At 44.4% G+C, this 142,990-nt stretch overlaps 2 protein-coding genes across 13 annotated transcripts; both read left to right on the top strand.

Moving 5' to 3' along the window:
- The first annotated feature begins 63,754 nt into the window (after positions 1–63,754).
- Positions 63,755–93,602, top strand: TFRC (transferrin receptor). 2 transcript variants are annotated; one of them, XM_045851201.1, is made up of 19 exons: positions 63,755–63,863; positions 70,048–70,106; positions 70,678–70,888; positions 71,620–71,818; positions 73,121–73,270; positions 73,409–73,511; positions 77,098–77,211; positions 77,557–77,655; positions 78,524–78,663; positions 80,614–80,771; positions 81,505–81,624; positions 83,410–83,495; positions 83,716–83,779; positions 84,889–84,956; positions 86,061–86,119; positions 86,334–86,415; positions 88,468–88,689; positions 89,806–89,946; positions 90,531–93,602. In XM_045851201.1, the coding sequence occupies exons 2-19, from the start codon at positions 70,071–70,073 to the stop codon at positions 90,771–90,773; spliced, it is 2,295 nt and encodes a 764-aa protein (XP_045707157.1). In that variant the 5' UTR covers positions 63,755–63,863; positions 70,048–70,070; the 3' UTR covers positions 90,774–93,602. The 2 variants fall into 2 exon arrangements, with proteins under 2 accessions (XP_045707157.1, XP_045707158.1); XM_045851202.1 differs by lacking the exon at positions 63,755–63,863 and adding an exon at positions 64,371–64,454.
- A 7,773-nt stretch (positions 93,603–101,375) lies between these two features.
- TNK2 (tyrosine kinase non receptor 2) lies at positions 101,376–141,079 on the top strand. 11 transcript variants are annotated; one of them, XM_045851040.1, is made up of 18 exons: positions 101,376–101,807; positions 101,930–102,034; positions 113,395–113,531; positions 121,693–121,873; positions 122,894–122,964; positions 124,905–125,126; positions 126,079–126,231; positions 126,739–127,016; positions 128,378–128,504; positions 128,931–129,077; positions 129,161–129,255; positions 134,155–134,349; positions 135,797–135,888; positions 136,447–136,491; positions 137,162–138,510; positions 138,616–138,711; positions 138,870–138,997; positions 140,279–141,079. In XM_045851040.1, the coding sequence occupies exons 4-18, from the start codon at positions 121,711–121,713 to the stop codon at positions 140,283–140,285; spliced, it is 3,168 nt and encodes a 1,055-aa protein (XP_045706996.1). In that variant the 5' UTR covers positions 101,376–101,807; positions 101,930–102,034; positions 113,395–113,531; positions 121,693–121,710; the 3' UTR covers positions 140,286–141,079. The 11 variants fall into 11 exon arrangements, with proteins under 11 accessions (XP_045706996.1, XP_045706997.1, XP_045706998.1 ...); XM_045851041.1 differs by lacking the exon at positions 101,930–102,034; XM_045851042.1 differs by lacking the exon at positions 113,395–113,531.
- The last annotated feature ends 1,911 nt before the right edge of the window (positions 141,080–142,990 follow it).

Here is a 142,990-nt window from a genome sequence, read left to right as displayed (position 1 = left end):
ATGGTAGGGAAGGGGCTTGGAATCTAGGGGAAAAGTAGATAAGGGGTTTGGAATTCAGGGAAAAAAAATAATCAGATAAAAGTGGCATCCCTTCATCTGCTGACCAGTGATTTTTTTTTATGTGCATCCTGGTCATAATTCCTCTCTGAAGCACAATGGCTCAGATATCATCTTGATTGCTTGCAGTCCTCCTGGGATCATGCATTCTAGTCCCTGGAGCAATAGTTTTCTATATGCATTAATCACTAAGCCTGTTAACTATAACTTAAAGCCAAAAATTTTTTTAAGTCTTAGGGAAAAGGACTCATGGACATACACAACAATGTGGTGATTGCTGGGGGAGGGGGTATAAGAGGACTAAATGGTAATGGGAAAAATATAATAAAGATTATAAATTTTAAAAAATTGTTTTAACTCTTGAGTTCCCCCATCAGAAGTAGAGATTGGTAGTTACTAAACAGTCACAGGGATTTAAAATACAGCACAGGGAATATAGTCAATAATACTGTAGTAACTATGTATGTTGTCAGGTAGGTACTAGAATTATCAGGAAATCACTTCATAAATTACATAATTGTCTAACCACTATGCTGTGTATCTGAAAATAATATAAAATAATATTAAATGCCAACTATAATTGAAAAATAAAAATAACTGTAATTGAACAATTTAAAAAAGAAAAACAACAATAAGTAAGTAAATAAATAAATAGTAACCTGAGGGGTCTCTAAAAAACTGGTGGACAAAGATATACATATATATATGTATATAAACAGATATATATATTGTAATGTACATTTTGATTCTATAAACAATTGAGGGTCTCTGTTAAGACAAACTCAATGTAAAATTCAAGATCTCTTCCCAAGGACAGAGAAAAGAGAGTGATCATGAAGGGGTCACCTTGCGTTCCTGGAAAATAGGTCATGTCAGAGACTGACATTACTTCCTTTGTTCACAGGGGGAAGGGAAGCCAAGAAGCAAACATTTATGATGCTTTTCCTGTGTTCCAGGTGTACTCACATCTCACAACACCCTAAGAATTATATTTCTCATTTTACAGATATGAAAACCTGAAACAGGTTCAGTAATGTTAAGAAACATACCTCAGAGGGACGTTGAAGATCTGAATTCCAACCTAGCTTTATCGGTATCATAAGCAGCTCACAGCAGGAGCAGCAGAAGTAGCCTGGGATGTCATTTAATCCTCATAAGATAATAAGTTTTAGTACTCACATTTTGCAAGTGAAGAAAATGGGATGCTAGAGAGGTTGAGTAAGCTAGCCCGAAGTCATAGCTCTGTCTCATTCCAAAGTCCAAGCTCTCAACCATGCCACTAAATAAATGGCCTCCTTCCTCCACATACCCACCCTCCAAACCCCAGATTTTGGCTTCCACCCCAGGGAGAGATTCCATCAGAATCTTTGAAAAGTGGGAAGGGAGAGAGCAGCCATATACAATTTCTGGTGGCAACCATCGTTCCAGGCTTGGTTAGTAGATCGAGTTTGACTGGTTTATGGGGTGGGGTACATAGACTCCCAGGCCATTTGGATTTCAGCAAGGCTTTCAATGCTCTTCAGAAACTGGATCAAGAAGGAGACATGAGAGATAAAAACTGAAACTGCTTATATATATAGTAGGTTGAATTGTGCCCCTCCAAAAGATACTGAAGTCCTCACCCTTAGTACCTGTAAATGTGAACTTATTTGGAAATAGGGTCTTTGCATATGTAATCTAGTTAGGATGAACTCATGCTGGATCAGGGTGAGCCCTAAATCCACACCCTGGTGCCTTATGAGAGAGAAATTGGACACAGAGACATAGGTGTCCAATGACATAGGTGTGTCTCTGTGTCCAATACAGAGGGAAGAATGCCATGTGAAGATGAAGGCAGAGATGGAGTCATGCAAGTTACAAACCAGTAACGTCAAGGATTGCCAGCAACCAGAAAATGTTATAAAGAGACAAAGAAGGATTCTCTGTAGAATCTTTGGGAAAAGCATGGCTCTGCTGACACCTTGTTAGGACTTCTAGTCTCCAGAACTGTGAAAGAATGAATTTCTGTTATTTTAAGCCATTCAGTTTGTGATAATGTGTTCTGGTAGCCCTAGGAAACTAAGCAATCTGGTTGCTCCACAGCTGATTGGGCAATCACAGTATATCATGTGGACTTGAGGAGTGGGACAGAGGGCCTTTTATCCTTGACCTTAATTTATTTTATTATCTTCTTGGATGAAAATAAAGAGAATGTCTGCCAAGAGGTGGATTATGTAAAACCTGGAGGGGTGGTTAGTATTGAAGACAGGATCTATACCCAGAAACACCTCAGTGAACTGAAATAGTGGACTCAATTTTATAAGTTGAAATTTAACAAGGGCAGAGTCCTTTATTGACATTTAAATAACCAATGGCATGAATGCAGAATGGTGAACTCCTGGCTTAATGACAGCTCTTATAATAAAAGGTGTTGACTGTAGCTGAGTATGAGCCAACAATTCACTGTGGTCACTAAAAGAGCTAGTATACCTTTATGATGCTTCACTGACAAGGAGAAATGAAATGAGCATCCCATGGGTCTTAGGCTGGTCAGGCCACACATCTGGAACTTCATTCAGCTCTGGGTACCACGTCATAGTATTTTGACATTGCTCAGCATCCAGGGAAAGAGAGCCAGGAAAGTGCAGGGTCCAGAAACTCTTATGGAAGGAAAATTAGGGGATTTAAGCTTGTTTCCTCAGAGATAAAAAGATGTGGGAACATGGGACATGTCTTTAAATACCAAACAGCTCTCACGAAACAGAAGGAATGAACCAATTGCACAGTGGTCAGAAGGTTCCTACCCAGCAGCTCCTTCATGGATGAGGGTAAGCAGCAGTCTGTCTTCAGACAAGGGCACAACTCTTGGCTTTGCAGCATTTAGCCTCACTTTGTGTAATGACAACACCTACATTTCCTTTGAGACCACTCAACCCGCCTTAGCCCATGGTTCCAGAGGTGGGTGTGTGACTTATGCTTAGTCAATCAGAGTACTATATCCCTTTGGCCATAGCAATCTGTCCAGGGGTATGCATGTGACCCAGACCCGATCAATGAGTGTCTATCCCAGGCATTTTGTTGCAGTTACCAGGCAGAGACCCTTTCCTTCCATTAGGATTGTGAAGCTGGTAGGATAAAAACCTGAAGGCGCTGGAAGCCAGCTTACCAAGATATAAGAGAAGCCTGCTTGAGAATGAAGTCAAAACAGGAAATAGAGCCAAGGAATGGAGAAAGTTCTCTGCTGGTGCCATGTGAACACCTGAATCCAGCCATGACTGAAGCTTATTTGTGACATGACACATTTCCATCCCATTTTACACTTTCACCTATTTAGAGTTGAGGCTTTGTTCTTTGCAATCAGGTATCATAATATATACATCCACCTGCAAGTATAGCAAGCTGTCTGACGAAGATGTCATATGGAAGGAATTATAATGGTTAACATTTATTGGGTACCACCTATATGTTGAAATTGTGGTATGTTTTATGCGTATTTTTGATAGAGTTATACTTGCAAATAGTTTAATGAGTTAAATAGTTTTATAAGACTTGCTGTGAAAAAAAAAACAACCATCTCTTGCAACACGGACCCTATTTACAACTTTTTTAGCTGATTCTTTATCTATTGACTTTTCAACTGTGGATGATTAGGATTCAGCTCATTTTTTGCTCTCCCTGCCCCCACCACATGGGTTTAGTCAAACAAGCTTCCCATGTCCCCTTCCTCCCAATTAGTTATGTCGTAATTTTGTTTAGATCAATGTCCATTCTTTCTATTTTGACTTTGAAAACTCTTTTCACAGCTCTTTTACTATATTGCAATTATTTTTTTCCTGCACAACATTTTATTTTTGCCAGAGTTAATAATTGTCTTACTTTTTTCATTTGTTTAGTATTCTGTATATTTGTTAGTAATTCAACCTCAAACTCTCCCCCATTTGTGTGTAAATCTGTAGTCAATATGCTAAAAAATTTAGGTGTTCTTTCAATGTTCTGATAGGCTTCAATCTGGACTGGTCACCTCCAGGTTTCTATCCCAGCTGTTGTCTTGGAATCTCCCCTCACCATCAGCTACAGAGTCCCTTTGCTCCTCACTCTAGATTCTTGGTTCCTGGATCCTATTTCTTCTTTCTTGGTTTACATTCTTGTTTTGGCAGAGCACATCCTCCAGTAACTTCCTGAGAAAATGGATACATTGGAGGTACATTTTTGACATTGTCACTAAAAATGTTTCACACTCACACTGGCTAAGGGGAGGAGGAGTGCAGGAGCAGAGGTGAAGGCCAGAGGCCAGTGAGGAGGCTATGGCTGGTGTCCAGGTGAATCTGGGGTGAGGTTGATGTGACTAAGGGGGCTTCTAGAATGTCTGTGAAAAGGGGTTCAGCCTGTCTGAGAGCCAGATGAATAGAGGGAAGGGAGGGAGAAGGAAATGCATATGAGGGTGGGGAGATGCCACACGGGCCAGAGCGATTGACCTCCATGGATACCTGCTGACTGGCTAGGTAAAGGTAGAGCAGGCAGGGTGTTGCTCCTGAGTTATGGGAAATTTGGCAGGGTTAAGTAGCAACCTTTGGAGCTTAAGAACAATGACTGAAGTAGAGATATCAGCCACCACTTTGTATCCCTGGTTTGACCCCAGGAGGTCTATTTTTAAATTCTTTTAATTGTTCTTTCACACCTGTTAGATGTCTTCCCATCTGTGGCTTGTAGCCAAGGCTCAGCTCCAGACCCAGGACTTGGAACTCTAGAGGGGCTTCTCAAACCCTCCCTCACATCAACCCAGCAGCTTCCAGAGCTAGACCCCCCTTTGCCCATCTGAAGTTCATGGAAGACTTTAAGGGTTTGAACTAACAGCCTGTCGCTGATCTGCCAGCCTCATCATGCTCTCCTTCTTTACGTGACTGTGGGCCAATGAGTCACTTCTCAGTCTTTTGTCTATAAAATGAGGAGGTTGGATTAGCTGCTTTCCATAGTCCTTACCAGTGCCATCTTGCTGAGATTCCATCTCCCACCCACTTTGCTGGGTTCTGCAGCCTCCAGGCTGTTTATGCAACATACATTCCAGCCACCCTGATGGCTGTCTGCATTCCCTCCTTCCCTCTGTTCAAGCCTGCCCCAGACTTCGGTAGAGGCTGCAGTGAGCTCAGCCCCTTACCTTAATTCCATAAACCTTTTTTAAGGTTTGGTCTTGTTCCTAGAAAAGCACTTAAGTCTTAGGCACAGGGTGTCTTAACCTGGGATCTGCCCAGCATACCATGAGCCAAGTAGAGTCTTCTAGAAGTCATACAGTCTGTCCCTTTGCTCTAGGCTGGACTTTATTCATCAGAGATAATCTTTAAACAGGCACAAAAGAAAAATTGACATCTTTATATAATATGTTCATATTTTGCAGCTCCTCAAAAGTGAGGTTCTTTCTTAGATCTAGCCTAAATCCTCCAGTAAGACTTGAACCAGAGCAGAGCTACATTTCTAAGGGCACTTGGAAAGAAGACTCAGGTGGGGCCATGCCTCACTCTGCTTTCCTTCTCCACAGTAGGGGCCCAGGCCTTCAGGTGGGAGGAGACCCCTTCCTTTCACCCCCTACCCTCTCTGAGTAGGCTCAGCCCAACTTGCCTGGGCTGCAGTTGATCTTAGCACCCAGAAGGTCTGAAGATATTATCTAACAGGTCTTGACTAGACCTTCTGGCTCCACAAGTACAGCCTGCAGGTTAAAAATTATTCTAAAAATGCAGTGCAGTTGCCTAAACACACAGTCCTAGTGGAGGAGGCCTGGGAGCAGAGGCCACCGTCAGCAGGAGGATATGTTTTTCACAGGGACTTTGGGCCCAGTACTCTGACCCCAAGGGAAACGTCCAACTCAGGGACCAGCAGCACATGCCTGCTCCCCATAAATAGGGGTTATGACCTAACACCCTCTGAGCTGTTTTCTCTAGAACCTACTCTGTCTCCCTCTGGCCTCTCCTCCATAACCCTGTCCAGTCCCCCTTTGTATGTGCGTCAGAGTCTTGAGTTTTGGTTTTTTGATGTCATGTTTCATTTCCATATTTTAGGCACCTCTAACCTTCCCTTACTTATTTTCTGGCCCCTTCATTCTTTTCCTATTTTTCCCCTCTTGTCTCCTCTCCTCTCTACCCACTAAGTAAAGGGAATAAGGATTACGCTCTCCTCCTTAAACTCTGCCCCTCACCCAGCGAAGCCTCTTGGAATTGGTCTGGTGGAAGGAGGTAGCCTCTGGTCCCTCCATTGAGATCTTGAGGAAGTCCCTTTACCTCTCACCCTCTGGGAAAGGGGTACAATAATATCCACTGTATTCTCTGTCCCATAAAATGGTTGTGAAAATCAAAAGAGATGACGCTAACTTTTGTCTTCTACCTTCTTGAACATGTATAATACAGTTATAATAACTCTTTTTGTCTACTAATTCTATCACATGTGTTGTTTCTGGGTCAGTTTCAATTGACTGATATTTCTTCTCATCATAGACCATAACTTCCTGCTTTTTTGCATGCCTGGTGATCTTTTACTGGACACCAGACATTGTGAGTTTTACCTTTTTGGGTGCCAGATATTTTTTATTCCTATATACGTTCTTGAATTTTTCTGTAGAACACAGTTAAGTTTCTTGGAAACAAGAACTTTGAAATTATTTTCCTTCAGTTCATTTGTTACATATTTATTAAGCACCTGTAATTTGTCAGGCATTGTTGTAGATTCTGGGGTATGTAAAGAAGCATGAAAGACATTTTGGCCCTGACTGGTGTGGCTCAGTGGATTGAGCGTGGACCTGTGAATCAAAAGGTTGCGGGTTCAATTCCCAGTCAGGGCACATGCCTCGGTTGTGGGCCAGGACCTTGCTTGGGGGCATGCAAGAGGCAACCGATTGATGTTTCTCTCACACATCAATGTATTTCTCCCTCTCTTCCCCTCTCTCTAAAAACAAGTAAATAAAATCTTTTTTAAAACCCCACAAAACAATGAAACACTTATGGAGTGGCCCATAAACTTGTTCATCAGAACTACATGAAGGACTTAATGAAAGACAAACTCCCAACCTTCACCCTGACGCACAGGGTTAGGATCTGTAAAGAAGGGGCCCAAGGAGGCAGGGGTGTTGTCTATGTTTTCTTAGCTTCTCAGGTGAGCCCAGCCCCTAGGGTTGGAAACCAGTGTGTTGTTGGTGAGGGAAGGAGCTGAGGGTTGGCTGAGAGGAGGGAGGGAGGAAAAAGTGAGTATACACTTGGGGAAGACTTGGATGGGCAACAGTGAGGAAGGCAGGGGAAGAAGGGAAGCAAGAGGGCATCTTCCTCTTGCTCCTTGACTAGGTCCACCCAGGTACATGTTTTCACACTGGCCAGTGATGGATGACTGTGATGTATTCTTTTAAAAAGTGATAAAAAGAACCCCAAAGGAAATACAGCAGCTCTAATCAATTCTTCATGATAGAAATGTTTCTCCCCTCAACTGTGGTATTTTATAGGATATTTTGCTCACTCATCAGTCTTTCCCTATTTGTTTTGTCTTAGACAATTGCTATAAAAGTAGGCCTATGTTTTCCACTTTTTTCTTGGTGTAGGTATAAGTAAAAAAAAAGTTGGTTTGTTTCTTTATATATTAGTGATATTTATACTGATATTTATAAAGCAGTTACTAAGTTTTATTGCCTGGAAATTAAATTCATGCCCATTAAGAAATGAGCAGTGGAAAAAAAAAAGGACAAAAATCTAATGCCCTCAACCTTGATGATTTTCATATATACATTTTTTTTTAATTTAAAAGGGTCTTTTAGGAGCCATAATCTCATGTTCAGCAAGTCCTTTATTCCACTACAGTATCTTTTTTTCTTCTGTTAAATTTAAAGTCAGATGAATACTTGTAATTTTTTAAATTTAATCTTTATTGTATTTTTTCCATTACCATTTAGTCCCTTTATACGCCCTACTCCTGAATACCTGTAATGTTATTTTTTATCCCTTTTTTTTTAACAGTTTGCACTCTTTATTTAATGGGCATAATTTCAGCATTTGTCTTTGAAAATCCCCTGGGACTCTAATAGGGAAACATAACTGTGCTAGAGAAACATCGATGGGCTGCCTCTCACACACCCCCAGCTGGGGACCTGGCCCGCAACCCAGGCGTGTGCCCTGACCGGGAATCCAACCGGCGACCTTTTGGTTCATAGGTCGGCACTCAATCCACTGAGCCACACCAGTGAGGGCCATAATTTTAAGATGTTAACAATGACTTTGTTTTTCATTCAACAATGATTTGAGTAGTCAGGCACTGCTGATGGTAAGAGCAGTGAACCAAACATACAAAAATCCTGATGGACTTGCATTCCAATTGGAGAAGGATAATAAGCCAAATTAACTAGATGAAATAAGAGCATGATTTGCATGGTAGATAACAATAAAATGTTAAGGAGAAAAAAAAACAAAAATCAGGATGAGAAATACAAAATAAGAGATATGGAGTTGGACTTGGAATTTTAGGTAGGAGAGCCTAAAAGATCTCCTGCAAAGATAATGCTTTAAACTTCCCATCACAGATTTCAAAGGTATGCAAAGTTAGAATAATAAAATGAAATATATATAAAAGACTCTGTCTTAAGAAATATTAATATTTTGCCAATGTAGTTTTACATACGTTTCCCCAAACTTTTGTTTGTTTTCTGTCCTGGGTTTTTTTTTTTTTTAATCTTATTTTATTTTTTTTAGACAGAGGCAAAGGAAGGGAGAAAGAGGAGAAACATCAATGTGTGATTTTCTCTCATGCACCCCTCACTGGGGACCTGGCCCTCAACCCAGGCATGTGTCCTGACTGGGAATCAAACTGGTGATGCTTTGATTCACAGGCTGGCACTCAATCCACTGAGCCACACCAGTGAGCCACACACTGGAGAGAAATTAGATTGGACGAAAGATTAGATTTGTAAATAGCTAATCAAGAGTGATAATGGGCAAAGGACAGGAGTTAAATTTTTTAAGACTTTATTTATTTAGAGAAAGGGGAATGGAGGGAGAAAGAGAAGGAGAGAAACATCAATGTGTGAGAGATACATTGATCCGTCACCTCTTGTACTCCTTCAACTGGGGGCCTGGCCTGCAACCCAGGCATGTGCCCAGACAGGGGGTTGAACTGGTGACCTTTTGATTTGCAGGCCGGCACTCAGTGTACTGAGCCACACCGGTCAGGGTGGAACTAAATTTTATTCATGGAGAATTTAAAAAGCAAACACCATGGTGTACCAGATTAAGTTAGCAAGATTCAGCCACATTAACAACACTGAAGTTCTCTGCAGAGTTGGTGAGAGTGTGCTCATATACTCATATAAAGTGTAAACACTGGGAGCAAAGTAGCCATAAAGAATTAGAAAGCTATAATCAAATATATGTTTATTTTTTAAAGATTTTATTTATTTATTTTTAGAAAGGGAAAGAGAGGGAAAGAAGCATCATTGTGCAATTGCCTCTCAAGCACCCAACAGTGGAGACCCAGACTGCAATCCAGGCATGTGCCCTAACTAGGGATCGAACTGGGAACCCTTTGATTCACAGTCCAGTGCTCAATCCCCTGAGCCACAGCAGCCAGGGCATATCTTTATCTTTAACAGCAAAAAGAAGCAAATTAAATATTCAGCAGTAAAAAAATGACAGAATAATGATGTTTCATTAACTTGGAAGCTGTCATTAAAAATTCTATGTCTGACCTGACTGGTGTGGCTCAGTTGGTTGGACATCATACCACAAAGTGAAAAATTGCCATTTCGATTCCTAGTGAGGGCACATACCTAGGTTGTGAGTTCAGTCCCTGGTTGGGGCACATGCAAGAGGCAACCAAGAAAAAAAAATATGTCTGAAGACTACAGAACTGTAAAGGAACATTTACAATAAAAATGTTAAATGACACGAAAAATGTAAAAGAGATCATTGTAAATGCAGTGATGTAAAATATGTATGTATTTGGACAAACAGGAAAAACTAAACAGAAAAAAAAATAACATTGCCCTGACTAGTATGACTTAGTTGATTGGGCAGCTTTCCACAAAGCTCAAGGTCACTGGTTCAATTCCATTTAGGGCACATGCCTGGGTTGCAGTTCCATCCCAGGTCAGGGCATACAGCAGAGGCAACCAACTGATATTGCTCCCCCTCCCTTTCTCCCTTCCCTTGTCTAAAAATAAATAAATAAAATATTTTTTAAAAGCTTAAAAAAAGTCATTGGGTCAGAATGCCCAGAACATAGATGATTTTTTTCTTTAAAATTCCCTTTAGTATCCTTACATTGTTTTTATAATAATTCTTTTTAAAGAGAAGTCAGGATATGGGGAAACATTCAAGATGATGTGGAAAATATGCCCACATACCATCTCCTGTCTTGAAGTCTTGCCCGAACCTTCAGCCTCCTGCCTGACCCTGGCTGCCCTACACCCTGGGAGCCAGACAGGTAAATCCCATTTCACTCAGGCACTAGCAGGCCCTGGCACCTCGGGCACAGCAAGGCTGGCTGCTTCCCTTGCTGATCCCATCACCCTGCCAAGCTCTTAAATACTTTATCTCCATTTAATCCTCACAATTCAGTGAGGTAAGTGCGATGATCTCTTTTTCTAGATTTAACGCTCACTCATAGAAAGTTGGGTAACTTGTCCAAGGTCACAGAGTGGATAAACAACAGAGCCAAATCCAAGCCTCTGCTCTTCACCTCCGTGCTGCACTGCTGTGCTGGATTCTCAGGGAAGCTCTGCCGCAAGGCTTGTTGTACAGTACAGTGAACGCCCCAACATCTCAGGTCTCCTGGTCATTCTTAGGTAACAAGGTGAGGCATCTGAGAGAGGAACCATCACCTCCACTGATTCACTCATTCATTCATTCATTCCATACATGTCTACTGAGCTCTCTCTATGAGCCAGGCACTGTACTACCTCTGGGATACACATAATAAGACATAGTCCCCATCTGACAAAGGGAGGAAGACACACCGACAGAGAAATATAATGAAATACTCTCTCCACTCAAATGTCACCTCCTCAGAGAAGTTGCGCTGGACCATGTTACCTAAAGCATCTCTCCACGTCCATTCACTCTTCCATTACTCTGTTGGTTCTTCATATAAGTTGTTACTGTCTGAATTCTGTTAGTATTTATAATTCCCATGAGGACAAGGCCTTTGCTTGTTCGCCTCTGTATTTCCCAGGACTTAGCACTAAGTAAATGCTTCATGCATATTGACTGTTTACTGAATTATCTGAATGAGTGAACCTGTTGCAGGTACCACATGTAGAGCTGAGCTGAGATGAGCCAAGCAAGGAGAGAGGGCAATAACCTCAGCAGGAGAAGTGGCAGAGAAATCATACATGGGCAATTTGGGAAAGGGAAGGAAATGTACTTCTTTGGCAAGAGGTCATGACCATACTTAAGACCCTTCAAACCCAGAAGAGAGGTAGGTAAGAGAAGACAGTCAGTAGTCCATGGTCTTAGATTTCACCTGTTTTACAGACATGCTCTAAAAGATTGCATTCTCTTCAAACTAGCAGTTTGTCTCCTATAATTTGGTCTGAGCAAATAATGACAAGATGAGGGCAAAGATGAGTACAACAACATTCATCACAGCATTGTTGATAATGACAAAAAGCTGTAAAAAGCCTGTCCAACAGTAAGGGAATGGTTAAATGATAAGTGAATCGTGTGATGGAAGAGTATGTACTCATTAGAATGCATATGTAGATATATACATTTATAGACTTGAAAAGGCACTCAAAATGAAGATTTCATGAAAAACACATTTCCAAGTAGTAGTCTGGAAATTCTTTTATTCAGCTTGATGTTCTTTTATTTTGACAATTATCTATGTATGAGACAAAAATATATTGGTTATGTCTGGTTGGTGGTTCTACAGGTGACCTTATTTTTCTGCTTATTTTTTTTCTTAAAATGTCTGTAATAAATATAAATGACTTGGACAAAAAAAATGAAAAGAAAATAAGGTCTAGGCTTTCCTCTGGAGATGAGAGTTAGGCAGTATGACCTCACAGGTGTGAGTTGAGTAGAGGGAAAAGCACCTGCGATTCCAAAGAGCAGAGTCCTCAGGGGAGAAACCTCAGCTCCCACGCATCCTCAGAAGAAATGAAATCCTCCTGAACCTGCAGATATTGAAACCCAATCAACTAACTCTAATCGTCTTAGTGTTCATTCAATACACTCAAGGCTTAGCCTGCCAGGTGCAGGGATAATGGGATTAGAATGCAAAATTGATTTCAGGACCACAGGATCTGTTCTAGGTGTGGCAGTGAGGGGTAGAGTTCAATCCCTCCACACTACCCCCAACCCAGGCCTCCAAGCAAGTGCCAGCCCTTCTAAGCACTGGGGTGTCCGATCTTCACAGAGCAGAGGTGTGGCGGAGCTTCCTTCCTGGGGACCCCCTTTCCTGTTAATCCTCATTCAGGGAATTCTTCTTTACACCAAATTAAGTTTTCTGTCACCATAATTATAAATATAATGTTCTCATTCTTTTCCTCCGATTATAGAATACTTAAAAGATGTAAAAATGTATGTACTTGAAATATATGAATTATAAGGAAGAAAAACATCCTTGATCAACCTATGTCCTAAAAATAGAACCACTAATTTTTTAGTAGTTATATTTCTAGTAGTTATATTTCTATAACTTTTTAGTAGTTATATTTTCTCTGCACTTCAGTTCATACAGACAGGCATAACTGGCATGATCCTGTGTCTCCTGTAGGATCCTGACCTCTCCATTTGCCATCAGTCCCTAAAGAAAGCCATTGTAGCCTCATCCTTTCGGCCTAGCTCCCCAGGCAGGGCTCGGCACACACTGATGGACCACTGCCTGCATACCCGCCAGTCAAGACATAGGCACCTCGTCCCCTCAGTGTGCTGTCTTCCAAATCACCAAGGAAGATTTCCTCAGCAGCTGTGGCCTAAACTCTCATGGGGAAGAGCACTTGGAGGGGAAGGCATTAAGTTGGGATTAAGCCCATGAAAATCCCTATGTCACAGGTGGGCACAGGTAACCAGGTTCTTAGTGATCGGGACAAAGAATTGAACTGAACACCAAGAGGTTATAGCAGAGAACATGGGAGCAGGCCACCTCCAAGCAGAGATTGACCTCATGGGCTGGAGGGACTCGATTCTTATAGGGCGGATCCTTCCTGGCTAGTTTTGGTGGGCTTTTACTGTGCCCGTACAAGTAGTTGTATTACTTTAAAGCTACCACTCCTTCTCCTGGGGTCTCCCTGTATTAGGTTCACCTTTCCCTTCACCAGAGAATTATAGCTCTCCATGTTAGAGATTGATGAAAAAGAAAGGAGTTATTTATTCAAGTTATACAGACTAAAAGTAATGACTTAATGTCTTCATCAAAATCCCAAAGTCCATTAAAACACCCGCAGACACACACAGTCCTTCCTTCCCCCTTTGCCCAGTCTGGGGTACCGTATCTCAGGAAAAGAAATAGAAGTCCATGGCTCAGGCAGCTCGAGGTTCTTCCCAGTAATCCATGCTCGGCTGGTAGACCTTCCTCAGTTCCCAGCACCATCAGCTGTGTTGCCAGGATCTCCAGCTAAAGCCGCGTGGTGATTCTTTGCTAAAGCTGCATGGTGATTCTTCTCATGGCTGTGGGCATTGGAGGGTCCCCTGTGCCAAAAGTGTGTGGTTCTCCTTACATGGCTGCAGGTGCTTGGCCCTCTCTCTACTGCCACAGCCGCGTGGCTCCCTCCAATGGCTGCCGAGTCTGGGTTTCAATATCCTTCCAGCTTTACTGGGCTGCCATCATGAGTCTGCTCAGGGGTGGCCCCATGTCGTGGAGTCAGTCATCTCCAAGCTCTCACACAGGTGCTGTAACTAGGGGGAGTTGCCTCCCAGTTACATCTTGGGGGGAAGTTCCTTCCATCCCCCTGGCTCAGAGCATGGCCACAGCTATTTAACATATCTGTGCAACCAGTTAAAGGTCATAGATGTGTTAAATGACCATGCCAGAGGTTAGCTGCAAAGATTAGTTGCTATGCAAAACAGCTCTCAATGGCCCTGCTCCATGTGTCCCTTCCCTCAACTCACACCTGTGGTGGAGGGTGAGGACATCCTTTATATCTTTCTAATATTTCCTGGACCCCTTGAGTTCTGGACCCATTACAAATCCTTCTTTCGGGGCCCCCCTGGCTGCACCGTCCTACACCTATACCCGTGTGTTTCTGTTTATTAAGACAGCACCCTGCACAAAGGGAACACCAGTAACACAACCACATCCTTCTTTTCACATGACAGGCACTGCACCACTTCCGTCTTCCCACTCTGTCTCTGCACACACTTCCCGGGGTCTCCCTCACAGTTTCAACACCATTGTAATTTTGCTTGTTTTTTTCTGCTGCTAAGTAACGTAGGAAAAGCTTGAGGCTCTGACTGGTTTTTCTAACAAAGTTCAACCTGTTGCTGATTCTCTGATGTGGGAGTGATAGGGGAACTCAAGAGTTAAAGATGTTAGCCTTAGTAGGTAGGCTTAAGTGATTAATGCCTGTGGAAAGCTATTATTCCAGGAACTGGAATGCATGACTGTCTAGGAGGCAATTCAACCTTTGTGCCCCAGGAGGTCTCCAAGTGCTGGTATCTGCGTTGTTAATCCACAGATAAAGAAATACTAGGAAAATAGCCCCTGAACTGCAACTCTTATCCAATTTACCTTTTTTCCCAAACCCCTTACCTACCCTTTTTTCTTCTTCTAAAAAGTCAGCTTGAAATAAGATGTTAAGACTTTTTTTCTTAAAGATTTCATTTATTTATTTATTTTTAGAAAGAGGGGAAGGGAGAGAGAAAGAGAAGGAGAGAAACATCAATGTGCAAGAGAGACATCGATCAGTTGCCTCCTGCATGCCCCCACCTGGGGACCTGGCCTGCAACCCAGACTGGGACTTGAACCAGTGACCTTTTGCTTCACAGGCAGGCACTCAATCCATTGAGCCACACCAGCCAGGGTGAGACAGTTTTTGAGGGTGTATAACTTGACATCTTCTCAGACCTCAGGCATTTGAATAAAGCACCCATAAAGATTCAGTTCTTATCTCTACTTAATGGATTGGTAGTGACAGGCAGCAAGAATGCAGGCTTTTCTGGTTTTAGGAGGTGGTGGCTCTCACCTCCCAGCTTAGATGTTGGGCTGTTCACATGGCTTCCTCAGCTTGTGACGCCCTGGAGAGTCTCCATTTGTGTTCTCTTCATCCACTCTATTTGAGATAACCCAGTGCTGCCAGGGCCCACAGCCCGACGCAGGTGCAGCCTAGTCTAGACAGGCCCAGCTGTAAGAGGGTGCAGCCAGGTGGCCCCCCCAAAGAAGGATTTGTAATGGGGTCCAGAACTCAGGGTGTCCAGGAAATATTAAAATTATGGGATGTCCTCACCCTCCCCACCCCACCCCCCGCAAGTCTGAACTGGGGGATGGGACACATGGAGCAGGACCATTGAGAGTTGTTTTGCATAGGGACAGTTTTGCAAATAACCTCAGGCATGGTCATTTAACATATCTATAGGTTTTAACTGGTTTCCTGGATATGTCAAATAGCTGTGGCCTTGCTTTGAGCCAGGGGGATGGGAGTGACTTCCACTCAGGATGTAACTGAGAGGCAACTGTCACTGGTTATAGCACTGGTGTGAGAGCTTGGAGATGATTGGCTTCACGGCCTGGGACCACACCTGCCCAGATTTACTGTGGCAGCCAAGAAAGGCTGGAAAAATACCGGAATGCGGCCCTGGCTGGCGTAGCTCAGTGGATTGAGCGCGGGCTACGAACCAAAGTGTCGCAGGTTCGATTCCCAGTCAGGGTACATACCTGGGTTGCAGGCCATGACCCCCAGCAACCACACATTGATGTCTCTCTCTCTCTGTCTCCCTCCCTTCCCTCTCTAAAAATAAATAAATAAAGTCTTTAAAGAAAAAAATACCGGAATGCTGGCAGGTGTAGCTGATGTGGGAGAATTCAGAAATGGGGCTGCAGAGAAAGATTGGTGCTGGGATTTAAACCCAGGCTCGGCAGCCTTGCTGGATGGTGGGGACTGCATGGCTTTGAGCTGCTCCCTTTTGCCATGTGGCTTAGGAAGCAGGAGAGACCTTGCTGGGAAGGAAAGGGGTAAAAGGATTCTTGCTGGTAGGCCTTGAGAAGGTGCCACATGGTTTTGGATTAACTGGAGATCACTGTGGCAACACAGCTGATGGTGCTGGGAACTGAGGGGTTACCTGAGCCACAGACTTCTACTTTTTTTCTTGAGATACAGTACCCCGGGCTGGACAGAGGGAGAAGGAAGGACTGTGCATATGTGGGTATTCTAAAGGACTTTAGTATTTTAATGAAGACATTAAGTCATTACTCTAAGTCTGTATAACTTTTCAAACAAATAATTCCTTTCCTTTTCACCAATCTCTGGCATTGAGAGATGTCTTTCCCTGGTGGCAGGCAAGGCAAACCTAGTATGGGGTGGAGGGACCCCTGGAGCACAAGGGGGGTCCATTCGGTAATAGTGTATTGTTCACAACTTCCCCACCCCGGAGTCTGTTCTGTTACACAGCCACCCACCCTGCCCTCTGACCTGACCCAAGATTAGGGTCCACCTTCCTTAGCTTCCCACTTTTCTCCCAAGGCTACATTATGCAAAGCATAAACAACCTCTTCTTTAGCCCAGCCATTTGACTCTGGTTTTTCATCACAATCCCCAAATCTTAACTTTCTAACTGCCCCACATCTGCATTCCATGGAAATTCTTTTTAAAAGTTGTTCCTTTGATCAAAATCTCACAATGGCCCTGGCTGGTGTAGCTCAGTGGATTGAGCACAGGCTGCAAACCAAAGCATTGCAGGTTTGATTCCCAGTCAGGGCACATGCCTGGGTTGCAGGCCATGGCCCCCAGCAACTGCACATTGATGTTTCGCTCTCTCTCTCTCTCTCTCTCTCTCTCTTTCTCCCTCCCTTCCCTCTCTAAAAATAAATAAATAAAATCTAAAAAAAAATCTCACAATGGTTTTCTATTTGACTGAAAACTAAACTCAAGTCCTTATAATGGCCATCTTCTCTGACTCCACAGGGCTCCTGGCTTTCCTCCAATAATATGTCATATGTGCTTCTGCCTCAGGGCCTTCACATGACTGTCTGCTCTACCTGGAATGCTCTCACTGTTACAAGAGAAACTCCCAGAAACTCAATTCTTCTTATTGACGCAGTAAAGAATTATAGATCAGTAAGCCTACTAGTATATAAGCAAAGTTTATTAGCACTCAGTTCTAATAAGAAAGCAAAAGCAAAGGTGGCTAGAGCAGAGTAGTCAAAAGCAGGGTGGCCAGGGGCTCCCTCTGTGGCAAGAAATGGCCAAGAGCTTGAGTCCTTTGTTCTGAGTACTTATATAGTTGCTGGGATGGGGGTAAGGGAGTCACAAATTGATTGACGGGTAAAGGTGGTGCCAGCTTCCCCCAAGGAGACATGACTACACCAATGTAAGTATGTGTGGGGGTCTGTTAGCCTGAATGCTCATCTTGCTCCAGACTCTATTTGTTCATTCTGAGGCAGGCAGTTAGTGAAAGTTGTTTTATGGGCTTTTTCTTTGGGTGCTATAGACCTCCTCCCCTTCCCCCTTCTAGGCCTTGGACTGAATACACAGTCTCAAGGTTTCCTTTTCCCAGGTAGTGGAGGTGATACAGACTTTCAAGGGTTCCCCCCTTCCTGCACTATCATAGTTTACTTGTGTTGTTCAGCATACCTGGCAGCCTTATTGAACCAGTCTCAGGATTACTGGGTCAATGTGTAAGCTTTTGCTTTTAGCCTCCCATACTAAGTTCTTTGTTAGATTGCAATGGTGAGGGTCCTGCCTTTATCTCCCCTCTGGCCACTCATTCCTAGCCACTACCTAACATTTCCCCTCTCAGGTAACAGGAACCCAAATCTTTGGGGACTTTGGGCTCAGGACTATAGGGTAAACTGGTAAAACATGTCTCCCTCCTCCTCCTTGCCTTGGTTTGCTGTCTAGCCTACCTAACATCACCTCAGGTATCTATTTGGCTACTTCTCTGGCTCCCTTCAAGTCTGTTCAAATCTCACCTTCTCAGAGAGGCCCACTTTGTTGCTATATTTAATACTGCAGTCTCATTTCCACTGAGATAGTCCAGTAAGCCAGGACAAGTGGAAGAGGGAAACTGAGACAGACAGATGAACAAAATGGCCAAGCAATTTACAACCAAATATATAAGGTCACCTCCCTAGAGATAACATCTAGGCCTCCGTTGTATTTCAGCTCCAGGCCCAGAAAAACAGCAAAACTCGGTGGGTGATGCCACGACCAGCTGCAATGACTGGTGGCCCCCTGCCCTGGGACTGACCAATCAGTGGAGACCACGACCCCAAAGAGCACACCTGCAGAATTTATCAATATTCTGCTGAGACCTCCCCTAAGATCCCACCACAAGAGAGGGATAAAAGCCTCAAGACAAAGGACCCAGCCTCCTGCTCTCCCTCTGGGGAGCAGCCCGCATCATTCTCTTTCCTTTCTTCTTCCCCCCACTTCTTCCCCCACAGGCACACATGTCCTATGCTCTGGGGGTCCCCTCAAGACTTGAAATCAAGAGAGCAATGGTTAGTGGCAGCTTGTCCTGGGCTAACCCCTGAACCTGTCCCCAAGGCCACCTTTTCACTGACTTCCCAGTGAGCTAAAGTAGCCCAGCCTAGGCTCTTCTGTTGCTTCTTCTGTGCTAAGCCCTTCCTTGTTGCACTGTCCCCAGCTTTAGTAAACATATCCTCAGTCACCTGGACTTGTGTTGTGAAGTCTCTCCTGCACCAAGACAAGAAACCACATGTTCCCTGCTGGCCATAAGCAGACCCGCTGAGGGCCAGGCCCCTGTCCGGTAACACCACCAGCATGTCTGATCTGCCCCACAGTGCTCTACGCTCTTTTTCTAATAGTTCCATCACCTTATAACATACTACATAATTAACCCATTTAGTGTGTCTATTTTTTACCATCCAGCCCAGAATGCGGTCTCCATGAAAGTAGGGGTCTCTGTCTCTTGTTCACTGATGTATTTTGAGTATCTAGAATGGTATCCTGCACAAAGTAGGTGCACAATAGTTGTGAATGAATGAGGGATGAACAAAAGGTATTTAGAATCCAATCTGTGGATAGGAGGAGATTCCTGATGGGGAAGAGTGAGTGTACTTTTACTCGGGCCAGAGGCAGAAATAGGATGGATCATGCCCACCACAGCCCAAGCTCCCAGTTTGTTTTGGAATTGCCAGCTCATTCTCTCATTCTGCCCAGTCTGGAAGGGGGAGGAAGTGTGCCACACGTGTATACTGTACATCTACCTCTGATGCCAGTCCCTCCTGGAGACTTCTAAGATAAATAGGCAGAGATACCCTTGGGTAGCTTTAGCCCCCATCCTGGACCCATTAAGTTTCACCTTGGAGAACTCCCCTGACAATCCCAGGAGCTGAGGTGCCATCCAAATGACAGAGGACCTACTGAATCTCTCTCTTGAGATGCTTTGCTCCCTGGCCCAGTTGGGTGTATTCTTACCAGAAAGAAAGGGGATGAATTAAATGGTGCCCAGAAGTTCCTGAAGCAGCTGGTATGTGATAGAACGAGTATGTATTTTGTGGATTCAGTTTCCACTTCTGCCACTTACTGAGTGATAGGTTTTGAATCCTCTCTGTGGGAGGCAGAATAATGGCCTCCAAGGATGCCTACACCCTAGTCCCCAGAGCTGTGAATTTGTTACATTACATGGTGAAGGCAACTTTGCAGATGTGATTAAAGGTTATAGATCTTGAGATGGAATGATTACCCTAGATTACCTTGGGTGGACCCCATCTGATCTGCAGTTAGGAGTCTCCTTGCATCCCCCAAACATCTGAGAGATACATATTCTCTCTCTATATAATGCACTCTCTGATATAATGTGCACCCACATTTTTGGCCCAAACTTTCAGGAAAAAGATCTTTCATTATAATTTTTTAATTCAATTGTTTTAAATTCAATTTTTTAATTTTTTATATTAAAAAAACCTGATTATTGTATTCCACAGTATTTTGCAGATGGATATCATTATTCCTTCCTAGAGTCACACTTTTAATCCATAAGCATAAATAAAAAAATTTAAAATGTTTATATAGATATGGAATTAGTACTATCCATGTATAATGCACATCCTTATTTTTTCCTCAAAAATCTGGGCAAAAAAGTGTCCATTATACATGGCAAAATATGGCATATTTCCCTCTCTGCCTGTCCTGTCCTGATTGAGGCTGGACAGGGAAGAGATGACTCCTGAGTGGCTTGAACCTGGAGGGGACAGTTCCCAAGCTGAGTGCACAGAGCAGGAGTATCCAAGACTCTTGTCAAGCTTCCTGCCGAGGAGAAAACTGCCCCAAGAGTGAGAACGCCATCCTTCTAAGGAAGTCAGAAAGGCAGTGCATCCTCTTCCCAGCTGCTGTGGGGGGCCAAGGCCACGGTCCTCGAGAGGAAAAGTGGTCAGGGACCCCCCACTGCCTATTCCCACTACCCCCGGGTGGATAGTTCCATCCCTCTGAGAAGCATCCTCTCTCTATGTCTATGTGCATATATATGCCAAGTTACAAGGGCCCTTTGAGGCCATCTAGCCTCGTACACTTGGGAAACGGAGGGCCAGAGAGAGGGATCCTTCCATCATATCGGAAGTTGTGAAGTCAGTGATGAGCCTCAGACCTTATCCCCCTCCAGAATTCACATGCTATGCATCCCACAAGCTGAACCAAAAAGTAAGTTGTCATCCCAAATGCCCACTGACCCTCACCCCTTGCTAGCCCTATTCCCCATATCAGCTTGCAGTTTTTAGATTCTAGATGGGAGCCAGGCCATCCTGTTTACTCTTAGCCAGAGGGGCTTATCACAGTAGTAACTACATTCTTCCAAGATTAAAAGAAAAACAGCCACACTTCCAGGTATTCATTCATTTATTTATTATTTATAGCACACCTACTTCTAAAACATATTTGTGGTGACTCCCAATAAAAGCCGCACGTACAACAGAACTATTCAAAAGTTAATAAATGTCCAGACAGTCAAAAATGTTTCAAGATTTTTGGACTGTGGGAGTAATTTTGTTTTTTAAGGACAAATGAGGTCTTTGTCCACAGGTACTTGAGAGGGGACAGTTAAAGGAGCCTGGTCAGGTGAGCAGTTAAAACTGGAGCATCTGATAGAGTGCAGGGACCAGGGGTAGGAAAGACCAACCACCAGCAGTCCAAGAGCAGTGTACGAGTAAAAGGCCTGTTTTCTTCTACCCTCCTTTCTTCCTTTGTGGAGGCTAGGGTGCAATGATGTGATGCTCGGAGCTATAGCCATTATCTTGTGGCCATGAGGCAAGACATACCCAAATGCTAAGGATGACAGAAGGGAAGGGGTCTAGGTTTCTGATGACAGTGTTCAGTTGCTGAGCCAATCCTGAAGAGTCCACCATCAGTTGTCTGAGAGAGAAATAAATGTTTAAGCCACTATTAGACAGGTGTTCTGCTGCCTGCTATTGAATGTATTCAAACAGATAAAAATGAAATCTCATTCTGATCAGTGTGAGATGCAGTGGAGCAGAAAGGATGGGAGATTTGTTTTGCAGGTGGCTCCTAAAAAGTTTCCCAGAAAACACTCCTGAGGAGGGTCCTGAAGGATGAGTATGAGCTTGCTAGGCAGTCAGGGGTAGGAAGGGCATGCCAGGTGGTAGGACAGCGCACTAGAAGACATGGAGGAGAGAAGGGGGATGCAGGTTAAGGGACCACTCACAGGCAGCTGGGAGGTGAGAAGCTGTCTTCAGGAGCATAAGCAGAACACTAGGGACCTGGAGCTAGGACGAGAGTGGGCAATAGGGAGCTGGTAAGGGAATTTAAGCCAGGGCTAGAAGAGAAAGCTGGCAGAGGTCAAGCAGGTTCCAAAATATCCAGGTGATGGGACACCAATGAGGAAGTGTGTGTTGGGAACAAGTCAAGGGGATTCGGCCCACTGAGAGGAAGCCAGGATCGTATCAAGACTTTTCACCAAAGAATTTCTCACCTTTGTTTTAGGCCTTCTCTAAGGATTCCCCTTTTTTTTTTTGAGGAGCCCATCACTGTGACGGGAACAGTCCACTGTATAGAAAATCAGCAGCTACTGGGAAAATCCTGACAAAGATTAGGAACCCTCAAAAAGAAAGGCCACATGCTAGCACTTCGGAGAATCTGCCAGGCCATTCACAGCACAAACAAGGAAACCTATCCCTGGCCAGGCCGCCCAGCCACCTGGAGGCAGAGCAGGGCCGGGCCCCACTTAGCCTGGTCCTGGGTCTAGTGCCCAGCCCCACCCGCCCCCAGCTCCTCTCACAACTACAAATGGCCATGGGACCAGACAGAGAACAAATGGGGGACCCTGGGCCCAACAGGGTGACGCAGCCCTGCTTCCTCCCAGAGAGAAGACGGATCAACAGTGTTTGAAGTGTATTAATAGACCCCGTCCCCCATAGTGAGGATGTCAGAGATGAAACTCCTTAAGCCCATACTAACTGCTTTTAACACCCTTTCAGAATTCCTGAGAAACTAAACTTTTATTTAAAAAAACACGCACACAATCAAGCTTTGAAGTTGTTTGAAGATAAAAATACTTTACAAGTCACCCCTAGTGAAGGGAAGGCTTACAGATATTTTGAAAAAAATTTGAAGAGCTCATCGCAATTTGAAAGGATTCTGCTAATACACCACAGACATATTCATCATCTTTTAGCTGAGACAGCACACATCAGCCTCAGAGTCTGTTGAGACTGCACACCAAATGTGCAGGACTGCCAGGTGGCCCAGGTTCAAATGCCAGTTTTATCACTTACCAGCTCTATGTTAAGTCATGTGACCTCTCTGTGCTTTGATTTCTTCAACTGTAAAGAGGCAAAACAATAAAAGTCACCAACTCACAGGGCTATTGTGAAGATTAAATGAGTTACTGTAAGGACTTAGAGCAGTGCTTATACTTTGTTGGTGTTAGCTGCCACTATATGTTCCATAACTCTCAGTGGGGAGAAGTATTCAGCTGTATCCAGCCTGACTGGGCCACTTATCTGTGGGTAGGTGGGATAGGCCCTTGCTATAAGGTGTGGTCCCTGGACCAGCAGTAACTGTCCCCTGGGAGATGGTTAGAAAAGCCCCACCCCAAACCTACTGAGAAGAATCTTCATTTCAACAGGACTCCCAGGGGACTGAGGTGAGCATTAAAGTCTGAGAAGCTTTGGAACAGGCCACTTTGGCCCCTTTGTAGCTGGGATCCCACTGGCCCCCCTGGTCCTGAGACCAGGACATCTGGAGGTGCTGTATTCTGTCTTCCTTCTCCCTGCAGAAGATGCCTTTCCACCCAGATTCCTCCTTTCGGTACATCTGAATGTCATTTCCATTTCTCTTTCCCTGGTTGGCTTCAACAGGTGGAAGCACATAGGAGACCCTGGACTTGTCTTGAGTTTACCCAGAACAGAGAGTTGGCGGTGCATGTTTTGTGGATCCCCCAGCTTTGCCTGAGGGTGACTGTCTACAAATCTCTATGGCATGCAGAGGTCATGGCAACTTCCCCAGTAGTCACCAACGGTCAGCCTGCGACGCCAGTAAGACAGTCATGGGGCTGGCTGTGGGGATGACTAATTCTGAGAAGTGGGGGTTAGCTAGAAAACATCAGCAGGGCAGAGAAGAAACCATGTACTCATTAGTTCTTGGTGGGGGGAGGGCTCTACCCTCAGGCCCCCTCTCCCCCCGGCCGCCACGGATGAGAATAAGTCTACCAAGACATGATCTGCTTGGGGAGGAAAGGTGGCTGATCTCTCAAAGGAGAAGGGCCAGGAGCCTGTTCCTCAATGGGCTTTTATTGGGTTCATTTACACAAGAATTCAGGTAAAGCTCATTAATCATTGCGAGGCAGTAAGGATCAAACAATAGATAACAAAGAACTCTGAGGGCCTATTTTGAGTCAGGGTCAGATAGCCAAAGAGCTGTAAAACTATGAGGAACAAACTTGCTTCTTGCTTGGACCCTTATCATTTAATTGAGGGCATTCTAAACAAAGCAGGTTTCTCATGATTTTACATATTCTTTCTTAGGTCTGATCACCTGGGGAACCCGCCCTTTCCAGCACAGGGCTGCACCACCCTGTCATTGTTTCAGGCTTAGGTGGAGCAAGGGAAGTAAGGCAGCCAAGAGATTAGGAGATTTTCTTGCAGACGATGAGGACTCAGGCTATGTCAAAGCGGAGGGGTAGAGTCCATCACCCCCTTTTGCTGTACTCCCCAAAGTCCTTCCTTAGGGGCCTCCTACGTGATTGTGCCTATCTTAGATCATTCCCCCTTGGGGAATCTTACCCGTCATTGGCTAACTGACCAAGCATTGGGGCCAGTTATGGATGAAGTAAAAGGAGCAGAAGCAGTGCTCCTGCCAGGGAGATAAGCTTTGGTCTCTTTGGTGGCTTACAGTCCAAGGCTGCTCCCTCAGCCTTAGTCTTGGTGGGGGTTACAGCTTCTGAAACTAGGCAGGGCGGTTCCCAACAAGTTTTCCCCAGTATCATTAGTGTAGGTGACTGCACTTCATTCACTAAACTGGCTCAAACAGTTCTACTTATTCCAGAGGCCAGGAGAGCCTTAATGAGGCCATTAAACACTGTGTGACCTCAGGCGGGTCTCCATGTCTGAGCTCATGTGGGATTGGATGTAAAATGTGGGAAGTTCTCTAAGATCCCTTTTCTGTGTTCTGGAGTAAGGGTGAATATGCCTGAATTGGTAAATGCGGGTCAAGTGAAGAAGGGCCTGGAAGGTCAAGCTGTGAAAGTTCAGACCTGATGCCCTAACCCTGTCCCGGGGCAGTGAACAGTTGAGATGTGGCTGCTCTGAACTGAGACCCACTACAAGTGTAAAATACATACCAGACTTTGAGACTTCACATGACAAAAAGAACATAAAATATCTTGTTAATGTTATGTTGGTTACAAGTTGAAACTATAATATTGTGGATATGTTGGGTGAAATAACACTTTTTCAAATTAATTTCACCTGTTTCTTCCTTTTTTAATTTTAAATGTAGCTACTGAATTTAAAATTACCTATGTGAATTGCATTGTACTTCTATTGAGCTACACTGCCCCAGAGTTATTGAACTTCTCAGAAAGAGAGGCATGAGTTTATCCCTGAAGAGGGTCCTGTGGGAATCACTTGCAAATTTAACCATCAAGGAAAGAATCCACTGGCAACAATTAGAGATAATTCTATAGATATTCTAATGAAAGTTCCAGATTTTGTCTGTAGTTCCCCCAATTATCAGAGTTTGAATCTGTCATTCTGTCTTTAGGGCACAACTCAGTGCCTACTTTGAGGCCAGTTCACTGAGAACCAGGGACAGGTCTCTGGAGTGGGAGGATAATCCTTCAGGCCCTACTTTAATGACCCGGCAGGTAGATAAATAATGATCCAAAATAAAGAGATGTGTTAATGCTTGACATGGCATCACAATAAATTTTCCTAATCTGGCTAGTCCTTTCCCTGACACAGACAAAATGCTTTGTGGCTAAAGACTGGAAGAGTGGACAAATGTTAGCAGAGATTCATAGGAGGAAGTTACCAACCCATGCCTCTGTGGATCAACTTCTCTCTTGAAATTCCCTGCAAAAGTCCTACAGGCACGTGCCATGTAAATGTGGAGAAACTGGAGTTTTCTCTTCTTGACTTCCTGGCTGACTCCCCATCAGTTGCTGTCCTGGGACACCCGGCCTGGATGTCCCTTCTCCCTTGCACATATCTGACCCTTGCTCCGTCTGGCCTGAGGAGTCAAGGTGGCAGTTAGAATGAGGGTTGCAAGGGGACAGGAGAGAGAGAGCATTTGCTTGAGCTCCAGCTCTGGGCTTCTCATGGTCCAGCTGAAGCCCCATGGCCAAGCCACAGCCCCCACTGTGAGTTATACTGATCCTACCCATCTCTCTAAGCCCTTAACTGTGAGGGTGGGGCAATCTGGATGGGGCTTTTGTCCACACTCGGGACCATGGGGCACTAGGACTGTGTGGCCCATGCCCTTGAGGCCAGAGCTGCTTGGGTCATTTACAATAAACTCATTTTTCCCTCAGTGTTTTGGAGAAGGACCAAACTTTTTTGACCTAAGCTCTCATTACACAAACAAATGACTCCTCAAAAAGCCCTAGAATGAAAGGGACATGATAGCTATAGTTTAGAATAAAAAACTTGGACACTGGATCAGATAAGAATGGGCTTATTTATGGTGTGATTGGGGCTGTCTCTGCTCATTCCATGGAAGTCATCTGTTTTAGCCCCCACAGGCCACCACTCTCCATCTGCCCCCAGCCACTGAGCACTGAGCTTTTTAATAAAAAGCTCCAGAAGGGCCATAGCTGGTGTGGCTCAGTGCACTGAGTGCCTGCCTGTGAAGCCAAAGTTCTCTGGTTCAATTCCCAGTCAGGGCACATGCCTGGGCTGTGGGCCAGGCCCTGGGATGGGGGTGTGCCAGACAACTGATCAGTGTTTCTCTCACACATCAATGTTTTTCTCCCTTTCTCCCTTCCTTCCCTTCTCTTTAAAACTAAATAAATAAAATCTAAGAAAAAAAAAAAAAGCTCCAGAGGGAGGGACCCCTGACCCTACAGTCCCAGCAGGAAGGGGCATTTTTTTTTTTCTGGTACTTTCAGGAAGAAGTACTCCCCGGAGCCTGGGGCTTTCTCTACTGGCCTAACCCTGATTGGCTCAGTCATGAGGATTGAAACCAGCCTCATTCATGCCATTCTGTGTGTGTGTGTGTGTGTGTGTGTGTGTGTGTGTGTGTGTGTGTGTGTGTTGTTAGTCCCTTGGCTTTCATTTTTGTATTTTTACCTCGACATTTCTAAGTGTGGTTAGGAACAAAACAGACAATTTCAAAATGAGCCAAGAATCTGGGGAAATTTCTCTCTGAAGCCAAACCTGTTCAAAGTAAGAACTCCTGGTTTCAGTGCTGCTGAATCAGGACCTAGTGAGGTTTAGAAGTTGGTTTCTCCTATTTAAAAATGTAAGGTGAGCTAAGGAGTATTTTTTGCTGATGAGAGAGGCTTCCAGCCTTGAGGATGAAAGTTCATTCCAGGAAGGTGTTTATATTGAGGTAGTTTCTCTTCCAGTGCTCATCCCCAGAATCCAGTTTCCCCACCAGCCACCCCACCCAGGCCAGGCTGGTTGGTGGCTCTCCGCAGGGACTCAATGTGGGAGGTGCTGTTTGAGTCAGAGCCAGCAAGTGGGAAGAACAGGAGCAATAACTTGGAACTTAACGCATTCCATCTGTCAATACCACACCCCTTCCCTCCATAGGCAGTCACTTGGTGGGGACAATTCTGTGTTTTGGTGGGGGGAGGGGAAGGGAGGGAGAAAGAGGGAGAGAAACATCCATGTGTGAGAGATACATCGACCTAGTTGCCTCTTGCACGTGCCCATCCGGGGACCTGGCCTGCAACCCAGGCATGTGACCTGACTGGAAAGCAAAACTAGCGACCTTTTGGTTCATAGGCCAGTGCTCAGTCCACTACTGAGCCACACCAGCCAGGGCCATTCTGTTTTACATCAGGAAGACATAAGAAGCTTAATTTGTTTCTGATCCTGCTCTGACATTATTATTTACTTACAATAATTATAATCATTAACCATTTTTGTGCTCTTCTTATGTGTCAGGTGTTTTTGCACATGCACTGACTCTCACAGCTCCATGAGCCCTACAGAGAAGGACCTATTATGAAGGTCACGTGTGATAACATTACACAACTGAGGTTGGTAAGATGCAGGCTCACTCCAGCTCCAAATTTGTGTTTTGCCTTCCATGATTCTTTTATTGTAAATATATATTTTCAAAGTAATATACATAACATATATAAATGACTTATTGAATTATAATATATTTTATATACAAGTAATTTGTTGATTATATATTATAGGAGACCGTTCCGCATGGAATGGGCCCACCTCCCATTCAGAAAGGCCAGTGGGGAGCAAGGTCCAGCACACAGGACCCATGCCCACGGATAGGTTCTCCCATGGAAAATCAGGCCTGCATTGAATCTAGGCTGCTTTGAGTCTTGCTTTTTGCTAAAACTCCCTTACCATGTATTGAGGCAGCAAACATTTACTGCATATCTTTAAAGTAACTTCCTAAAATCTATGGTAAACCTTCCAAGGACAAGTGTAACCAGTTCAATCACTTTTCCATTTGCATTTGCAAATATCCTTCTTCTGTGATGTAATTAGCAACATCCTCTCCTTTGTTTTCTGTAAAAGGTAACCACTTAAAGCGAACCTGTGCATAGTAAATGAGGACCATCCTTAATGCAGTGTGCCCAGAAAAACAATAAAAGCTTATCAAGGCAAGGGTTGGCAAGCTCTCCTCTTGAGAAAGTGGCCAAGGCACTCTCCTCTTGAGAGAGTGGCCATGCTGTCCCTTTTCCTCCACAGGACTCGGTAGTCTGCGTGAATTTGTCTCATCTCATCCACAATGTTGTGGACACTGCTTGCTGGTGACCACATCAATGTATGTTAGAAATATATTTGTTACAAAAAAAGAAATATGTTTGTAGCTTGTTTTTTCGCTTTATGGAATCTTTTAACAAAAACACATTTTTAATTTTAATGAAATGAAATTTATCAATATTTTCTTTTTAGATTTGTGTTTGTTATAGCTTATTTAAAAAATTGCCCTGGCTGATGTGACTCAGTGGATTGAGTGCCAGCCTATGAACCAAGGGGTCACTGGTTCAATTCCCAGTCAGGGCACATCCCTGGGTTACAGGCCAGATCCCCAGTAGGGGGTGCATGAGAAGCAACCACACATTGATGTTTCTCTCCCTCTCTTTCTCCCTTCCCCTCTCTCTAAAAAGAAATAAATAAAACCTTTAAAAAAATCATTCTCAGTCCTGTCTGGGTAGTTCATTTGGTTAGAGCATCATCCTGATACACCAAGGTTGAGAGTTCCACCCTTTGTCAGGGCACAAAAATGCATGAATAAGTGGAACAACAAATCTGTGTTTCTCCCTCTCTTTTCTCTCTCAAATCAATTTTTAAAAAATCACTTCCAATTCCAAAGTCATAAAGATGTTTTTCTATTTTGTTTTCTTGTTTGGTCTTTCATATTTATCTTTTTAAATCATTTATATATATATATATATATACACACATATGTGTGTATATACATAAATATATATATAATATAAGGCAGGGTACTTGTTCTTTGTATTTTACTAAGTTACAGAAATGTGTATGCTCTCTAAATTCAACAGGAACTACACAAACAAGGCTACTTCTTCCCATTCCATTTTACAAGATTTTTACAAGATTTCATCTAGTATCCCCTCTGGGCCTATCCAGAAGTAGGTCCTATGGGGGGGTGGCGGGGAATGAATTATGGATTGTTAAAAGTTTCGAATCTTTAATTTACTGTTAATGAGAACACCATATATTTTCTAGCTTCCTGAGTCATTGTTTTCACAAATGAAGAGAGGCTTACATGGGTTCTGGCTGCCATTGGGGATTCCCAAACTCACTACCTTTGAAATGAATGTGATAAAAATAATATGGTGTGGTGAGCCTAAGGTTCTTGCTGACATTCTGTTTTGTTACTTATCTTTTTCCACAGAGATTTGCTATGGTCCAGAATTTTTTTTAAGATTTTACAATCATCCTCACTTTTCCACAAGGTGAGATAGATATTTACAAACAAGGGTGGTACCCCTATGGCTTAAATGCTTCAAAAACAAGATATGAACATGGTTAAAATCAGTTGGGCCATGTTTGGATCATTAGGTACGAACAATTGGCTTACCACAAGCCTCCCATGACTACTCTTGAAAAACCACTCAAAGCTGATAGTCTATCACATTTGAATTTGTAGAACAGATAGTTAGGGGCGTTCTTTCTTATTCAATATGAAAAGTTGTTTTTTTTATTTTTAAGTCACTATTGTGTATGTTTAAATAGAGGCTTCTGGAAGGCCTTTGCAGCCAGACTCCTAATGCAATACATATGGCACTATAAAAAAATGCAATATATATATATTGCATATATATACAATTATATGTGTATATAATATATGCACAAAGGGGAAAAACATACTGCAAAATGCTATAAAATGAAAAATTTCTTCCTGACCCACTCCCTAGAATTAATCAATACCAACAAACTCTTTTTTAAAGATTTTTATTTATTTCTTTTAGAGAGGGGAAGGGAGGGAGAAAGAGAGGGAGAGAAACATCAATGTGTGGCTGCTCTCATGAGCCCCCTACTGGGGACCTGGGCCACAACCTGGGCATGTGCCCTGACTGGGAATCGAACTGGCTACTCTTTGATTTGCAGGCCAGCACTCAATCCACTGAGAAACACCACCTTGGGCCATTATCAATATCTTAAGCATCCTTTCAGAAATTATTTTAAGCATGTAAAAATAAAATGTTCAAATTTCTTCTTTTAAAACAAAAGTGAAATCACATTAAATATGCTAATTTGCAGCTTACTGTCTTTTGTTGCTGTATAATTTACATAAAATAAAATTCACTTTTCTTAATTGTTCTACTGGATGAGTTTTTTTAAAGGTTTTATTTATTTATTTTCTTAGAGAGAAGGGAAGGGAGGGAGGAAGAGAGGGAGAAACATCAGTGTGTGAAATACATGGATCAGTTGCCTCTCATACTCCCCCAGCTGGGGGCCAGGCCTGCAACCCAGGCATGTGTCCTGACTGGGTCACACCAGGGAGACCCTAGGTTTGAGGGCCAGTGCTCAATCCATTGAAGCACACCATCCAGGGCCTGGATGAGTTTTTGACTATGGAATATACCAATGTAACCACTACTCAAAACTGGATATATAACATTTCCAAAACTGTGAGGGTTTCCTCATGCCCGTTTCCAGTCAGTGCCTGCTGTACCCACTTCCTGCCCTCCCAGAGGCAACCACGTTGCAGTTTCCTTTGTCACTGAATCTGTCTGGGATAGGATTTGCTATCAGGGCAAGAGAGCTCTACTGCATTTCTTTTTTCCTTTTGTTTCTTTTTCAATCCTCACCTGAGGATATGTTCCTCATAATTATAAACTGTGTCAAGGACCTCCGAGGACCATCTTTGAGAATCTAGGATAGTCACTCCTGGGTCCCATAAGATTTACTATATTGCCCGGCTCCTCCCAACTGAACCATTACAGGTGCATTCATCTTTAATCTCTATAACTAGATCAGTGACCTGCATTTTTTAAAAATATTGGCACGCAAATCAGCCAATGAAAGTCACCCAGGAAAACATTATGTTCATAATGTGTTTTTAAGGGTTAAGCCTGGTTTTGCAAGCTATATTTGACACCTCTGTGTTAGGGTGTTGGTGAAGGTGGGGTAAGGGGCTGTGAAAGAATTCACAAAGAGAAGAAAGTGTAGAGAATAAAGATTTTATTCACTCTCCAAGAAAGGATAGGGGCAGGGTGTGGAGAGATACACCAGCACTGGGGGTGGGGGCTTTGAGCTTTTTGTTGTTGTTGTTGTTGTTCTGATTGGGTTAAAAAAGGGTGGGGAGAGAAGCTCAGGAGAGTGAAATGGCAGTCTTGTTCGACAAGGTCGTAGGCCCACTCGGCACATGGGGCCGGCTTTGTCCTTTCACTCTGTGTGAAAGGAGATCTGCTCTATCTCCTGGAGTTGGAGCTCCATTAAGAAACTCGCTGTTATTAAAATTTAAAATCTTCATTAGCCTTGAGGATTTTTGCACTTTTTCTTGCCCAGAGCAAACAGTGGGTTTTTCCCTTTTGCTTAACTTGAGACTTCACAGGGAAAACAACAACAAAAAAACCCCCCTTGGGTTTTACTAAAGAGCTTTGCAGAGTTAAGCAACTTCAATACAAAGTACTTCTGAGAAGTATGATTTTGACTGTTCCTCTTTAGTGGTTTGTAGAATTATTATTTTTTCCTTGAGCAGGAGTGAAGGAAACACTAGGATTTTTTTGGTTTTTCCCAATCTCTAACTTTGATGAGTTTCTACAGATGACCAAGTCTAGAAGCTTCCTTAAGGAGATGGTGCCCTGTCGGGGGACTAAGCGGGCATGTACTCACTGTGAAGACAAACACAGTGCACTGTCAGAGACGGGGCCATTTAGTAGTCAATGCTCACAACTGTTGGAGGGAGGGTGCCTGGGCAACAGACCGAGCAGGAGATGTGCACACCAGAAGCTGATTAGAGGAACCCTCAGAATTTACCCGTGCCGGGAGGGAAGGCAGCAGGTTCGGAAGAGGTTGGCCTGTGTGACCGGTGCAACGCAGGCCTCAGCTGATCCTAAAATGGAAAACTTTTTAGCTGGAATAACTTTTTCCATTGGGAGGACATGACTTTGGGTGAGACAGATCTCTTTAATCTCAGGGAATCTTAAGAGACAGACTTCTCTTGTCCTAAATCCATTCTAACAAGCACCCTTCTGATTATGTTTCCAGTTTCCTCTGTATTTGTCTGATAGGTGCATGGGAAAGGTCTGGAATAGCTGAGAGTTTTACCTTCATATTTGCTTTTACCCCTATATCGTTCCAAAAGAGGATTTGAGGTGGCAAAGGAGAGAAATACAACTTTTAAATTCTCATATTGGCTACCGTTTATTAGGTGCTACTATAGGCTGTGTGTTAGGCTACTTATTGTCCATAGATGACTGTACCAACCCTCAGGACACCCCTGTGAGGTTGGTATTGTTATCTTACAGACAAGGACACAGACTCAACAGGGTTAAGCACGCCTTAGGTTGCACCGTTGGTGAGTGGCAAGGCAGGAGGTTGGACTGGCTCCAAGTCTGTTGTTTTAACCATTCGGTCCTTTTGAAGATGACAGGAACGCAAGATAAAAACAGGCGGGTAGGTCTCCTATCTCAAAAATGCACCCTCTGAAGTCCTTCACAGTTGCTGGAATTAGGCCCCAGAATTGATTCTGACTTGCTGGGGCTACAGCAGAGAAAGAACCATGATCAGGAACAAGAGTCACAGCGGTGCCTCTGCAGTGAAAGCAAGCCTGTGGTCTCCGAAGTTAGAACTGTGGTGACTTCTGGGGGCAGTATTGACTGGGAAGGGAAAGGGGAGGCGCTACGTGCTGGTAATGTTCTCCACTGATAGCCAGGAAGTGGTTAACGTTTCAAAAGTTGCACACTGAAGGCTTTGCACTTCATTGTGTGTATATTATACTTCAGGAAAACAAAGTTATCAAAATTGTGTCAAAAATAAAACAACCCAGATGATCAAGAGGACAGCCTTTTCTGGTACTGAAACCCTAGAAAATTTCCCAGCACCTCATAAAAGGGACACTGTGTGTGATGTGGTGACGGCCATCTTCCTTAATAAGTCCTTATTGAGTTACATGTGGCTTTTCATTATTGTCCCTCCATGAAGGCCAATGGCATCATGTATTGTATCACACATTGGCATCACACACTGTATGAATTCAGTATGAGTTAGCTATCTATTATCTGTATCATGTTCAACATAAAGGTGTATCTCTTATTTTATAATAGAAGTAGATATAATATAGCAGAAAGGAGAGAACCAAAGTTAGTTTTTAAACAAATAACCATTTTCCTTTTTATGTTAAAAAGAGCTCATGAGAGAGTAAGGTGTTGGTTGAAGGGTACAATGTTTCAGTTATGCAAGATAAATAAGTTCTGAAGGCCTAATGTACAACAGTATGGCTACAGTTCATAATACTGTGTTGTATACTTGAAATTTGCTAAGAGGTAGATATTAAGAAAAGAAAATGATAACTATATGAGGTGATAATGTTAAGTAGCTTGATTGTGGTGAAAATTTCACAATGTATATGTATATCAAGTTGTACACCTTAAATATATACAATTTTTAATAGTCAGTTTTACTTAAATAAAGCTGGAAAAAAATGACAAGGTTTTTTTAATGTTCAAAATAATACATGTTCATTAAGGAACATTTAATGAAAAAGAAAAAGTTTTAAAATTTATCTGCTATCAACTTTTTGGCATTTTCTATTTCTTTTCTACAACTATATGTTTATATGTATATATAATATGTATGTATACTTTGGAGAAACTTTCAAATATGTAGTACAGTGTTATTAACTATAATCACCACATTACATACCTAGCTTTTTAAAACAAATTTGGACTCCCATCACCCATTTCACCATATATATGTTTTTAAATAAAAATTTGCCTTAAAATATTTTTGATTTACAGGAAAATTACAAGGATCATACAGACTGCCTGTATACTTCATGTCCAGTTTCTCCTGCTGGCGTCGTACATTACTGTGGTTCATTTATCGCAACTAATGAACTAATACTGATACATTATTCTTAACTAAAGTTCATACTTAATTTGGATTTTTTTTGTTTTTGTGTAATGTTCCATTTCTGTTTAAGATTTCATCCGGATACCACATTATAGGTAGTTGTCATATCTCTTTAGGCTCCTCTAGAATGGGGGAGTTTCTCAGGTTTTTCTTGTGTTTGGTGAACTTGGCAGTTTGAGGAGTACTGTTCAGGTATTTTGTGGAATGTTCTCCAACTGGGATTTATCTGATGTTTTCCTCATAAATAGATTGGGGTTATGGGTTCAGCGTGGGGTGCTACTACCATCACATTATATCAACATGACTTATTGTTAATGTTAACTTTGATCACCTAGTTGAGGTACTATTTGTAAAGTTTTCTTTTTTCTTCCCTTTTCATACTGTACTATTTGGAAAGAAATCACTATGCACAGTCCATAACTTTAGGGGTATGAAGTTATGCTCCATCTCCTTAATGAAACAATATCTACATCCTATATATTATTTGGGATTCTTTTGTAAAGGAGATTATTCTTTCCCAATTATTTATTTAGTCCATCATTTATTGATATCAGTAGGATCTAATGTATATTTATTTTATGCTTTTGGTTATAATCCAGTATTATGCTATTCACTTTGTTGCTGAAATTGTTCCAACTTTGGCTACTGGGGAGCTCCTTCAGTTGGCCCCTGTACCATAGACATATGCCATCATTTCGTTCTTTGTGAGTACTTCCTTACTTTTCTGGAGCTAGTAGACTCATCTTACATATTACCTACCTCAGCCATTTCTCCAATGAGCCTGGTTTCTTTTTATTGAAGAATGGTATTAGAAACAAAGATCTGGGCACCCATGTGTTCATTGTATCGGGATGTTATTTCTAGCACCTCCGGGTAAACAGAGCTTGTAAATATACATGTGTATACTCACAGTTTCTTAGTGGATTTATTAAAATTTTCCATATACAAAATGATATCTGCAAATAGAGGTCATTTCACTTCTTTTCCAACTTGATAGTTTTTATTTATGTCTTTCCGTACTTTTCATTCCTGAGATAAATTTTGCTTGGTCATGGTGTATAATTCTTTTTTTTTTTTTTTAGAGAGAGGGGAAGGGAGAGAGAAAGAGAGGAAGAGAAACATCAACATGTGGTTGCCTCTCATGTGTACCACCCATTAGAGACCTGCCTGCAACCTAGGCATGTGCCCTGACTGGGAAACAAAACTAGTGACCTTTTGGTTCTTGGGCCAGTGCTCAATCCACTGAGCCACACAAGGCAGGGCTTTTTAAATTATTTTATATGTGTATACTAATCTGTGCATATATACACATATATAATTGTTACTATATACCAGTATATCGAGCTGTATCTTTATTAAGCTAAACACAGGTTCATACTTATGTCTACAAGCCTAATCTAATATTATCACATGATTTATTCTCACTTTTCCTTTTGCTTATTTGTAACTTTACACTCTAGGAGTGAGAAGTCTGTTTCCCACTGTCTGCTATCCATTTAGTTGTTCAATCACAGTGTACATGTGTAGTAGTTTCAGAACTGTTAACCCATATCTCCATGGGAAACAACTTTACCAGTTAGAATACAATGTTTATGTACAATTCCTTTTGTCTTCAGTCTTATGGTCTCCATTTATTTCCAAAGCCACTTAGGTTAACACCTTTCCTCCACTGTCTTCAGTTACGTTATATCACATATTTTAATAACAATTAGATTCTTTTATTTTATTTTTAAATGATTTTATTTATTTATTTTTAGCAAGAGGGGAAGGGAGGGCAAAAGAGAGGGAGAGAAACATCAATGTGCAAGAGAAACATCTTTCTGTTGCCTCTCACATGCCCCCAGCTGGGGACCTGGCCCACAAATCAGGCATGTGTCCTGACTGGGAATCAAACTGGTGACCTTTTGTTTTTTGGGAAGACACCCAACTCACTGAGCCACACCAGTCAGGACAAGAGTTAGATTTTTTAAAAATTGCAGTCTGTATTCTACACTGGGATTTCCCCATCTTATTAATTTATAGTTTTAAATTTGCATACCTTAAGGTTGATACTTTGTACTGTAAATTTCTATGGGTTTTGACAAATGCAGTCTTGTGTATTATATAAAAGAGTTTTACTGCCCTAAAAGATAGTTCAGCTATTTAACCCTGCCCATTTCCCAAACCCCTGGCAACCAGTGATATATTTTTTTATTTTTTGTAATTTTAAAATCATTTTTTTCCATTATAATTGACATACATTATTATATTAGTTTCAGAAGTACATCCCAGTGGTTAGACATTACATAACTTAATAAGTGATTGTTCTGATAAGTCTCACACCCATCTGACACCATATATAATTATAATATTAGATTATTATTAACTATATTCCCTATGGTGTACTTTACATCACAATGACTATTCTGTAACAACCAATTTGTACTTCTTAATCCCTTCACTTTTTCTGCCCATTGCCTCAATCCCCCTTCCATCTGGCAACCATGAAAACATTCTCTGTATCTATGATTGTGTTTTGGGTTTGCTTGTTTGTTTATTTTGCTTTTTGGATTCAATTGTTGATAGATATGTATTGTTGCCATTTTATTGTTTACATTTTTCTTCTTCTTCTTCTTCTTCCTCCTCTCAAAAAAGGCCCTTTAACATTTCAATAATACTGGTTTGGTGGTGATGAACTCCTTTAGCTTTTTCTTGTCTGGGAACTATTTATCTGTCCTTCTATTCAAAATGATAGCTTTGCTGGCTAGAGTAATCTTGGTTGTAGGTCCTTGCTTTTCATCACTTTGAATATTTCTTGCCACTCCTTTCTGGCCTGCAAAGTTTCTTTTGAGAAATCACCTGACAGTCTTATGGGAGCTCCCTTGTGGGTAACTACCTGCTTTTCTCCTGTTCTTTTAGGATTCTCTTTGTCTTTAACTTTTGGCATTTTAGTTATCATGTGTCTTGGTGTGAGCCTCTTTGGAATCTTGTTTGAGACTCTCTGTGCTTCCTGGACTTTATGTCTATTTCCTTCACCAAGTTAGAGAAGTTTTCTATCATTATTTTTTCAAATAGGTTTTCAATTTCTTGCTCTCTTTCTTCTCCTTCTGGGACCCCCATGATGTAAATGTTGGTACTCCTAAAGTTGTCCCAGAGATTCTGTACACTATTCTCATTTTCTTAATTCATTTTTCTTCCTGCTGTTCTAATTGGGGTGTTTGCTTTCTTATGTTTCAAATCACTGATTTGATTCTCGGCTTCTCCACTCTATTATTGATTCCCTATAACTTATTCTTTATTTCAATTAGTGTATCCTTTGTTTCTGACTGGGCCTTCTTTATGCTGTTGAGGTTCTCACCAAGTTCACTGAGCATCTTTTTTAAAAAAGATTTTATTTATTTACTTTTAGAGAGAAGGGAAGGGAGAGAGAAAGAGAAGGAGAGAAACAGCAATGTGCAAGAGATACATCAATTGGTTGCCTTGCGCATGCCCCCAACCAAGGATCTGGCCTGCAACATGGGCACATGCCCTGGCTGGGAATCAAACTGGCAACCTTTCACTTTGCAAGCTGGCACTCAATCCACAGGCCACACCAGCGCAGGCAGTTCACTGAGCATCCTATAACCAGTGTTTTGAACTCTGCATCTAGTAGATGGCTCGTCTTCATTTTGTTTAGGGTATTTTTTTCCTGGAATCTGGTTCTGTACTTTTATTTAGGTCATGTTTCTTTGTCTCCTCATTTTTGCAGCCTCCCTGTGTTTGTTTCTGTGTGTTAGGTAGAACTGCTACTACAAAGCTATCTGCAGATGGCTGATACTTGTGCTGGGCTTGGATGTGCCCAGACAAGGCCAAGTTATGAACCTAGGCCAGATGTCCACAGGCCAGGCCTGGAGACACTTAGCAAGGGGTTCGGGGCTTCTGAGGCCAATGTTGCTTGTTTGAGAAAATTTAGGAAATTCTGAGTCATGAGCCAAGACAAGTCATTTGTATGGGAATACCACTGAAACATCTTGGGTGGGGTGCTGTCTCAGGGAATCAGCAGAGTGAGGCAAACCATGTGAGCCAGGTTGATGGAGACTCATGTATAGTGACTGCCTCCAAGCTCTGTTGGGGAAGGGCTCATCAAAGGAACCCTCTGCTAGCAAGGCTCTCTGCTAGCACATCTGTCTGGAAGAAAGCTCTCCCCCAGCTCTCGTCCTGATGTCAGACAGTTCAGTTCCCATATGTCTCATGTGCCTTTCAAGCTGCTTCCCCCATGCTGAAACTCAGAGGGAGTGAGTTCAAGTAAGTCAGTATGTGGGCCCTTAAGGGGAACTGCCTGGGACTCCAGAAATGTCTGTCTTCTTCAGCCTCAATCCCTGCTGGTTTTTATAGGCAGAATTTATGGGGACTTCTCTTCCTGGCACTTCTCTGATGGGGGACTTCTCTTCCTGGAGGCCTCAGCTGGGGGGCCGACAATGGGGCTGGGACCCCTCACTCCTGAGGTATCCCTCCAGATTTTTATCTGCCACAAGTGGGTGTGGGACCAACCAGTTACAGGTCTCTGACCCTCCTACCAGTTTCAAAGTGGTTTCTTCTTTAAGTCCATAGTGGTAGGACTTCCATTCAGCTCACTTTCTGGTGTTCTGAATGACAGTTGTTCCATAATTCAGTTGTAATTTTGATGTGGTTGTGCAAGGAGGCAAGTACCATGTTTACCTATACCGCCATCTTGACCAGAGTCCCAGTGATATATTTTTATCTCTATAATTTTTCCTTTTCCTAGAATGTCTTATAAATGGAATCATATAGTATGAGGCCTTTAAAGACTGGCTTCTTTCACTTAGAAATATGCATTTTATTTAGCAATATTTTCCATGTTGTTGAATGAATTAATAGCTCATTCCTTTTCATTGCTAAATAGTCTTCTATTCTATGGATGTACCATGGTTTGTTTCCTAGAATTTTTGGAATTCACCACATTTGGCTTTTGAAAACTAACTTAGTTGCTTCCAGTTTTTGGAGTTGATGAATAAAGCTGCTCTGAACATTCACAGGTGGATTTCTCTGTGGACATTAAGTTTTCAAATCAGTTCAGTAAATGCCTAAAAATATGATTGCTGGATTGTATGGTAAGACAATTTTAAATACTATAAGACACTGCCAACCTATCTTCCAGAGTGGCTCTGCCACTTTACATATCCAAGAGCAATGAATAAGTGTTCTTAGTATCAGAGGACTTCTCAGCTAAAATGACCTAGGATCTAAATTTATGGCCCTCTGCTAATCTTGCTCTTTACTTCTCTGCTGGATCCAAGGCCATGGGAAACCACAGAAAAGTAAGGGTGTGCCTGGGAGGGAGATAAGAAACCATCGATTAATTTTATCAATCTCTCTTTATAAACACCAGATGTCCAAGGACATCACATTCTGCTAATAGTAAAGGACTATGCCACACAGGGGAAGGGATCTTACTAAATTGGTCATCTCAAAACCTCTCATGTGAGTTTTCCCCCAGGCCATGTATATTTTGCACCCCTTTCCAGAAATCCAGATGGCACCATTCTATTGAGCATTACAGCTATTATTTATATTTCTCTGAAAATGCTTAGCTATCACTTATGATTTTGTTGTTTATAGTAGGAAAATTATACATTTGGTTTAAAGTGTCATAAGATAAAATGGTCTCTTTTGATTAATTTTGAATTTTTTATTATTATCAATTTTAAATTTATAGATGAATCTGAAGATACAGCTGTGAGCCCTGGTCCATGTACCTCATTTGGTTAGAATGTCATCCTGTAAAATGGAAGACTGCAGTTGATTCCAGTCAGGGCACATAACCAGGTTGCAGGTTTGGTCCTGGGTTGGGGCGTGTACAAGAGGCAACTGATCAATGTTTCTCTATCACGTAGGTGTTTCTTTCTCCCTTCCTCTCCCTCTAAAAGCAATGAAAAAAAAATGTCCTTGGGTGAAGTAAAAACAAAAAAATACAACTGTAATACGGGCACATGAATACAGCCTTAGGAGTGCTGGTTTTAAGAAGACCCAGAGGGATTAACAGGTATTAGGACAAGTGTGGAAAAAGGAGATAGGGAAGCCATAATCAGTGATGGGGAGAGACAAAAAGAATAAGAACTTATCTGGAGAAGAGGGAAAAGTCTTATGGCAGGGTGGTTGATATCCATGGTAGAAAGCCTCACGGACCTAAATGAAGGCTATGGAGAGGGAGAAGGGTGCCAGAAGTCAGGTGAGTCAGGGGGCAAATGCCATCTGATCTGAATGAGACCCGAGAATGAAACACTTAGAAGAAACCAGGGGTGCAGTTGGTTTAGGAGTCATTCTGACCTAAAGTTTTGACAGCAGCATGTTTGAGTCCTTCTAAGGTGACTACACTGTGCTAAACACTGTACATGCAGTATCTCATTTAAAACCTTGCTTCGAGATTATTATTCCTATTTTATAGATAAGAGATTGTTGAGATTTAGGGAGTTTAAGATACTTAGAGATAAGTATCACTAAGATTTTAGAGAGTTAAGTTGAAATTCCAACCTAGGCTCATTTGGTTCCAAAGTTGCCTTCTTTGCCTATGAGCTCTTTTGAACACGTAGGCTCCAGTGGTGGGATGTCAACGTGCTCACAGCCTGCTGAGATTGTACCTTCAGGACTCCCAAGATCTTGTTTCTTCTAGGAGCCCCTCTAGATCTCCCTGATTACAGACTTCCCTTCTCTGAACTCCCAGAAATCCTTGTCTAATGAATCCCCAGCAAGTTATCTCTGGTCTTAAGTTTCAGCTTTTGTATTTATTTTAGTTTTTAAATTATAATTTACATTTAATATTGTTTTATATTGGTTTCAGGTGTATAGCCTAGCAGTTAGATAATTACATGTTTTTCGAAGTGTTTGCCCAAATATATCAAGTGCCCTCCTGGTACGGTACATAGTTACTACAATACTATTGACTTTATTCCTTATGCTGTACATTATATTCCCATGACTATTTTGTGATGACCAATTTGTACATCTCAATCCCATCACCTTTTTCACCCAGCCCCACAATGTCCCTCCCCTATGGCAACTTTCAGTCTTGTCTCTGCATTGAGGAGTATGTTTCTGTTTGTTTTTTTATTTTGCTCTTTAGATTCCACATTTAAGTGAAAGCACATGGTATTTGACTTTTTCTATCTGACTTATTTCACTTAGCATAATACCCTCTAGATCCATGCATGCTGTTGCAAATGGTAAGGTTTTGTTCTTTTTTATAGCTGATTTATATTCCAAGTATAATGGAATACATATATACACACACACAGTCATTTTATCCACTTGTCTACTGATGGGCACTTGGGTTGCTTCCAAATCTTGGCTATTATAAATAATGCTATAATTAACATATGGGTGAATATGTTCTTTCTAATTAGTGTTTTGGGTTTCTTTGGATATATACCTGGAAGTGGAATCACTAGGTCATAAGGCAGTTCCATTTTTAAATTTTTGAGGATCCTCCATACTGTTTTCCACAGTGGCTGTACCAATCTGCATTTCCACCAACAGAGTACAAGGGTTCCCTTTTCTTCACATCCTTGCCAACACTTGTTTGTTGATTTGTTGATGATAGCCATTCTGTCTGGTATGAGGTGATATCTCACTGTGATTTTAATTTGCACTTGTCTGATGATTAGTGAGTTGAGCATTTTTTCATATGTCTATTGGCCATCTGTATGTCCCCTTTGGAAAAGTGTCTATTCAGGTCCTTTGTGCATTTTTCAATTGGATATTTTGTTTTTTGGTGTTGAGTTGTACAGATTCATTATAAATTTTGGATATTAACTCCTTACTGGATCGCTTATTGGTGACTATATTCCACTATATTCCAGGGCATTCAATGGATTGTCTTTTCATTTTGTTGATGGTTTCTTTTGCTGTGAAAAACTTTTTAGTTTGCTTTAGTCCTTCTTTTTTTATTTCCCTTGCCTGAGGAGATAAATTAGAAAAATATTACTAAGAGAAATGTCAGAGACTTTACTGTCTATATTTTCTTCTAAGATTTTTATGTATGAAGTCTTACATTTAGGTATTTAATCCATTTTGAGTTTATTCTTGTATATGGTGTAAGAAGTGACAGAGTTTCTCTCTCTCTTTTTTTTTTTTTTTTGCACATATCTGTCCAACTTTCCCAATAGCATTTATTAAATAACCTGTTTTCATCTCATTGAATGTTCTTGCCTCCTTTGTTAAATATTGACCATATAGACTTGGGTTTATTTCTGGGCTCCATATGCTGCTTCATTGATCTATATGTCTATTTTTATGCAAGTATCATGCTACTTTTTATTAGTATGGCCTTGTAGTAGTTCAATAGAAGGTAGTGTGATTACTTCAATGTTGGGAACCACCCTGCCTGGTTTCAGAAACTGTAACCCCTCATGGTTAAAGCTGACTTAAGAAGACCTTGGGACCATAAGCCACTTAGGAGACAAAGCTTATCTTCCTTGTAGGGGCACCAGCTCTGCCGCCTTTCTCTTCACCCCACTTGACCCTGGGCGGATGACTTGGTTAGCCAATGATGAGTAAGATTCCTCAAGGGAGGGACAACCTAAGGCAGGCACAGTCATAAAGGGGCCCTCAGGGAAGGAGTTGGGGTACTATTGAAAAAGGGGGTGATGGACCCTTGCCCCTCGGCTTTGAGGTAGCCTGAGTCCTCATTCTGTCTACAAAAAGTCTCTTAATCTCTTAGCTGCCTTACTTCCCCTGCCTGACTTAAGCCTGAAAGAATGCCTTAAGCCTGAAACAATGCTGGAGATGGGTAGAGCCCTGTGCTGGGAAGGGCAGGTTCCCCAGGGTGATCAAGCCTAAGAAAGAATGCATGAAATCCTGTGAAACCTACTTTGCTAATACCTTCAATTTAAATGATAAGGGTCCAAGCATGAATTGAGTTTGTTCCCCAAAGTTTTATGGCCCTTTAACTATCTGACCCTGGTTCAGAATAAGCCCTCAAAGTTCTTTGAATGCTATCTATTGTTTAATCATTTCTGCCTGACAATGATTGATGAGCTTTACATATACACCCTGTATTCCTATGCAAATTAAACCCAATAAAAGCCCATTGAGGAACAGATTCTGGGTCCTTGTCCTTTGGGAGATTGGCCACCTTTCCTCCCCAAGCAGGTCATGTCTTGGTAGACTTATTCTCATCTGTGGTGGATGGGGGTGCTCTGTGGGCAAGGCTCCCCCACACTTCAACTTTGGGGTTTTTCCCCCCTCAAGATTGCTGTGACTATTCACGATTTTTTGTGGTTCCATATAAATTTCTGGATTATTTGTTCTAGTTCTGTGAAAAACACCATTGATATTTTGATCAATATTGTGTTGAATCTATAGATTGCTTTGGGGAATATGGACATTTTTTAATTAAATTAATTAATTTATTATTGTACTTTTTCCATTACCATTTATCCCTCCAGACCATCTTCCACTTCCACTCACCGTAGTATGGACATTTTAACAATATCAATTCTTCTTATTCATGAGTATGGTATATGCTCCCATTTATTTGTATTTTCTTCAATTTCTTTCTTTTTTAGTTAAAAATTTTTTTCAATTACAGTTTATAGTCAAATTATTTTGTACTGGTTTCAGGTGTGTAGCATGTTGGTTAGACAATTATATACTTAACAAAGTGTTCCCTCTGATATTTCCAGTACCCACTGGCACCATACATAGTTACTACAATATTATTGACTATATTTCCTATGCTGTACTTTACATACCCATGACTATTTTGTAACTAAAATCTGTACTTTTCAATCCCTTCACCTTTCTCACCCAGTCCCCCAAACTCCTTCCCTCTTCAATTTCTTTCTTCAGTGTCCCATAATTTTCCAGGTACAGGTTGAAAAATTATGGTTAAATTTATTCCTAGGTATTTACTTTTGGGGGATGCAATTGTAAATGAGATTTTTTTTTTTTAGTTTCCCTCTCTGATAGTTCATTATTGGTGTACAGTAATACAACTGATTTCTGGGCCTTTATGTGGTACCCTGATACTTCACTGAATTTATTCTTCAGTTGCAGTGTTTTTTTTTGTTGTTGTTGGAATCTTTAAGGTTCTCTATATATGGCATTGTGTCATCTGCAAATAATGACAGTTATTAATTCTTCCTTTCAAATTTCAATTCTTCTTATTTCTTCTTTTTTTTCTGGTTGCTATGGCTAGTACTTCCAGTACTATGTAGAATAAGAATGACAAAAATGGATATCCTTGTTCACTTTTAGTTTTTCCCATTGAGTATGATGTTAGCTGTGAGTTTGTCATATATGGTCTGTATTATGTTGAAGTATGCCATCTCTATTCCCATTTTGCTGGGAGTTGTTTTCTGAAAGATTTTATTTATTTAATTTTGGACAGAAGGAAGGGAGGGAGAAAGAGAGGGAGAGAAATATCAGTTTGTGGTTGCCTCTCACACACTCCCCACTGGGGATCTGGCCCACAACCCAGGGCATGTGCCCTGCCTGGGAATCAAACCAGCGACCCTTTGGTTCACAGGCCAGTGCACAATCCATTGAGCCATGCCAGCCAGGGATGCTGAGAGTTTTATCATAAATGGGTGCAGGATTTTGTCAAAAGCTTTTTCTACATCTATTGATATGATCATATGATTTTTATCCTTTATTTTGTTTACATGGTATAACATATTAATTGATTTGGAGATATTGTACCAACCTTGCATCCCAGGAGTGAATCCCACTTGATCACAGTGTATGATCTCCCTAATGTATTACTGAATTCAGTTGGCTAATATTCTGTTGAGGATTTTTGCAACTGTGTTCATCAGGAATACTGGCCTCTAATTTTCTTTCTTTTTAGTGTCTGTATCTGGTTTTGGAATCAAGATAATGCTGCTTTATAAAATGAGCTTGGGAGTTGACCTTCCTCTTGAATTTTTTGGAATGGTTTCAGAAGGCAAGGTGTTAGTTCTATGAATGTTTGATAAAATTCACCTGTGATGCCACCCAGGAATTTCATTCATTGGGAGTTGTGTGTGTGTGTGTGTGTGTGTGTATTTTGATTTAGTTGGTTGTAATTGGTCTGTTCAGATTTTATGTTTCTTTTTTATTCAGTCTTAGAAGACTGTAAGTTTCTAGGAATTTATCAGTTTCTTCCAAATGGTCCAATTTGTTGGCATATAGTTAGTTGCTCATAATATTTTCTTACAATCCATTGTATCTCTGTGTTGTCAGTTGTTATTCCTCTTTCATTTCTGATTTTATTTATTAGGATCCTCTCTCTTTTTTTTTTTCATGAGTCTGTTAAAGTTTTATCAATCTGGTTTATCTTTTCAAAGAACCAGCTCTTGGTTTCACTAATCTTTTATATTTTTTTAGGCTCTATTTTATACATTTTCATGTTCATCTTTATTATTTTTTTTGTCCTACTCACTCTGGGCTTAGTTAGTTGTTTTTCTTCTAGTTCTTTTACATCTAAGACTAGATTGTTTATTTGAGATTTTTCTTGTTTCTTGAGATAGGCCTGGAATGCTAGGAATTTCCTTCTTAGGAATGCTTTCACTGTGTCCCATAGATTTTGTGTTGTGTTTTCATTTTAATTTGTCTCAATGTATCTTTCCATTGCTTCCTTGATCTCATTATTAACCAATATATTGTTTCATAACATCTGTATTAGCCTCCATGTGTTTGTGTGTTTTTCAGTTTTTTTCTTGTAATTGATTTCTTGATATAATTTCAATCTTCTTAAATTTATTGAGACTTGTGTTGTGGCCTAACATGTGATTTATCATGGAAAATGTTCTATGTGCACCTGAAAAGAATGTATATTCTGCTGCTAGGTATGAAATGCTCTGAAAATATTAATTAAATTCATCTGGTCTAGTGTGTCATTTAAGGGTGTTGTCTCCTTGTTGATTTTCTGTCTGGAAGATCTATCTATTGATGTTAATGGGACGTTAAAGTTCCCTGCTATGACCATGTGACTGTTGACCTTTCCCTTTATGTTCATTAATATTTGCTTTATATATTTAGGTGCTTCTATGATGGCTGCATAAATGTTTATAAGGGTTATATCCTCTTAGTGGATTGACTCCTTTATCATGTTATGTCCTTCTGCTAGATAGGATCGATAGCAAAACTAAGGCAGGGAGGAGGAGGGAGACACGTCTTACTCACTAACTCAGCAGTCCTGAGCCTGGTCCAATAATATTGCCAGGTGTCTTGTGTGTCTTGTGATATTTCCAACATCACAAGAAACAGCATGCTAACAAAGGAGGAGGGCAGTCTTTGAAATCCTAGGTATCATTTCCACCGTCTAGGGAGGAAATCCTTGAAACTGTGTATTTATTCCAAAGCCTGGAAAGGGGAAGAAGAGGGGGTCCATGATGCCCAAAGAAGAAGCCCATAGAACAACTTTGGTTAATTGCCTACCTCTGGTCACTATCTGTTATGAAGGAGTCCCTAATGCTTACAGAAGGAGCCCATAAATAACTTTGGGTAACTGCCCCAACTTTAATTAACTGCCTCCTGTCATGTACCCGTTTTACAACAAGATGAACAAATGGAGTCTGGAGCAAGACAAGGATTCAGGCTAACAGACCCCCACACATACCTATGTTTAGGTAGTCATGTCCCCCCAGAAAAGCTGGCACCACATTTACCAGTCAATCAATATGTAGCTTCTTCACCTCCATCCTTCTAACTATGTAAGTCCTCAGAACAAAGACCTGGGGTGCACGCTTGCCACCCTGGCCTTTGGTCACCCTTACTTTTGCAGTCTTTACCCTGCTTTGTCCTGAACTTATGCCTTCCACTCCCCTCCCCCACACCTTAGCTAGGCCCAGTCTCTCCCATGAGAATGGATCACCAACAAACCCTGCTTGCACACTAATAGACTTGCTGATCTATAATTTTTTACTGCATCAGCAAGAAGAGCCGAATTTCTTGGAGTTTCTCCTGTAACGCTTCTTTGTCTCTTATAATAGCCTCTGTTTTAAAGTCTATTTTGTCTGATATGAGTATTGCTACCCCAGCTTTTTTTTCCTTTTCATTTGCATGAAATACCTTCTTCTATTTCTTTACTTTCAGTCTGTGTTAGTCTTTCCATCTGAAATGGGTCTCTTGTAGACAGCATATATATTGGTCTTTTTAAGAAATCATTCAGCTACCTTATGTGTTTTAGTTAGAGCATTTAATCCACTCACATTTAAAGTGATTATTGATAGATATTGCCATTTTATTTATACATATTTATGTTCCTCTTTTTTCCCTTTCTTCTTAAAAAAGTCTGTTTAACATTTCTTGTAATACTGTTTGGTGATGATGAACTCCTTTGGCTTTTTCTTGTCTGGGAAGCTCTTTATTTCTTCTTCAATTTTAAATGATAGCTTTGCTGGGTAGAGTATTCTTGCTTGTAGGTCTTGTGTTTCATCATTTTGAATATTTTATGCCAATCCCTTCTGGGATGCAATGTTTCTGTTGAGAAATTAGCTGATAATCATATGAGTTTCCTTGTAGGGAACTGTCTTTCTCTTGCTGCTTTTAAGATTCTCTCTTTGGCTTTAACATTTGCCATTTTAATTACAGTGTGTCTTGGTGTGGGTCTCTTTGGGTTCATCTTGTTTGGAACTCTCGTAGCTTCCTGCACTTGTGTGTGTTTTTTCCTTCACCAGGTTAGGGAAGTTTTCAGTCACTATTTTTCTTCAAACATATGGTCAATCCCTTGCTCTCTCTTCTCCTCCTGGTGCCACTACAATGTGATGTTTTTATGTTTCATGTTGTCCCAGAGGTCCCTTAAACTATCCTCATTTTGGGGGGACTCTTTCTTTCTTTTTGCAGGTCTGACTGGGTGTTTTCTTCTTTTGTGCCTTTCAAACTTCTGGTTTGGTCCTCTGCTCCATCTAGTCTGCTATTAATTCCTTCTAGTTTATTTTTCATTGCAAATATTGTATTCTTCACTCCTGATTGGTTCTCTTTTTTTTTTGTGCTAGCTATCTCTTTGTAGAAGTTCTCACCAAATTCCTTGAGTATCTTATAACCACTGTTTTGAACTCTGTATCTGGTAGATTGCTTGCCTCCACTTTATTTAGCTCTTTCTGGGAATTTCTTCTGTTCTTTCATTTGGAGCATGTTTCTTTGTCTCCTCGTTTTGGTTGCCTCTCTGTATTTGTTTCTGTGCATCAGGTAGACCTGCTATGTCTCCCATTCTTGGTAGGGTGGCTTTATGTAGTAGGTGTCCTGTGGGGCTCGGTGGTACAGTCTCCATGACCTCCTGAGCTAGGTGCTCCAGGAATGTTTCTTGTGTGGATCATGTGAACCCTCCTGTTGTAGTTTAGTCTTAATTGACGCTGGCTCATCTGTAGGTGAGGTTGGCCCTTAGACTGGCTGACGGTGAGAATTGACCCCAACCAAGCTGCTATGCTGGGGCTGATCTCACAAAGCAGAATTCACCACAACAGGGTCTGATGCCTGTCAAAATCTCTCTTTGAATGCGCTGCTTGTGGAGCTAATTGGATTGTGCTTTGATGTGATCTGAAGCCCACCACTGGGTGTGTCAGTTCTGAGACTCTTTGGAGGAACTCTAGTGCAGGTCAATGTCAGATGCTTTCTGTGACCAGCCTTGGGCTATATGTCAGAAGCTACAAAGTGATCCATGGTTGGTGTCTGCCTTTGCTGGGCCTGGGTCCATGTGGAATGGGCCAAGCCGAAGAGGGCTTCCACCAGTACCAACCTGAGCCAGGTCAGCAAAATGGCCCAAGGCACCCCAAAATCCTCCTCAATCTGCTGGCTGCCCTTTAGGCTCAGCCACTGAAAAAGCCTCTGGTGGCAGGCAAGTAGCATTAGGCAGGTTCTACATAACCAGGTAGGGAAGACTGGTGTTCACCAGGATGGTACAGGTCCAAGCTCAGCACCAGTTCTGGGTCTGAGGCTACTAAGCAAAATTCTCAGGTATACCAAAGCCAGCAGGTACCCACCTGGGGCCTATGGACCTTTATGATGGAGTGGGGGTCCCAGGGAGTCATCAGGGTGGAGCCAGTAGAGTTCATCAGGCTAAAACAGATTAAGGTTTGACTGTGAGAAGGGAGGGCTCTGCACAGGAACAGTAGCACATAGGAAGAAATAGCCCTAGCCCCAAAGGTGCACACTCAGTCTCTCCCTATGCATCTCTTATACCTTGAGCCTGCCCAGACCTCCTCAAGAGCCTTCCGAGAAAATCTGCTATTTGGACCCAGGCTGGCCACAGCTAGCTGACTCCTCAGGGCAGGAGCTAGGCAGAGAAAGCATGGCCACAGGGAGTCAGGAGGATAGGGTCATCTCATTCCCCTAGCCTGATACTGTATGGAGAGGAGTGCTCAACCCAGGACAGATCGTGTCTATGAGCAGCGTTCAAGAGGGAGCAACTCCTGAACTTCTAACAACTCACTTTTTATGTCATTTTTTCCCTAATCATTTTTCTTTTAAAATAGACTTTATATTTTAGCACAATATTGGGTTTTTAGAAACATTTTGAAGATAGTACAAAGTTGTTGTATATACCTCACACTCAGTTTCCCTGGTTATTTATTACCTCTTAGTGTTATATTTCTTCCTCTTGACCATTTTTGATGCACTTATATACACAGCACATAGTCCTGGCAACATGTTTTTGTTTGATATGGCTCAGCCTCCCCCTCAGAGCTTAGCTTAGTGCTCTGAAGAGAAACTGTCATTCAATCCAGGCTAAGTCATATGGAACCAAACTAAGATGAAGTCTTCATTCTTCATCCACAAGGACAGAATGTGTCAATACCTCTTTTCCTTCCTTGAGGAGACTTGAAACTCTCCCAAGAGTGAGTTCTGATTTTTCAAAAACTGGAGATGCTGGAATCAATTAGCTACTAGTCACCAACAGCACCCAGTTTAGTTATTCTCTCTAACTCAGGGCAGGGGAGTGTATCCAATAAATGAGCTGGTTTCATCTGTGCTCAGGAACAAACTGGTGTTAAAGGGGCCCCATCCAAGAAACAGTTATTCAGCACTTACTAGGTGGCTATGGGGAGAGTCCCCAGGGCTGTCAGGACTGTCCTCTTAATCTGTAAAACAGTGCCATGAGCAGGGGAGAAAGAAGGCAGGAGCACCAGCTTTGGGGAGGAGAATGTTGAGTTCTCCTTGAGGCAGGTTGAATTGGAATGGGTCATCCAGGTAGAAGTGTCCAGCAGGCACCTGAGAATAAAGAATAAAGATCTGGCAGAGAGAGAGGGTGAGAGGGAAAGGGAGAGAGAGAGAGAGAGAGGACAAGATGGTATTTGTACGGTGAGAAGGAATCTCATTGTAGAGGTCCAGATGGGATTATGTGCATACCTGATCTTTAATTCATTACGTACCTTCTCTCAGATAATTCATGGTATTTGCACATCTATTGTCTAGCTGGTTTTTATAAACATTCTTGTAAATAGATAAAATTCTTGCAAATAGTTTTTACAAAAATTCTCAGAGCACTTCTATGGACACTGTGTCCTGGCCATTTATCTTTTAAGTGATACCTAAATATGAAACAAGGATGCTTATCTTAATGTTTCAAAGGCTTTGATGTTGTATAAATGGAATGACAGGCTTCTGGGAGACAGATCAGTCATCAGAGAGAATCCAGAAGAAGTCTTCTGAGGTAGCTCTTTATCACCAGGGTTCAACACAGCACCTAACAGAGTAGGTTCTCTCTAAATTTTTGACAAAATACCCCCTGGAACAAGATGAGAAGAATGGGACCATGAACCCACAAAGGCTCATCATTCATGGACTCAGTCTACTTATTCTGTGAACATGTGGAAAATCAGAGGTAGCCCTCAGACAGGGAGTAGGTACTTGACAGATGATCTCCAAAGCAGGCTCAGACTTAGAAACAGGACAAGATGAGAGTCTCTCTGATAGAGGGAGCTGATGCTGTGTAGACAAGCACCAGACAGGTGCCCCCTGCTACTCAGGCAAGATGCTGGTTTAGGGTCATTCATGACCCAGCCCAGTGACTGCACTAAGTGGCCAAAGAGAAATGGGTCAGGGCAAGTGCCTTCCAGGAGCTAACCACACAGATGTACAGACAGGCTGGAGCAGTGCCTGTGGGCTCAGTGCAGAGGGACAGAGCCTTAAAGAGGAATCAGTACTCAGTGCCATCCTTGCCAGAGTCTCAGTCTCTAGGGGAAGGCTGTCCTGGGCAGGAAAGATAATCCTGAGAGCTCATTCCCAGGCAAGGGCCAACAATGCCACCTGTGTTGTGCCAGCACTGACCCTCTGCAGTTCCAAGTGTGAGTGTCCTTGCCTGGTAGCCACTTCTCTCTTCCAACTCACAGAGGTAGAGAATAGAGAGCAGACAAAGGCTGGTGTCCCACTCAAACCCACCTTTAACTAGACTCCAAAATCAGATTCCCAAATGCACACTCTGTCATCTGCTTGTTTTATATCTCATGAGTTGGGGCGGGGGTAGTAGTGATTCAGTATTTGTTTCCTTTTTGTTTATCAGTATGAAATTTTGTTTGTTTGTGGTGGTTGGTTCATGGTGGTGTTTCATTGTTTTGAAAAATCTTACCTTTGCTCCAGCCCTGACCTCGTCTGCCTGAGAGGTTCCAGAGCAGAGTCTGCAGGGACTGTTTGCTCAGCTGGTCTTCATGGGTGTTTGGTGAAGTTCACAAGGTCTAGGTTATTCTTCTATTTCAGTTTCAGGAACTCAATTTTATTTTATTAGTTCACCCAGGGTTATCAGACAATCTGCTACCCAAGGCACAACAGATTGATTCATAAGGCCTGTTTATTCATTTGAGTAGAGCAAGAAAACTGCTGTCTAGGCCAAGCCTAGTGTCTTCTTAGGAGGCAAAATCTTCTCAAGAATTAGGATGAATGGTCTGTTTAGCAAAGAATTTGGATGGCCTTGAAGGCCATTTGATTTAAGCTGTGATGGCCCAGGGATTGTCCTTGTCTGTTAAACAACTCTGTGGAATAATAGGCCACCACAGCTGCATAAAAATTGCTGCCAAGCAGAAGCTACTTTCATGCCAGTGTGCCCTCTCTATGGGAAGTGCTGGAGAAACAGATCGTGAAAACCTTTTTTCCTTCTGAACTTTACCTAAATGTGCTCCAAAGACCAGCAGTCTGGGCCTCACCAGGTATCTTTTTAGAAATGCAGACCATGGACATTTGAGTCAGAATCTGTATTTTAACAGAACCGCCAGGAGACTCAGTGCTGTGCATTAAAGTTTAAGAAGCCCTGGGCTAGAGTCTGGACTCCATGTAGATCTCAGTATCCACTTTAGCTTGATTCATCACAGTGCCTGCAGGTAACCCTGCCTATTCCTTAGTACAGTCTGGCAGTGACCACAGAACGCTGCAGATGGCTCGTCGAAACACGAGAAAAACATACACAGAGACAACCGAGTCCTGTGGAGAAATAGGGACGAAATGACCACTCTCTCTAGTGGGGAGTGCCATGGCCACCCGCCCTAGGGGAGAGTGCCTCATTCTTCCACCCAAGCAGGCTTTTTATTGGGTTCATTTGTATAAGAATTCAGGTAAAGCTCATTAATCATTGCCAGGCAGTAAGGATCAAACAACAGATAACAAGGAAGTCTGAGGGCCTATTTTGAGTCAGGGACGGATAGCCAAAGAGCTGTAAAACTTTGAGGAACAAACTTACTTCTTGCTTGGACCCTTATAATTTCATTGAGAGAATTCTAAACAAAGCAGGTGTCACAGGATTTTGCATATTCTTTTTTAGGCCCGATCACCTGGGGAACCCGCCCTTTTCAGCACAGAGCTGCACCACCCTGTCATTGTTTCAGGCTTAGGTGGAGCAAGGGAAGTAAGGCAGCCAAGAGATTAGGAGATTTTCTCGCAGACAATGAGGACTCAGGCTTTGTCAAAGCCGAGGGGTAGGGTCCATCACCCCCTTTTGCTGTACCCCCTAAAGTCCTTCCTTGGGGGCCTCCTACGTGATTGTGCCTATGTTAGATCGTTCCCTCTTGGGGAATCTTATCCGTCATTGGCTAACTGACCAAGCATTGGGGCCAGTTATGGATGAAGTAAAAGGAGCAGAAGCGGCACTCCTGCCAGGGAGATAAACTTTTGTCTCCTTGCTGGCTTACAGTCCAAGGTCATTCCCTCAGCCTTAGTCTTGGTGGGGGTTACAGCTTCTGATGCCAGGCAGGGTGGTTCCCAACATACACCAGTCTTGGATCTCCCACCTCAAACGAGTCAGGGGTTTGGGCACACTGGGCTTGGCATGAATGCCTCTGGTTTGCTGGAGTCTCTTTCTCTTTGGAGCTCTCTGCTGCCATTGCTTACCCTAATTTATGGGTTTGACTTGACTACAGAAGCCAGTGGATCTCTTCAAATGCTTTCTTGTTTAAACCCAGTCTCAGAAGCACTAATCTTATGATGTTTGGAAATAGTTTATCATGATTTCATTTTGGGTTGGCTGCTTTCCATTTACCTGGTTGGAGGCTGTGGACCTTTGTCTCATCAGTTAAGCAAATTCCAATGTCATTCCAGCATAGGTTACTTCCAGGAAGCATTTCTGGAAGGTGGTTATCCCAGGCACTTTGCACCTGGTGACTTGGTCTTTATCTTTGTGTCTGTGGCAACAGATTCAATTACAAAATGGACTCAAACCTTCCTAAGGTTGTTATGGTTATAACATCCAGGATGCATCCTGGCAGCAAGACATTCTACTCTGGGCATAGAGCTACAACCATCTGCCTGCTGGACAATATTTCAATATTTCAATACCTGGGATGTAGTGAAAGGAGGTTTTACGATAAAAGATCTCATAGATATGAAGCTAGGCTGTGCCTTTAAAAAGCTATGCCACTTAAAGCTAATTATTTTTGTATTCTTTGCACTTCCACTTATTCATCTATAAAATGGATATGGTATCTCTTTCACAGAATTGTTGGGAGGAGAAAATAAGACGACAGAGTACCAGCACCCAGCACCTGGGCAGGGTAGGGCTCGGTGAATGTTGGCGGACAGACCCTTGGAGCCCCAGCTCCAGGATGCAGCTTTTCTTGCCATTTAGGAACGATCTGAGATGAGCCAAAGGGAGCCAGGCCAGCCCTCACCTATGTAACCACCGAACAGTTACCTCCTTGCCCACATTTCCATGTATGAGAAATAAAACTTTTGGCAGTATCATTTTCCAAACCAAGAAAAAATCTGTATTGGGCATATTAAGCTGAAAAAAAACAAAGAGTTTCTCACAATATGATATTTTTCTTGACCAGTGGATCTGCTGACTTGGGATTTAGGTTTAATTATCTGTTGGCAAGTTTTTTTACACATTTGTGCACTTTCTCCACTTACATCTGCAGCCACCCAGCATTTCACAAAGTTCTTTCAACGTCTGCTTTTTTAGCCTTAAAAAAAAAAGTCCTCAAATTAGGCCATGTTTTGCCATATGGCACACAGTTTATTGGAAGCTTAAGATCCCAGATTTACAAGACAGAGGAAGGGAAACTCAGATATAAGCAAAAGAGTTGCCAGCTACAGATGTTGAAAGAGGGAAGATGAAAATAAGAACAAACAAACTGACTCATTGGAATTTTGGGAACAAAGTTAATATAATTCTTTTAATTCAATAACTCTCCTTATCAAAGGTAGGTACATACATTCTCAGAATTTAACAAAATCAGCTGTCTTGTAGAGACAACATGAATGCACCGCAAGTCTGTCAAACAGAGACTTAGACTTCTGGAGGAGGATCAGTTATACAATAAAGTCTTATGTTTAGAATTATCTAAGCTTTCTCACTCAACATGAATATAAATCCAAATTTTGAAATAAAATTAAATCTAAATAAAAAATAAATGACTACCCTGCCCCCCAGTACTAAATTTTCTCAAATCCCACTTGGATGGTCCCTGAGCTCCCTGAACAAAACTCCTGCCTTGGGGAGAAGTTTGTGCGCTGTCCATGCAGACAGTCTGTGTCATGGTTAGATTTGTAAAGAGGAAGTTCAGCGGCGTTGTTTAGAGCTGGCTTCAGAAGCTAGATTGCCTAGGCCTGAGTTATGATTGTCTCCATTTATTAGCCTTGAAACTTGGGGCAACTTCTTTAACTCCTTATAATGCCAGTTTTCACACTTGGAAAATGAGGATAATATTAATTCTTACCATAAGGGTTGTTACGAGGATTATAGGAACCAATACTGTAAAGGGTTTGAATTGTTCCCAACACACAGTATATGTTCAATAAATCTTAGCTCTTGTCATTCAGCTCTAATAGCAAGGATGTTCCCAGCCAAATAGACTAGGCTCTTTTCCATTATTTGCTGACTAGACTAGTGATAAACTGGGACAGACACTCTACGTGCTGTGTATCAGACCACAAAAGTGTGTATATATCACAGTATCCATGGAAAAGGAAGAAATATGGAATTCTAGTACAGTTAGCTAGTACATAGCAAAACTAGATTTTGAACCCATGTCTCTCTGCTCCAAAGGCCAATCCTCAACTGCCCTAAGTTGAGAACTTTTTTTTAAGGCTTAAAAAGAAGACTTTAAGTTCTGCTGAAAGCTCAACATGAGTTGACAATGTGCAGTGTGTATTAAGGTAGTGAATGTGGTAGCAGATGGACAGGATTCATAAAGGCTGTTGTATTTATTGTTTAATTTAATTTAATTTAATTTTAGAGAGAGGAGAAGGGAGAGAGAAAGAGAGGAAGAGAAACATCGATATGTGAGAGATACATCTGATTAGTTGCCTCTCACCCACCCCCAACTGGGGACCTGGCCTACAACCCAGGCATGTGCCTCCTGGGAATTGAACCAGAAACCTTTCACTTCGCAGGCAGGCACTCAATCCACTGAGCCACCCCAGCCAGGGTAAAGCTGTAGACTTTAGGGCAGAGGAATAGCCCTGGCTGGGGTGGCTCAATGGATTGAGCACTGGCTTGTGAGCCAAAGGGTTGCTGATTTGATTCCCATTCAGGGCACATTCCTGGGTTATAGGGGGCAGGCAAGAGGCAACCACACATTGATGAGGGCAGTCTTCAAGCAATAACCAGTTTATAGAAAGCAGATGGAGAGAGAATTCATATTAATGTAAGTAAAAATTTTCCAACAGTCTGAACTACCCAAGGGCTTCTGTTTTGAGAAGCGACAGAAGCTGGATAACCACTTAGTAGGGTGAGTAGTAGGATTTTGTTCAATGAACTCAACGTATGTTTATTGCAAATTTATTATGGGCCAGAGATGGTGTATGAGTTAAAGTTCTAACCAAACTAGAAATTCTGTTATGAAACTAGTTCTATTTCTTTCAGATAGGACTAAATAGAATCTCACATATCTTATACCCTGCTCGAAACTCCAACTAGTCCAGCATACCCATTGGCATACATATCATCATAATTAATGTAAAAAGTAATTATTCTCCTTTCCTTGCCCTGAGTAACTCTTACCAATTGCTATAAAGTAGGGGCAAAATTTCTTTATATTAACTCCTGTTCCATGTTCTCCATATGAGCTTCCTTTTAGCACAGGGAAAACAAAAATTAATTTAGTCAATAGTAAGAGAACAGAAAACTGAAGGTTTTCAAGTATTTTAAAAAAGAAATGCAAAATAAAACAAAATAGTGCCAACCTCAAACATATGAGCTGGCAGCCTACCTCCATTCTCTGGAGTACATCCTATTTCAGTTTCCAGAGCTCCACATTTTTATTTTGTGGTTCTGGTCCTAAAGCGATTGCCTTAGGCTTAGGGTTTCAGTGTAAATAAATGCAGCTTGTCAAGAGGAGCTGTGGTCAGAGCTGAATATAGTGTTTTCTGTAGTGGTTGCTGTGAGGACCTACTAAATGATGGGCAGAGTTCTGCAATGATTGACTACAGTGTATGCCAGCATTTGAAATCATTTGAAGGCTTTATCTGTGTTTTCTAACTCTGCCTCCCAACTCATAAACCCTCAATCAATATTTGCTGAAGTATAGGGTGGTAGAAAGTAGAAAAGGTGGACAAAGTAACAGGGAGAAGCCTTGGGAGTTGAAATTTAACTTTCAGCAACTGATTTGTCCTGTTCACTAAAATAACCTGTACTCTGAGAAAGGAAATGATCTAGGACTGTGGTTTACAAATACAGGTCACAGCCTATTTGAAAAATCAAATTTAACAGGTTGAAATTAGTATTTTAATAGAGAATTTCAGACTGCTTTGTACACAGCAAGGGTATTATTTAATGAAACTTTTGTTTCAGTTTCATATGAATGCACACATATACACAGACACACATACACATGTGTGTGCTGAGTCATGAAGTGAAATGGATGTTTTACCATGGAGTGCAGTCCAAAATGTTTGAGAAATGCTGACCTAAGAGACCACACTTACCATTTAGGCCATAGATAGAACCCTAGAAAGAGCCAATGGTTTTGGACCCTATATTACTGAGTTGACAGATTAGTGTCTTTTCGAAATTGTGACAAAATACAAATAGCAAACAGATTAATGTTATAAATATAAGGGACAATGTACTAAATTAAATGCCTTTGTTTAAAAAGTAAAAACCTCCCACCCTCAACTTGCATCATCTTGTAGGTTTGGGTTTACAATACCTTCCCTTCCACCATTGCCCTTGTTCCTCCTAGGTTCCTAGTCTGTAGCTAAGGCAAGAGGTGCATGTTTTGGCTCTGGTTTTATGGGACAAGAGAGGAGAATGTGTTTGTACGCAATTGTACTTTTATATTACAAAGTAGACTATTAAAAATACAGGTAAGCATAAAGATTAGCTAGAATCTAAATGAGCATATAATTTGGAACAAGATTTAGAGAACTCCAAGTGTACCTTGGTGAGCTTATCCAAGCCTTACTTCTCTTTTCAGATCTTGGCTGTCGGACTTGCTTTATCTGACTTGCTTTTATTTTTTGTTTGTATTTAACATTTGCATCCCTGTTATTTGTCCTTTAGGTATAAATTCTATTTCCCCAGCAACTCTGTTTCTCTTTTCAGGGGTACAGATTTGTTTCCTAACTCTTTGCATGTCTTTGCCCTACACAATACCACTCGATACTAAATGTTAACAATGATGGTGATTCATTCTCTTTTTCTTCTCAGTCATTATCAATCACAGAGTCTTTTTCTTTTTTTTCTGGAATCAGGGCATTCAAAGCCACTGAAGACAACTTTCCTTCTCTTGAGCAATAACAACCTTGTTGTTAGTTGCTTAGAACTTTTCAGTTTCTAGGCTTTTCCTTATCAGAGCTGTATTTACTCATTCGGCTTGAGCTCTGAGGAGATTTCCTACTTCTTAATTCGCTGGTGAAGGAAATAAAGGGATGTTACCTCCATGTGGCCCATGGGGGAACCGAGGCACAGAGCCATTAAGCCCATGGCTCTGCACACATTCGGTGACAGCACTGGGACCAGCTGCTTATTGCTAGACTGATTTCACCACATCAGTGTCTTCTCTGGTTTGTTTTTTCCTGCTATTCCTCTCTCACCAAAGAGCAAGACTCTTGTGTTCATCTCCAGGTATAGAAAAATAAGAGGAAGGGAGAATTTTGCAGCTAATAACCCCCATACACTCTCTTCCACCTGAAGAAGCTGTCAAGTATTTCAGTAGAGTAGAATTTTAACACGCACCAGGCTCATTCTCACTTCAGTCTTCAGGCAAGCCTTTCTCCTAGGCTTAATGCCTTGTTTTTTCCTCTTCATCAACCTATATCCTACACAGGTTTCCCTCACTTCTCCTTACCACCACTGTCGGAGAGTACAGCATTCCCATGAACACTTCCATAAGCTAAAATGGTGTAAAAGAAGACATGATTTCTATGAATTTATGTGGAAAACATTAGGGGCATTCCAGACCCAAAAAGAAACCTACCAAATCATACCAAATACACTTAATTATGTTCAGATTTACATTAAGCATAACACCCTTAGGAGCTCTCCCATGCTTTTCTGATACCTTAGGACACATCTTGCTAATGCAACTGGAAACGTCAGTGTTCATGCTGCCTGTCACTACCAGAACCAAAAAGCAGAGACAAGGATTAAATCTTCATGAGTGCTTTATTCAGATGGCCAGTGATCTGAGAAGACAATGGGTCATGTACCCTAAAAGTCCATCTTACATTTCATTTCAAGCCCACATTTTTATAAGGACAAGAAAGGGCAGGTAAGGGGTTTGGAAAAGAAGGTTAATTGGATAAGAGTCGCAGTCCAGTGGCAATTTTCTTGGTACTTCTTTATCTGTTGATCAACAATTCTTCAACAATCTGTATCACAAGATGTTCCCTCCCTAGAACACAGTGGCTCAGATGCCATCTCCATTGCTTGTAGACACTGCGGCACAAAGGTTGAATTCCTTGTCAACCTCTTAGAGTCATGCATTCCAGTTTCTGGAATAATAGCTTTCCACTTGCATTAATCTCTTAAACCTATCAACTAAGACTAAAATCTTTAACTCTTGAGTTCCCCTATCACTAACAGATGCACAACATAAATTGAGGTAAGCGCAGATGCTCACAGACACTGTTCAAAGATTTGGTAACGTGCTGAGTGTTGTTTCCGGGGAAGGAGCTTGGCAGGGACACTCTCACTGCCGGGAGTGCACACTGCCTCTGTATTGGCTCACTGAAAAGAAAAAAAAAAAAAGCTGATCTCGCTCTCCCAATCCCCATTTCGCCTTTTTTCTTTGGATTTCTTTTGGTTATCAAAAACAGACACTAATATAGGTCTTTCATCAAAGCAAAGCAGCAGAAAGTTCTCTGGCTGGTGTGGTTCAGTGGATTGAGCTCTGGCCTGCAAGGTTCCTGATTTGATTCCCAGTCAGGGTACATGCCTGGGTTGTAGGCCAGGTTCCCAGTTGGGGGTGCATGAAAGGCAACAGATCATTCACTGATATTTCTTTTCCTCCCTTTCTCCCTCCTTTCCCCTCTCTCTAGAAGTAAATAAATAAAATCTTTAAAAAAATATTTTAAAAAGCAAAGAGGCAGAAGGCATACTTTCCAAAATCAGGGAATACCTGCACCGGCCTGTAGATGTTTTCCACATTACTCAGAGGCCTGACTCGACTTGATCCCACCCAAACTGACAGTCTACTGCGTCAGTTTACTATGTGTTTTTAGGAGATTGCACCTGCCTTATCTCATTTAAGACCACAGAAATTCTTTTAGGCAGGTATTTTTGTTCCCATTTTACAGCTGATAACAACCCAGGCTCACAGTTGAGAACTCTAGTTTCTTGACTCCAGGCTTTGTACCGTTTCCCCAGACCCCAATGCTGTGTTTTTTCCTCTTTTTTTTTTCACATTTTTTATTCCTCTCCAACTTCCAGTTTCCTTTATGCAAAATTTTAGTATACATAACTTCATGAAAAATTTTTCTGTGTACCTTTTGAAAGAACTGCAGAAATCTTAGTTCAGTGTAAGGGAAGTCTTATGAAACAGTCTATGGAAAGTTGGAAATTGAATAATATCCATTTCAGTTATAGTTTAAACAGAGGTTACCAAAAACTTACCTTTTTTGCAAGCATGATGACGACCCCAGTATTGGGAGGCATTCAGAAGCAGGAGCTAGGGCTATGTAATAGTGCAACAGTGACAACCAAAATCAGATTTAAAAAGTAAAACCTTTGAACTCTTTAAAAAAAAATCAACTGAGTAAATTTGAAGATCTAATTGGCTTTTTAAGCAACTCATGTATTCAGCAGCATCTCATCTAGCAATTAGAAGGGTGCTCTGAGGGGTGTATAAAATGGAAGGTTTTTATAGAAAGAAGCTGGGTCAAGGGAGCTATTAAAAGAAAAGATTTCCCTGGCAGGTATGGCTCAGTTGGTAGGGTGTCATCCCGCAAACCAAAAGGTAGCCCAATTCCTGGTTAGGCCTGGGTTGCAGGTTGGCCCTCAGTCAGAAGGCAACCAATCAATGTTTCTCGCCTTCTTTCTCTGACCAGCCCCCACCCCCTGCCACCATTTTCTCTCTCTAAAATTAAAAATAAAATTGAAAAAATTTAAAAAAAGATCACTTTGGAATGAGAGTTTGTTTTTAGGGGGGAAAGAATGAGATGTTTATTATAGCATGTAGATTACCTCTCTTTCTACAGGATTGGGGGGTAATGAAGAGGACCCAGGTGACAAATTACCTTACTGGTGGAAATTTTCAGACTGGTTGTTTAAAATTACATTTCTGGGAGAGGTTGAAACTGTAATGAGATCAGGTATTAAATCTAGGTTTGGTATCATGAGCTTTTAGCACAAATGATGAGATTTTGGGCCTGTGGTTTTCTGTTTAATGGAACATCTGTATGGAATGTCAGACAAAGCAAAATTACCTTTCAGTATGTATAGATTCAGCACAAAGCAAGACAAATTTATTTTCATCTACTCGAAATTGCAGAGGAGGGAGATCCTACAAAGCTTCTAGGGAGAAAGACATAGTAAAGGCATTTAATTGCTTTGTGTCCACTAGTGCTAGTAAAAGCATGAAAATAAAAACATAATTGATAGCTCAGTGGATTGAGCGCGGGCTGCAAACCAAAGTGTCTCAGGTTTAATTCCCAGGCAGGGCACATGCCTGGGTTGCAGGCCATGGCCCCCAGCAACCGCACATTGATGTTTCTCTCTCTCTCTCTCCCTCCCTTCCCTCTCTAAAAATAAATAAATAAAATCTTAAAAAAACCATAATTGACACACTCTTTAAGGTGGTGTCCTTTCTGTTTATTATTTTGGTAAATGTACTTTTTTAAATTTGGGTTTCATAGATTCTGTCCTGACCTCTCTGTCTCCTAAAGCCCCCGTTTTTCCACATGGTTTAATATTTTCACCAGAATACCAGCAATTTTTTAAATTTGTTTTTTTTTAAGACTTTATTTATTTATTTTTAGAGGGAAAGGGAGGGAGGAGATGGAGAGAAACATCAATGTGTGGTAGCCTCTCACTGACCTCCTACTGGACCAGTCAGCAACCCAGGCATGTGCCCCAACTGGGAGTGGAACCAGACACCCCCCTTGCTTCTCAGGGGGACACTCAATCCACTGACCCACACCAGCCAGAGCCATTTTTGTTTGTTTGTTTGTTTGTTTGTTTGTGTTTTTGTTTTCTAACGTCTAGGAAATAGAGAGGAGACTCAACAGGCCTGTTGTCTTAATTTCAAGGCCGCCCCTCCACAGCTAATTCATATCCATCCTATTCCTGGCTTTTAACTTTTTCCTGTGTACATCCACTAAGGTGTAGAGATGCTCCTGCTTATAAGTTTTTAAAACAGTTCTCCTTTGGGAGAGATTTTATGGAACAGGGGTAAAGGGAAAGGGCGGTGGGTAGACCCCAAGTATAGAGCCACATTAAGGGAAAAGCAAGAGTGTAAACTGATTCTTCTTCTTTTTTTTTTTTTAAGATTTTACTTACTTATTTTCAGAGAGAGGGGAAGGGAAGGAGAAAGAGAAGACAGAAACAGCAATGTGTGGTTGCCTCTCACTCGCCCCACACTGGGGACCTAGCCCCGCAACCCAGGCAGATGCCCTAACTGGGAATTGAACCACGGACTCTTTCCTTCGAAATCAGGCGCTCAGTCCAGTGAGCCACACCAGCCAGGGCTGATTTGCGTTTTAAAGGATTTTTCTACACCCTTCAGGGCTCTAATTTTGTAAAGGCTTTATTTGTAACCTTTTTATAACTCCGGTCGCCCACCCCCCCATTCCGCCTTTGTCGCTATTTGTAAATTTGTCTAATCTCCCTCCCTGGACCTTTTGTTACAGATCAGAGGCCGTGTGAAAGTTTGGAAAGGGTCTAAAAAATGAAAATAACTCAATTTTATTTATTATGCATTACACAATCCTATAATAATAATGGCAATGAACACGAAAGTTCACATACAGTTCTATCATTCTAAGAATCACTTTTTCTGTTTTCCATTCCATCCCCTCATGCATTAAACATTAGGTGAAGCACTGCCGGTCTTGGTTCATGTGCAGCTTTCCCACATTTTAAGTACAAATTCGCACCTTGCTTTTAATTATTTTTCCTCTTTGTTTATCCTAAGTATTTCTAAGACTGCAAAATATCTCTGCACAATAATTCCATCAAGGACATACACTTTAAAGGGATTATTTCATTGTAAAAATCCAATCTTGAGGAGTAAGCGCTAACAACTTTGACCTTGCTCTGCAAAGCCTGGTGATCAGTCAAGGTTAGACTGAAGGGTCCGGGTGGCTAAATTGTGGGCCGCACCCCGGCGGAGAGCGGCGAAACGAAAGACTGTGCCAATCACGCGCTTCCCCCTGCCCCTGGCACCTGAAGCCTCGCCTTTCCCTACACCCTGTCCCGCCCCGGAACCTCCCCTCGCTCTCGAGGCAGGCTGACGTCCGGGTGCTTCTGCACCCTTCGCCCCGGGCGCTCCATTGCCCGAGCGCCACCTTAGGTGTACGTGAGGCAGGAAATGACGCACGGCCCGCTGGGGGTGGGAGAAGGCGGGACGAGACTATAAACTGCTGGCTGGGGCTGCTTTTCCGTTGGAGGGCGTCAGCATCGGCCTGCGGAGGTCAGGTTAACGGCGGACCGAGGAGGCTCCGGAGTGAGTGGCGCGGCGCTGCTAGTATTCGGCCGATTCGCCTGTCCTGCAGGCTGGTCCAGGCGCTCTGCGGGACGGCCCTGCTTGGTGCTGTCCAGCGTCCTCCGGGAGCCGCAGGGGACGCGAGGAGGCTGTCGCACCTCCGGGGCGGGCGGACGGGAGGGATGGAGCGTCGCCCGCGTGCGGATGAGGAAGGGGTGGCAACCGCGTGAGGAGCGGGCTGCAGGTGCAGGGAATGGGTCCACAGTGCAGAGAGGGGTTACCGTTCTCTGCCCTTCCTTTCTGGTCCCTGCCTGTCTCAGTCGCCGAACGGGGACTGGTTTCCCTGTTAGGGTTCTGAGAGTGAGATGAGGGGTTCCCAACTGTCAGTCTGCGTCCCGCCATTCTGCTTCCGGCTCCTCGGGCCACCCTGATCCCTCGTCCTCACTAGTTGGCCCTTAAAAAATACAGGTCCTCGTGCGACAGCCCTAAGCCGCGGGCTGGGAATCCAGGTGTCCGCCCTGCGCGGAGCAAGCCGTGCTGCCGCAGGGTTGGCCCTCTCTGCTTCGAGCACGTGGCTGCTGTAGGAAGTGTCCCGAGGGAATGGCTGTCTGGGTACGTGAGTGACCTTGAGCTCGTAGCCCTTCGCTTCCTCGGCGCTCGCTCCGGGACCTGGTCTCACTCCTGAAAAGGACAAAGCTGGCCTGGATTCGGTTACGAGAATGTCCTGGGCATTTAGATGGGGTTTTCTGGAAACTGTACATTTGAACTTCTTATAACCTCACCTGATCTTCCTTGCCGCACGCTGCCTGTTGGCCTTGTGTGTGGGTTCTCAGTTTTCTTAAGACAAGCCGAATGATTGAGCGAACGCTTTGAGGATATTCAGATTGCTTAGCTCTCCTCACTGTGAGATGGGAGACTATGGGAATAAAATTTCTACTTTGTGAAAGCTTTGGTTTAGAGGCTTAGTAAAAGCTATCTGGATTGGAATCTGCTCGCTTCAGTAAATTAGCGATATGGTCAAAGGGTTGTGCTGTATTGATAAACACCTTAGAGGCCCATTGTGTTACTGCTTCTGGTGGACAGTCCTCTAAGGTGGCAGCGGGGAGAGTGGGTAAGAAAATAGTATTTTGTTGACTTAGCTCTTTCACTTAACGTTTTCCCTCTGCTCACTGTAGTGACTTTGGGTCTATCAGAGAACTTGGTGGCTACTTTTTCTGTTTTTTTTTTTTTTTGGGGGGGGGGTCTGTTAACAGGATTGAAGTGGGAAATAATTGCCCTGTTCCAGAAGTATTTAGATACCTGATATCTTTATTCTCTGCTTAAATATGAGTTTGGAATACTAGATGCTGATTCAGTTGTTTCTGAGCTGGGGAGCTTGACTTTATTGACATTTTAGGTGATTTACAAAAGTTTTTCTCTGTGAAGATTTAGGTGCTCTAAAATACTTATAGGCCCTTCTGTTTTATTCCTCCCTTACTATTGGATTATAGTAAACTCAATATGCTTCACAAGAGCATCTAGAATTAAAATGTTTGTCATTGCTATAAAATATTTTCTAAAAGTCTGTATATAGCATAGCACCCTTTAACTTGAGTTTGATGGAACATTCTTGTCAAGTAATGGTGTACTGCTAGCTTGTGCTGAAGGTTGTTGGATAGGGAAGAACACCTTGGCCAACTCTGCCCTAAGGCATGGCAATTATTTGCCTCTGAAAGTGCACTTAATCTATAATGGAGCAAGGCTCACAGCTAAGTGTGAATCAGACAATGAAAGCTGGTTAAAAATGATCCTCCAAGACCTTTTGGAACTTCTCATGTATGTCTGCCTTCTCTGTGCTTTCCCTGATGAGCACTACGGAGATAAACTGCAATGACTTCACGTGGTCCTGGCCTTCCACTGAGCAATCTTTTTTTCAGAAAGCTGAATGGGAGTAAAGATGCTACTTGTTTTGTTTGATTTCCTTCACTGTCTTTTCAATTTAGACTCTTAACGCTAGTAAAAACCTTGACCTACCTTCCCTTTACAAGTCATCCTGTGTATATACAATTAATGAGTTCTAAGGGCCTTGCAGAAGTTCCTGTACTCACTTTCACCTGTAAATATGTAGCTGTCTAGGGAAGTAGTTTGCAAAGTGGGTATCTGTGACTAATTGCTTGAGGTCTTGGAGCCCTATCTACCACATAAACGTTAATATTTTCCTGCTTTTAAAAATCTCTACCAGCCAAGCTTTGCCCAATAATTTCAGGATAAATCATAATAGTGTCAAGGATAGGAAAAGATCCCAGGTATAAGGTTTTTGTTATATTCTTTTTCTTTTTAAAAAAAATATTTTATTTATTTATTTTTAGAGAGGGGCAAGAGGGAGAGAAACATCAATGTGTTGTTGCCTCTCGCATGCCCCCTACTGGGGACCTGGCCTGCAACCGAGGCATGTGCCCTGACTGAGAATCCAACTGGCAACATTTTAGTTTGCAGGTGGGCCCTCAATCCACCAGCCAGAGCTATATTCTTTTTCTTACTATTTCTAAGTGATATGAAAAAAGAACCTCATACATTAAGCATGGCCTTATATTGTTAAGAAGTAAAATTTCTCTATTATAATGCAATTCCAAGTCAAATACTATATAAGATAGGGAAATCAGAGGATGCTTCACTGAGATAGCCCTTGAGCTGAGCAAGGGAAACATGAGTAGGCCTTCAAGAACAGAAGAATGTTATAGGGCAAAGACAGGGGCTGGATTGTCTCCCATTTTGGAGAAAGCAGAGGGCAGCAAAGTATTAGATAGTGAAGGCCTCTAGAACAGAGCCTCAAGCAGGCAGAGGAACTTCACTCTACATGAGCTCCAAGGATTGAAATTGTTGCCTCTTTTTAAATTGAGGTGAACTTTTCAGTTAAGACAAACAAGTGTCTTGTTTTTATGTCAAGTAAAATGGAGTAGCAGGTTTGAATGTGTTAAAAATAGAGCCCTGGCTGGCATAGCTCAGTGGATTGAGCGGGGGCTGTGAACCAGTGTCGCAAGTTCGATTCCCAGCCAGGGTACATGCCTGGGTTGCAGGCCATGACCCCCAGCAACCGCACATTGATGTTTCTCTATCTCCCTCCCTTCCCTCTCTAAAAATAAATAAATAAAGTCTTCAAAAAATTGTTCCTTAAAGCTGCATATTGCATAAATCAATTACATTAAAAAAATAGGTGAAAGTATATTTTGGTTGATGATCTCCTGCACTCTGCCCCCCACGCCCACCTTTGCTGTATATATCATATACAGACCCCTGGTTTTGAGACACCCCAAAGGAGCTGAAGACCTCAAGATAATTACTGTATGTGGAAAAAATTAAATAGAAGTTAATGCCATATTTAAAGGAGGAATAAGAGGATTTGAATTTTTAAGAAATTTGAGACTGTAGTCTAACTGGTACCTTTGCTGCCTTCTGCCTTCCATCCCATGACTCCAGGGAAGACATTTCAGATCCTCTTTCCATTTCATGCTTCAAGCATATGGGGCTCTGTTGCTTGCCTTAATTTTCATTATTAATGTGAGAAACTGAATAGTTTTTCCAGTTATTATTGAGAACACCAAAGAAATACCAAGTGCTAATATGAATAAAAATCCAGGTGATAGTTGGTTTCTTATATCGTTATCAGCACCGGTGGTGCCATGTTGAAATAAGACAAATAAGAATTGCATGGCTTGTCGATGCGGCCTTTAGCAGAGCTACTTGTTTGTAGACAGAATAATGCCGTTGCAACTAGTATGGGAAGTTTTTCTTCTGCAGTTTCAGAGCACTTAGGGTGATTTCAGTTGGAAGAAAATACATTAAGGAATTATTTTAAATAGAAAGTTTTACTATGTGTGAGATAATTTTGAAAGAATGACTCAACTTTGTTGTATATAAAAAAAATTCCAGGAGTAATTTTTGTGGATGTCATAGAATTATTGTATTTCTCACAGTTGTGAAGTTAAATGGTGAGATCAAACTAGGAATTACCTAGGTCACACTTTTTTTTCCCTATGACTTGATTTTTTTTTATGTTATAGTTTTAATTTTGTGTTGGGGGTTGAAATAGAAATAACTAACATCTGTTTTCCCACTAAAAACTGTATTTGGATTTTAATTACATAAAACCATAATTACATGTTCTATTAATATCTACCTGTTTTTGTAGATTTGCAAACACTCAATCTCATTTATTTAAATCATTTTGTTTAAATAAGTTGTCACTCTAGTGTTAAAGTTAATTTAAAACTAGAAACCTCAAGGAATGGCTGATTCGGATGAGAATTAAACTTGTCAGTTGTTCTTTCCTAGAAAACGGTGATTAAAATTGGTTCAGGGTGGGGCCTTCCAGTTCTGGCTCTGGTGATTGGGTTTGTACGGTTCTGGTGCAGTGATAGTGATAAGCGTTTTGCACCAGATGGGGCAAGAGATTGTGCTTCTAAGAATATGAACTATTTATTGGTTATTGGCTCCAGTCTTTGAAACTAATGAGTTTAAAAGAATTTGTTAATAGGTTATGATAGTAGACTTTTCTAGTTTCAGTTTATATAATGTCTTTTCTTTTACAATCTGAGTATATCTCACAACTTGCTTTGTTCCATGTGGGTGTTAAATGTGCTGTAAGTATACTTGTATCTGAAAAGCTGTAAAATGGGTAGCGTGATGTAAATGTTAATTTTTATGCATCTCAATATAATCACTATCAAGGATCTAGATGCACTCAAACCAATTAGGACTCAGTTGGCTACAGAGGTATATTTGCTTTGAAAAAGTTAAGATTAATTTCTTAATATTTCTGGACATGAGGACAAAATTTCTATAACCCTGTAACACATTTTTAGAGTATCATTTTTCAGCTTTGAATGAGTCACACTTAACCTCTCAGCTAATTGGACTCTTCATCTAGAAAATAGCATACTCTGTTTTGTATATGCTTTTTGCCTCCAAGATCCATCAAATCATTTATAGGAACTTTTCACTTAATCAGAAGAATCAGGTTTTTTCTCTTTTTCTTTAAAATATTTTATTTATTTATAGAGAGAGGGGAAGGAAAAGAGAGAGGAAGAGAAACATCAATGTGTAGTTAGGGTTTCAAGTGCCCCCTACTGGGGACCTGGCCCACAACCCAGGCATGTGCTCCAACTGGGTGTGGAACCAGCAACCCTTTGGTTTGCAAGCCTGCCCTCAATCCACTGAGCTACACCAGCCAAGGCTCTCTTTTTCTATTGGAGACACTTTGTTACTGGCCTGTGTCGCATGATCAGCCTTGACTTAATTCTACTTGTGGCTTTTTTTTTTAGGTGCCACTCTGTTGTCTTTTGTATTTGTCCCTCTAACTAAATTCAGTTAAATCTACTTACCATGGATGCAGTTTTCCCCACATTTTTAATTTTGAAAATTTCAAGCCTCCAGGAAAAATTGAAAAAGTAATGTGCATATCCATTTACCCTTTACCTAGATTCATTAATTGTTAATAGTTTGCCACATTTGCTTTATTTTTTATATACTTTTTAAAAACTGAACTATTTGGAAGTAAGTTACAGACATTACAATACTTCATCCTTAAGTTTTTAACTAGTAATCTCCCTCGTAAGAGCAAGTTCTCCAAAAACACAATGCCATCATCACACTCCCTAAACCTAACATTAATACAATACTGTATTCCAGTATATAATTTATATTCAAATTTTTTTTAAGATTTTGTTTGTTTATTTTTAGTGAGTGGGGAGAGGAGTGAGAAAAAATCAATGTGTGAGAGATACATTGATCGATTGCTCTTACATACCCCTAACTGGAGACCTAGCCTGCAACCCAGGCATGTGCCCCAACTGGGAATCAACTGGTGACCTTTCAGTTCTCAGGCCTGCACTCAATCCCCTGAGCTGCACTAGCTGGGGCTCAAATTTCTTATTTCTTCCAATAATGTCCTTGAAGCTGTCTTCACATCCACTCCACCTCAATTTGAGATGGAATCAGAGATTACACTAAATCTAGTTTCTGTAGTATAGTGGTTATCATGTTCACCTCACACTAAATTCAGTTGTCATGTAAACTAAATATTTTGTTAAATACCCTTTCTAGAAAGTTGGTAATATATTTAAAAATAAATTTGATACCTAATAATCTAGCATGGTAATGAAAAGCCTTCATTAATCTGATACAATGGCATATATCTCATTATCATAATTCTGTATTATGTTACTAGGCTCTTCTGTGTGGCAGCTCAGAATGATGGATCAAGCCAGATCAGCATTCTCTAACTTGGTAAGATATTTTAGATTTGCATTTCTTTGTCACCAATTTGTAAGAATATGAAGTATACAATAATGCCTTTCACCAATTAAGCATGAAATAATACCCAGAACTATTATCAGATATTCACTTATATTTGAAATGGTGATCTTGAGGCCTAACTCATTCCACAAAAGAATACTCGTATATTTAGTCTAGAGTAGAATTATGGAAAATCTTGTCTGAAGTTTCAGGGTATTTGGGACGTGGTGGAGGGGGTTCTGCAAGTAGGTCACATTAACTAAAGAAAGCACAGATCAAAATGTATACAAGTAGATATACATAACAGAAACCCTGAATGAAAAGGCTGAATGAGAGGAAGAAGGCCAGTGTATGATCTATCATTCACCTGCCACTGACAGAACTGGGCACATGGAAGGATAATGGTTTGAAAGGAGAACTCCTTTTTCCTTAAGAATGTGTAGTAAGTCACAGTGATGGCCCAATAATAACTATAGTACCCGACCAGACTTTTTGTAAATGTTCCTACTCCCTTACTTCTTTTTCATAATGCTTTCTTTGTCTCTCTTTTTTAAAATCTCAGTTTAGTGGAGAACCATTGTCATATACCCGGTTTAGTCTTGCACGGCAAGTAGATGGCGATAACAGTCGTGTGGAGATGAAACTAGCTGCAGATGAGGAAGAAAATGATGACAATCACATGAGGAGTAATCATTCCCATGTTACAAAATCAAGAAGGTTTAATGGAAATATCTGCTATGGAACTATTGCCGTAATCATCTTTTTCTTCATTGGTAAGAGTGACCACTCAAAACTTAAATGTTTCTTGTCACTAACTCTCGGAAGTTTGTTAATTTCAGTTCAGCAAACATTTATATTGTACCTTTTTATATGCCATTGTTTTAGGTTCTATGAATACAATCATTAAGATTCTATACCTGTCTTTGAGTTTAGCCTGGTGGGAGAAAGAGACACATGAATCATTTCAGTGTTATTTGCAAATGCTATATACTAGAAATATGTACAGGATATTTGTAGCATAGAAGCTTAGCCTAAAGATTCAAGGAAGGCTTCTGGGAAGAAAAGTATATATGCTTTGAAAAGGTAACTGTTTAAAATAAAGTTATTACCGTGGCTTGTGTGGCTCAGTGGACTGAGCACTGGCCTAACCAAAAGGTCACTGGTTTGATTCCCAGTCAGGGTACATGCCTGGGTTTTGGGCCAAGTCCTCAGTTGGAGGGGTGTGAGAGGCAGCCAACTGATGTTTCTTTCCCTTTCTCTGTCTCTTCTCGCTCTCTAAAAATTAAAATAAATTAAAATAAATAAATAAAATTAAGTTAGTATATATTTTATTAAACTAAACAGTTTAAAATATATAAAGCAGGTGTATTATTTACTTTCAAACTGCTTTAAATTTGATTAAAGCCAGTATTTTCAAGACTCAGCTGAAAATATTAACAATTCTTTTGGGAATAGATTGTAAATGAAATTCTGTGAATTCAGCTCTGAAACTTTTCATCCTTAGGATTTATGATTGGCTACTTGGGCTATTGTAAACGTGTGGAACCAAAAGCTGAATGTGAAGGAATAGCGTCTCCGGAGAGACAGGAAATAGAGGAAACAGAAGAGTACCTTCCTGAAACACCTCCCCGTTTATTTTGGTCAGACCTCAAAGCATTGTTGTCAGAGAAACTGAATAACGTAGAGTTCGCCAACACAATCAAGTAAGCTTGAGCTACTTCACAAGTTTAACCTCAATACCTAAACAAAGGTGTCAATCTGCTAGAAAGAGTAGGGGAGACTTCCTATGTTTAGCTAGAGGGTAAGGATTCGGTAAAGAATTCGAACTATTTTGATAGGAATACTATTTTGAAAAGTTAGAACTTTTGTGGGGACTCTCCTTTTTCTAAAAAAAAAAATATCACAGATCCTTAGTCTTTTTGTCATCTGTTTCTTTGTAGCTTGTTGCTTACTATCAGACTTTCTTTTGCTCTGATTTTCCATCTTAACCCCTTTTAAGTCATGCTGAGCTCTGCTGCTCTCCAGGGGCATCAGTAGTCTTATTTACCTCTAGATCGAGACTAACTTGGGTGCACAACTTGATATGTCTCCATTTTTCCTTGATTTCTTCTGGTTCTCACTCATTAATCCTTGTCCTAAGAAGTGTCCTTGAAGTATCTAGCTTTAGATTTTTTAGATCTTCCTTAGACCATATATTTAACTCTGTGTACAAAACAAATTCATCTTTTAGCTTTTACTAGTTCCCTGTAGTTTCAGTGGTAACAGTAATTATTTTAGTCTTAAATTAGAAATATTGGCATTTTTATTCCATTTAAGGAATACTTTTGTGTGTATTGTACAGCAGGTATATTGTACAACCACAGTTGAAGTGACAGTATAGTCTGCCCCCCAGCCCCGCTAAAAGATAAAATAACTGACCTGCCATGTATAGTTACAAATAGCCATGACGGATCAGAGTAAGCAGTTTTGCTTCTAGGGGATTCACAATGCTTCAAAGTAGGTAAAAATTGAAGCTGTAATGTTGACTTTACCAACAGTAACACTATCTCACTTTTCTCACAAAAGAGCCTCTGGAGGCTGCTCATTTCCCCTAAAACTACCCTAAGGAGATATATTGTATTGGGACAGGGCTCTTGAAGGAGTGCTTTTCAGTTGATAAGTGGATTTAACACATTTGAAGTCATAAATTTCTTCAGATATTGGGCACAGTTTTTTCTAAATTTATCTGGTTAGTCCAGAAATTTTGGGTCACCGTTAATTTATCTTAGCTCTAATAGATAGTATTGAGTTATGATTTTAAAACAATTTACTTGTTGGAAACTAGACTTTTGGTTATGAATACCTATTTTGCATACAGATAATCAAATTATAATGGTGTATACCTGAAACCTACATAATGTTATTGAAAAGTGTTAATTTAAAAATAAATTTGTCTGATATTTGAGTTTAATGTTTATTTTAAATTAAATTTTAGTTGGTTTAACAGTGACATTTTTTTCCTCCAGGCAGCTAAATGAAAATTCCTATGTCCCTCGTGAGGCTGGATCTCAAAAAGATGAAAGCCTTGCTTTTTATCTTGAAGGTCAATTCCGTAAATTTCAACTCAGCAAAGCCTGGCACGATGAACATTTTGTTAAGATTCAGGTCAAAGGCAGGTATGTTGAAAGACAATAAACTTATAAAGCAGCTACTTTTAGTTGTGATAAAAATAGCAAAGACTAAATGTATTAACACCATTTAATTATTTTCCAGTGGTGGTGTTAGCTTCATTTTAACTTAAATCTTTTTAACAGTGCTCAAAATGCAGTGACCATAGTGGCTGTAACCAGTGGCACAGGATACCTGTTGGAGAACCCTACGGGTTACGTGGCATACAGCAAGACTGGGACAGTTACTGTAAGTAAGGCAGAGCAGTGCATGACTTGTTTTCTCTGTTGAATAACTCAAAAACTCATTGTCATTCTCAGGAGTTATAATATAAACTTACTTGTAAAATGCAACTGATCATGAGATATTCTTGTTCTCAACCCTCCTGTGCCATGGTTAAATAAAATGCCAAGTCCTCATCTTGGTTGGCGAGACCCTACGTAATCCCACTGCCCTGTTCTCTCACTCTGTTCTGATCACTCTAACCTCCCTGCTGTTCCTCAGACACTCAAATTCAAGCACACTCTCACCTCAAGGCTGTTATAAACTTGTGTTTCCCTTTGCCAGGACCAGTCTTCTCTAAATATCTGCATGGCTTATTTCCTCACATGGTGCAAGTCTCTCCTCTAACATTACCTTTCTAGAGAAGTCTTCCTGGATTATCTTATCAGAAATGTCCTTCCTCTAATCACTTCCCCTTCCCTCCCTTTATTTTTCTTCATAGTAGTTGTGGCACCTAACATACATTATTCATTTGGTTCCACACTGGAACATAAGCTACTAAAGAGCTAGGGGCTCTGATTGTAACTCAGTGGGTTGAATATCCTCCTGCAAAGAGAAAGGTCACTAGTTCCATTCCCAGTCTGGGTTGTGGGCCAAGTCCCTGGTTGGGAGAGTGCAAAAGGCAACTGATTAATGTTTCTCTCCCTCTCTTCCCCTCTCCTTACCCTTCTATCTAAAAATAAAATCTTTACAAAAGAACTAGGGGTTGGTTTCATTTACTACTATATCCTACAGCCTTGCACAGTGTCTAACACAAGGTAGTATTTGCTGAATGAATGCATATATCAGATACAGACTATTGTGGGGACAGATATCAATATCATCCTGGCTGCAGTCTAGTCTTAGCTTGATTCTTGAATGATTGATGTTATAAAACTTAAACAAGTGTGGCCAAACTACAGAAATTAAAAAACAGCTACATAGGATAGCTTTATCTAGGTTTTTCAGGTTAAAAATCACATATATGGAGAGTTCCAGCCAAGATGGAGGCCTCCCTTGCACAACCAAAGGAAGGATAACAACCAATTTAAAAACAAAAATCAACCAGAACTGCCAGAACATTGAACTGTATGGAAGTCTGACAACCAAGGAGTTAAAGAAGAAATTCATCCCAACTGGTAGGAGGGAGGAGACAGGCAGCCAGGGTGGGAAGGACACGTAATAAAGTGGCTGGTAGACTGGGGCAGGTGAGGCAGTGGCTGGCAGACCAGGATGTTCCACATTCTCGTACGTGCAGATAAACTGGGAGGAACAACTGGGAAGAGAGACAGACTGTCCAACCCAGGGCTCCAGCGACAGGAAAAAAAAGCCTCAAAACCGCAGGCTGTAAAAACCTACGGGGGGTGTGGTAGCAGGAGAAACTGCCATCTCACAGGACAGTCCATTGGAGGGGCCCACAGGGTCCTAGAATGTACACAAACCCACCCACCTGGGAATCAGCACCAGAAGGGACAATTCTCTGTGGATAGCAGGGGAAGTGACAGAAAGCAGAGTAAGAGCTGAACAAGGAGCACTGTTCCCTTTCTGATTGCTCCCCCACAGACAGCGCTAGAACACGGCAAAGAGGGTTGCTCTGCCCTGGCGAATACCTAAGCCTTTCACACCCTTAACAATATAACAGGTGCACTGAGACAGAAATATGGCCCAAATGAAAGAACAGATCCAAACTCCAGAAAAAGAGCTAAGTGATAAGGAGATAGCCAACCTATCAGATGCAGAGTTTGAAACACTGGTAATCAGGATACTCATAGAACTGGTTGAGTACAGATGTAAAATAGAGGAAGAAGTGAAGGCTATGTGAAGTGAAATAAAGAAAAATATACAGGGAACCAACAATGTAAAGAAAACTGGGACTCAAATCAATGATTTGAACCAGAAGGAAGAAATAAACATTCAACCAGAACAATGAAGAAACAAGAATTCAAAAAAAAAAAAAAAGATAGGTTTAGGAACCTCTGGGGCAACTTTAAACGTTCCAACATCTGAATCATAGGAATGCCAGAAGGAGAGAAGGAATAGCAAGAATTTGAAAACTTCACTGAAAAAAAATAGTGAAAGAAAACTTCGCCAATCTGAAGAAAGAAATAGACATAGAAGTCAGGAAGCTCAGAGAGTCCCGAGGAAGTTGGACCCAAGACACATCATAAGTACATTACCCGAGACTAAAGGTAACAGGTGCAGCAAGAGAAAAGGAGACAGTTACCTACAAAGGAGTTCCCATAAGACTATCAGCTGGTTTCTCAAAAAAAAACCCAAAAAACTTTTTACAGGCAAGAAGGTGCTGGAAAGAAGTATTTGAAGTCATGAAAGACAAGGACCTACATCCAAGTTTACTCTGTCCAGCAATGCTATCATTTAGGATGGGAGGGCAGATAAAGTGCTTCCCGGATAAGGTCAAGTTCAAGGAGTTCATCATCACCAAACCCTTACTATATTAAATGATAAAAGGACTTATCTAAGAAAAAGATTAAAAAATATGAACAGTAAAATGACAACAAACTCACAACTACCAACAACTGAACTAAAGAACAAACAAACAAACTAAACAAACAATTAGACCAGGAACAGATTCACAGAAATGGAGATTGCATGTAGGGTTTTCAGCAGGGAGGTGGGGAGAATGAGGAAAGATACATGGAATAAGAAGTATAATTAATTGGTAGGTACAAAATAGACAGAGGGAGGTTAATAATATAGGAGATGGAGAAACCGAAGAACTTATATGTACGACCCATGGACAGGAACTAGGGCGGGGGGAGTGCTAAAGGGAGGGGGGTACAGGGTGGAGGGGGATAAAAGGGAAAAAATGGGAAAACTATAATAGCATAATCAGTAAAATATACTCTTAAAAAAGAACTAAAAAAAATCACACATGTATATCAGGGGTCTATCTAGTGGATGCCTTCCAAGCCAGATGAAGTTTTATGGTTATTCTCTGCCTTCCTGCTTACCTATGTGTATCACTTTCTTTGGCTACCTACGAGCTAAGGTTTGGAGGTGCGTGGATTGTTCTGTTAAAAAAACTTTTGAGGGTTTTAGTTCCCCTGCAAGCTTTCTATATTTAGATAATTTGGTTATTAATGTCAGTTTATAGATATACATCTGAACTCTAACAGTTTAGGAGTATTATGATGACAGCTTATATAAACATCTAAAAGTTGATCTGTGCAAATCACTTTATTATAATAGACCACTTTTGGACAAAAATATTGTCAGAACTTTCCATTAAGACCTGTTCTTATGTATATCCTCACTTGTCTGGGGTTCAGGTGCAGGAACATTGTGATTGGTGCTGCCCTGGCTGGCCTACAATGTTTATATCGGTATATGTCTCTGTTACCCTTTGTCCTCCTCCAAGAGGTCTGAAGCAATGTAAAAATAGATTAAACATAAATTAATTAATGTAAACACATCCATGTATATTAAAGGTAGCATGGGATAATGAAAGATGAATATAGGAGGCCAGAAGTCTTGATCAGAAAACCATTCTGTCTTAGATTCGAGGGCTGTTCTAATAACCTAATGGTGATTACATGTAATGTTTTTATTTTAGGGTAACCTGGTCCATGCTAATTTTGGCACTAAAGAAGATTTTGAGAGTTTAAGCACTCCTGTGAATGGATCTTTAGTGATTGTTAGAGCAGGGAAAATCACTTTTGCTGAAAAGGTGAGTATGACTAGTGTAAGTAATTAAATACATTGGTGTCATATTATTCTTCATTTAAATAGTATTATTAACTTTATTACATTCTGGAGGCTAGCAATCTTAAACTCTCATACCTGATAATGTAATTTAATTATTAAAGAACTCAACCAGTCCTACTTATCTAAAGTTAATAGGATACTTCAAAACTATGGTGTATCCACTTGGATTATTTTGTAGTCCTTGTCTTTCAGTGAAGATGAACTCATCAAAAATGCTTACTTAATACTCTGCAACCCTTTGTTTAGAATAAAGTCAATTTTATATGATTAGATGTTCATATTCTGAGCTTTATGTGTTTTCCTTTAGGTTGCAAATGCTAAAAGTTTTAATGCAATTGGTGTTTTGATCTACATGGACTACAGTGAATTTCCCATTGTTGATGCAGAACTTCCACTCTTTGGACATGTGAGCTCTTATTCTTTTAAAGTAGTTTTTGGGTTCTCCAAATTACTACTAACTCTTACTTACACTAGTAGGAATGTGGATAGAATTCTGCCTTTCTTAAATGCTTTTTTTTCTGAGAGAGTTTTAGCAGTGAGCAAGAAGATGGGTTACATGACTTTGAAAACTAGTTATTGCTTATTGATAAAAGTACTTTATCAGTATAGGAGTCCCCCCTTCTATGTGGTTTTGCTTTCAGTTATCCACTGTCAATTGCCATCTGAAAGTATTACATGGAAAATTCCAGAAATAATTCATAAGTTTTAAACTGTGTACCCTTTTGAGTAGCATGATGAAATCTTGAGCCATCCCACTCCATCCAGCCTGGGACTGGATGGTCCTTTTGCTCGGCATGTCAGCACTGCATACACTACCTGCCCGTTACTCATCAAGTAGCTGTCTTAGTTATCAGACTGACTGTCATAGTATCACAGTGCTTGTGTTCAAGAAAACCTCATTTTACCTAATAATGGCCCCAAAGGGCAAGAGTAGTGATGCTGGCAGTTCAGATAGGCCAAAGAGGAAGCATAAAGTATATGTATGTATAAGAAAAAACACAGTATATGTGGGGTTCAGCACTGTCTGCAGTTTCAGGCACCCAGCGGGGTCTTGGAGCATATTCCTTACGGGTATGGGGAGACTGCTGTAGTGTCTTGAATTGAGAATTTGGTATATGTCATAAAATCAAGAGTCTCGTATCATAGAGCCACTCAGACTTTCAGACTTTAAGGTGCTAAACTGAGCTTGGGCTATATAGCAATGTATTGAATCTGAACTTCCAGGGAAACTTCTTGAGTATCTGATAGAGCTGATTCCTCTTTTGTTTTACTAGGCTCATCTGGGAACAGGTGACCCTTACACACCCGGATTCCCTTCTTTCAATCACACTCAGTTTCCACCATCTCAGTCATCAGGATTGCCTAACATACCTGTCCAAACAATTTCCAGAGCCTCTGCAGAGAAACTGTTTGAGTAAGTTCATATTTGAAAACTGTCTTGGAGTGTGAGGTTTTATGATTACGGAGGAATAATCTAAAGTTGATTTGCTTTAAATCTCAAAACAATGGGCTCTAATTTTCCAAATTCAGAACATTTTGGGGGGTGGATAGCTATTAACTTGGTGTAGATAAAAATGAAATTTTTCCTCCATAAAGTGATATTAGTAATAGACGCTGGATTTATAAACTCAAGGAATCCTTATTCAATTCATGCAGTGAATTTCTTGGGAAATATTCCTGACAGAGCTTCTGCTTGAATACTTCCATAGTGGAGCACTTTGTTGCCTATGACAACCCATTGAGTTATTAGAGATTTGTTAGAATTCATGTTGAGCTGACTTTTATTCCCTATGACACCCATTAGTTCTAGATTTTCTTTTTAGCAATGGCAAATTTTAAGTTTTCTTGTCTGTAGTTGTAAGACTTAATATCCTCAGTTCTCACTACAGTTTCTAGATGTTTTGCAGCCATGATTAGTCCTAGATATCCCTAGTGTATTAGTACCCCTCTTTAAAAACAGAACCCAGTCTGATTAGAGTACATGTCATTAGCTTTTATCTAGATCTGGACATATTTTTTACCTGGTATTGGCATATGATGTAGATCTAGTATCAGAGAGTCATGGGAACCTTTATTTGTTGTATGGCATAGAGCGAGTTACTCTAACCCCACTGATCATGTTCCTTTGGCTTAATTGGACAGCTAAAATATATTCTACCTAATGGGGTGATTGGTATCAAATGAAGAGCATCTACATGTAAGGACTTTGTAAGATACTATGGCACTATTAATAATACTGTCTAAATCTAAGAGGCATTTGTGATAGGTGATTATTATTGATTGATAACCAAATTTAGAATCAGGTAGTTCTTCCCACCACACCCTGCGAAGCCAGCCCCCTTTTCTTATCCTTGTGTAGTGAAGGGTAATAATGTTTTGATATACAGTTGATCTTTGAGCAATGCAGGGGTTGGGACACCAACCCTCTCCACTACACAGCTGAAAATCTATGTACAACTTTGACTCCCCAGAAGCTTGACTACTAATGGCCTACTGTTGATTGGAAGCCTTACCAATAACAAAAACAGCTGATTAACACATACTTTGTTATATATATTATATATTATATTTACAATAAAGCTAGAAATAAGTGTTAATAATAAGGGCCCTGGCTGGTGTGGCTCAGTGGATTGAGCGTTGGCCTATGAACCGAAAGGTTGCTGGTTTGATTCCCAGTCATAGCACATGCCTAGGTTGTGAGCCAGGTCCCTGGTTGGGGGTATGCGAGAGGCAACTGATCAATGTTTCTCTCACACATCAATCTTTTTCTCCCTCTCTTTCTCCCTTCATTACTCTCTCTCTAAAAATAAAGAAATAAAGTCTCAAAAAATAAATAAAATCAGAAGGAAGCAGTTCAAACTTGTATTGTCCAAGGATCAACTGTATTTATGTAGGTAAGCTCTTTAGAGAAATTAGGTAGGGGAAAACATTTAATTACAAGAAGCATGAGGATATTCTTTTTTAACTGAGATAAGCCTGTATACATACCACCCTTTTTAGTGGAGAGAGCTAGTAAATATGGGAATATGTTAATGGACTTTCATATAAAAAGTTCATTCTGAGTCCATCTTGATATCTTTTAAATGTACACTATAAGCATGCCTCTGTCAGAAAGGCACACATCAGAAGAAAAAGGTAAGGAGATTTTTATTGAAAACATTGGTTAAACAAGTAACACATGGTTTTCAAATGACTGCCTACAGATCAGAGTAAGACACAAACAGCCACTAGGGAGTAAGTTTTCTATCTTCTCTTTTATGTCCTTCTAACCTAGGACTTTACTGGATGGTAAGGAGGACTGATTTTATAAACCCAGGGAAAGTAACAATAACTCAGAATGTTGATTTCTGTTTTTTACTTGTAGAAATATGGAGGGAAACTGCCCTCCTGCTTGGAAAACAGATGCTTCATGTAGGCTGGTAACGACAGAGAATAGGAATGTGAAACTCACTGTGAACAATGTACTGAAAGAGACAAGAATTTTAAATGTCTTTGGTGTTATTAAAGGCTTTGAAGAACCAGGTAAAGACCCTTGTTTATTTTTTCTTTCTCTCTCTCTATTGCTGTACTTACGTTTTTCTGTTTTTCTCCCTCTTAAGCATAAGGACAGAGGAGGGAGTGTAGGAAGGCTGGCTTGACTTTGAGAAACGCTATCTCGTCTGTCCTAAAGGGAATTGTTTAGGTGTCAGTATCACTGGGAGCTAATAAGGCCCTAGCAAAGTAACTTGTCAAAAACTGACCATTATGACTAGGAATCACTTTTAATTATTTAGTAGACCAGCAGTAAGCAAATTTCTACTTAAGAGAGCAGATAGTAAACATTTTGTGGGCAATACAGTCTCTGTTGCAACTTTTTAACTCTGGCTTTGTAACAAGAAAACAGCCATAGACAGTATATGATGAATGGGTGTGTGGGCTGTAGTTTGCTGATCCTGTGAATAGGTCATGTATCTATTTAAATGCAATCAAATAGTCATGTTATTTAATATGGAGAGGACTTAGACTTCAGTTGCTTATTAAATAGTAAGTGAGCACAAATACAATTTATGAGTAAACAATTGGTAATGCAAAAAAAGAATAGCGATACTAATAAGGAAAAAGATAAGTATTGTCATGTGAATTGTTAATCCCCAAAGTCCTAAGGCTCTTATCCTTAATACCTATACTCCATTTTTACTCCTCTACGAACGCACTTTTTCTAGACTTAGAAAACAGTTTAAGAGCTCATTGTATAATTATTATTATTTTTTTAAAGATCGCTATGTTGTGGTGGGGGCCCAGAGGGATGCCTGGGGCCCTGGAGCTGCGAAATCCAGTGTGGGAACAGCTCTCCTGTTGGAACTTGCCCGGATATTTTCTGATATGGTCTTAAAAGGTAGAGTGCAAATTTTGAGAACTTGAATAACTATGTCCTACACACAGTTTTAAATGTTCTAATATGCTTTGCTCACTTTTGCCTTTGTCACTCCTTCTAGACCCTGAGTTCTTAAGTACAAAGCAGATCGCCTTTTGTAACATTTGCCCTTGATTTTTAAAATTATTTATTTATTTATTTATTTATTTATTTTTAAAGGTTTTATTCATTTTTAGAGAGATGGGAAGAGAGGGAGAGAAATATTGATGTGTGAGAGAGACGTGGGCCAGTTACCTTTGGCACTTCTCCAACTGAGGATCTGGCCCACAACCCAGGCATGTGCCCTGACTGGGAAGATCCAGCAACCCTTTGGTTTGCAGGCTGGTGCTCAGTCCATTGAGCCACACCAGCCAGGGTGCTTTTGACTTTTTTAATGAAGCATAGTTGACATACAATATTACATTAGTTTCAGGTGTGCAAAATAGTGATTTGACATTTTACATACTTTATGAAGTGATTACCATGATAAGTCTAGTAGCATTTGTTACCATACAAAGTTATTGCAAAGTTATTGTATCCCTGTCTTTGACTTTGAAACAGCTCTCCATGCATGTCTTTTATTTTTCAAAGATTTTATTTATTAATTTTTAGACAGAGGTGGGGGTTGGAGAGAAAGGGAAACATCAGTGAGTGGTTGCTTCTCATGTGCCCCCGACTGGGGACCTGGCCCTCAACCCAGTCATGTGCCCTGACTGGGAATCAAACCACCAACCCTTTGGTTCACAGGCCGGCGCTCAATCCACTGAGCCGCACAAGCCAGGGGCAGTGTCTTAATTATATTGAGAATCATCAGTTTCTTTGGAGACACTGGAAAGTGCTATATTTGGCCCTAATTCTTAGTTTGACATACCTAGAATGATACGGCAATTCTAACATGGCCCCTAAGTAATCTATTTAAAAGCAAGCAGTGACATACCTCTGTACTAACATCTATTGTTAAGTTATAAAATTATAATGTATAATTTGATATTTGTAAATATAAGGTAGAATATATTTATATATTATAAACATAATATATGAAGGCTTACTTTCAAGCCTTTCCCCCATGGTATTTGCCACTCCTACACCTCTCCATACCCACATTCAAATCTTCATCACAATTTTGAATCTTTGGATCAGAGGGTAAGTTGAAATGCTTAACTTTTATACAAAAGTACATTAATACAGTAACTGGGAAAGGGAACAAAGGAGGGCAATGGTACATACAGTCCCGAAGGAACTAATGTAATTTCTCTGGAAACTCTTTGCTGTAAGTTAAATCTGTGATTTTTAGTCTGTTTCATAACAGTTGTTTTTAAAGTAATCCAGTGTTTTAAAGTGACTTATAAGCAAATTATTCTCAAAGAGGATACACTGTGATTTCAAGTATCTTGTGGTCCAGAAGTTAAGGAACCCAAATAACAGAGCTGAAAAAAAGTGACTTTTAGTAAGCTGGTCCTTGCCATGTACTTGACATCTTATTTGCAAATTATTGCCTATACTTTTTAATTTTCAAAAATTTATATTCACTGCTTATAGATGACATACAATATTATTAGTTTCAGTTGTGTACCCTAGTGATTCAGCAGTTATTTTCTTACAATGTGATCATGTAGATCACCTTTGAAATTTTTTTTTCACCTGGGCCTGAAAAGGAAAAGGAATGTTTGAGTCTGCTAACTTAAATGAGAAGTTTTGGATTTTTCTGAAGTCAGTGCCTGCCTATAACTTTTCCCAAGATAAAACTGACTTTTTATTGTCTTTTAGGTGGGTTTAAGCCCAGCAGAAGCATTGTCTTTGCCAGCTGGAGCGCAGGGGACTTTGGAGCTGTGGGCGCTACTGAGTGGCTGGAGGTATGAACTGTACCCAGAATGGCACCCAAACTTGTATGACTTTCATTTGTCCTCTAGAAATCATGCTCTGATAGATTTGAGTATGTATCACTTTTGCCTTTGTATATTTTCATCTCAATAGAATCCAAATTTAAAAAAAGAAACCCCTAATAGTATAGTAACTTTGTGTGATAATTAGATTAACACATGTTAGTCATTAGTATTTTTCCTTTTTTTCTAGGGATACCTTTCCTCCTTGCATTTAAAGGCTTTCACTTACATTAATCTGGATAAAGCTGTTCTTAGTAAGTATTCTTTTCATTAACTATTTATGAATTTACATAAACTCTTCTACAGCAGAACTTGTTACTTTTTATAATTTACATTGGCCCATATCCAGATCAAAAGATTAACTTAGCTTTCTCTTGTGGGCGCAGATTGCCTTGTGGAGAGCAGTGGAGAGTGTGGTTTCCTGATGAGCAGCATCAGGATCCCTTGGGATTGTTAGAAATGAAAAAATTTCAGGCCCTATCCTAGACCTTTGAGTCAGAAACTGGAGTGTAGGTTCAGCAAACTGGTAGGTTCAGGCATTCCAGGTGGTTCTGATGCACTCAGGTTTGAGAACCAGTAGTCTGGACTATAATTTAGACCAGAAGGAACGAAACAATGCCTTATAGAATGGTACCACTAGAGAATAGTCCACATATTGCTAGATTGTGGTATTATAGATAGAAATACCAATTAAAAATGTTATGTATTTTGAGAGAGAAGGGAAGAGAGGGAGAAAGAGGGGAGAAACATCTATCAGTTGCCTCTTGTATGTGCCCCAGGTGGGACCCACAACGTAGGCATGTGCCCTGACTAGGAAACGAACCAGCGACCTTACACTTTGAGGGACATGCTCAACCAACCACGCCACACTGGTCAGGGCTAGAGTTTGAATGTTAAAAATGCAGGTGTAGCCAATGGATGAACTCAGAATAGTGAAATGTCTCCATTGGGAAGAAAAAAGAGGGAGTTACAATTAAAGAAAAGCTTATTAGATTTGTTATTATTGCCATTTTACCTATGCAGCAGAATGTATTGAATATAGCAAGCTTAGTATAACTAGCTGGGGTGACTGCCTTAGTGGATGAACCACAAAGGTACCAAAAAATAAATCATTAACATTAAAGTATACAAACTGAAGTAAGAGCTTCCATTGAATCAAATTAAAGTTAGCTGTCACTAAAGAACTTTGACTCCTAAATCATGTTTTTATGTATCTTATTAAGAGGATAGTTGTTGCAAATGAGTCTGATCTAGGCTGTTGTCCTCTTGTCTTCCTGTTTGCTAAGTACTTTCAGTTGTAGAAGTAGCAGTGTGAAAATTGCTTGACTAGAGAAGGGGCAATATTAAAATAATCTCTTTGCAGGTGCCGGCAACTTCAAGGTTTCTGCCAGCCCACTGTTGTATTCACTGATTGAGAAAACGATGCAAGATGTAAGTGTATACCTAATTATGAAAATGTATAACTTCATTTTTTGCCTAATTTGCATAAGATGAACAACACTGATATTTAAACCATTTTAAGTAACCAATAATTGGAGTTGAGAATAAATTTTATAGCAGCGTTAGTTCAGTTGTGCTCTTGGCTTATTTGTGTCCAGCCTGTTGAACCATGTGAGGTGAGGGAGGTGATATATGAAGGGCCCAGATCTCAAACAATACGTAGTCTCTTTAGGAATATCTAGCAGAATTCCATGAGGCCTAAGTTGTACTGTAGGTGCCCCCAGGGGATTGTTGAAAGAGTCAGGGTGCAAGGAAGGTTTTAGGTGGACTTAAACTATCCCGAAGATTTAAATAAGAGGCCAGATGAAATATATATTGGATAAAGACAGACTTGCTTCTGATGTACCATGGTTTTGAATGAGTGAGGAACCAGATTTGCCTAATAGGATTAGAGGCCATATACCGAAGGGATTACAGTTGGAAGGGAACAAGGGTCAGGGAACTTGACCTTGATTGCATGGGAAACTAGTGATTACTATAGGGTCTCCAATAAGGCAGTAGTGTGTTTGCAGGTTGGGCTGGCAGTAGTATAAGGTGTGCCAGAGGGAAGAAATCAGAAATGAGATAGGTACATCCTGAGGGCTGGTTAGGAGAGGGTTTTTTAAATTGTGGTTAACCCACCTTTAGAATATCATGTAGGAAAACATTTTTAGCTCATTTTTTTTAAGTAGTCTTTTTTATTTATTTTTAGAGAGGGAAGGGAGGAGAAAGAGAGAGAGAGAGAGAAACATCAATGTGCGGTTGCTGGGGGTCATGGCCTGCAACCCAGGCATGTACCTGACTGGGAATCGAACCTGCGACACTTTGGTTCACAGCCTGCCCTCAATCCACTGAGCTACGCCAGCCAGGGCTCATTTTTAGCTCATTTTAACTAAAGGAACTAACATGAGCTTAGTAGGAATAACTTCAGAAACGAGATTGTTTTGTCTTGAAACATTTTTTCCAAGGAGATACAATTTTAATATTATAAATGTATATAAAGACAAACATATTTTAGAAAGGTTCGTTTTAATAATAAATTAATTTATTTTACAGGTGAAACATCCAGTTACTGGGCTCTCTTTATATCGGGATAGCAACTGGATCAAAAAAGTGTAAGTTGAGAAAAGTAAATGAACAGTTAATAGAAAAACAATCATGCAGTAGCACTTGCTGTGTTAGGTAGAGATCTAAACAACCTTGCAGTGAGCTTACCTGTATCTAGAGAGATTCATTTAAAGATCTTATTTGGGGCTAGGAATAAAGTTGCATGGTAGCACCGTCTGGCCTCTTAAAAACTTTCTAAACATATTCTTGTTTTCCTTGCAGTAAGAAACTTTCTTTTGATAATGCTGCTTTCCCTTTCCTTGCGTATTCTGGAATCCCAGCAGTTTCCTTCTGTTTTTGTGAGGTAAGTCTGAAGAACTCTAAAGCGTTACCTTGGATCTTTCATCAATTTTGAGACCAAGTTTCCTAGGCCGCTTAAAATGTTTTCTAAGAAGTTATACACATGCAGTTACTGCCTGCTACCTTATGATCAGTCGTAACATAGAATTATTAGCTCAGCTTAATTATCATTTTATTTGCTAAAACTTCAACTAAGTAAGATCAGTTAGTAACAAGTCTGCCTTTAGACAGTGGAGGTATAGAACAATTTCACTGGACAATGCTGTTCTTGCTACCTTTTGAAATGTGGCTGCAGGTATTTCTTCTTAAAGCAAGGATTGCGGGTAAAAGAGCAAAAAACAAATAGTTGTAAGATTGTCATGGGACAGAACTTTGAATTGACCAAGTTGCAGGAAAACAAGATTGGGTTTGTACAAGAGCCAATTAGAAGGCACTGGAAGACAGGCAGAATAAACAGAATGATGAAGACCAGCTCTGTAGCAGGCACTTCTGAGGGTGAAGAGATTCTTGAGGTAGTAGAAGGGGTCAGGGTGGAAGCTGTTGACTTTGCCATCAAATTGTAATTGAAACCGAGGATCAGCTGCCTGCCCTAATGAAAGGCAAACTTGTGAGACAGGTGCTGGTAGTAAAGCAAAGAGGTTTATTCAGGAGTCGACACACCTGAGAAGATGGTGGGCTCATGCCTTCAGTACCATCTCAGCATCTCAGATGTCTTGGCTAGTTTATATCGGGGAACCGTGGAAGAGGGGAGCTAAGGGATTTCCGGCAATGAGCAGTTTCTCAGCTCTGTTCTTGGGAGGTTTCAGTGTTACCTCCTGCGAGCACCACCATGTAGTTTCATAGCTCGATCCACAGTTTCGCTGCTGATATCTGGGAACAGGACGTGCAGGCAGAGTTTCTGCTGGTTCTGATATGAGTTGCTGACGATTGCCCAGTTTCTTGTGGTCAGGGTCATTCCTTGGTTAAGCAGAAGCTGCAGCTGATGATGTATATGAGGAAACTTTTAATACATGAATCTTCCATGAGTTTGTTAGTACAGCCTATTCTGTAATGACCACCTGTTTAGTATATTATGTTTATTTCAATCACGGTTACAAAATTGTTGATCCAGTAGAGGCTGGGTCCTTCCTTACTACACTTCTTAGCCTGGCACGAGGCAGGCAGAGGTCTGAAGTGTGGGAGTGATGAAAGATCTGGATTTGGAGATTAATATAGGTAGAATTCCCTTGACCTGCCAGAGTAGCAGTATGAATTATATTGAAATAGCCTGTCATGTTGTCTCTTTAGTACATTAGGAAGAGCAATGTGTCATCACCTATGGTAGAGGAAATTTATGGATGATTCATGTTGACCTTCAGAAGCCATGGTTTTTGTTTTTGTTTTTGTTTTTCTAATAAATTTCTTAATGACATCTTAGATGTCAAAACCTACCAGTGTTGGTTTACAGGTAGAGATAATACAGAAATGTACAGTCTGAAAGTAAAGAATTGAGGTCAGACCAAAGGATTGTTACTATAGACAATAGTAGGGACTAGAGCTGAAGAAATAGTCAATAAAGTTGTTTAATGAAGGTGAAGTTCCTGTGAGCATCAAACATTCTTGTTTGAAAGGTAAAATTACATGAATGGATCAAGTGCTGCATGATTAAGAAAAAGGCAAATTTTAGTTTAAGAGTAGTAGTAACACTTTATATTGAAAGGACATTCCATCCATGCTCTCTTCTTTCCTCATTAAATGGGTCAGACTTCCCAGAGAGAAGATAACAAGGGTATAACTTGAAGGAATTTGGCTAGAAATCTGTTCTAGGTATCTGATGTAATAGAACAAGGACTCCATAGAACCTAGAAGGAAGTGTCATTCTTGGAGTAGGTTAAATTAAAAGAAAGCAGGAAAAGCGTTGTCTTCTGAAAGTAATGGCTAAGGGATAAAACTGGGGTTGGGAATATATTAGAAGCAAGGGAAGAATTGCAGTTATTACCTTGATGGTGTAACTGGAATGTGAGGCACCTACTCTTCTAACCCATCTGAGTGCTTCTAACCTCACTTTGTTTTCCAGGACGTGGATTATCCTTATTTAGGTACTACCCTGGATACCTATGAGGAACTGTATCGGAGAGTCCCTGAGTTGAACAAAATGGCACGCGGAGCAGCAGAAGTGGCTGGCCAGCTCATGATTAAACTTACCCATGATTTTGAATTGAACCTGAACTATGACATGTATAATGAGGAAATACTTGAATTTGTGAGAGATATGAACCAGTTTAGAACAGACATAAAGGTGAGTACTAATTAAAACCAGGTTTTTATTGCTGCAATATTAAAGCAGTTTGAAAAATGATGTTTAGCTGTTCCTGAGGAGGGACATGATTGGTAACCAAAATACATTTTAAAGTGAACTGAGGTATAATTTTGCTTAGAATCCATAACTCATTTGAAAAGAAAGTTGGGAGGCTATAGGTTCTGGATCTAGGATAGACCACAGCAAGTATTTCAGAATCTAGAATGATATTAAGTTTTCTATTGTTTATGTATCCCAAGCAACCCGTAAAGAGCTAGGACGCAGAGACTATAAAGATCTCAACCATGACTTTGAACCCATGAGTTCGGACATATATGCCTTTTGGAAATGACATGGACAGAGAGTGAACACAGCCAATAGTTACAATCCTATTTAGTGTTCATCCTGTGTAGTTTTGAAATGTGTGATAAAATTAAAAGTGGTTTCCAACTGATAACCAAATCTTAATTAGTATGGCTTCCTTGAAACAAATTGTAACTGATCAGAAACTTGTGCCTAACCAAATGGAAGTAACTAAATCTGGAGTTTGTTGACCCAAAATGCTTCTTGAAGTGTTCTCCCATAGAGAAATTGAACTGGAAATGATATACCACACAGGATTATATACTTCAACTAATAGATTATGTTACATTTTTTTAAAGATTTTGTTTATGTTTACAGAAGGGAAGGGAGGGAGAGAGAGGAGGAAAGAAACATGAACTGGTTGCTTCTTGTTGCCTGGCCTGCAAGCCAGGCATGTGCTCCAACCAGGAACCAAACCCATGACCTTCTAGTTCACAGTCTGGCACTCAGTCCACTGAGCCACACCAGCCAGGGTGCTTATGTTAAATTTTTTGATGAGGGTGGTTTTCTCATGAGATTAAGGGTGATTCTTATACTATATTTTGGGCTTAAATATGAGTATAGTTCTAATTATAGAGCTTGGAACCTCTGGTACAAGGTGCTGTTGTCTTGCTTTCTCTGGATCTTGCACTTGTCTGGGAGTTTCCCTTTTATCAGAATCTCAGTTGCTACACCTAAATTAAGAAAGGTATATAGAATAACATCCTTGAGATACAACACCTAACAGTAAATGGAATGTCTTTTTTGCTTTAGGAGATGGGTCTGAATCTACAGTGGCTATATTCTGCTCGTGGAGACTTCTTTCGTGCTACTTCTAGACTAACAACAGATTATAAGAATGCAGAGAGAACAAACAAATTTGTCATGAGGGAAATCAATGACCGTATCATGAGAGTAAGTAAACTTATAGGAAAGGAGGAAGTAAAATATGTTAATTTTTAGTTTATAAATCTTACATTTCTAAAAAATACAATAATAATTCTAGGAGCCTAAAATCCTTTGCTGCCTTAGAATTCACAGATTTTAACTCTTCTTATGATATCTAAAACCAACATCAAAATTGGAAATACAAGAGACATTTGACCTAGTATTAATTTTTTTAGCCTTTAAAAACATTTTAAAGAAGAGATCATTAATAATTTTTAGCTGTCATATTCTCTATTTCTATTGGTCTAATCCAGCCCATAACTGCTTTTATCTTAGTCTGCTTGGAAGAAGAAGATTCTGTTGTCGCAGAACCTTGCAAACCTTTCATATGTGTATGCTCACCAAAAAAAAAAAAAGTTCACTTTCGCAAAGGAATTGACATTTGGCTTTATACTTTTAACGTTAGAAGATTAGTAGCCTGGTTCTCAACATCCAGGGCAATTTTAACATTTGAAGTTGGAGAATGGTGGTTGTTTTACACTGTTAGGTCCTTTCCTCACAACATAAGTCAGAATAACACTGTAAGCTCTCTTGTATGTTTTGTTTTTTAGGTGGAATACCACTTCCTCTCACCCTATGTATCTCCAAGAGATTCTCCTTTCCGACATATCTTCTGGGGCTCTGGATCTCATACCCTGTCAGCTTTACTAGAGCACTTAAAGCTGCGTCGAAAAAATAACAGTGCTTTCAATGAAACACTGTTGAGAAACCAGTTGGCTTTAGCAACTTGGACAATTCAGGGAGCTGCAAATGCTCTCTCTGGTGACGTTTGGGACATTGACAATGAATTTTAAATGTGATACCCAAGAACTCAATGGTACCTGTGACTTGTGCTGGCTGTGCTAAATTTTCAGTAGGGCTACAAAACCTAATATTGTTAAAATTCTACCCAAATTATCTTGGTACTACTAGATGTCTTTAGGCAGCAACTTTTAATACAGGGTAGGTGCCTGCACTTCAAGTTAAAGTGAGTAACTATATTAAAATGTTCATGATAGAACATTTTCTCTAGAATTTTAAGTGCTTTGTAATGGCAACTGCTTCTTTCCTGTTACAGTTGTTAAAAAAAAAAATCAGATCCAGTTACGTGAACTGTTGCTCTAAATCCTAATGACATGAACTGGTATCATTTGAGTAGGAGGAGGAAGGTGATATCTGTTAAAGGTTAAAAGTGGTAGCTTAGTGTGATCCTCCATCTTCATTTGATGCTAGAAAGGAGATACCAGGTTGTGTGAGACCTTATCCTCCAAATGAGATAAATGCCTTCTTTAAGGATTTAGCTGGTTTCCACATCCCTGGATGAAACAGTTAACTTTCAGAAGAGATGGGACTTGTTTTCTTGCCATCAAGGTCTAAAATAGAGGTCCTTTCACTAGATAAAATAAGGTTCAGCTGTTTATCACAGAAGTAATGCCTTAATGTGTAACCTCAAGATCATCTATGAAAAAAGGAGACCAGGAGCCAAAGACCTAGTTTATATTCTTTTCCTCTGTCCCCTCTCCCATTAAGCCTTGTTTAGATTTTTTCCAAGATATTTTGAAAGAGAACCAGGTGTTTAATATCAAACTCAGTTTGTCAGACTTTAAAGAACACACTGCCAAATTTTGGTCAAAGTGTTAAGTTTTTGGAAAAGCTTTCTATCATTTTGGCTCTGAGATATTTATTGTTTATTTATCAGTGACAGAGTTCACTATAAATGGTGTTTTTTTTATAGAAGATAATTATCGGAAGCAGTGCCTTCCATAATTATGACAGTTATACTGTCGTCTTTTTTTTTTTTTTTTTTTAAATAAAAGCAGCATCTGCTAATAAAACCCAATAGATACTGGAAGTTTTGCATTATAATGGTCAATACTTGAGGGTTTTAGATCAGCCTCAAATAAAAATTTTAAAGCTATTAGAAAATAATTGAACTTAATTAGGATTGCTAATCAAGTTAGACTTCTGTTTAGCCAAGTAGATAAAAATGGTAGTTTTCCTAAATACAGTGATTTGTGACCAAGTTATGAATTAATGTCACTCAGGCTGTGGTAGTACTCACATGCAAAATTTAACAGCTCAGTTTATCCAAGGTGTAACTTTAGTTTTGCAAAATTTCCAGTACCTTTGTCACATACCTAATTCACATTATCGGGAGCAGTGTCTTCCATAATGTATAAAGAACAAGGTAGTTTTTGCCTACCACAGTGTCTATATCGGAGACAGTGATCTCCATATGTTACACTAAGGGTGTACATAATTATCGGGAACAGTGTTTCCCATAATTTTCTTCATGCAATGACATCTTCAAAGCTTGAAGATCGTTAGTATCTAACATGTATTTCTAGCTCCCTATAATTCTCTATCTTCTCATTTTATTTGCAGAAACATTTTTAAACATTTGGTGGGTAAATTCAACCACAGTAAAATAAAATTACTTCCTTCAGCATTCTTCTTCTTTTTTTTCTTTTTTTGTTTCAAAGGTTGTTTTTAAACCTAATGATTTAAATGTAAAGATTCAAGTTTGTTTTTAAACCTGATGTAGTGTTTTGTTACATTCGTGGTTTCTCTGGGTCTTCTGTTTAGTGGGGTAGTAGCATACATTTATAATGTTTGCTACTGACAAGTGAATATAACTTTATTCCCTATGTGCATGTTATCTCCTGTAGCCTTAGTTAATACAAGTTTGGATCCAGAACTGACCTTTTAGCTTAAATTAGGGGAAACTAGTATAGGATGTCTGGGGGGGTGGGGAGTGAGGGGTGTGGGCAGTTGAAGCTTGCAAAAGGATTTTTGGTTGTGTCTACCTATCTACCTACTATTAACTTATGGTGACCATAAGTTAAGTGGAGATGTGAACAAATAAGTTTGAGGCTACATGAGGAAAGACTTGGTTTTCTATTTAACCTAGTAATCAGCTGTTTGTTGTAGGGCAGTTCAATACTGTGTCACCTAAGAAAACGCCCATAGGGTCTCTTAAGGTTCTTTAAACTTAGTGTCACTTGCCTAAGTTAAAACAGGTCTAGATTATTACCGCCTCACTGAATTGTTTCACTACTCAGTCTGTTTAGTCTTCACAGTGTTTTATCTTGTTCAATATTAGTGTTGCTAAGTAAAAAGGTCAGAGCTGGGGTTCCTGGTTTGAGTATTATCCTTTATCATACTTTAATAAAAGCTCAGTGACTTCAAGGCATAACATGAATAATGGGCATACATTTTACAGCAGTAAGTCTCTTCAAAAAACTCTTCTGTGGTTAAGGTTGAGGTATTTCCAATCAAACAAGCCAGTAAGTAGTAAGAGGCTTCATATTCCTGAATGAAAAATATATGTATGACTATGTATATCTGCTGGGTTTCATTTTTTTCTGGATGTAGAAATCATGTGCATTTTGAACGTAAAGGATAAAATGAGTGAGGTCTGTCATGACTCCCTATTCTAGAACGTGCACAATCTTTACTGTGTTTCCTCTTTGAATATTCTTGAAATTTTAACTGGCTAAAGATGACGTATTAATTGAACATCTTAACCTACTGCTCAGCTTTATCTTTGTAAATAAGTGATATGCCCTTAGAATTGTATACAAGCTGGTATGTGCAACAATGTGGATATTCTTATCTGATTTAATAAAATGCTTGAACACTGAGCTGTCAAATTTTTTTAAATAGATTTTTTTAGAGCAGTTTTAGGTTTACAGCAAAATGGAGCAGAAAGTACAGAGAATTCCCATGTACTCCCTGACTGTGCAACACACCCCTTAGCTTACCGCACTATCAACATCTCCCACCAGAGGAGGACATTTGTTACAATCAGCGAGCCTACAGTGACACATCCTTATCACCCCAAAACTATAGTTAACATTAAGATTCACTCTTGGCGTCGTACATTCCATGGGTTTGGACAAATGTATAATAACATGCATTCACCAATACAGTGCAGTACAGAATAGTTTCACTGTCCTGAAAATCCTCTGCTCTGTCCCTTAGTCCTCCCTCCCTCTTAAGCCCTGGTCAGACACTGATCTTTTCACTGTCTACATAGTTTCGCCTTTTTCCAGAGTGTCATTAGTTGGAATTATACAGTATGTAGGCTTTTCAGATGGGCTTCTTTCACAGTAATATGTAGGAGTATTCAAGGTCCCTCCATGTCTTTTCATGGCTTGCTAGTTTTTTAGTGCTGAATAAAATTCATCATCTGGATGTAACATAGTTTACTTATCCATTCACCTATTGAAGGACATCTTTGCTTCCAAGTTTTGGCAATTATGAATAAAACTGCTATATACAGCCCTGGTTGGTATGGCTCAGTGAATTGAGTACCAGCCTGCAAACCAAAGGGTCCCTGGTTCAATTCCCAGTCAGGGCACATCCCTGGGTTGCAGGCTAGGTCCCCAGTAGAGAGTGCATGAGAGGCAACCACACATTGATGTTTTTTTTTTCCCTCTCTCCCTCCCTTCCCCCTTCTCTAAAAATAAATAAAATCTTAAAATGTAAAAAAATTTTAAAACCTGCTATAAACATAACATGTACAGGTTTTTTGTTTGTTTTTTAACCCTCACCTGAGGAATGTACAGGTTTTTATGTAGGCATAGATTTTCAGTTCATGTGGGTAAATACCAAGGAGTGCAGTTTCTGGACCATCATGAAGGGGGGACTCAAAAAAACAAAAATTATCTTCTGGAGGGCAGGTCCCTTGTAAAACAGGCTTCCCCTGCTAGGTTCTAAGAACCCCTCTGTATCAGTGTGCCAGCTCACATTGTTGTGGGGGGCTATGTTCAGCTTTGGTGAATGTTTATGAAGACTTTCGGTGCCTTTGCCCATTTCATGATGGGTGTTTTATGAGCACACCTGCCTACACCACACTGAGTGCTCAGTAGTTTTTGACCCAAAATGGCATGACTGCTGTGCCCCACCGTCCCTATTTACCTGATCTCTCCCTGAGTGACCTTCTTTTTTCTCCCAGTGCCCCCATGAAAAAAGTCCTCAAAGGGAAATATTTTTCCAGTGTGGAATAGGTGAAACAAAAAACAGTAGAAGAACCAAGGCATCAAAATTGACGAGTTCAAAAACTGTTTTGAGCAGTGGAAAAAAGTCTCGATAGTGTATTGCATCAAATGGAGAGTATTTTGAAGGTGACTGAAGTTTAAACATGTAAGGATAAGTACACAGTTTTTTTTTAAGATTTTATTTATTTTTTTTTTAGAGAGGGAAGGGAGGAGAAAGAGAGAGAAACATCAATGTGCGGTTGCTGGGAGTCATGGCCTGCAACCCAGGCATGTACCCTGACTAGGAATCGAACCTGCACTGCTTTGGTTCGCAGCCCGCGCTCAATCCACTGAGCTACACCAGCCAGGGCAAGTACACAATTTTTTATAAATTCTGGTTTTGGGGGGGGTCCCCCTTGCATGCTTTACCAGCATGTTTAGTTTTGTAAAAAACTTGCTAAACTCTTCCAAAGTTCCAAAGTGGTTGTGCCATTTTGCATTCCCACCAGCAATGAAAGTTCCTTTTGCCCTGTATCCTTTCCAGCATTTGGTGGTGTCAGTGATTTGGATTTTGACTGTTCTAATAGCTTTGTAGTAGTATCTCATTTTAATTTACATTTCCCTGATATAATGTTGAGCATCATTTCATATCCTTGTTTACGAAGTACATGTGTATATCTTTGGTGAGGTGTCCAGCTCTTTTGCCCCCTTTTTAATTGGGTTACTTCTTTCATGCATTGTGCCTTTGGTGTTTTATCTTAAAAAGTTATTGCTCAACCCAGCATGACCTAGATTTTCTAAGTTATCTTGTAGGAGTTTCATTGGTGTGCCCTTTACATTTGAGTCTTTGAACCATTTTGAGTTAGTATATGGTCTGTGTGTAGATTTCTATTTTGCATGTGGGTATCCAACTGGCCATTGGTTTTTATTAAAAACAGTAGGACTGTCCCAAAAATATGTGAGCTACCTATGTAAAATCAATAAAGACATATCCTTGGATGAGGATTTAAAAAATAAAAGCAGGAGAATTTAAACAAAAAAGAATAGCAGGGAAGTACAAAAGTGAAAAAAATACCTCACTGTTTAATGGTAAGCTTTGACTGCTACTCATTTCTAAAGTTAATACAGTGAGTTCCAGGGGAAGCCTGATTTCGTGGACGAATAGTAGGTGAATAAAAGCAGCCAGTCCTTCATAGGTTTAGTCTTGTCTTTCCCACTACATTTTATTGATTATGCATATGCAATGCATAATCATGTCTTAGATGGTTGTGCCTCACTCTGGACATTGGTCACCAACTTCAACTCTAGGTGTCCTCCAGGGGGCGTCAGGACCCAGGACTATGGAGTTCTTTTCCAAATAGCACGTGCTGATTCAGGGTTAGTAATCTCTTGGCCCAGTTGGCCCTTTCTCTCTAGCTGGGCGGAGGGGGCATACACGTGGGAGCAATTGGCAGTGCCTCCTCCCATTACCCTAGTAAGGTTTTGAAACAATTGCTTGGGGGCATGTGGACCTGGTCTCCCTAAGCAGCTCGGGGGAGTTCTGACTTGTTGGATAGGGTGAAGGCACAATCTGTTCTTGGTCCCGGGAGGACATGTCCTGGGTTAGCAAATAGCCCTGTGCCTAAGAATTCCTTCAGATATCCCTCCTGTCTCTTCACTCAGAGGCAAATGGTTCCTTCCTAAGAAATCTTTTGCCCTTCATCAAATCAGATTGTCTGCTCATATACCAGTGCTGATCCCACACCTCACTTTTCTCCCATCTCAGCTCTGGCATTTTCTACATGTTGGGGGACACTAGGGAATCAAGCACCCGCCATTTCTGATTGCACATTGGAATCACCTGGGGAGCTTTTACAACCCAAGGATGCTAAGTCCCACCCCAGAGATTCCAATTTAGTTGTTCTGGGGTGGGGCATAGGGCATCAGTGATTTTGAAAGCTTCCCATGTGATTCTTCTGTGCAGCACTACTGAGAATCTCTGGGTCCAAAGCCTTGCTACCTACAAGGTAGATAAGAAATTCAGAAATCTCAGCATCCCCTTTCCAACTCACTGAATCAGAATCTGAATTTCAACAAGATCTTCCTGTCATTCAGTCACACACTGAAGTCTGAGAAGCATGGATCTCAGCATATCGTTCTGCCTCACCCATGCTTGTTGCCCTGGCCTGCATCACAGCCTCCACAAGTTCTCAAGCTGGGGCAGTGGCTTGCAGAAGTTTTTGACTGTGACCTACAGAAAGAAATAGATTGCATATCAAGACATAGCATGCACAATGAAACAAAATGTCGCAATACCTTTACTCCCTGTGATGCACTCTCATTCATTCAATAGATATTGTTGGCACCTACTTTGTGCTAGGCATTGTTCTAGTGCCTCTGCCAGTCTGTTCTCAGACAAAAATCCCCATCTTTGTGAAGTTTACATTCTGTATGGGGGGGGGGTGTGGTTAGAAAGTTAAAAATCATTAATATGAAGCTATGGGGGTTCAGAACTGACCACCCCAAGATGTGCCTTCATTATACGCAGATTATTTTGAACTAAAGGCAATTTTAGTTTCAGCCTCGAGAAACTCCAGCAGGGCAAACTTCCTTTTACTAAAAAGTCTGTTGTTCTTGTCCTGCAATGACCCTTTGAAGTCCCTAAGGTACGTTACTTCATCCCTAGCTTGGGATGTCCTATATACATCAACCCCCCTTCTGTTTCTGAACCTCTCCTGCACATGGGGACTCTGACTCTCATGTATATAGGGTTCCCATACGTATGTATGCATTAAATTTGGTTATTTTCTCTTGCTCATCTGTCTCATGTCTGTTTGATTATTAGAGCAGCCAAAAGAACCTTGGGGGTAGAGGAAAGTTTGTTCCTCCCCAACACAGGGCATGTCAGAAGATTAATATAATAAAATCTAGGGAGGTGGGGGACTTTCCGATGCTGGTTCTGTTTCTTGATTTGGGTGCTGGATATACACACTTTGTAAAATTTGCATATTTTTGCACTTCTCTGGATGTATGTTATACTTCAATAAAAAGTTCAAAAAATATAGTCTGATATTTTCTACTCTATTGTCCTCTTTCATTAAAAAATAAGCCAGTCAAAGCTCACTAAATTAAGTTCCCCTCCTATTAATATGTTGCAATAGTCGTTTAAAAAATACAGTTCTATTTTAGAAGACAAAACAGAACAAAAATACCTTCAGCTCAAGCACTCAGCAGCATCCACCATTCTTGGCTAAGCACCTGCCTCAAATATGAGTCAGGCTGCAGTCACCACCCTAAGTTGCCTTCCCTGCCTTCCCTGCAGTGCAACCATCTCACAGTGGAGATTCTTAAGGGCACCATCATAAGCCTCTGCTTAGGACTAGATCCGACAAGCCCTTCTCCCTGCAGAGTCATGCTGCTGTGGGCAGCTCTCCTTAAATTCCAAATCTGGGAGGAGACTGGCACAGGCACGTTAGAGGTTTGGAGTTATTCCTACAGCCACCTCCTGAATCTTGTGAGTTATGCTTCTAGACTGTCATTTGCTCCGTTATGTTGAAAGCTTCCTGAGGGCTGGTACTGGAGTCACAGAACAGTGCAGAGAAAAAAACAGCCTCAGCGGTATCTCCCAGCAAAGCTCCAGTGATCAGTATGGTGGTTGGTGGGGACAGTCCAGGAGCTGAGACTAGGCCGGATGGGGAAACAGCAGAAGGCCTCTTTTCTGTGAGACTAAAGCTCAAGATAACTCTACACTTAGGATGCATTTGGCTCTTGAGAGTAACAGGAGGAGGAGTGGGAGAATGGGGAGCTGGGTTCCTCTAGTGAATCACCTATCAGGACTGACCAGAAAGCACATACTTTGATCTCTTGCTTCGTTTGATTTGGAGCTTGATTCACCTGCAGAGAAGCTTGCTCCAAATCAGTTGTTTGCATCTTTGGACCCCTAAAAATCTAGTTAGAACTAATGCTTCCCAAAGTGAGGCTCCTGGGTTTGGTGTTGCTTTGTTGTGTCTTAGTGGTTCAGAACAGACTTTGGAGTCAGAAAACTGGATTTGAATCCTGGTGTCACTAGAATCAGCTGAATAACCCTGAGCAAGTTACTTACCCATGTAGAGTCTCAGTTTTGCCATTTGTAAAATGGGGATGATAATGTATACCTCTTTGGGCTGTGGTAGGAGTTGGATGTGCATAAATGCCAAGTGCAGGGCCTTACCCATAGGAAGGTTCCCAAAACCTTAGCAAGTGTCATTACTGAGGTAGCGTGAGGGAGGTTGGGGAGAGGACCCCTCAGATTCCTTCCCCCTGACTTTTTCCCTGAGGTTAGGCAACAAGGGAAAAGACCTTAGCCTGACTGCCCACCGGTGGGGTCAGGAGTCCTTCCTATCCTAAACCCTCTACTGCCCCAGGGGGGTACATTCACCTCCTGCTCAGCAGCCCTGGCTCCATGGGAAAGGGCAGCTGTTATATACATACACTGCTATGAAATGATTTAGTAGAAAGTTACTCTGCCCACCTCACAGGATTAGAGAAGCAATCAGCCAAATCCATCCAGTCCAGCCCCGCCCCCTTCCCCATAGGTGTCTGAAACACCTGGCCTTCTCTTTGCCTTACTGTTATCTAGCCAGTGGGAGTGTAGAAAGAGCCATCCTTACACACTTCTTTGATGCCTGATTTTGGAGACAGCGAGTAGCAGGGCCAACGGGCTCTACGCCTCTGGATTCTAAACTCATCCCAAGGCTGTCTCCAGAGTGCAGGCTGCATTATCACTGGGAGGAGCTCTAAGTTTTCTCCTCTGGAGGGGTACAGGGAGAAGAGGGTCCAAGAGGGAGTAGTGTAGGAGGGAAGAAGGTCCCCCCCCCCCCGCGCTTTTTGGCCTGGGGCTCGTTCTGCCTGTATTCGAAGCAGGAAGGAAGGGTCTCTGGCCTAGGCTGAGAGAGCTCTCCCTTGTTGAAGTACACATGAATACCCTTTAGGAAAGGGTGAGGTGGGCCCAGGTTTAGTACTAAAATCCCTCTCTGCAGTCAAACATTCACTAGTGACCTTGTAAATCTTGTAATCCAACCTCTTTTTAAGGATTTTATTTACTTTTAGACAGAAGGGAAGGAAGGGAGAGAAACATCTATCTGTTGCTGTTCATACCCCTCGAACTCGGGACCCGGCGTGCAACCCGGGCAAGTGTCCTAACCCGGAATGAAGCTGGATCGCAGGCTGGCGCTCAATCCACTGAACAACCTCCTCATTTTACAAACGAAGCAAACTTAGCCAGGTGGAAGTGACTTTTTACACTGTCCCATGGTAAGTCAGCACAGCTGAACTGCTACTTAGAATGCAAGACTCGTATTTCAGTGCTCCGCTACTGGGTGTGGTTGACTACACCTTCTCAGTGTGGACGCCCTACCTTAGGCTGCACCTCCCTTTCCTTTTTTGGCATCACAGGAAGGCGCCAGCAAAGCCTGAAGGAGGAGGCTGAGGTGAAATGAAATAGGGGAAGTCGTAGGGGGACCAAAAAGAGATCAGAGGGAGGAGTGAGCGGGACGGGGCCCTTTAAGAGGGCGGGCTGGCCCCGCCTCCCCGCCCCCTTTCCGGCAGCGCAGGCGCAGGTGGGCTCCAGGAACTCAGGCGGGAGGGCTGGCGCTCCAGGCTTGCTGGCCGGCGCGCGGGGCCGCAGCACCTGCGGGGGCCGGCGTAGGGCGCGGCGCCCATTGGGCGGACGTCGACGCCGGAGGAGAGGGTGGGGAGGCGTGCGGGGGAAGTTGGGTGGGTCAGGGAGTCGGAGGGACGTGACCCCGCAGCCCTCTTCCCGGGGGAGGGGAGCGGTCGGAGCCGGGCGGGGGGCGGTGTGAGCGAGCGCCGAGGGCAGCACCATCTGGAGAGGCGGGACCGCGCGGCCTCTGGGGGGCAAGCGGGTGCGCTGGGCTGTGTGGGCGGGGGACCCCCAGCGGTTCGCCGAGGAGGAGCGGGGCGGGTTTAGCCCCGCGCTGCCGGAGCAGCAGCCTCACCGGGTCGGGGTTCTCAGCTGGGGCCCGCAGCATCTCCGCGGGCTGAAGCTCGGCGTGGAGGAGCAGGGGGGCGTGGGTCCGGCAGTTCAGGAGGAGGGCGGGGTGGGCCCGGGGGTGCAGGAGCGGGGCGGCCGCGGCCGAGAGCCCAGCCTGGGGGTGGTGTGGGGGACGCCGGACGGCGCGGACTGGAGGCGCTTGCCGCTGTGGACGGGCTCGGGGAGCTGGCCTGTGGTGCAGGAGGAGGGGCTGGGGGCCCGCAAGCAGCACCAGGAGAAGGGAAGCAGCCTCGCAGTGCAGGAGCGTGGGGAGGTCCGCGCCGGGGTGCAGGAACGGGGGGAGGGGAGCCCACGCCGGCTGCTGCAGCAGTTCGAATTCGGGGAGCGCGGGAAGGGCCTCGAAAGTTCCGGGGAGCAGGGAGGGCAGTACTGGGAAAGCTGCAGGCACCTCAGACGGGAGGCGGTGGTTCTAGGAGAGGCCCCGGCTCGCCGAGGGAGACTCGAGCTGGTCGGGAGGGCACGGCCTGTCGGGCCCCAGGGTCCCGAGGGGGAGGGGCGCCTGGGGGTGCAGGAAGCAAATTGGCTGCCCGGGGTGCAGGAGGGACAGGTGGTGCGGGCTGTCCAGGAAACATTCCTAGACGAGAAGGGGTCCCAGGAGGGAGAGAGACCCCTTGAGGGGCACAGGATCCGGAGGCGCCGGCGGCGGAGGAGGTGGTAACCCCACAGGCTGGCAGCCCAGCACCAGGATCCCTCCAGGGCTGAAGCGAACGCAAGATGTTGGGGTTTGGAGAGTGGGGAGCAGAAGAGCACTGACAGCGGCTGTGTCCTGCTGGATCCTCTTCTGCCACCCCAGCCTGGACATAATCGAAGCTGTGTCTGCAGAAAGACAGCAGAAGGTAGGGAAGTCCATTTCTGCTCTCATCTGGAATTGGTGTGTTGGAAGCAGGGTTAGGGGTGCAGTTATCTGACGTGCGGGTGCTCTCCAAACTGCCCTTTTTCACTCTTGTGTTTAAACCAGGGGAGGAAGGAAGCGGTGCCGTTTTCAACAGCGAAGCGAGACTTCCCCCAGTGCTGTATATGCCAACTAGAGTGATGGGGCATTTCCTTAGAGTCTAGACTGGAGGTGAGATTGGGTGGCTGCCAGGCCTGAGCAGAAGGACGAGAGGGGTAGCCCCAGGCCGAGGTTGTAGAGGAGGTAGTCATCCCTGTACCTGTGGAGACAGGGGTGTCTTTTTGCCATAGCTGGGGTGGTGCAATCAGCATAGGTGGTTGTCTCCATTCCAAAGAGGGAAGGGGGCAACATTGTGTTAACAAAGCCTTATCTTGCAACCTTGTTGCTCACGTGAGCTGAGGCAGCCAGTGACTTGGGCACAAGCCTGACCTGCTCCTGTCACACCTTCTTGTCACAGCTGATTAATATTGAGGGCTCAGAGCCAAGGATGAATAGTGGGCAGAATGATAGAGAGCTCCTGGGTAGGTTTTCTGTCTCTGGTCTGTCAGGACCCTGGCCTGAAAGGGGTGGGAGAGGACAGGGTATCTACACCATTGGACTGTGGGCATCCTTTTTGGGCCAGACCTCAGCTTCACCCTGTGGAGGTGGACAGATGGGCAGCACTGGGCATCGTGGGTTCTGTACCCATGGGTCCTCCTGGGTCTGCTCACCTCTTAATCTGGTACTGTCTGGTTATTGCTTCCCTAGTCCTTGGGGCCAGAGTGGGGAGTGGGGACAGCTTGCAGAATTGCTGCCTGCCTCGGGGCCTTACTGGGACCCATCTCTGTGCTATCCCAAGGTGTGGCTCAAAGTCACATGGCCCCCTGAACCCTGTCTGAAGCAGATAGGGTGGAGATAGTTGGAACCAGAGGAGTAGTGGTGGTTCCCTAGGCAGACAGCTGCTGGGACTGGGCTGGAGGAGCCGGTTCGCCTACCCCTGAGTCAAACCCAAACCTGTCTGTCAGCTTCATTCCCCACCTGCCTGTCTCACTGCCATCCCAAACATTCATACACCTGAAGTTCACGTGCTGTGTCCATTGTGCCTAGCTTTTCTGGGATAGCCAGACTGGTTCTGTCTCTGGCTTCAGTGCAGAAAAATTGTCTGTTCTAAACATGTACACACAAGCACACACCTTTACCCTATTTCATGTTGACATTTTTCAATTTGTTGGTTGCTGAAGATGAGGAGAAAGACTGCCAAATCTGGGTTTAGATTACTTATTAGCTATGTAACTCCTGGGGCAAGGTAACATCTCTGGGCTTCAGTTTCCTTGTTTGTGTCGTGGGCCATGCCTTTCCCTACTGTGTCCTGAGTGCAGAGGGCTCAGACCAGTCTGGTGCCCACCTCCCCAGGAGCCCTCTCTGGCAGGTTTTGGGGAAGAGGGGCCAGTGCTCCCAGATGTCTTACTTTGGCTCCTAAGCCCACAATTACCCCCCTGCCTTATGCTTTATTCTGGAACATGAAGTGCTTTTTTGTTTGTTTTTAGTAATAGTTTTATAGAGGTATAATGACATTTGGTAAATGGAACATACTTAAAACATAATTTAATATTTTAAGGATTTTATTTATTTACTTTTAGAAAGAGAGGGAGGGAGGGAGAGAAATAGCAGTGTGCGAGAGACATGTGGATCCGTTCGTTGCCTCTTGCACACCCCCAACCAGGGACCTGGCCCAGAACCCAGGCATGTGCCCTGACCTGACCAGGAATCGACCCGGTGACGTTTTGGCTCATAGGGCAGCACTCAATCCACTGAACCACACCAACCAAGGCTAATGTTTTAATATATGTCTCTACCCATGAAACTACCACCACAATCAAGATAATGAACATACTCATTATTCCCAAACCTCCAAAAGTTTTTTGGGGCCCCTCTCCAATCCCTTCATTTTACCCCACTTTTGCCATCACTGCTTCTCCAGGTAACAGACTGGTTTGCTTTCTGTCACCATATTAGTTCATAGTACCTAGAATTTTATGTACATGGAACCACATAGTATGTGCTCTTTTCTTCTGCTCGGCTTTTTTCACTCACCATAATTATTTTGAGATTCATTCATGTTGTTGCAGGTATTAGTAGCTTGTTGCTTTTTATTGCTGAATAGTATTCCATTGTGTTTATATACCGCTGTCTGTTTATTCATTCACCTTTTGATGGGTTGTTTTCAGTTTTTGGTTACTACAAATAAAACTATGGACATTTGTTGAAGTCTTTGTATGGACAACTGCTTTTTATTTCTCTTGGATAAATCCTTAGGACTGGAATGGTCGGATCATATGGTAGCTGTACATTTAACTTAAGAAACTCCCAGACTGTTTTCCATTTTATGTACTCGCCTATTGTGTGTGAAAGTTCTAGTTTGTCCACTTCTTTGTCAACACTTATTGTAATTAGTCCCTTTAATTTGAGACATTCTAATATTTATATGTATGTATGTGTGCATTGTACTTTTAATGTCATGTTGAAGAAATCTTTGCCTAACCCAAAGCACTGTGGTTTTCTTCTAAAAGTTTGATAGTTATGGGTTTTACATTTAGTTCTCCCATCCGTTTGGGGTTAATTCTTGTATATGGTACAAATTATGAGTTGAAGTTGAGTTTTTTAATGCAGAGATTCAAGTTGTTTGAGCACCAGTTGTTGCAAAGACTTGTCTCTCTATGGAATTGCCTTTACACCTTTGTGAAAAGTCAGTTGTCTAATTATGTGTAGATCTAATTCTGGACTTTGTTTTGTTCCATTGGTGTATTTATCTTTTTTTCATCACATTATCTTGATCACTATAGCTTTGTAGTAAGTCTTGAAATCAGGGTAAGATCTTGAACTTTGTTCTTACTTTTCAAAATTGCTTCAGTTATTCTAGGTTCTTTGCTTTCCATATGCATTTTAGAATCAATTTATTAATTTCTACAAAAAAAAAAAACCCTGCTGGTATTTTGATTGGGATTGCATTGAATCTATAGATCAGTTAGGGGAGAACTGGCATCTTAGCAGCATTGAACCTTCTGACCCATGAACAATGTAGATCTCTGTATTTATTTAGATTTTTAAGAATTTCACTAATGGTTTATAGTTTACAGTATATAGATCTTTCACGTCTGTTGTTGGATATATCCTTAAGCATTCACATATTTTTTTCAGTGCTATTGTAAAGGGTATTTTTATGGTATTTGTTTTTTATTTTTTTTAATTGATTTTATTTATTTTTAGAGAGGGGAGAAGGGAGGGAGAAAGAAAGGGAGAGAAACATCAGTGTGTGGTTGCCTCTCACATGCCCCCAGCTCGTGACCTGGCCTGCAACCCAGGCATGTGACTGGGAATTGAACCTGTGACCTTTCACTTCACAGGCAAGCATTCAATCCACTGAGCCACACCACCAGGGCTGTTTCTTTTTTAATTTTTAAAAATTCTATTTATCTTAATTGTGGTGAAATATACATAACATAAAATTTACTATTTTAACCATCTTTAAGTGTATAGTTCAGTATTGTTAGGCACGTTCATATTGTTGTACAGTCATCATCACCATTCATTTTCAGAACTTTCATCTTGCGAAACTAGAACTCTGTACCTATTAAACAGTAACTCCCCATTCCTTCTTCCATCCCAGCCCCTGGCAGCCAACAGTCTACTTCCTGTCTGTGTGAATTTGACTACTCTGAATGTCTCATAGATGTAAAATCATACAGTACTTATTCTTTTTGTCACTTCTTTTCTCTTACCATGATGTGTTCAGGCTTCATCCGTATTGTAGCATGTGCCAGAATTTCCTTCTTTTTAAGGTTGAATAATACATTGTATTAATGTGCTTCAGTGATGCTGCTGTAAGGTGGTAGTGTTAAGGTGGTAGTGTTACTTTTTAAAATTTCAGTTTCCAGCTGTTTGTTGCTAGTATATATAAATACAATTGATTTTTGTACAGGGAGTGAGCCCCCCCCAAAACTGGAATTCTGGAGGGTGGGCCCCTTGTAGTACAGCCTACTCCTGAGTGTTCTAGGAGCCCATCTATATCAGTCTACCAGCTCGCATTGTTGACAGAGGCTCTGTTTGGCGTCAGTGGAATTTTTTTGAAGACTCAACACCTTTGCCCATTTCATGATGGATGGTTTACCAGCGCACCTGCCTATACCACATTGTGTATTCAGCAACTTTTGACCCAAAATGGCATGACCCCTGTGCCCCACTCTCCCTATTCACTTGATATCGCCCCAAGTGACCTTTTTTGTTTGTTTGTTTGTTTGTTTCCCCTGATGAAAAAAGTCCTGAAAGGGAAATGTGTTGCGGAAGAGGTGAAACAAAAAACAGCAGGAGCACTAAAAGGCATCCAAATCAATGAGTTCAGAAACTGTTTTGAGTAGTGGGAAAAAAGTGTTGATAGGTGTGTTGCATCAAGTGGAGAGTACTTTGAAAGCAACTGAAGTTTAAACATGTAAGAATAAATACAGTTTTTTAATAAATAAATTCCAGGGTTTTTTTTTTCCTGGAATTTCCTCCAGGATATTGCATATCAACAATATTGTATACTGCCCCTCCTTGTATATTTACACTGAATTCTGCCACCTTGCTAAACTGCCTTATTCTTACAGCTTTTTTGTAGCTTCCATTGAATTTTATACATAGACTGTCATGTCATCTGCTAATACAGATAGTTTTACTTCTTCCTTTCTGATCTTTATGCTTGTTATTTCTTTTTCTTGCCTGATTGCATGGTCTATATTCTCTGATGTAATGTTGAACAGAACATTAGATTCCTTGTTTCTGATTTTCAGGGGAAAGCGTATAGTCTTTCACTATTATGCATCATGTCAGCTGTCATTTTTTCATATATGAGCTTGATTAGGTGACAAAGCTCCCTTCTATTCCTACTCATCTGAGATTTTTAATAGGAATGGATGTTGGATTTTGTCAAATGCTTTTTTGTTTATCAAAATCATAAAATTTTGCTTTATTTTTTTAATACGTTGAATTACATTGATTTTTAAATGTTAAAGCAACCTCACATTCCTGAGACAAACTCCACTTGGTCATGATGTATTATCATATATATGTTATATATGTGTGTGTGTATATATATAATATTTGAATTCTGTTAGCTAAAGAATTTGTTAAGAATATTTGCATCTATGTTTATGAGGATAGTTTTCTTTTTTTTGGTAATGTCTACAAGATTTATAATATATATCTTTGTTATCAATAGTCTGCCTCCAAGTGATATTAGTATAAGAGCCTTAAATTATGAGTAGTATATTTTTATTTCTCTCCTCCCTTTGTGCCATTATTGTCAAAAATTATACATGTTGTAAATGCCATACTACACTGGTATTATTTTTGTTTAAAAAGTTAATTTATCTTTTAAAGTAATTTAAATAATAAGAAAATTGTCTTGACTGTTACTCATGTAGTTGCTATTTCCAGTGCTGCTCATTTCTTTGCAATGATCCATATTTCTATATGGTATTATTTTCCTTCTGTCTGAAGGACTTTAACATTTATTATAGTGTAGGTCTGTCAGCTGATAATTAATTCTTTCAGCTTTTATATGTTTAAAAAGTTTATTTAGCCTTTATTTTGAAAAGATATTTTCACTTTCTGATCTGCCATCTGCACTGGAACCAATGCCAAGATGCAGATTTTCATGAAAACATTTACAGGGAGGACCAGCACTCTCAAGGCTTAACCCTTGTATATGATAGGAAATGTCAAGGCCAAGATCAAGGATAAGGAAGGAATTCCTCCTGATCAGCAAAGACTGGTCTTTGCTAGCAGGCAACTGGAAGATGGATGTACTTTGTCTGCCTACAACATTCCAAAGGAGTCCACTCCTCATCTTGTGTTGAGACTTGGTGGTTGTACTAAGAAAAGGAAGAGAAAGTCTTAAACACCGCTGCCTAGAAGAATAAGCTTAAGAGAAAAAAGGTTAAGCTGGCTGTCCTGAAATACTACAAGATGGATAAGAATAGCAAAGTCAGTTGCCTTCATTGGCAAATGAAGTGGCAGCCACTTTGACAGACATTACTATGGCAAATATTATCTGGCCGATTGCTTTAACAAAATGAGATAAGTAACTGTATATGGGTTAATAAAAGACATGAACTAGCAACAACAACAAAAAAGACATGAACTAACAACAAAAAAGCTATTTCTGTTGGAACAGAATTCTAGTTAGATTTTTCTTTTAGAGCTTTAAAGATGTGCCATTGTCTTCTCATTTCTATTGTTTCTGCAAGAAATTTGATGTCATCTTTATCCTTGTTTCTCTATATGTAACATGTCTCCCTCCCCCCTCCCCAGCTACTTTCTAAGATTTTCTCTTTATCACTGATTTTGGTCAGAATGATTGTGATGTGTGTTGATGTAGTTTCCTTCATGTGCTGCCTTTTTTGCTTTTTCCTGTATAGCCCAAATCTTTTTTTAAAAATTATTTTATTGTTGTTCAAGTATAGTTGTCTGCATTTTTCCCCCCACTACTCTCCCCTACCCCAGCCAAACCCACCTCCCTCCCTTGCTTTCATCCTCCCCCTTGGTTTTGTCTATGTGTCCTTTATAGTTGTTCCTGAAAACCCTGCCCCCCCTAGTTACCCCCCCACCCTGTTACTGTCAGATTGTTCTTAATTTCAGTGTCCCTGGTTATATTTTGCTTGCTTTTTGCTTTTGTTGATTATGTTCCACTTAAAAGTGAGATCATACGGTATTTGTCCCTCACCACCTGGCTTAATTCACTTAGCATAATGCTCTCCAACTTCTACCTGGAGTTTAGTGAATATCTTGAATCTGTGAACTTAAGGTTTTCATCAAATGTCGAAAATTTCAGCTGTAAGTTCTTCAGATATTTTTTTTGTTCCCAATTCTCTTCTTCTCTTTAATTATATGTGTTAGGCCACTTGAAATTGTCCCACTGCTCATTGATGTTTTGTTCCTTTAAAAAAGAATCTCTTTTTTTTCCTCTGTTTCGTTTTGGAATTTCTGTTACTGTGTCTTCAAGTTCACCCAGTTTTTATTCTGCTGTGTCTAATCTGCCTTAAATTCCATTCAGTTTATTTTTTCATCTCATACAGTGTAGTTTTTATTCTAGAAACTTAATTATAGTCTTTTAAATGGTTATAATAATTATTTTAATGTTTTCATCTACTAATTCTAATGTGTGCATTCTGGGTTGGTTTTAAATGATTGTTTTTACTCCTCATTATGGATTATCGTGTCTTGCTTTTTTGCACACCTAGGAATTTTTTATTGGATGCCAGACAGTGTGAATTTTTTCTTGTTGGTCACTTTGTATTTTTTTTTTAATTTCTATAAATATTCCTGAACTTTACTTAAGGATATAGTTAAGTGACTTGGCAACAGTATGAGCCCCTTGGGTCTTGTTTGTAAGATTTGTTAGATAGGATCACAGGTATGCTCAGTGTAGGGCTAATAATTCCCCATTCCTGGGGCAAGACTCATTTGTGTATTCTGCCTAATGCCTAGCTTTTCCAGCCTGGCACTTAGGAACAGTCACTTTTCCCAGCCTGTGAGCACGAGGCACTGTCACTTCTAATCCTTTTGGGTGTTTTTTCTCCCGGTCGTGGGTCATTTCTGAACAGTCATGTGATAGTCAGTTCTCAGCTGAATATTTGAGGGGACCCCTTACAGACCTTTATGGTGCTCTCTCTTTCTAATGACCTGTTCTGTGAACTTTGGCCAACTGAGTCTCCCTAGACTCTCAGGTCCATCTCCCCAATTCAGGGAGTTCTTTGAGGTCCAACTGGTTCTCTTCGCTATACTGTAGCTTGGAAAGCCAGTTGCAGGGCTCAGCTCCTTTGTATCCTATCTCATAGGTATCACTGTCTTTTGTTTTCCCTATGTCTGGTGTCTAAACCATTTTGTATATTTTTATCCTTTTTTGTTGTTGTTATTTCAGTGAAGAGTTTAAATCTGATCTCTTATTTGTTCTTGGTCATAGATGAGGATTTGACTTACTGTATTTTGCTGTGAATAATGTGCTCCTATATATAACACACAGCCATGTTTTAATACTAATTCCCATGTATAATGTGCATCCTTATTTTTCCCTAAAAGTCTGGGCCAAAAGTGTGCATTATACACCGCAAAATACAGTAACCCCCTCATTCCCACCTTTCTACCCTTTAATGCTTCCCATCATTCAGTCTATTTACTCTACGTATGTCTCATTTTTTCTTCTATCTGTCCAAGTTTACTTTGATCAAACTCTCCAGTAACTGTCTAAATTTCTGAAGATGTCATTTTCTATTAGATATTCTATCAAATTCATCTTCCTGAAGAAGTTTCAGAACCTTGTGTCCTGAAGCAGCATAGGACTGGTTACTTCCTGTCGTGATGCTTAGCTCTCCTCTTGGGATCTTTCTCCAGCATCCTGGCATTTCCTTCGCGGCCCTTCTGCGTTGGGTCTCCTGTTTACTGTATCTTGTGTCTTTGTTGGTTTACTCTCTAGTATTGTAGAGCACTTCCTCTCAGTTGTCACTAGCCCACCTGCTTTCCAACTTCCAAAGTTTTGTTGTGATTGTTTCTACTGTTCTCATCCTTGAGGACTTCTGCCATTCAAAAATTTCTCTTTTTTAAATTGTAGTTTTGGTGGAGTTTGGGGAAGGAGCAAAATTTTGTGCATGCATGCAGTCTACACTCTTCTCCTAGAACCTCTGTCCCCCCTTTAAACGTACTAAAAAAATCCATGAATTTATTCAGTATCCAGTATATATTCAATGAATAAGACTCCAGCTCTGCCGTCCATGGGCATGCATCCTTGAGCCAAGCAATGTAGTATACAGTTGTGTATGGACTGAATCCTGGCTCCATCTCTCACTTTTTTGGTGACCCTGGTCACCTCTCTAGCGCCTTAGTTTTCTTATCTGTAAAATGGGGATAAGATAGGGTAGTAAGGGGAGAGGGATTAAATTAGTCAATGAAAATGAAGGTTTTAGTAAAGAAACTATTACACATAGTTTTTCTCGAGAACCCAGACTGTGACTTCTCCTTCCCCAAAACCCTATGTTTTCACCGGGTAAAAGCATAACAGGTACGTGGTAAGTGACTGAGGGGAGGTATGGGGTGGGAGGTTTGACCTGGTCTCTCCCTTCAGCAGCAGTACCTCCTGGAGGCCCTGAAGCAAAGGACCTTAGCTGGGTGTGAGAACACTGGGTTCTTGTCTCTGCCTGTGCTGTGTATGCTGTGTCTTGTAATGAGTCAGGGTCTCCTCTCTGAGCCCCTGACCTGTACCAGTCCCTGACCTTGCAGGGTGGCCCCTCCATGGCCAGAGGAGAATTACCATCACTCTGAACTGTGGACTTCCCCCAACTCCTAGAGCTCTAGTCCCTATGACAGATTCTTAAGTGTCTTGGACCAGGCAAGTCCCTTCCAATTTAGGGTTTTAGTTTCTCCATTGCTAAAATTGGTAGGCAGGATACAGTGGGATTTAAGGCATCTTAAATACATTGAAATCCCTGACATTTCTCTCACTTCCAGATTTAGACCCTTCCTCCCCTGGGCCCCACAGCCTGCCCTGCACTGGATGGACGTTCTTAGCTCCCCGGGTTCTGGTGTGGATATGGTCCCCCAGGGGATGAGCGGTCCCTCTTGCAGAGTAAATGATTTACAATACACAGCTCTGGCATCCCCACCCCACCTCCAGGGCCCAACAATAGGCTGCTTCAGCTCTCTGCTCTCTCCAAGGGTTGGGGGTGGGGCGAGGCCTGAGCCAGCAGGCAGGGTGACTGGCTGGGTGGCCACTGCCCAGCCCTGGAAAAGCTCCGGGAGTGGCTGGCATCTGGGACTTCATCCTTCCTCCATTCCTGGGATTCACTGCTGGGCCTTGGTGCTGTGATGATGCCTGGGCCAGAGGATTGGCGAGAGGCAGCAGTCCAGCATGTGTGGTGTGCGTATGCGCGAGACCCAGACAGCCGCAGGAATTTATCCTCTCACACTCGAGTGGCCCTTGTGTGCGGGGGAGGGGAGTGCTTCAGGAACGCATTAGGGGCTCTCAGTGTCTTGTCTCCGAGTGTCGGGGTTGGCATGCTAGTCTTTAGCTGGTAGAGCATGAAATAATTACAAAATACTTTCAAGACCAAGTTAGTACATGTGGGGAGGTGTTGAATTCAATGTTGGTCTGTGTCACAGGTGTTTAGTCAGATCCTTTCATCTCTGAAAGTTACACCTTTTTCATTGTTGTGTAGGGAGATGTTGTTTAGGAGGGTCCATCTGTCCGATGTGTCTGCCCCTGTTTCTCTGCCCTGCCTTTCCTCCCTTTCACTCCTCTGTCCCCCTCCAGTCCTCTCCCCTCCCCTTTCTCTTCCCCCCAGCTTTCTCCCCCTCTTCCTCCACCCCTTTCTGTCTCCCATGAGAGAGGAAGGCAGATTCAAGAGTCTCCTGCCTTTGTGATGGGCCACGTTGTCCCTGGGGCTGAAGCAGCTCTGTGGGAGCAGAGTAAGTAAGTAGCCTAGTGGGTCTGGGACAGGAGTAGTTGTGATGAGACTGGCAGCCCCTCTTCCCAAGAAAGTGCATGCTTTACTGGATTTGAAAGCATGGAGGCGTTTGAAGGAAATGGTAAGAGATGGAATTAGACAAATAGTCAAGGAGTGGATCCTGAAGGGCCTTGTATTGGCTCAGTGAGGAGTTACAGAAGACTACAGGCAGGGAAGGGACCGTGTTCAGATGACAGAAATAACAGGAGGCAACTATGTGCCAGGTGCTTGCTGTTCATTATCTTACTGAATCTACACTCTATGAAGGAGGTACTATTTATCCCCATTTTACAGAAGAGGAAATTGAGGCTTAGAGATTAAGTGATTTGCCCAACAGTTACGCAGCTAGAAAGTGACAGCCAGAATTTCAGCCCAGTCATCTGACTTTTGATTGCAATGGTATTGAAAGGAGGAAAGATGGGGAGGCAGACACAACAAGATTTTGTGGCCTGCCCAGTGGGGAAGGTATGATGGTTAGAGGAGCCGGGGGTGAGGTTTCCAGCCTGCATGACTAGTGTTTGCTTTGTTTTCAGTCAGGATACAGGAGCACACATCAGCTAGGTTACAGTCGGTGATGATGAGCTCAGTTTGGACATGCAGAATTTGTGGTACCTGTGCATCCTCCTGGTGGGGCTGTCCTGCAAATGTGTATAAATAAATGTGGGTCTAGAGCTTCAGGAGCTCAGGAATAGAGACAGACAGTGCAGGTGGTAATTGAAGTTGTGGGAGAGGGGATGACCTCCAGGGAGCAGAGCATCCATTGAGAAAGGAAGGGAGAGTTCAGAAGTCTTAGGAAACACCAACAGTTGAAGAGAAGGGTGAAGAGGTTTTAGGGCTAGACTCAGGGCTTGTGGGGGCAACACTGTGAGCAAGTATGCCTCAGCCTTGCCTCTCCTCAGGACCTCAGATGCCAAGTTCCCTTGGGAGGGAGTGGGCCCCTGTGTCCCGGAGATGGGGAAGGTGTGAACAGCCATGGTATGTGTCTGAATCATCCCCTTCTCTCCTTTGGCCCCTGGCCAGCCTCCTCCCCAGACCAGTGTGACGTCAGACCTGGGCTGACCTGAAGGTGTGGGGTTGCCTGCAGTTCTCTCTGGGAGGAGGTCTTGAGGGGAACCAGTCTGGCCTTGGTCCAGAAGCTTGGGTCCTGCTCACAAAGGGTGAGTTGAGGCCGGCTGGGGTTGGTGGAACACGCTCCCCCCAACCCCATGTGTTGTTTTCCCTCCAGGTCTTGGAGAAGAGGGAGGGCAGAGGTGGGAGAGGGCTGGCTTGGAGGTGGGGTTGGCATATATTCCCAAGAATACGGTAGAATGTTTTGGAAAAATCCTTTTGGCCGGAAATTACATGTCATGTCTGCTCCTCAGTGTGGATTTGTCACTTCGCTGATGCTGTTGGAAAGGCTGGGGGAGGGGATGCCTGGCTGCTCCAGGCTCCCTTTTGAGATAAGGGAGCAAGTTACAGACCAGAGAAGTGTGCATGTGGGCTGGATTCCCCACATGCGGGAGGCAGATTGGATCCTGTGGATATCTTATAGTAAGATGGCAGGAGGCTTATGGGGGAGGAGGTAGGGAGAAGCAGGAAGGAGGAATGGTTTGACTCAGACCCTTCACCCAACCAGGAGAAGAAAGAATGGGACTGGCATTTTCAGGCTCTCTCTCTCCACAGTGTCTGACTTTGGGTTCTTGCAGCTGCTCTCAAAACTAGTGCCTGCCATTGCTGCAGTAAGATGCAGAGGAGCTTCAGCCTAGAATAAATCCCCTGGCCTGACAGGGCCATCCCCTATCCCAGCATGCTTCAGGGTGGGGAAGGAGCTTGACCCTTACGGAACCCTCACTGAGTGCCCTCCTGTAGCCTCTCCTCAATCTTGAGGATTAAGTATGTGTGTCGAGGGGGGTGGGGTGTCAGCCTGTTTCTCCTCCTCTGCTCCAACCCTGGAAGGGGTGAAGGTGCCCTGAGCTCAGCCCTAAATACCTGGTACTGTGGAGTCGGTGATGCTTCAGATGCCAGCAAAATGAGAGGGTGTGTGGTGCACCTTGGGGCCCTGGAGGCTGGAAGAAGAAGAGAGCCTCTACAGTAGGACTTCCTCTGCTAGCAATGGCCCCACCTGAGTGCTGGGTGAGAGTTCTGCATGGACAGGTGTTGGATAAGCTGCTCCATCAGGGATCATAAGCAGAGGCACTCTTCTGAGGCTTGGAGGGGTACTCAGCCCTAGTACTCTTCCGTGCCCTCCTGCGTGCACAACGTGTGCTATCTTGGGGGAGTGGGTAGGCAGGGAAATGTTAAGGTGGGCTGAGAAGAGGCACAGGGCTGGGGGCTGGGGCGGGTGTTGGAAGTGTGGCTCCCACCACTGTGAGGAGCTGGCTGGGCAGGTTCGCATCCCAGAGTGGGTGAGTCTAGTTGGTCGAGCTGAATGGAGTAGAGCAGCAAGGAGCCGGGGAGGTGGGCTCATTCTTGGAGCTCAGTGGAAGCTGGGAAGGTGGAGGGATAGGCTTTAGGCCCTGCTGTCTAGAGGGAAGAGTCTCAGGTTGTGTCAGGACAGGAGATGTTTCTCTTGTGTGAACTTACTTAGCATGGAATATGGGGACCCTTGAATCCCCAGAACCAAACTGTGGGGCTCTGAGGTGCTGAAGACAGCTGAGGGGCTGAGGGGTGCTGTGGCTCCGTTGTCAGTGAAGGTGGAGCCTGGCATCTGGCTCTCTTGGGGGTCAGCCTGTGGTACTGCGGGCACAGGATTGGGGGAGGGGCGTGCCGTGGTCCTAGCAGGAGAGAGAGTGACCACTGGGAACCACCGGGGCTCTTGTCAGCTGGTGGCGGGTAGAAGGCTGTGGGGTGTGTGTGGGGGGGGGGCGGAGGAGCAAGGACCGGGACTCCCCCAGCGGAGGTGCTGTAGCAGCTCTGCCCGACTAGACTCAGGATGCTTGAGGCCCGGCCCCTCGGGACGTAGGGCCATGACGCTGCCGGTGCGCTGAAGGGGCGGGGGCTGCTAGAGGTCTTTGCTCCTCTTCCCGGCCTTAATGGGTTCCATGGGGGAGAGATCTGCATATCAGCGCTTGACAGGGGTCGAAAAGGGACAGCAGGTAATGGAGGAGGGGATAGCCAGGTACCCGGCCCCTAGCCTCCATCATCTGCTGATCGGCTGAGGGCCCCGCCCTGCCCTCGGCAGCAGCCTCCCAGAAGTGAGGGGTTTCTAATGCTCCTGGGCCCCAGGACAGATCCGGGGAAATAGGAGGCTGGGTTAAAAAGAATGAATGTTCCCATGGAGAGTTAAGGGGGTGGGGTGAACCAGTGATGGTGAATTATTGGTGCTGACATTTGCCTCAGTGTCTCTGGGCCGCCTGGGTCCCAATTAAGCTGCGCCTTGGGCTTTCTTTAACGGCCCCTGAGAGCCCTGGAAGCACTAGGGTTTGGGTTTAGTCTTTTATGGGCATTGAGTTCCTGTGCCCAGGACATTCCCGCTTACTGGCCTTCCATATATGCATTGCAAGCCAGATGTCCCTGTTAGCTTTAGAAAGGAGGATCACCAGATACAAGGTACCACTTCCCTGTTTGCTTTAGAAAATAAGATCACCGTATTTATTGGGACCACTCCCCTTCCCCTTGGAGATCAAGCACTTTCTCTCTCAGCCGGCAGAGGGCAGTAGCTGATTGGACAAAGGTGGACAGAAAGGTGGGGGAGCTTTTTTCCAGGGCTGGGAGAAAGGGGTCTAAGAGCTGGCCTGAGCTCCGACCCCTAACCATGCTCTGCTTTTCTTTACAGCCTCTCATAGTTGGATTGCTGCGCAAGCTGCTGAGGCTTGTTCTTACCTGATGTCCAAAGGAGAGTGGGGCATGGAGTTCTAGTGGATTCGGGGCATATCTTTCAGGGGGTGGCTAGAATTTTTAATCTGACCGTTCTGACCCAGGAGCCCCCCCTGTTGCAGTGGAGGGAGTAATTCTGCTTAAATTGTCCCCTGAGATCAGGTCCCTGGTTCTCCTTCAGGGTGGTACCTGGTGGAAGCTAGGCAGTAGGCTTCTCTGTCTGAACTGTGGACGTTTTCTGCTGGGGTTTGGGGAAAAGTCAGCCCTAGAGTGCCCTTGGCCTTGCCTGACCTTGTCCATTATCTGTGACTCCAGCCTCAAACTGGCAGTTCACTTGGACAGAGAGAAGGCTGTACCTGGCTGGTTCTACAAGCTTTAGGAAGTAGATGATGGGAGTGGAGAAGAGGAACTGATTGCTAGAGTGTGTCCCCACCTGCCCCTTTTGAGACTCAGACCAGGAAGTGGCTGTCCCTTGGGGTACCTCCTTGCTAGGAGGTCAGACACTGGGAGAGGCCCTGGAAAGAAAGCCTGGGATGCTGAGTCCCCAAAATTCTCATCTTCAGCTGCCTGCCTCACTAGCCAGCTGGGGCTCCCAGCACTGGTCACCAGCTGGATGCGGACAAGAGAGCAGTGTGCAAGAAACGGGGGCTCCCTGGGCATGGCTGGGGGGTGGGGTGGGGGTGCCGAGGAAGCACAAGAGGACTTCCTGCAGCTGTCAGGTGTGTCTGGGGGCCATGGCGAGGGGAGTGGACTAGCAGCTGGCGCCCTTGAGGAGGGGCAGAGGGATCATTTGTCTGCTCTAGGAACGTGGGGGGCCCACAGGGGCTTGATGGAGTATCTCCAGTTCCCTTTAGCTGGACTGTTGTCTGTGTGGGGGGGTGCTCCACAAGAGACATCCTGTAGCCCAGAATCTTACAATTTTGGGGTGGGAGCAGTCTCAGCAGGGTCTAGGGGCATATCTGTTTGTTTTGAGGGGCTTTGGATCTTGGCCACTGGTCTGGGAGGAGGCACCCTGAGTGTTGTGGGCAGCAGACAAGGCAACCCCAGGGAAGAGGGTGGAGATTCCTTACCCCTTCCACCCCCTCTCAGTCTTGGCTGGACTGCCCTACTCTGGCAGGCTGCCGGCCTCCTATTTCCGTCGGGCACCAGGGTAACAGGGCCACATTAGGGCCTGAGCCAGGAGACGCCCAGCCAAGGCTGGGACTGGGAGATGGGGGAGGGTCTCCAAAGGGTCTCCTGTAGAGTCTAGGAGTGACTCTGGGGTCCCAGCTTTTAACTCAGACTGTGTACTAGCTCCTAAGTCCCAGATAAGCCTATATGGGGGCCTGTAACCGTTCTTTGTACATTGCTGCTTGATTCACATAGCCCCCACCCTAAAATCCCAGGAGTTGTTTGCAACTATGGGGGCTGGGGTGGAAGCCAGAGACAGGGGGCCTTGTGTATGGGGAGGCAGGGGGGCCAGTGCGGGTGGCTGAGAGGAAGAGTCCCCCTATTCCCGCCGCCCTCTTGGCAGTGATTCAGAAAGGTCCTTTTTCAGCCAGTGTCAGAGCTGCTCAGCTGGGGAGAGAGGGAGGAGTGAGGGAGGGAGGGCAGTCGGGTGGGGGAGCCCGGGAGTAGGACTGGAGCTGTGACCACTGCACTGGAGAGAAGGCAGAGAAACAGGACAGAAGACCCAGGCTGCAGCCAGTCAGAAGAGCGAACCTGCTCTCTACCAGACTAGCCAGCTGTAGAAACAGCTGTGCAGCAGGGAAAAGGGAACCACCCTATTGTTCTGCCCCATTTCCACCCCTGGTGTGAGATTTGAGGGACCCCTGGGGCAGACCTCTGGCCAACTTCCTTCTGGGCAGAACCTGAAGTTCAGGAGCTGAGGCCCCTGCTCCCCCACTTCTCAAGCCAGAGTCCCAGTGACCCAGTCAGGGGCCCAGCTCCGTGAAGATGCCCGCAGCTCGTCGGTTCCCTGGCCTAGAGCTCTCCTTTCCTCTCCTGGCCAGACTACGGCGAAGACTGTACACAGTGAGTGGGGGGTGGCGGGGCTGGGGCCGGGCGAGCCGGGTGACTGACTGGAGACTGGATCAGCTCCACACTTCACTGAGGGGCAGAGAGCAGGACTGGGAAGGCTGAGGGACACCTCCAGTGAGGGTTTGACTCTGGGCCTGAGTGGCCTCTCCCCTCCAGCTGCTGCGTTCTTGTTTGCGAGTGTTAGAAAAGTGTATTTTGGAAGTATGCATGCATCCATGAGAGATACACATTTCCAACACAGGTGTCGGGCCCCGGCAGAACTAGTGACTGAGTGGGGGCAGCTGCAGCAGAGTTCTGTGCTTCACAAAGAAACTTGGGCTAGAGGTGGCGGTTCGGGGTGGGGAGGGGACTTGTCCAGGGTCACCCCGAGCTTGGTGGTAGAGGCATGACTGGGACCCTGCCTGCTTTCTTCTCACTGAGATCCCAGTGTCCTCCTCAGCCTTTCCACACGTGCCTCTATGCTGAGCAGGCCTGTTGCTGGGGTTGGGGAGCGGGGAGTAGAGTGTCCACCTGAGCCCAGGTGATTTGTTAGCTGGTGTTTCAGGGAAAAGGAACAGCTTAGACTGTGCTTTTCAGAGGAGGGGTGTTGGGGTCTTCCCTAGCCCTGACTACCAGCACATGGCTTTGAGCTATTCTCAGGAGTTGGCTGCCTCCTGCCTCAGAGGAGGGTAGGAGTGGGGAGCTTGGAGTCCTGGAATTTAGGGACTGGGGAAGGAGAGGAGAGGATCTTCAGACCACCTGCCCTGGTAGCAAGCCCCATCTGGGGGCTGAGCCTTTTTGAGAGTGGGATCACTTTGCTCTAGGAACAGGGTAGCGACGGTGGAAATGCTGGTCCTGTCACCCTGGGCTATGAAGACACAGTGCTGAGGTCAGTGAGTTTCACAGTGCACCTTTGGGGGTTTCTTCTGGAAAGCAGTGGTGCCCCACCCTCTTAAGCCCACACCCCCTTGTTTGTAACAGATGGTTTTGTTGAGGATAAGTGAGTGAATACAGCTAAATGCTTAGCACTGTGCCCAGCGTATAGTATGTGCAGTTGAAGTATTAGAGTTATTTTTTATTGTTAGTCTTCTTAAAATTAATAGAAACATAAGCTGGTTACCATGTACACATGGATGTTATCAGTCAGTTGACAAACATAATGCCACCCGTAATAATAAAAGAGGAGTAAAAGTAATAATACCACTTCATGTATTCTGATGTCAGCACACTCTGACATAATGAAGTGAACGCTAAAACCTCTTGTAGAACCACCACAAAGGCAATGTCTCTAAGTGCTGAGGGGGGAGTTTTGAAATAATAAGGATGGGTTACCTCCAGTGACATTTTTTTGAATAGTGAACAGCTTTTGCTAAATTCTGAACAAAATAAAGACTAGTTTTCCCTCTGTTGACACAGTAGTTCCATTCCAAGAAAGTTCAGTGTGTATTAAAACTGCAAAAATACTTTCTTGTTCAAATGTAAAATGGGCTCTGGCCGGGTAGCTTGGTGGGATGGAACATCCTCCCGTGTACCAAATGGTTGCAGGTCTGACTCCGGGTCAGGGCGCATCCCTAGGTTGTGAGTTCAGTCCCTGGTTGGAGCACATACGGGAGGCAGTTGATCGATGCTTCTCACATTGATGTTTCTTCCTCCTTTGCTTTCTCTAAAATCAATAAGCATATCCTAGGGTGAGGATAAAAACAATGTAAATTAGAATTCAGTTCTAGATTCAGATGATTATACACACATTTTTCACTTCCCTGAATTAAATTGTATGGGACTTGGGACAGGGTGTGAGACTGCCCTGCACGTTACAGGATAACTCACGTTCTTGTCCCCAACCACCCACTGAAGGCCGCTAGTGGCCCCCCAACATTGTGACAACCAAAAACATCCCCTAGGGAGCTGTTCAGCCTTTGTGAGAACCATCTGGGTAAAGGGTTACAGCCTAAAGTTTGGAAACTCCCTCTGGCCCAGCCGCCTTGGCGGGAGTGCCAGGGTTTGAACTGAGGTCCTCTCGTTCCCATTTGTTGCTCTTTGTACTGTCCTGAGCTGCCTGGGAAAGTCTGAACTGCTGGCACTTGGCTGGCAGAACCTCTGGGAACTATGGGGGGCCGGAGGCTCACACTGGGCCCGGGCTGTGAGCACCTGCTTCTCCGTATGACCTGTGATGAGAGGCTGGGGGACAAGGCCACCTCTGAGTTGGGGAGGAGGGGGTCTCGGGCAGCTGGCCTTTTCCCTCTTGCCTGCTTCGTCCATGGGGCTTGAACATGGGTCAGAGCTGGCCTGGTGGAGCCCTCAGCTCTGAGGTGTCTGTCTTAGACAGGGGTGGGTTTGGGGTCCTGTGGGTCAGGTTGCTTAGCCTTGAGGGTGCCACCGGCCTCTTTCTCTGGGCCCAAGAAAGTGTAAGTCAGAGGTCACTCTCTGGTGGCCCTTTGGCTAACTGTGGCCTGCACCTACATGTGTCTTTTGGCCAACGCTGAATGTTGCAAGGCAGGGGGGCGGGAGGTGTATTTCAAACCTCAGTTAACACGGTTAAAAAACCAGGACAAACAAGGGTAATGTGAAATGAAAACGAGGATCAGAATGGTATGTGTAATGAATGAATGTTTATGTGGGGAAAAACAAAGCCTGGAAGGGTACATAAGTCATTCATGGCATCTGGCTTTGGGGATGGGGAGCTAGGTGGCTGTAAAATAGTGGAGGGAGTGAGACATGGCTCCTGTGTGCCTTTTAAATATTTTACCATGTGCATATATTTAAAAAAAAACTTTAACGGCAAGATAGATTCAAATTGCCAGTATTTCTTGAAAAAGTTGAAAGCTTTGATGACACTGGGCCACAGTCTATTGTGATAACCATCTACAGGAGCTGAACAGTGCTGCCTCTTTGAGCTGGGTCTGAAAACCACCCCAGTCTCTGCCCTTCCCTCTTCTGCTCGCCGTGGTCCTGGAGGCACTTTGGAGAGATCTTTGCACTTGAGGGGAAAGGCTCTGGCTATGCCAGGCATTGGGAGGACTCATCCAGGCCCGAGTTCTTTCTGTGGGGTCCATCAGGTCTGAGGGGCCCATGGATGGGTCTCAAAGGACACTGTAACCCCCAATATTTTTTATCAAAAGTTTATGGTTAAGAATGTGTATTTCTCCTGGAGACACAAATCAATAGTTTTCATCAGATTCTGAAAGGACTTGTGACCCCAAGAGAGTCTGAACCAACGGGAATCCTGAGAACACTAGAGGTTGGTCTCAGGTCACTGGGCTGTAGATTTTGGGAATGAGACCCTGACTCCAGCACCTGGGCTGTATCCCGACTATCCTAATTCTATCCTTATTGCTGGCAGGAAAGGGGGCAGGTGGGTACAGGCTATTCTGTACAGATTTGTCACTGTACAGAAGAGCAAGAGGTGATTCGAATCCTTCCCAGAAGTAGCATAGTGGGATGTGGGTGAGCCCAGGCCACTTGGGCAGGGTCCTCTGTTACCTCCCTGCATCCCTTGGTCCCTGATTCATTCTTCCCTCCCCACAGAGGCTGGGGAGCAGCAGTATGCAGCCGGAGGAAGGCACAGGCTGGCTGCTGGAGCTGCTCTCTGAGGTGCAGTTGCAGCAGTACTTCCTACGGCTCCGAGACGACCTCAATGTTACCCGCCTGTCCCACTTTGAGTATGTCAAGAATGAAGACCTGGAGAAGATTGGCATGGGCCGGCCTGGTAGGTGGGGATTTTGGCCTTGCTTGTTGTTTCCCCACTGACCATTTACCTCCTCTGTCCTCAGGATCTCCGGCCACATGAAAGAGCCCTCCCCCCTTTATTCCTGGGGTGGCATAGCTGAGAACTCTCACTGCCTGTCCAAGAGCCCCTGAGGTGGGGTGGAGGGGCCTCAGTAGATGCCGCACACAGTGAGTGCATGAGAACAGTTTGCACTTATAAAGGTGAATTGGACTCTGAGGAGTCTTTCTTAAAAAGCTCTGGCTACTCAGGACCAGCTACCACTCCTTTTGTTTGTTCGGACATTTGTAGGATGTGCTTCCTCCGTCTCCTCCTCCTCTATACATGTAGAGTGGAGTCCGGTCTGCTCACTAAGGGTTCATTGTCTGCAGATCTGTATGAAGAAGGGAAGATAAAAACCCGCAGATGGTTTGCTGATTTTTTGTTAATCTGTCTCTTTCTCTCTCTCTCACAAAGATCTGCTCTGTGAGTTAAACTCATTTCTTTTTTATGTATTGATCCTGAAAAGTAGTGGCTGCAGCACCTAGAACTCGTGGTTTTTCTTACAGAACATAGAAACTTACTCATGCATTCAACTTAAAGCAGCTAAATAAGTAATGATGTGCTAAATTAGAAATGGACTTATCCTACTTTTGGCCTGGATAGTTGGTGATGCCAGTTACATAATAAAATCTTGTGGGGGAAAACCCCTGAAAATTAGGAAAATTCTATCTATTACCTTAATTTCCGTTCTTCTGGAGAGCCAGGAACAGAGAACTGCCGTTCAGTCTTGGTGGTTCAACACCTCCATCCAGTTCAAGAGCCTAGACGTGGAGTGCGGTGACCATCTGATGCAGTGCAGCCCCTGGTTGGTTGGGGTGGTTCGTTTCTTTGGTGTCATTGTGCTGGGCAGTATCTGGTGGTAGACCCACCCCAGGAGGCTGAGGAAGCCTGCTGGGTGGGCATCGGCCTCTCCTAGGGGCATGAGGCTTAACAGCCCTGGGTTCCATGTCCCTCCTGCAGGCCAGCGGCGGCTGTGGGAGGCTGTGAAGAGGAGAAAGGCCATGTGCAAGCGGAAGTCCTGGATGAGCAAGGTGGGTGGACAAGGAGTGAGATGGGCTGGGGCAGCCTCCCGGGGTCCCACTGTGATGTCAGTCCTAGGAAACTTCCCCCATTCCCGGGCAGTATAATCTTGCACTTTGTACAGATCTCCTTCCTCCAGGGTCTTATCAGTCAGGGTACTTGTAGCGCTTCCTGGCTGAGTGCCCCTGCTAGAGACAGCATGTGAGTAGCCCGTGTACAACCGTGGCTTCACTTCTCTCTCACTATGCAATGGTGCTGAGTGTGGAACAGGCTCTGGTTGACAAGTACACCGTAACTTGAGCCCTTGTTCTGTCTGAGTGTCGAGGCCGGTATCCAGCGTGGGGTGGGACTGTCTGGACCCAGGACATCCTTGTTTTGCTTCTCTCTCCCAGACCCTCCCTGATCTGTGGAGGGTTTCCCTGGTCATCTGACCTGGCTGACATCTTCCATACCCACAGCCTCCCCCAGTCCCCCTGCCTCCCCCACCTCCCATTTTGTCCTAATTTGGGTCTTTGGAGTGTGGAGTGGTGTGTCCCTGGTCTAACTCACTGGAACTTTGCTCATTGTCTGGAAGACAATTTGGGAGGAAATGAACCAGCCAGGGTCTTCACTCCCCACTTCTGGCCTCAGGGCTGGGATAGGGGATGGGCAGGGCAGAACAACTGGGCTGGGATTGGGCGGCAGAGATTTCCTGGCTGCCATCTGGCAAAGGGGCTGTCTCTTGGGATCCTGTGGCCTTTTCTGGGGACGCCGTCCTGGTCCCTTGCCCAGGTTTTAGGGAAGGATGAGCGTGTTGGGGCAAGTGAAAGCAGAAGGGAAGAGCTATGCAGTGTGCCAGGTTTCAGGGGTCTTGGATCCACCATGAATTCGCAGGAGGTTCCTGGGCCAGTCAGTGAGCCTCTCCAAACTTGAGGCATGTCTTCAGTAAGACAGTGCTGGCAACACTTGTCCAGCTCACCTCACTTCACCGGGCCATGCGGAGGAACCTGGTCAGCTGAACATTGTTCGCAAACATAAGGGATTCCAGTTACTGGGAGGAAGGACAGAGCAGCCGCCAGAAGAGGCCCTCAGATTGGAGACTGTACAGATAAGGCCCTGCCAGCCTTGGGGGCAGGGGCCCAGCTGGGCAGGCTCTGCAGTGTGAAGCCAAGGCTTTGGATGCCCTAGTAGGGGTGGCCAAGTCAAACTGACAGGCCAGCTCTGACCTTCAGGGCTTCCTTCCTCCTGCCCCCCTGGTCTTTGTCCCCTTCCCTCTCCAGCCCAGGGTGCAGCAGAGCTCTTTCCATTCTCCCTTCTTTCTCAGCCCTCAGCTCTAGGCGCCCCTCCAGAAGCCCAGCTGTCTTCCTAGGCCTTTCACCAGCAAGGCCTTGCTTCATCTGCACCCCACACACTCACAGTCTAACCTCAGGCTCAAATTATCCTCTCCCCTGGCAGGATGAAGGGTAGCGGGCTCCCTGGGGAGGGTGGAGACAGACAGCGCCAAATGGGCAGCCCAGAGAAGGGGCCAAGGCTAAAAATGGACAGAGAGGTGTTTGTGGCAGGCCCCTTAGGCTCCTACCCATCTGTTCTGGTTAGGGCTGCAGTCCGTTCTGGGTAAGGGGGGCTGTGCAGGAAGGGATAGGTGGGGCAGAAGGTAGTACCTAGAATGACTGCGCTATCCCAGGCCCTCACCGCCCTGCCCCGCCCCCCCACCAGGTGTGGGGCCACAGTAGCCACAGGCTACGTGCCTGTCAGCCCATTTGTAGCACACACCCTGAAGCCACACAGAAGCTCTGGGTTCCTGTTGGGGGCGGTATCAGGAGGGGGCATGGGCCTCTAGGCAGGCTGCCCCTTGGAGGTTCGGCAAAGTCAGGACTTACCTGGAGGCCTATGTGAGGACCGACTGGGACAAGACGGAGGGATTGCCTCTGGGCCGCAGGGTTCCATCTGGCTCCTGGCTGCCTTCAAACAGGTGTTCAGTGGAAAGCGGCTGGAGGTTGAGTTCCCCCCCCATCACTCTCAGAGCACCTTCCGGAAGACCTCGCCCACCCCTGGTGGCCCAGCAGGGGAAGGGCCCCTGCAGAGCCTCACCTGCCTCATTGGGGAAAAGGACCTACATCTCTTTGAGAAGCTCGGAGATGGCTCCTTTGGCGTGGTGCGCAGGGGCGAGTGGGATGCCCCCTCGGGGAAAACGGTGAGTGTTCTGGATCCTGGGGGATGTGGCAAAGGAACGGGCCCCTGAGAGACTCCGGCAGAGGCCCCACTCTGCCCTCTGTGGTGGAACTGTCCCCTCAGATAGGATGTGAAGGGGCTGAGACAGGTCTCAGAGTGGCTTGCTCTGGATTCTACACTGAGGTTTAGCTAGACACATCTGTTTCTTTTTTAAATTATACAAATAATTGACTTATAAAAGTTTGGAAACTTAAAAATAAAGAGGGAAAATGCCTGTAGTCTCACCACTTAGAGGAAGCAGAGTTAGCATTTCTGCCTTTTCCGCCTTTGGGTAGGTATTTTGTTGGATTTAGTTACGATACAAACTTTAGATACAACTTTTAAAATCTTGCCCTTTCTCTTGGTATTGTGTTTAAAATTTTTCCCCAGAGGGCTCAGTAGCACGTCAACAATAAAACATGCAGTTCCTGAGAGTACAGCTTAGTGACTTTGTAGGTATGCGTAGACCCAGGTCCCCAAACCCAGGTCATGATACAGAACATTCCCAGCGTGTTGGCCTCTCCTGCCTCTTCACCGAGTACCTCCTTCCTCCAGGGAAGCCACCCTCCGCACTTCTGTCACCACAGATTGGTGTTTGGCATATTTAAAGCATTTTTTTTCTATACCAAAACTATGTTTAATATTTTATTTTATAACACTTTAATACCCTATCATCATACTGGTCGGTCATCTCTTACCTAATGGTCCTTTATTTAACCTGGGCGCTCCCCCAGGGAGGGGAGGCCCAGCTGATAGCCTCTGGGGGTCACAAGCTGCCCTTCCCCAGCCGGGCCAAGGAACCCGTGACGTGCTCACCCACCGAGATAAGCAGATCTGAAGCTGTGATTTTGAGCTGAGTTGGACGAAGGAGCAGGTTGGCTCAGTGTTGGGGACTGGGGCCTGTCCTGACTCCCCGCAGTCTCCGTTCTGGGCAGGTGAACGTGGCTGTGAAGTGCCTGAAGCCAGATGTGCTGAGCCAGCCGGAGGCCATGGACGACTTCATCCGGGAGGTCAACGCCATGCACTCGCTTGACCACCGGAACCTCATTCGCCTCTACGGTGTGGTGCTCACGCCACCCATGAAGATGGTGAGCACCACGTGTGGGAGGGGCCTGCAGCCTCTGGGACCCAGGTCCACCTCCTCTCCTGCCTGTGCTGTGGTGACTCCCTTCATCCTGACGAAGGTCAGAGGTCCCCCAGATCCTGCTTTGGTCCCCTACCTGATGTGACAAAGAAGCTCACAGGGGCCTAGCCCCGTACTGACCGGGTTCATTAGAGCCCGTGTCCATCTCTGCATTTTCCTTGTGTCACTGGTAGACTTATACCTATGGGAGAAGCTGCTCCTTGAGTTTAATGTTTGGAATTTCTAACATGAGGCTCTTTGGGTTGCTTTTCTGGGCCCCAGTTTTTCACGTTGCTTAGAGGGAGAGGCTTGGGAAGCTGCAGGACTCCTGGAGGTCCCCAGAGGGAAGGCCAGGAAGGAGCGTGGAGCTTGACCTGGCAGGTCTTCAGAAGAGGACTGGGAGCCCGGCATGGGGTGCTGAGGGAGGGGCAGGGCTCAGTCATGCTAATTCCTCCCACCCCCATGGCCTCAGGTGACAGAGCTGGCGCCTTTGGGATCGTTGTTGGACCGGCTTCGCAAGCACCAGGGCCACTTCCTTCTGGGTACTCTGAGCCGCTATGCCGTGCAGGTGGCTGAGGGCATGGGCTACCTGGAGTCCAAGCGCTTTATTCATCGTGACCTGGCTGCACGCAATCTGCTGTTGGCCACCCGTGACCTGGTCAAGATTGGGGACTTCGGGCTAATGCGAGCACTACCCCAGAACGACGACCACTACGTTATGCAGGAGCATCGCAAGGTGCCCTTCGCCTGGTGAGGGGCAGGTGCTGCCGGCTCCCAGGGCCTGGACCCCACGCTGGTCCCCCTGTACTCCTAGCCTCAGAGTATCTGAGGTCTTTATACCCACAGCAGCCCTTGTGTTTTCCAGGCCTGAGGTGCCCTTCTTGTGTTCCCATTTATTCACTCATTCATCCAGGAATTCTCACAGGCCAGGCACTAGAATACATGGGGGTCAGTGTGCGTGGGGACTCATGAAGGCTTCCTGGACAACTCAGCGTTAAGCTCTTGCAGTATCTGGAGAAGTTAGCCAGGCAGAGACTGGTTGGTGAGCATGTTTCCGGTAGAGCTGGTGGCAGGCAAGGCCAGGCCGGGCTGGGCTTTGTCGGCTGTGAGCAGGAGTGTTCACCTGCCCACAAAGCGGTCCTCTGCTGTCGAAGGCACCCAGAGAAGTGTGGTCAGGGAGTAAGAAGCCTGTCCAGTTCAGCTTGCCAGAAAACCCTTCTCATCCAGGATGTATGGTCACCCTTCCAAGTAAGAGACTTTATTTATACCCAGGGGACCAGACACCCTAGATTATGCCTGTCGTCCTGGGGTAATTAATAGCACCTCCTTTCATAATCAAGCATCCTGGTTTGGATGGTAAATTATAAGGTTTTTATGCAGCCCCCTGAAAACAACTCTGTGAAGTGAGCAAATTTTTATTGTTATTTCCATTTCACAGATGAGGAATATGAGACTTAGAGATCTTGAGTGACTTTCTTGGACTCCACCCGCCTTTGAGGGGCAGGGCTAGCTCTCCATTCCCATGAGAGATCCTTTGATTCTTCATACAGAGTGGCTTCCTCCTCAGTCTGCGCCCCAGCCCCTTGGAGTACTCCTTTGCCAGCTTCACTGTGGTGACATTTGTTCTCCTCACCCAAGAGGGAGTGTGCAGACATTTGGATAAAGCCAGTGTGACTGTTTCCACCCATTTTGGTTCTCTCCAGGCCCTATCCAAATTTCCCACCCACACCTTCCTGCTGAAATGACCCAGATGCTTAAGTATCCTTCCCGAAATCTGGAAATGGTCATCCTCCCACCTCAATTAGAGAACAGGCTGAGCTCTGTCCCTCTCCCCTCCTAGAGCCTCCGACCTTCTTCCTTTCCCTGCTTTCCTGACCTGGCAGCTTCACCCTCTTCCACTCCAGGCCGCATGTGGGTCAAAGACCTGAGCATTGATGGTTTTCTCCAAGTCTGTGTACCCCCTTATCGAGACACCCGCCCTTCCTAGTACCTGCTGTTGAGCCTGGCACATGGGGCAACAGTGTGCTTATTGAATGAGCATTTTGTGTCCTTTGGGGCTGATGTGGGTAGGGGTGCTTTGAGAGCTTCTGTTTGACCCCTGCCTCTGCCAGGTGTGCTCCTGAGAGCCTGAAGACACGCACCTTCTCCCATGCCAGTGACACCTGGATGTTTGGGGTGACACTGTGGGAGATGTTCACCTACGGCCAGGAGCCCTGGATTGGCCTTAATGGCAGTCAGGTGAGGGGCTGGAGATGTGCTCCTTACAGGGCGGGTGGGGGCTGCTTTGATTCCTGGCTCCCAACCTGGCCCTGTCAGAACTGGCTTTTGTTTGCTAGAGTCTTGTCCCCCAGGCTCTGTGTCTGTGTGACCTCTCCTAGCGCTAAGCAAAGAGAAGGGAGAAGGGCCTCTAGTGGTCAGGAGAAGGATGGGTGGGGCTTGCTCCCATTCTTAGCCCTTGCCACAGCCCCTGTTGGAGGCCCCGACCTGGGGGTGGAGTCTGAGGCCTGGGGCTAGGCCTGGGGCTAGGCCCGGCCCTCAGAAGACCTCTTTTTTGGGGTTGCAGGCACGGCAGCCCAAAGCTCCAATTGTTCCATGGGATGGAGAGAGGGTGGGAAGTGAAGCCCTGGGTGCTCTGCTTGTCTTCAAACTGCACTCCCTCTCCAGATCCTGCATAAGATTGACAAGGAAGGGGAGCGTCTTCCCCGGCCCGAAGACTGCCCCCAGGACATCTATAATGTCATGGTACAGTGCTGGGCTCACAAACCAGAGGACAGACCCACCTTTGTGGCCCTGCGGGACTTCCTGCTGGAAGTAAGGGCAGGTCTGCCTGGGGGGGTTGGGTGTCCAAGCGAGGGTCAGCCCCAGAGAGGGGAGTGACCTGTCTCTACCCTCAGGCCCAGCCCACCGACATGCGGGCCCTTCAGGACTTTGAGGAACCAGATAAGCTGCATATCCAGATGAATGATGTCATCACTGTCATCGAAGGCAGGTAGGGAGCAAGGGGGCTGCCCCCGCACTGCCTTGAAGGGTACAGGGTAGAGGGGCCACCTCCATGGTCCCCATGGCAGCACACAGGCTCTCGTGGGCCTGAGCTGGGCAGCGACGGGAGGACTGGCCTGGGTCTGCACCTGACTGGGGTCAAGTATGTAGGTGTGTCGCTCAGAGGGATTCTCCCTGCCTAGTGCCGCCTCCATCACCCTTTTCACACTGGGCTCCACCCTTGGCTGTGTGGGTCAGGGCCAAACTGCCTTTGTGCTGAGACAGCCAGGCCTTGGGGCCACAACTGGAGACTTGGAACTCCTAAACATCCTCTTCTAGTCCTCCCCCTGCCCTTCTCTTCCCACCTCCTCCCAGGATACGAACTCTGTAACTACACATCTGGGTGCGTTTTTGTGCCCCAAAGCAGCCGCCCTTCTTCCCAGCAGCCTCCCCCCTTCCACTGAGCCCCTCACTGCTTCCTCCCAGGGCTCCCCTCCGTCCTCAGCTGGGCCTCTCACCCTGGCCTCTGCCCTCAGGCTTCCTTCTCTTCCTGGTCCTTTCCTCCCCTTCACACCTGGCCACGTGTGTGTCGGCCTGTGGGCAGCATCTCCTGCATCCCATCTACTTCCAGCCACAGTGGTTCTTGCCCTGGAGCCCCACCCAGTGTTCACCCCACCCTCTGTAATCTGAACCTCAGGGTGTCTGAGGAACTGGTTGGGGCAGGGCAGGCTTGAGGTGCTGTTGGGGTCAGTGGTGACCATGGATAACCAGGCAGGGAGGGAGGCAGAGGAAATTCCCTGTGGTCCGAACTGCTCTGATTCAGAGCCAGGCAGTGGGCGGGGGGGGGGGGGGCAGGGGCTATTTTCCAGCAGAGCCCTTTCTCCCTGGACGACCTCGGGTTTGGGGGTCTGAGCCTTTGGTTAGACCTTGTGCTGAATGGGGGCTTGGTGACTTAGAGAGCCTCTTGAGTCAGTGATGAGGTGGGTGCTGGGCCCCGGGCTGGTTGTGGAGGAACGTGGCCTGCACCTGCCGTGGCCCCAGCACCTCTTCCCTAGGCCAGGGCTCCCCTTGCTTTGGGGCACAACGTGTGGGAATAAGAATCACGTACCAACAAGTCAGTGGCAGTGGGTGCAAGCAGAAAGCTGCTAGGATAGAGGCCTGTGGGACAGGAAGGAATATAGTCTGTGATTCGGAGCTGAGGGGCCAGGGAAGGCACTGCCGGCCTGGCACTTCGGAAGACATCCTGGAAATGGGAAGATTAGGGTGAGGGCCCCTCTAGAGGTACGTGGCAGGACTGCAGGCCAGAAGTTGGGGCCTGCAGCTGTTCCCACCTCCAGGAGTTTAGGACCCTGATCCCTTTGTGCCCACCGTCCCCAGCTGGGCCTCCCTTCCTTCTCCTATTCCTTGCTCCCAGTGGGGTTCTGTGTGCCAGGGCCCAGTGTTCCCCGGTGGATGACTCAGGAGCTCCTTGTGTTTCTAAGGCGTGTGTCCCAAGCTGGCGCCCTGGATCACCTCTGGAACAAGGTGGGGGGAGGGGTAAGGGAGGTGTCTGGGGTCGCTCTTCCCAGGAGGTGGCTGCGGGCATGCCCTGCCCCGCCCTTCTGTCACAGGCTCCCTGCTGTCCACCAGTGCGGGCCCCTCCTCCAGGGCCGGAGCCCACTGGGACCACAGTCCCTGGAGCCTCTCAGGAGGTGGGAGGTGAGAGACAGGAGACCATGACAGCTGGTGGGCTTTGGGGGTGGTTCTCGTGTCAGTAGTACCAGAGCTTTGACTTGGCCCTCTTGTTTTCTTGGTGCCCGAATGTCTCTGTTTGGCTGACTCTGTTTCCGTGCATCTGAGTGGATGCGCTCTGCGTGTGTGTATGTTCCTTTGGGTCTGCGATTATGTGTGGGTTGCTGGCTCTTTTTCTGTCTCCTCATAGCCAGGCTCTCAGCTCTCCATATCTGCCCTTTTCTGTGAGTCTTGGATTACTTCTGACAGAAGCTGTCTCCAGTGTCTGTTTCCTAGTCCAGAGTCTGGGAACCCCCTTGCCTCGGCTCTGACTGATTCTGCAGGTTCGGTGCTTCTCTGGGCACCGGGCACATTGATGTTCCGTCAGCCGTACTCATGAGGCTTGGTCTGGACTTGAACAGAAGGTGACTGTTCTTTTCCAGGGGGTCTTATTTGGAGGTTGAGAGGGCTGGCAGCACTTTTATATTCTGTGTTTACAGGATTGGAGGAGTGGGCAGAGGTTTTGGAATCCTCGTGCAGATCCTTGGCCTGACCTGGTCCCTGGAGCCTCTGATTCTTGTTGTGGGTGGGGCAGGGGAAGCGAGGGTCTTTGTTGTTCCTCGGGGCCAGGGGCTCCTGGGACACCCAGAAAGAGGTGGGTGGGGTGGTGTTTTGAGCAGAATGTTTAAACATTTGTCAGCCATTTCTGGACCACCTTAGGCCAGAACAGGGACAAGGGGCTGAGATTTCAGAGGCTGGTTCCCAGTAGAGCTGGGGCCACCTTAGGAAGTTCTTAGCCCAGACCTCGGTTTCCCAGTTGCTGCTTTGCATTTTGCTAGTCCCAGGATGCCGACAGGAAGCAGGAAGTGGAAAATTGTTGCTGGAGGTACTGGGCCCTTTTTTCACTCTCCTGGGAACTCCCCCTGCGCCCCCCGTCCGTCCCCCAGTGCCTGTGTCTGTCTGTCTGTGCTGTAGTGACTGCCAGATGGCCTGGTGGGCCCAGCCCTGGTGGTGTTGGTGTGGAGACTCTGGCTTGTTGGTGGATGGGGAAGGACGGGCGTGGTCCTCTCTGGGCTACCAGTACCTCAGCCCTATTCAGCCCCCCTGTTTCGGAGGGACACCAGCGGGCAGTGTGATGCAGCGCTGGCCAACTCATTGGCTCTCTCAGGATCGCATTTGAGCCTTGTCGGGCCGATGTGCTTGGGGTGCGATTCCCAAGGGGCTTCTTTCTCTCACACACATTCTGTGCTCTGACTGCCCCTCGCAGGAGCAAGGTGTTTTTGATAAGTGGTGCCAGGACCCCAGCGTACCTGCAATGAAGGGAGGTGGGCTTGGTGTCCCCTCTTGCTCTCAGAAGTGAGTCCGAATCAGGCTCTTATGAAGGAGCTTGGCTGTGTTGGCAAAGGGAAAGGAGCAGGGAGAGTGACCTCCTGGCAGTCTGGCTTTGCTCAGGGTCCACCCAAGGAGGGCATGGTCATGGCCTTGGACATGAGTCCATTCTACTCTGCGCTGCTTCTCCACCTCAGCTGTGTTTCTCACCAGGTTAATGAGCACCTCTGAAGAGGTGTAGGGAGCAGAGTCCGGCGCTTAGCCCTGGGGCTGGTGTCGAGCCGGTTCCGTGGCGGGGCACAAAGAACCCAGGGAGGCTGCGAGTGTTGGGGGAGAGCAGCAGCAGGGTCCCCATTGTCAGGCGTGCCTCCCCAACCTCCTCACAGAGGTCCTCAACCTCAGCCTGCCCTGGGATGGGGCTGGGGGAGCACTTTTCTCCTTGCAGTGGCCCTGCTATTTTTGGATGGGCTTTTCCCCTTCCTGGGTGTTGTCCTCACTTCTTCCTTCCTTTCCTGCCCTTCCCACCCAGAGGGTGGTAATCTCAGGGTTGCTGTGTCTGTGGTGGGCTGGTCAGTTGCCTTGTTTATAAGAAGGCTGGGTTCCTATCCCTCCCTCAGCTCACCTCTTGGGTTCCCAAGGGCTGCTGTGCTCATGGGGTTTGACTTCTGGTCTCTAGAAGAGGCTGTTTGGGGCTCACGCTGCCCCAGTGGGTCGCATCACCTCACATCAGAGGGTCCAGGTTCTCGGCCTCACTGCCTCCTCTCAGCCTCCAGTCTCTCCAGTCCAGCTGCAGTTTTCTTTACACTCCTGGCTGTGGACAGCAGACATGCAGGTTGGGGACTGACAGTGAGAGTGTGCAGCTTGGTGTCACATGTGTCCACAGCAGCATGTGGCTGTCACCACCTTTGCCTTAGCTCAGATTCTGCCCTTGTCATCCGGGTGAGTGATCCCAGCAGCCGATGCAGGAGCCTCATGGCCTGCTGGCCTATTGGCGTTTGCAGGGTCCAGGAGGGCGCTCTGTTCTTTTTGCCCCCCTGCCCCTTCCCCCACCCCCACCCCAGGGGGCTTAGGCTGCCTAACAGGTTTTGTGTCTGAGGTCAGATCAAGGTGCAGCTGGCCCAGCCACACTGGGAGGCTGTGTTCCCTCCTGGACACCTTGTTTGAGACGGGAGGCAAGCTCCTCTCAAGGAGGGGGATGGTGCCAGGGCGAGGGTCCCACAGCCCTGCCAGGCGCTACTGGAAGACACTGGAGATACACACACTGGTGACAGGAAGTCGCGGGTTGCCCCAAGTGCTTCCAAACATGTGAAGAGCTGCATGTGGTTGGAAGGCTTGGCCTCACACCCAGTGCTAAAGCTGTGGTGCTCCCTCGGGCCCTTGGAGCTCAGAACTCTTGGAACTGGGCCGAAGAGTGCAGTCAGGTGGCCAGCAAAGGACTGGGGCCCAGGCTTTGCCAGGGGAGGAGATGATGAGGTGATATTGTGAGAAGGGCGCTGGCTTTACAGATTGACAACTAGATTTGAATCCTGGGTCTTCTGTGACCTTTCTGGTAACTGTAGACAAGTCATGTCACTTGTTTGAACCTGTTTCGTTTTTGTAAACGTGAGGAAAAGCTGTCTGACCTACGTAGGTAGCTTAGAGTAAGGCGGTATGCAAAGAGCGGGGCCCTGTACTGGGGGAACAATCATAGGGGCTGCTGGGAGGAGGCAAGCTGGTGGCAGAGCAGCCTCATCCTGGGCCCTAACCCTCCTGTTTCTTTCTCCTAAGGTAGTTAGACATCATAGTCAAAGATCTTGGTATGGAAAGAGTGCTACTCCGTGGGGCCGTCCTACCACACCCTGGCGTTTACCATGTCATCTCTGTTGGGCAGGGCTGAAAATTACTGGTGGCGTGGGCAGAACACACGGACGCTGTGTGTGGGGCCCTTTCCTCGAAATGTGGTGACCTCTGTGGCTGGCCTGTCGGCCCAGGACATCAGCCAGCCTCTGCAGAATAGCTTCATTCACACGGGGCACGGCGACAGTGACCCCCGCCACTGCTGGGGCTTCCCCGACAAGATTGATGAGTGAGTACTGGGCGAGGCCCCACCTGGGGCTCCTGGCCCCCAGTCCCTCCCTGGGCACGCAGCTTCTCTCAGGCTTCCAAGGCCCCCGATACAGCCATGGGGTGGAGGGTCGCTCACTGCCCAGCAGTGTTCCCTGTAGGCAGAACCAGGCTGGGAGCTTCAGAGGAGGGACTCACACTGCTCTGTGGTGGAAAGACCCGAGGGGCTACAGCATGAGCCCCACACACTGGCCTTGAGAAGGGGGGCTTGAGCAGGGGCCTGTGGAAGCAGTTCAGTAGGAAAGCTTTTCTCACGGCCACCAACATTTGAGTGTCAGTTTCCCTTCTCCTGGTAGGAGGGAGTTCGGGACATGGGAACTTACTGGGTCGGGCCCAGGGGTCCAAGACCCCAAGAGCAGTCTCTGTGGGGAAACTTCGGAGCTAATGTTAGGCAGCAGCTCAGCACTTTGCCTACCTCTCACTCCGTACCGGGGGCAGCCGGGATGGGGGGTGGTTCCAGTCTCCTTTAAGTGAAAGGACAAGGTCACTGGGGGGCATCTGGGGAGGACAGAGAGAAGACTCAGTCACTTTCTGCGTGCACTGCCCCAGAGTTCTACCTGGAAGCTCCTCAGGCCAGGCTTCATGCCTCTCTGCTGGCCCTCTCTGCAGGCCCCTGTTCTCAGCAGCCCTTGCTCCTCTGACTTCTGACACATGTTTCTGCCCTGAGTGACATGGTGACGCAGGTCCTTCACCTCCCTGCTCCCACGCTCCCACACACCAGAGCGCTAAGCTCTGGGAGGGCAGCCTGTGTGTGGCTCTTGTTCACAAGAGCCAGGTGAGGGCTCGAGAGAGTCAGGGCAGCAGAGCAGACGCCCTCCAGAGGGAAGCTGGGCGGCCTCTGCCCTGCCGCCGCCGGCTGTGGCCAGCCCCGCCCCATTCCTCCAGACTTTAGTCAGCCCCAGTGACTAAGTCCCAGATCTAGACAGTCAGCACAGGGGTTGAGGGTGAACCAGGAGCAGGGCAGGTGGCCCCACCCCAGGCAGTGGGGCAGAAGGATGTCTCCTGCCCACCCTGACCCGGGAGTGTAGCCGGATGCCTCTGGGCCTGGCAGGAGAGGCGAGAGTGTGCCAGCAGGTGGCTGCTGGCCGTGGGTTGGGGCAGGGGCACCGTGGGGGTTGCAGAGGGCCAGCTCTGCCCTTGTAGGGTGTTCTTGGAGCCCCTACCGCCTAGACGTTTGACTTGTAGCCAGGAGTCCTTGCTCTGCCCTCTCTCCGCAGTGCCCTCCCCTGGTTACGGCTTGGCTCTACAGAAGGGAGCTGCCGGGAGTCAGCAGTCTTGTGCTTCAGACCCATGTCTGCAAGGGGCTTAGGCGAGGTGACCCCACAGATGCCTGACCCCAGGGGACAGGCCCAGCATCTCCCCAGAGGTTTCCTCACTGCCACCACTGCACACTGGTTCTCTCCCCACAGACTGTATCTGGGAAATCCCATGGACCCTCCTGACCTGCTGAGCGTGGAACTGAGCACCTCCCGGCCCACCCAGCATCTGGGAAGGGTGAAAAGTAAGCCCCCCAGCTCCCTGGCAACCTCTTATTCATTGGCTGCCCGGGGTACTGTCTTGGGTCAGCCCTGAGCCAGCTGTTCTGGCTCTGTGATGGTTGGGTCAGGACAGCAGGGGGACAGTTGGGTCAGGCTCCTGCTGGGTGTGGGGTGGAAGATGAGAGGCAGCTGTATCCGCCGAGGTGGGTATCTTTGGTCAGTCCTGCATTGGCCTGCCTGAGCTCTCTCCATCCTCCTCCCCGCCGTGCTCAGAACCTGGCCTTCCTCACCCACTCTAATCCTGCTCTCCTCTCCCAAGCCAAAACCACCCCACGGGCTTCAGCTTGGCCAGGAGCCTCATCCACCCCCTGGATCCTGGGCCTGTCATTCCGGAACATGGTTTTCCCCATCCTCCCGCCCCATTGCTTCCCATTGCTCTTGGGTTTAGACATTCACTCGCCCTTACTCACTGTGCTCTCTCTCTCTGTCCATGCTCTTCCCTCTGCCTCCCCTGTCTGCCTCCCCTGTCCTCTCTCTGTCCTGCTCTGCTCCCCTCTGCTCTCTGCATGGCCCTTCTGCAGGGGAGCCTCCACCTCGCCCACCTCAACCTGCCATCTTCACTCAGAGTAAGTGGGGCTGCTCTCGGTGCCTTGGCCCCCGGCCCCTCTCCCTCTCTCCTCTCATTCCTCTCCTGGAAGGTACAGAGCCCTGGTGGTTGCCTGGGTGGGAGGGGCAGTGAGCTTTTGCTGCTGACCTGGCCTAGCATACCCGCCTCTCCTTTCAAGTCCCCCCCACCCCCCCCAAAAAAACACAAAAAAACCCTTGGGCTTCTGCCTCCCTCCACCACTGCTGGGCCTACCTCACTCTGGGACCTGCAGAGGCCAGGCTTTTGTGATGGTGGGTCAAGAGCTCCTGTTGCTCTTTTAAGGCTGGGGAATTGCCCATTGCCCCTGCCTGTACTAATAGTGTGCTGTAATGGGGTGGCGCTAGGGGTCACTAACTAGGGGCAGGGGCATTTGGGGTCTTGTGTTGTTGGAGGGGCGTCAGAGGCAGGAGGGTGGGGGTGTCATTTGCTCAAGCTGAGATGGAGGCTGGGGTTCACCTTCCCATGCAGAAGGCCGACAGCATCGAGAAGGCTGTGCCTTCCTCTTTCTGTGGGGCCATTGTGCACTGAGAATTTAGTACCTGAGGGGTCTCCTGGGGAGTTGGTGGGAGACACTTGGCTTTCTTCCCAACCCCACTTTCTGTCCCCCTGCCTGACCCTGCCTCTCTGTGCGGGTCTCCCCTCCATTGCAGAACCAACCTATGACCCTGTGAGCGAGGACCAGGACCCCCTATCCAGTGACTTCAAGAAGCTGGGCCTGAGGAAGCCAAGCCTGCCCCGTGGGTTGTGGCTGGCGAAGCCCTCGGCCCGGGTGTCCTGCACCAAGGCAGGCCGTGGTGGCAGTGGCAGTGAGGTCACACTCATCGACTTCAGTGAGGAGCCCGTGGTCCCCTCCTCACGGCCCTGCGCACCCTCGCTGGCGCAGTTGGCCATGGACGCCTGCTCCTTGTTGGACAAGACCCCACCACAGAGCCCCACGAGGGCGCTGCCCCGGCCCCTGCACCCCACGCCTGTGGTGGACTGGGATGCATGCCCACTGCCACCACCTCCCGCCTACGACGATGTGGCCCAAGATGAGGATGACTTTGAGGTCTGCTCCATCAACAGCTCCCTAGTGGGCGCAGGGGTCTCTCCTGGGCCCAGCCAGGGTGAGACCAATTACGCCTTTGTGCCTGAGCAGGCGCGGCTCCTCCCTCCCCTGGAGGACAACTTGTTCCTCCCGCCCCAGGGTGGGAGCAAGCCCCCCAGCTCAGCCCAGACTGCAGAGATCTTCCAGGCGCTGCAGCAAGAGTGCATGCGGCAGCTGCAGGTCCCAGCTGGCTCACTGGCACCCTCGCCCAGTCCAGTGGGTGATGACAAGCCCCAGGTGCCCCCTAGGGTGCCCATTCCCCCAAGGCCCACACGCCCACGTGGTGAGCTGTCTCCGGTCCTCTCAGGCGAGGAAGAGATGGGGCGGTGGCCTAGACCTGCCTCCCCTCCCAGGGTGCCTCCCCGGGAACCCCTGTCCCCTCAAGGGTCAAGGACCCCCAGCCCCCTGGTGCCACGTGGTAGCTCCCCGCTGCTACCCCGGCTCTCAAGTTCACCTGGGAAGACCATGCCCACCACCCAGAGCTTTGCCTCAGACCCCAAGTATGCCACACCACAGGTGATCCAGGCACCTGGCCCACGGGCTGGTCCCTGCATCCTGCCCATCGTCCGAGATGGCAAGAAGGTCAGCAGCACCCACTACTACCTGCTGCCTGAGCGCCCACCCTACCTGGACCGGTACCAGCGCTTCCTGAGGGAGGCACAGAACTCCGAAGAGCCGGCCCCCCTGCCTGTGCCCCTGCTGCCCCCACCCAGCACCCCAGCCCCTGCCGCCCCCACTGCCACTGTTCGACCCATGCCCCAGGCTGCCCCAGACCCCAAGGCCAACTTCTCCACCAACAACAGCAACCCAGGGGTCCGGCCACCATCTTTGAGGGCCGCTGCTCGGCTGTCACAGAGGGGCTGCCCTGGGGTCAGGCCAGAGGCTGGACGGCCAACAGATAAGATCCAGATGGTAAGCACCAGACCTTGCTGTCAGGGGAGGAGGGGCAGGAGCGAGCCTGAGGGCCCCAGAGGAGTGGGCCCAAGTGGTGCTGACCAGGTGGGTGGGTGTGCCCAGCTGCAGGCCATGGTGCATGGGGTGACCACAGAGGAGTGCCAGGCGGCCCTGCAGAGCCACAGCTGGAACGTACAGAGGGCTGCCCAGTATCTGAAGGTACCGCCACCTCCTGCCCACTCTGGTTTGCAGGGCCCCTGAAGACTGGTTCTGCTGCCCCCTCCCACTCCTTCCCCCTCTCTGGTTCTCCTCTGCCCCCACCCTTGGCTAGTGCCCTGTGGCCCCGTGCGTCCCATGGCACCACCTCTGCTCCTCAGGTGGAGCAGCTCTTCGGGTTGGGGTTGCGGCCGAGAGGCGAGTGCCACAAAGTGCTGGAGATGTTCGACTGGAACCTGGAGCAAGCCGGCTGCCACCTGTTGGGCTCCTGTGGCCCTGTCCACCACAAGTGAGTGAGCCCCGCACCCTGTCACCTCCCTGTGCCCGCGGGGTGTCCTGGAGTGTACCGTTCTAGGGGGAAGCTCAGCACCTCCGCAGGTCACACACAACCAAGAGATAAAGGCTCCCCAGCTGGGAGGAGGAAAGTGGGGCCCCGGTCCCAGGACACAGTGCGGGGTGAAAACAGTTTCTCCTAAGCCCATTTATGTAGACTTCTGGCCACACGGTTCAGATAGAACTAACGAGTCGAAGAGGCCTTTGGAGCCTTTGTGGTTCCACAGCGCCCTGAGCAGCTCCCAGGGAGCAGCAGTTCAGGACCCAGTGATTTAAATAAATGTTTCTGCCCTGGCCAGGCAGCTTTCTTGGTGAGAGCGTGCTCCTGTTGCGCCAAGGTTGCGGATTTGATCCCTGGTCAGGGCACGTGCAAAAATCAACCAGTGAAGGCATCGATAAGTTGATCAACAGATCTCTCTCTTTCTCTCTCCCCCCTTTCGTTTCTTTCTGAACACACAATCAGTAAAAATACACAGCCCTAAATAAGTATTTCTCACTTCTGCATTTCATAATTCAGTTTAAAATAACATTTAATAGTTTTAATGCCTTTTTAAAGGAATGTCTAACCAAAAAACTCTATTACTTTCCTATTAATAATGGAAGTATATGTGTAAATATAACAATAAGTTATATAAATAAGATATAGTGATATGTAGTATAAATACATTTATGAAGGTTTTATCAAGTCAAAAGGTGGTAAGATGGGTAGGTTCTAGCTTCACTCTGGGAGAGGCGCTGGTGGGATGGGGGGTTCAGCGCAGTTGGGCCACTGTGGCAGCCCACAGTGGAGGTGGGGGCCCAGCGCCCGCTCAGGCACAGCGTCAGCTCACGCCTGCATCCTGATCTGTCAGGGCCTCATCTGCAATGTGTGTGAGTGGCAGTGCCTGCCTCATAGACGTGATCAGAAGATTTAATGAGGGATGCATCTGTCACACTTGACCACAAGTGTCTGGCACACACCATTAGGAAGTTCTTACTAATTTGCATCCAAATAAACTTAGGCTTTACTAACCTGTCACCCTTGGATGCTGTAATACACAATCCTGCTGTTCTCTTATTTTTAGTTCTTTAAAGTGAAGAAAAAAGGTATCCCAGGATGTAAGTTCCAAAGTCATTGCCTGGGACTACCAGTTTTCAACCAATTTGCCCGTCACAGAGAGGCCCTCCCACACTGGTTAGTCCATACTCTTGCGTCAGCCCTGTTGATGGGGAGATTTTCTGGTTGTTTCCCCTCTAGGCGCTGAGATGTCTGGAGAGCCGGAGGTCTGCCCTGAAAGAATCACTTGAGCCTCTCCATCTGACCAGGTGGGAAGATGCCCATCCCAGGCCTGGAGGACCTGCCGCACCCGCCGTTCCTACTGGCAGAGCGAGGCCAAGGCATCAGGAGGCCGGGAGCCCCGCCTTGCCTGTCCCTTCCTCACCCAGCACTGCCCCTGCAACTTCAGTTCGGCTCACAGTGCCCCAAGCCCGGGTGCAGGAAGTTGCCCCGAGAAGGCAGGCCTGGGGTGGCCTCAGCAGGCCCTGTGGCTGGCCTGCCTCTGGCTTCATCCGCTCTGGTAGGGCCTGTGGCTGGAGTGTGCCCCCAAGTCCTTCTGACGGGAAAGCCAGGTTTGACCCTGGGCCAGGAGGATGTGTTGGCTACACCACAAGGTGGACCAGCACAGGGCTGGCCCTTCTCCAGGGAGTCCCTGGCAGACATTTGGGTGTCGGACAGAATGTGACTTGTGGCCTCACCATGGACACTGGTTTGGGACATGGCTGGTCTTAAGATCTTGTGCCTGGAAATAGCCTGAGGTGGCTAAGGAAGCAGAGCGTTGGTGCCGGATAGTTCTCTGGCTGGGACCAGGGCCCAAGGCCCCAGGGTTGGAGGGAGACCAGGGGGGTGGCTGCCCTGGAGAGATCCTAGTGCTTCCTCTGACCCAGCTCTTCCCCTGTGCTGTTCCTTGTTTTCCCACCAGCCTCTGTCGCCAAAGTTGCTGCCCCAGCAATGGATATTTGCTTCTTTCAGAGAAATAAAATTAGTTTCTATTTTATGTTACTCATTTGTCGCTGCGTATCTTTGCCTGTTGGTCAGCAGGCTGAGTGTTCCCCCAGGCCACCGCCATGTGTCCAGAGCAGCAAGCCTCATAGCACCCCCTGTGGACAGAGGGAGGAAGTGCAGACTGATTGACCTAGGGTTTCCCTCTGCCTGGACTGGCAGAGGGGCAGAAGCCTCACCAGGGGCAGTCACTGGCTCACAGTCCCTGTGTTTTTGCTCTAGAGTGCCATGTATGGCAAGATATCGTGCAGGAGAGAGTACAGTAACTCAGCTGGAGCTAAGCCAAAATTTTAGTAACAAGGAAGGATTCAGCATGTATAAGTCTTTTAATTTTGTTTTTCTGAATAACTGATGTTTCACATGGTTCAAAATTCAAAAGGCACTGCAGTACACAGTGAAGTCTCCCATCCCAGCTGCCCACCTCCCCTCCCCAGAGGCTGACTTTATCATCAGTGTCTCATGTGTTCTTGTGTTTTTCCCGTAAGAATATTTTGAAGCGTTCCCTAGCCACCGAAAGAGCTTCCCTGTTTGGGGTTACATGGATGTATGGATGTACCATAATCTATTTAACCAGGCCCCTTTTGATGAAGGGATACTGTGTTTTTTTCTAATCCTTTGCAGCTGCAACCACTGCTGCAGTGAATGGCTCTGTGGGTTGCTCTTCACTTGCACCCGCAAGGGGAGTCCCCTGAAGCGCGACTCCTAGTCCGTGTGTGTGCAGTCACGGCGGATCTGGCTGAACTGCTCTCCTGAGCGGAGGCTGGTGCGGTTGTCCCAGCCACTGGTGTGTGAGTTCTGTATGTGTTATGGAGCTTTCTGGTTTTAGCCAGTCTGACAAGTGGAAAATAGTGTCTCTCCAGCTTTAATTTGCATTCCTCAAATGAAGAAATGAATGAAGGCAGGGTCGTGAGAAGCCAGGACAAGTGGAATGGGGGAACAGACAGCTGAACAAAATGGCCAAGCATTTTATAGCCAGATTATAAGGTCACCTCCTTGGAGGTAACATCTAGGCCTCAGTTGTATTTCAGCTTCAGATCCAGACAAGCAAAACCAGCTGGGCAACGCCAGGACCAGCTACAGTGACTAATGACCCCCTGCCCTGGCACTGACCAATCAGAGACCTTGACCCTGAAAGGGCGCACCTGGAAAACTGATGAGTACTCTGACTTCCCTAAAATTCCTGCCTTTAAGAGAGAGATAAAAGCCTTAAGACAAAGGACTCAGCATGGCTCTCCCCCTGGGGAGCAGCTGGAGCCATTGCCTTCTTCCTCTCTCTTTCCCCCACAGGCATGCCTCTCCTAAACTGGATGCTGCAGAGGTATCTCATCCCAGGCTAACCCCCTGAATCTATCTGTCCCCAAGGTCCCTGCTTATCTGACTTCCCAGTGAGTTAAGGCAGCCCAGTGTAGGATCTCTCCTGTTGCTTCTACCCTAGGCTCTCTCTTGTCTCACTGTTTCCAACTTCAATAAACATACCCTCATTGGCACCCGAACTCATGAAATCTTTCCTGCACAACGTCAATAACCCACACACTACCAGCTGGGCCTGGGCAGACCTGCTCAGGACCAGGTCCCCCGTTCGGCAATAGAAAGAACATACAAAAAATTTTAGTTAGCCATTTATATTTCCTTTTCTATGAGTTACCTATTAATATCCATTAAAGCTAAGATTATTGCCCTGGCTGGTGTGGCTCAGTGGATTGAGTGCTCACCTGCAAACCAAAGGGTTGCTGGTCTGCGTCTCAGTCAGGGCAAATGTCTGGGTTGTAGGCCATGTCCTCAGTAGGGGGCACGTGAGAGGCAACCACACATTGATGTTTCTCTCCTCTTTGTCTTTCCTTCTCTAAAAATAAAACCTTTTAAAAAATTAGATTATCAATCTCTTTCTCACTGGTTTTTAGAAAATTACTG

Source organism: Phyllostomus hastatus, unplaced genomic scaffold (genome assembly GCF_019186645.2).
Source record: "Phyllostomus hastatus isolate PE091 unplaced genomic scaffold, TTU_PhHast_1.1 phas_contig_86, whole genome shotgun sequence".
NCBI lineage: Eukaryota > Metazoa > Chordata > Mammalia > Chiroptera > Phyllostomidae > Phyllostomus > Phyllostomus hastatus.
Note: the sequence above shows the minus strand (reverse complement) of the source record. Positions and strands in the feature narration are given on the sequence as shown.

What these genes read in the sequence shown, in the direction of transcription:
- TFRC (XM_045851201.1), top strand. Translation starts at nt 70,071, where the DNA reads ATGATGGATCAAGCCAGATCAGCATTCTCTAACTTG. An exon ending in GATCAGCATTCTCTAACTTG is followed by an intron (nt 70,107 to 70,677) that starts GTAAGATATTTT and finishes TTAAAATCTCAG; the next exon opens with TTTAGTGGAGAACCATTGTC. An exon ending in AGCAACTGGATCAAAAAAGT is followed by an intron (nt 86,120 to 86,333) that starts GTAAGTTGAGAA and finishes TTTTCCTTGCAG; the next exon opens with TAAGAAACTTTCTTTTGATA.
- TNK2 (XM_045851036.1), top strand. Translation starts at nt 118,105, where the DNA reads ATGCCCGCAGCTCGTCGGTTCCCTGGCCTAGAGCTCTCCTTTCCTCTC. An exon ending in TACGGCGAAGACTGTACACA is followed by an intron (nt 118,183 to 121,692) that starts GTGAGTGGGGGG and finishes CCCTCCCCACAG; the next exon opens with AGGCTGGGGAGCAGCAGTAT. An exon ending in ATCACTGTCATCGAAGGCAG is followed by an intron (nt 129,256 to 134,154) that starts GTAGGGAGCAAG and finishes TCTGTTGGGCAG; the next exon opens with GGCTGAAAATTACTGGTGGC.